The 122,341-nt window shown below is 40.6% G+C and overlaps 1 protein-coding gene across 1 annotated transcript; it reads right to left on the bottom strand.

The window, feature by feature from the left end:
* Positions 1 to 17,046: 17,046 nt before the first annotated feature.
* On the bottom strand, positions 17,047 to 118,577 carry zbtb16b (zinc finger and BTB domain containing 16b). The gene is made up of 7 exons (XM_052107232.1): positions 118,477 to 118,577; positions 112,390 to 113,669; positions 92,036 to 92,133; positions 57,563 to 57,649; positions 31,573 to 31,743; positions 24,485 to 24,652; positions 17,047 to 21,484 (listed from the first exon to the last, which is right to left on the bottom strand). Exons 2-7 carry the CDS (start codon positions 113,622 to 113,624, stop codon positions 21,255 to 21,257), a joined length of 1,989 nt encoding a protein of 662 aa, XP_051963192.1. The 5' UTR covers positions 113,625 to 113,669; positions 118,477 to 118,577; the 3' UTR covers positions 17,047 to 21,254.
* Positions 118,578 to 122,341: the final 3,764 nt, after the last annotated feature.

The raw sequence follows: 122,341 nt of genomic DNA, 5'->3' as shown, positions 1-122,341 counted from the left end.
GGCAACATGCACCACAAGATACATTCTCTTTAGTTTCTTATAGGGGTATGAGAAAGAGTTTCTCACCTAATCTGGCAAATGTTAACCTTGTGGATCTCCAAGGCACACTAGTACAGCGCACTGACTACTATGCTACATAGCCACAAGTTGTAGAGGATCAAAAGACACATACCAAACAAAAGTGTGTCAGCAGGTTTTAAATGAAATAAAAATAAATAATTTTAGAAATTTCCCTCTGCATTTTCAGAAGACTTAATATAAAGAAACAATGATATATCAACATTTTTGTTCACATTGTATAAGCATTTTGAACATTAGGTGGCACTGTCTCCAAACTGCTCAAGTACCCTGGAAGATGTATCCCAATTTTCATTCAAATCCAACAAAGCCTTCAAAAGATACAATGTTATTTTTAAATTTAAAATGGCATAGAGCCGTTATGGCTGATATCAAACACAACTGAAAGAAAGACCAGTAGGATACAATGTTAATTGCACATTATAAACAGTTGTCAAGAGCTGGGCTGGGCTCAAACAGTAGCATTTTGATCTACACGGCTGTTAATGGTTATGGGGCACGGACCTCTACGCTACACAATCAAAAGCTGAACTGGTGCTAAAGAGACATACCAAGCTGTTTTAAATGAATAAATAAATACATTTAGAAATTTCTCTCTGCATTTTCTGAAAACTTAGAATAAGGAAGCAATTATACATCTAAAGTTTTGTTTAAATTGACTAAGCATTTTGACCATTATGTGGCGCTGTCTCCAAATTGCTCAAGGACCCTCAGGACATGATTTCAAAGACACATACAATTTTCATTAAAATTTGACAATGCATTCAAAATGTATTTTGCATTTTAATAAAATTAAATATGGTGGAGAGGCAGTATGGCTGATATGGGGACAATTGGTATAGTTGAAATCCTCATGACCCACACAATCCATAGACACAAAACTCATGATTTTAGGGTTCAAAAGTGATGGACAAAAATATAAATTTTTTACATTTCTTGACCCATAGGTAGCACTGTCTCCAAACTGTGCATGTACCCTCAAAGCATAGTCCTAATGAAGCATACCAAGTTTTTTTTTGATAGGACAAATTGCTGCTGAGATTTAGCCTTAAATCCTATTTCACGTCAACCTTGTTAACGTCACAATGCCGTAACTTTTCAACAATTGCCAAAATCAAAATGAAGTGAAGTCATATCTGTGCGGCTCGGTCTGGTCTTTGAGCCATTGTTTGGGAAAATCAGACCTAGTTTCCACTATAATGGGCAGAGTAAAGGAATCATCAGGAGGAGAGTAATCAGATGCAAAACGTTTGTTTTTAGGACAAACGGTTCAAAAGAAATGCGCAAAAGAATAGTGAATTTTTGAATTGGCTGTAGTGCTATAGAGCTTGGCCTAGAGACCCCAAAATGTGTCTGGTGATCATCGATGCCCACCTCTATCAGAGTGACATTTATCATCCATAGGTCTTATCACCATCCACTTGCATTTTAAGGACCTACTGAGCTGAGATATTTTTATATTTTTCTTCAAATATGTTCTGCTGAACAAAGGAAGTCTTACACATCTGGGATGGCATGAGGGAGAGTAAATGAGAGGATTTTCATTTTTGAGTGAACTATTCCTTTAAAAACAAACCACATCTGAAAGTGTTGATCAGTAATGTACAGTGCATTCAGTAATTCCTTGAAATGTTGCAGCCTTGTGCTAAAATGCTTTAAAAAAACAAAAACAAAATTCACATCAATTTACACTCCATAACCCATAATGACAAAGCAAAAACCAGAGTTTTGATAACTTCACATTGATATAAGTATTCAGACTCTTAACTCAGTACTTAGTTGAAGCACCTTTGGCAGCGATTACAGACTCACGTTTTTTTGGGGTATGATGCGACAAGCTTTGCACCTGGATTTGGGGATTTTCTGCCATTCTTCTCTGCAGATACTCTCAAGCTCTGTCAGGTTGGATGGGGACCGTCAGTGGACTGCCATTTTCAGGATTCTCCAGAGATGTTTGATTAGGTTCAAAACCGGCTCTGGCTGGGTCACTCAAGGACATTCACAGAGTTGTCCTTAAGCCACTCTATTACATTAACAAAAAATTTCAAATTCTTTCAACTTAAGAAGTTTTATCGAGACAACTAAATAATCCATTGACAAAACTGTTTAGTTTTAGTTATCTTGATTAAACAGTACTTGTTCAAATAGCTTTAATATTGTGACACACAAGGCTACACAGGACGCAATGCAGCACATAAAGTTATGATTTTAAGTCCTTATTGAAGAATTTTATGAACACCAGCAAAGGCTGGATATCCAATAGTTTGATCGGGAGTCACAGAGTTTTCAATACAAAGCTCAGTAATGGTGACACTCAACAAACACCATTAAATAAAATGTAAGCTATTAACATCATCACATAACTAAAAGTTATGACAAAAACAACATAAAGTCCACAAATCGCAACAAAAATAAGCCTACGACGCTCATTATTTATTCATGCTGCAATGCGTGCTGTGATCTGGCAAATCTTTGCTTTTTCATCAACTTTGTTAAGTGAGTTGAAATGGCAAATATGATTGTTAATCCAACTTAAGTACAAGTTAATAGAATCAAAAGTTAACAAGTTAAGTTGGCATGAAATTTTAGTTGTGCCAACTCAAAAAAGCTAGTTGATACAACTAAACCTTAAAATCAGTTTTTACAGAGTGTGTTTAGGGCCATTGTCCTGTTGTAAGGTAAACCTTCATCCCATTCTAAGGTCCTGAGCACTCTGGACCACGTTTTCATTAAGGAAATTTAGATGTGTTCAGCTTTCCTTCAACCCTGACCAGTCCACCTTTCCCTGTCGCTGAAAAACACCCCCACAGCATGATACTAGCAGCACCATGCTTCATCATTGTGATGACATTATGCAGGTTATGAGCGGTGCCTGGTTTCTTCCAGACATGATGCTTTGAATTGAGGCCAAACAGTTCAATCTATGTTTGTCAAACCAGAGAATCTTGTTTCTCACAGTCTGAGAGTCCATTAGGTGCTTTTTCATTTGTCTTGCACTGAGGAGAGGCTTCCGTCTGGCCACTCTGCCATAAAGCCCAGGTTGGTGGAGTGCTGCAGTGATGGTTGTCCTTTTGCAAGTTTCTCCCATCTCCACACATGATCTCTGGAGCTCAACCAGAGTGACCATCAGGTTCTTGTTCACCTCTCTTATCAAGGCCTTTCTCCCTCAATTTCTCAGATTGGCCAGGCAGTCAGTTCTAGGAAGAGTCCTGGTTTTTCCAAACTTCTTCCATTTAAGAATAATGGAGGTCACTGTGCTCTTGGGAACCTTCAATGCAGCCACATTTTTTGTAGCCTTCTCCAGATCTGTGCCACAACACAATCCTGTCTCTGAGTTCTGCAGGCAGTTTCTTTGACCAAATGGCTTGTTTTTTTGCTCTGATATGAATTTTCTTATGCGACAGGTGTGTGCAGTTCCAGTTTGTGTCCAATGAATAGAATTTGCCAACGGTGAACTCCAGTCAAATTGTAGAAACATCTCAAAGATGTTCCAGAGAAATGGGATGCACCTGAGCTAAATTTCAAGTGTCATCGCAAAGGGTCTGAATACTTATGTCAATGTGATATTTAAGTTTTTTCTTTTTAATAAATTTGAAAAGTTATCAAAAATCTGGGTTTTGCTTTGTCATTATGGGGTATGGAATGTAGATTGATGTGAATAAAAAAGCATTTTAGCATAAGGCTGCAACATAACAAAATGTGAAGGGGTCTGAATAATTTCTGAATGCACTGTAGTGTGTAAAGACTGTACGCAAAGACTGGACAGTTTTTATTTTGAGGATGCAACGGATTTGATTCCCACATTTTCCCATCCTGTTTCCTGTCTTCACTCTTAGTGATTTGGTCACGGTGTAGGCCAGAGAGTTGAGAGAAAGGTTGGATCTGGGTAAAAATAGTCATCGTTTTACTATAGTAATAATGTAGTAACCATGTTTTTGTCAGAATCCATAGTTTTAATGCAATTAACCATGGTGTTAATTCAGTAATATGGTGTTCATTAAGTAACCATGTTTAATTTTGTGGTTCCTTTGATTTTACTACAAAATAAAATGATGTTACTTTGATTAGTGTAATAATACCATAGTTAATTATTGTAAGGGAAGGTTAGGGTTTGGTTTAGGGGTAGGGGTTGTTGTAAGGTTTCTGTGGGAATCGTAGTAAACGCAATAAACAGTGATGCCACTTTACGTTTTGTCAGTATTTAAAGGGATAGTTCACTCAAAATTTTAATTCTCTCATCATCTACTCACGCTCATACAATCCCAGACCAAGCCGGCTCAAGGCATAAGCAAACTAAGCGGCTGCTCAGTGCCCCCTTGGCCACCAGGGGCCCCCCAAGAGAGCATGTATAATAATTTATGTTGTTAAAATAACATTCAGTTCCATCAACTATGTACTCTTATGAAACTACCCAAATGTACTGTTGAAATATTTTGGAGGTGGGGCACAACCAATGCCACCTGCCCCAAGTGCTAGTGCTACAGCTGATGATGATACAGCAGGTGAGTTTTCAACAATCCCAGATCAATACATTTATATGGATAAACCATGCCTTTTGTGAAATCTATTTTTGTTTTTGACAGACAGTTGCATTACCTTCTAATATGACATTTAACATGGCTAGCTTTTATTATTATTATTATTATTATTATTATTATTATTATTATTATTATTATTATCATCATCATCATCACTTACAAGCATCAGCACCAGCATAGAGATTCATATTTCTAATTATAATTATTAATGTAATACTGTTTATCTTAAGTTATTTGTTGTTAATTGTTCTGCACTTTTGCTTTTTGCTCTTAAGCTTTGAAAACAGTTGCTTGTTTTGATCCTCATTTGATAGTCGCTTTGGATAACTCTAAAAATCCAGTTGGTTTTGGGTGAGAACAGACAAAAACAAAACTCCTTTTTACTCTACATCTCGTCATTGCAGTCTCTATGCACAATCATGATTTCAAGCTTGATTATGCTAGATGGTGCTATAGGAAATGTAAACGAGCTTGAAATCATGATCACTAAAGAGACTGCTGTCAAGATGTACAGTGAATAAGGAGTTATATTTTGGTCTGTTCTCACCCAAAACCAACTGGATTGATTCAGAAGACATTGTCGTATGAATTACTTTTATGCTGACTTTATCGCCTTTTTGGAGCTTAAAATGCTAGATCACCATTCACTTGCATTGTATGGACCTACAGAGCTGAGATACTCTTCTAAAAATCTTTGTTTGTGTTCTGCAGAAGAAAGAAAATCATACACATCTGGGATGACATGAGGGTGAAAAAAGATTATAAGAGAATTATTATTTTTGAGTGCACTAACCCTTTGTTTTTGTGTTTTAGAATATCCCCTCCACAGGGCAAAATAGAGCATGTGAAGGTGCAAATAGGTTATATTCCTTGAAAATGTGCATTTCCAAAGTACCTCTGGCATTTTACAGACTATTCAATGCACAGAGGTGTTATAAGTCTAGATTTATTACACAGGATTCATAATCACTGGAAACACTGAACTATGGTGGTCAAGGGGTGCACAAACAGCACAACAAAGTTAGCAATGCTAATAAAAGCTGAAAACACAATGGTAATAAGCAACAACACAACAAAATGAAACCACAACACAATGGAAAAACCAGAGCACAACAAAATTAAGCTGCAACACAACAAAATGAAACACTGTTAAGTTGTGTGGCAGTCTGATTTAAAGGTGCTGTAAGTGATTTTGTATGGAACGGTATGAAGAAAATTTTATTAATTACATTTACATAGCCCTTTTCTATACACCCAAAGCAGTTTACAAAGTATAGGGGGAACCTCCTCAACCACCACCAGTGTGCTGTATCCACCTGGATGTTGCAACAGCAGCCATAGTGCACCAGAATGCCCACCACACACCAGCTGTTGTTGTAGAGGAGAGTAGAGTGATGTAGGCAATTCATATATTGGGGATTATTAGGAAGCCATGATGGATAGAGGACAGTGGGCAGATTTGGCCAGAATACCAGGGTTTCACCCCTACTGTTTTATGAGAAGTGCCCTATGATTTTTAATGACCACAGAGACTCAGGACCTCGGTTTAACGTCTTATACAAAAGAAGGCGCATTTTTACAGTATTATGTCCCTGTCACAATGCCATTATACTGGGGCATTAGTACCCACACAGACCACAGGGTGAGCACCCCCTTGTCCTCACTAACACCTCTTCAAGCAGCAACCTTAGTTTTCACCAAGAGGTCTACAATCCAAGTACTGACCAGTATAACCCCTGCTCAACTTCAGTTGGTAACCAGGCGAGGGCTGCAGGAAATACTCTCTATTAGATATCACTGGAATAAGATGAGATAACTCACTGGTGTCAGTGAAAGCACTAGACTGTGTAAAAGGCAAACAAAAATGTGTCTGTGGGTCATTGTCACATTATTTGTTCAGCCAATCAGAATACTTTGATTTGCTTTCTGCCTGTCAATCATTTTGTGAATTCTCATGGTTTAGTAGTTGGAGTGGATCATTCAGGTTTGAAGGTGAATTTTGAAATGAATAGTTACTTTGAAACATATGCATAAAATCATGACCACTCACATGAGATGAAGACTTAAGTAAGCTTATAAAAGCCATTAAGCCATTTAAACTTAGAGTACATGGAGAGGGTCCCCTCGTGGGGGCTGCCATGTTGTGATCACATGACCAGCCAAATACAACTTGCTTAATCTCAGTTACTGCCCTGTTATTGGAAACTTCCACTCATGAATTAAATTGAACATGGCTGACTGTGAATTTCTACAATGGCATTGATAACTGAAAACTTGCATTTGAATGATGCTGCATCCACACCTCTAGGTGTAACCAGGGGAGTACGTACTCAGAAATTAAATACTTATAATTTTCAAAGTATTTAGCCAAAAATATACTTGAGTGGAAGTAAAAAAGTATTTACATTAAATTATACTCAAGAATTAAAAAACCTAGCTAGAATGAAACCAAGAGAGGAGATTGTGTGAGAGAATGTTGTTAAATTCAATTGGTTTGAAAGTCACCTTTTTACTGTCTCTGACAACTGTCATATTTCTCCCTCAGTGGCATTTGCAACCTGATCAAAGAATCATGTTACAATAACTACATTTTGTTTATGTGGCCTGATGTACATAACACTGGAATTTCCTGGTGGAATGAACACAAGAGGCACTGAAATAACAATGATTGTATCCCCTTTCACTCAAATCATGAGTGAGCATATTATCAGTTCATAAACAATTAATTTACTCGCTCTGTTCCTCACATAATGCAATCTTATGACATATAAGCACTTTTACTATAGCGCATGATTCAGATTAACATTTGCATGGTTGCTTCTGAAATCGTGTTTTTCATCTCACATTTGCTTTTTCTGACACTATAGGTTGGGTTTAGGTTGAAGGTTTAGGGTGAGGAGGTTCGTTTTGTTGAATTAAATCTTGATAGAACGTTAACCTTAAAAACCTAATCTGATTGCGAGAACATTTCACTCGTTTTAGAGCACATAGTAGACATTCGACTTCGGAAGTGCCCTGAGACGTGCAATAAACCACATCATTTAGTTTGGCAAAAACTTTTTCACAGTCACACAATGTTCGTTGCATGGGAGAAGACCCTCATGAGTTGTGAGGTCAGAGCACCCAGCCCCTTGAGACATAGAGAAAGATAAAAATAAATAAAAAACATCTTTGAAGAAAGTTAGTAATGTTGATAGTTTTGTGAATTGTTTGAGGTTCCTACCAAACCTTGCTGTTGAGCAAATGGATGAATTCAATAAAATTCATAATTAATAATTACTCAAATTCCATTATTTTTATTATCATTTTTTAATATCATTATTATTGATGGTTTTATAGTTATTATTAGGATCAATAGTTGCCTAACAACAATAGCAATAATAATTCAGCAAATAGGGAGTAAAAATTCATAGATATGATTTAAATATGAAGACAATTGTAGAAATAAATAACATGTACACATTTAATTACAAAAGCCTTTTGTTTTTATACATATATTTGCAATGTGAATGATCCTTTTTGACTTCATAACTGTCCAGTCTGTAGAAGTAGCAGGTGTTTAGGACAAAAACCATCAGTGTTTCTTTCTTCGTGCACATAGTTTTGAATGAATACATCACATTCTTCTAGTCGCACAAATATTTCAACATATCCGAATCTCAAATCAGATCCAAAATTCTGGCTCTGCAGATGGTCAGAACTCCACACAGCTGATGTGCAACACTCTACCGTTTGTCAATCTGTCATTTATCGGATGCAGTAAAAGGGTGGCTTCAGTCCAGTAAGATGAAAGAAAATGATCTGCAAAAATTGAGTACTTTCAAGTTTCAATAAAATTGTAAGGAGTAAAGTTTTTTTTTTTTTTGCTTCTAAACTGTAATTAAGTAAAAGTACTAGTATTCCATTTAAATTGCACACAAGTAAAGTACAAATCCCCCAAAATAATACTCAAGTATAATACCTAAGTATTTTTACTCAATTACTTAAGACGACATGCATAAATAATTACTCAGTGCACCTTTAACACAATATTCAGATTGATAAATAGGGTGCTATTTTGCTTCTGTTGTGTTTGACAGCCACAATCTCAATGCTAAAATGGTATTGTTGTAGAGCGAGGATTTGGAAAGAGGGGGCATGTCTAATTCAATGGCTCAGTCTCGTGGAATTTTCAGAACAGCTAAAATCACTTACAGCACCTGTAATGCATGCAAGGTCATTCAAATAAATTTTATTTGATAAGTTTGGAAAAGTTGATAAATTATGGGCAGTAAAAGGTCTGTTAGAATCCCAGGTATGCGAAAAGAGAAAGTGGTGATCTGATACCTTTTCCGTTTATAATAATGTGACAGGGCAGAGGGCGGGGCCGGGTCATGATTGTACACACCCGGTCCCTTATCTGGCTAATTAAGCCTCCGAGAGGGATAAAGGCTGATTGCGGATGGTGGTGCGAGGAGAGAGAGAGATCATTTACAGACATGTCTGTCATGTGTGTGTTTGTCTTCTGTTTAAGTTAATCATTAAAATATTGTTTATATCGCCAGGCCGGTTCTCGCCTCCTCCTTTCCATTGAACAGCTTTACACTGGTGCCGAAATCTGGGAAGGAGGAGGGATACACTGTAGTAGAGTTCTCGCCACTACCATCCACCCCAACAGAGCAGCGGAGGAACGGCTGCCGACCGTGACGGGAGAAGGGGCTCCTAACCGACCGCCTGGAGTGGTCAGGGCCGCTGCCAGGGGCGGAGAAGTCCCCTACCGGCCACTGAAACGCGGCAGGGTCTGGGACCGCCGACCGCGAGCGGGGAGGGGAGAACCGCTGCCAGAGGGGGGGTACTACACTGTTACAGGAAGTACCCCACCCCCCCTATTTTTTATATTTCTGTTTCCCTCCCCTTGTCTCCTCCCTCATCCAGGTAGACGGGGATGACCTGCTGGCAGACGGGGCGAAAGGCACGCCCCTCCCCAGGGTGGGTGTATGTAATGCCGGGGGCTCCCCAGCCTGAGAGAACAAGGGAGGAATATGGCAGGGCGGAGGGCGGGGCCGGGTCGTGATACTACACACCCGGTCCCTTATCAGGCTAATCAATCCTCCGAGAGGGATAAAGGCAGACTGTGGAGGATGGTGCGGGAGAGAGAGATCGTTTACGATCTACACGTCCGTCGTGTGTGTTTGTCTTTTGTTTAAGTTTATCTTTAAAATATGATTTATATTGCCAAGCCGGTTCTCGCCTCCTCCTTTCCATTGAACTGCTTTACAAATAACTAGGCATATTTTTAAATCCAAGGGTCACTTTTTGCTTGTTCTAATAACGCACCATTCTATTCTCTGCAAACCTGCTTAGAAATGATTTTTATTTCTATATGTTTAAAATAAACTTGAAATTAAATAACTATTAGCTATTGTTTTCTGGATACATCTTATTAAAGGCTATTATATATGGGATAGGTTAATTACACAGCATTGAATATTCTGGCAATCATTTATGCATAGGCAATGATCTATAGACAGACCTAAGGCAAATGCTGAATGAACAAATCTGCAGGTAATGTACACAGGAGCATCCCCTGAAATTCAACGTGTTAAAGCTTTTATGGTGAGCAACCGTACGATTTTCACTGTCCCCATCTGGTCATCCCATAAAATAATTCCTGGAGGTGCCACTGTTTGGTGCATTCATCTTGACTTTTGAGTATTAATTGAAATTTCACTAGCCCATCTATTTGATGGCATTACCAGAAAGACCAGTAAGAGAAGTTTTTTAAGCAGATAGGAAGTTTGATTGTCTCCTTTCCTTTCCCATCCCTTAACGGTTTCTGCTCAAATTGTTGTTTTCTGTTACGTTCAGCATGACAGAATGAAACTCTGGAAGGTGTGGTGTGCACTCAACCTCCAAGTTCTCCTCTCATTTTGTGCTGTTTTATAGAGCTTTGGATAGTGTGGTCCTCATTTCCTTTACAGACACTTAGCAAATCATACTGTAAGTACAGATGTTAGTATGAACACAATGATGATTTCATAGTTTTTGATGAATATGACAGCTCTACACAAAAAGATAAGATAGAGCAAAATCATATATATGCATTAAAATGTGTTATATGAATTCACATTTTTATAAGTAATTAATTAATATGTATATCTGTTAGTGTTTCTGTGACAGCTGAAGGGTGTGCAACAATGAATGATCAAATATAGATATTTTGAATTTGAGCATAAAATCAAATACTTTCCTAGGACGGGATTTAGAAAGTAAATTAAAAGTAAAATTATTTTGTAATGTGATTACTTTTTAGATGAAGTAATCAGTAAAGTATCATGATTAAGTACATAGTCATTTGTAGCAGAGTAAATTACATAACACTGATTACAATGGTGTAATTGAAAATATGTGTACAAAAAAATACAATAACAATATACATTGAAACAATGCTCTCATAAATACTGCAAATTAAAAGGCATAGCTGAACCTGACCTGCTGGATGAAATGTTTTTCAAAATGTCAAATGCACTCAAGTCAGCTATAACAAAGGAAAAGGAGATTCAAGTAAAACTCTGTCTTTAGGGACTATTCATCAATGTTGTACGCTGTTGTCATTGTAGACCTCATTAGAGGATGTACAGTCATTTGTTCAGTCTTTCCCCATGTTAACTGCTGACAGTTTGTTAATGCCCCAGTCACACTGATTACCTTGTAAACAATCAAGCTAATTACAAATTAAAAGCTAAATAGAGGGTCTGGTTTAAGAATGAATTGCATTGTTAATTACTTTCTTAAAATGTAAGGAGCCACCAAGGATTTTAAGCCATTCCACAGGTAAATTTCCAAAGAAAATGTTCTCTTTAGAGTAGTTGGTCAGAATAGAATATGTCAGGTTCAATAAAATAACTGTTACAAAGCCATTTTCTATTCATACTCCAACAGCCAATATTGTATTGAAATAAGTTTAGTTTGACTTCTAGTTTGCTTGCAAACATCAGCTGATTCTTGTGGTTTACAGTATGTGCTGACACCATGTGATAATGGATATTGGTCACAATGGAAGCTGTCATTAAAGCCTATTATAGGCTTTTAAGATAAATTTATGCAGGAAAACAATTGTAAAGCCCAAAATTATTCACGAAACAGCTAAATGTAAAATACAATTGTTTTGGTCAACAAATATTGTAATTTAAAAATTGCATAAATGTATAACAATCTGACATGCACGAAAAAATACCCTTGTCCTGAAATCAAAGTTCAGCCTTTCGGTTTACATTTTCCCTAATAGAGTTTAGCCTAGTTTATGCATGCTAGTGTGGTTTTATTGTGTTCACTTGTTTACCTAAATATCATGATTGTTTATGTGATTTAAAAAAAAATTTTAAGGATAGAATTCACACAAATCATCATAATTCAAGAAAGTGCAACGAGGTGGGCAAGGAGGAGGTGGGAACCGGCTAAATAGTCAAAGCAAAGTTTAATGTAAAACTCAACAAACACTGACACACATGCAATGCAGCTGCGTGCATCTTTCTCTCCCGAACAGGTGCCTCTGACTAGTCTTTATCCCCCTCCCAGTCAATTAGCCTGATTCAGTGCTGGCCGTGTGTCCCCATGGCCCGGCCCTGCCCTCATTCTTGTCACACTCCTCTATCACCTGACTCAGGCCAGCATGACGCACTCCCCTCCCCTACCTTACCTTCCTGGAGGTTACCCTTCCGCCCGTGTCTTCCTAATCTTTTGGAGCCCTGGGAGAGACAAGGAGAGAGAAAGGGGAGAGGGAAAGAGCGAGGTGGAGTGAGAGAGAGAGAGAAAGGAGAGAGAGAGAATGCTTGCTCACCGGTCCTCAACTGCTCCTCTGCCATCTGGCGGACGCCAGCTCGCTCTTCCCCTGGTGGACGGCAGCAAGTCTTCCGGCCCCTGGCGGACGAAACCGTTCCTCCCCTTTTTCAGTGGATTCAGTGGTTCCTCCAGCTCTCGGCGGCCAGCAGCAACCCCTCTGTCCCCAGGCAGACAGCTGTGGCTGCTCCTTTGGTGGATGGCAGCGGCGAAGACTCCATAACATCGCATCCCTCCTCCCTCTAGGGTTTCAGCACCAATGTAACAAGGTAGTCTTTGTCCCCATCCTGGCTGATTAGCCCGAATCAGGGCCGGCCGTGAGTCCTCGCGGCTCAGCCCAGCCCTACCCTCCTCCTTGTCACAGACAGTTTTGAACTAGGTGTTTATACCAACATACAAATCAACTGCCAGGTAAAAAACACATTTTGTATTTTCAGTTTTTACACAAAACTTAAAGTGGTTGTAATAATAAAGTCTTAATTAACATTATGGTTATTTAACATATTGAGATATTATTATAAGGTAAATTGTAGCATTTGGTTTCATTATGTTTTGTGATTTCTCATACCTTCTTTATATAACATCCATCCCTTGATCACCTATGGCCTCTAGTGGATGAGGCTTTTCAGACAGCTAAACAGCAGCACAGTGCAGGGAACTACAGTACAGCCATGTCCAAAAGTAATGGCAGTGACATAACTTTTGTGTTTTGCAAAGTTTGCTGCTTCAGTATTTGTAGATTGTTTTTTCGCATGTTTCTATGGTATACTGACACCAGGCCATTGTCCAAAATTCTTCGCCTCAATGTTCGTGCAGATGCAATCACACCAACCTCTGGCCAATATTGAGCAATCTCTGCACTAGTGGTGACACGATTCTATAGCTGACTCCTCAGGAGGAGACAGTCCTGGCGCCTGCTGGACACTCTGGGACATCCTGAAGCCTTCTTCACTGCAGTTGAACCTCTCTCCTTGAAGTTCTTGATGATTCGGTAAATGGTTATTTCAGGTGCAATATTCTTTGCAGCCATTTCCTTGCATGTGAGGCCATTTTGATGCAAAGCGATGATGGCTGGATGTCTTTCTTTAGATGTAAACATTGCTAACAAGAACACAATGATTGGAAGCCTTTCTTCCCTCCTTTTATAATAATCAGTCTGCTCTTATAATTCAATCAGAATGAGTGATTTCACCTAGCACTCGTTCACACTTTCCCAGGTAATGCTGATATTATTAGTGAAATTATGTCAGCTGGTCATTTTGTGCCAGGGCCAAAAAACTGTGAAATTTAGTTTTTTTGATAAAGTTAATTATTTTTGGCCAATGAAGTTTTTTGCAATTATTTAAAATGCATCTGATCACTGCACAATAATCTAGAAACAATGCGAATCAACATCACAACAACGGAAGCAGACAATTTATTTCACTGCCAATACTATTGGCCACGGCTGTACAGCACTGTGAGCGAGAGTATTACGTGCAAGGACAGTTTATTTTGAACAAGAGGGATGAACGGTTACAGAATTTAACACGGGTGTACAATACCGAACTGATTCGGATTGATAGAAGGGAGAGCCCGTCTGTGTGCACTATGATGCGAGAAACCGGACAGCAGGAAAAAAATACTGTTCAGTGAAAAGTCAAAAGAAGATCCAATGTAATTGTAACTGTAAATCAGATATTATTAATAAAACACGGGAACTTGTTGCTTGGGCATTGTTTGCCCCATATTTTGAATTTCTGGGATATTTTTGTAAATTTCATCCCCAATAGTTTCTGACACTATTGGTATTGTATCTTTCTTTCTTATTTCAATTAATATTTTTTTATTGACTCATAAGCATATAACAAAGACAAAACACAACATATATACATTGAGTCAAAATTTAACATTAAACCCCCACTTTTACCTCACCCTGAACCCCAACGAACACCCCTGTGGTCACAAATAGAATATACACACACACACAAAGACAAAGATCCCCCATTTAGCCTTAACAGACTGTAGGGGCAAGTGCTGTTAGTGAGCACCTACACACACACACACACACACACACAATACACACACTCCCCGAGAGTCCCCCAAAAACACCAAATACCTACCCTACATCCATTTATAAACACCCTATCGGCCAGAATACAGAGTCTGGGTCAAAATGTAATATGTGTGCCCAAAACATCACATATGAAACTCTGAACCTTCAACCAAAACTCTTGGATCTTAACACAACCCCAAAAAACATGGGTTGTGTTTCCGTCTTCAGATTGGCATCGACAGCAGGTGGGTGTGTCTTTAAGACCAGACCTATACAATCTAGAGGGGGTCCAATAGAATCTATGTAAAATCTTGAATTGCATAAGGCGAATCCTTGAATCTCTAGATGTACACTTGATGTTTTTTAGAATCCTAGCCCACACTCCCTTTTTTATTATAGACCTACTTGGTAGATTCATTTGTTCGGGAGACATTAATTTCACAAGACAGTCATGTTGCAGTTAAAATTAGGCTTGCTTGAGCATTAAGTGTAATTTCAAGTTCTGGCTTTCGTGCGTTGATGTGTTTTTAAAATGTCAATTGGTATTATTAGTTAGCTGCGACATAATGTATGATGCCCAAAAGCATAGGGTTTCATATTAATTGAAAACTGTTTTCTTAATGGCATGAATCACACTGAAGGCCCAGGCTTTAAATGCACGGCCCGCCACTGCTGTGGATGCACCTGCCAGTGACCCAAGTAAATACCACCCGCCCAATTGCACACTTTTCGGGTTGTCCGTGAGTCCTACCTGCCACAGCGCTCTCAGGACAGCCCTCAAATGTTGCATATGCCACTGAATTAATTACTATAAATGAAAATATCGTCTAGATATGCAGCAGCATATGCCATATGCGGGCTGAGGATCTTGTCCATGAGGCGCTGAAACATGGTCGGGGCTCCGAACAAACCAAATGGAAGCGTCACAAAAAGGTGTAATCTGAACGGTGTCGAAAAAGTATTTTTTTCTCTGGATATTGTAGTTAAAGGAATCTGCCAATAACCCTTTGTTAAGTCCAGTGGCGAGTAAAGTTGAGCCGCGACCCAACCGATCGAGTAAATCGTCAATTCACGGCATTGGATAAGAGTCCAATTTGGACACCGCGTTCACTTTCCGGTAGTCAACACAGAACCGGACCTTGCCATCACTTTTCTGTACCAGTTCTACCGGGCTGGCCATATCGCTGAGCGACTCTTCTATTACGCCCATTTCCAGTATTGCGTCTAATTCTTCCTGAACATTCTTTTTCTTGTGTTCAGGAAGATGATAGGGATAGGGTGAACACCACTCCAGTTGAAAACACATCCATGAATTCCGCTTGCAACTAGGCAATGTCTGTAAGCTGTGACAGGTGGTTTGCACAAGGGACCGAATTAATTGGGTTTGGGAGTCACCTCTGGCCTGAGCTCTGCCCTCTCTGGAACTACCATCGCCAAGGCCCACAGGCACCGCCTCCCTCCATGGTTTGAGGAGGTTGAGGTGCTAGATTTGACGTGCCCCTCCCCATCCATTTGCCTAATCTCATAATCGAAATCTCCAACTCGTCCCAAGACCTCAAAGGGTCCTTGTCACTTGGCAAAACTTTGTAATTTGGAGCTCAAATTGTGCAGCAATACAAGCATTTTATCTCCCTGTGTAAATTCCCGTAGTCGAGTGCTCCTTTCGTACAGTTGGTGTTAACGTTGCCTAGAGCAGATTCTCCTATGTTCCCCAAAGTGTGGAGTCTTTCTCTAAGGTCAAAAACGTATTGAATTTGATGTTTTTCTATACAAAGGTCCTTCCTCCCAAGCGTCCCATATGATGTCAAGCATGCCGCTTGGTTGACGCCCATACAGTAGCTCAAATGGGGAAAACCCTGTGGAGGTTTGCAGGATCTCTCGTACTGCAAACCGCAGGGGTTCGAGCCACTTATCCCAATTTTTAGCATCTTCGTGTATGAACTTATGAATCATGTTTTTTAAGGTCTTATTAAATCATTTTACCAACCCATTGGTTTGCAGGTGATAAACGCAGGATCCTAAAATTATGACATTTATTTTGAGACAAAATACTTATTTGTCATTATCTGTCTTGTTGAAGGTGATAAAATAAAGTTTTTTAATAACTGTTTTTATATAAAAAAAAAAAAGGAATTTCTTGATATATAGATATATATATATATCAGGAAATTCCTCTTCAACTTTAAAAGAACTATCCAGTTGAGGAGGCAGACAAGCGCGTTAATGTTGGTTTCAGTAACATAAGTTGCCACTAGAGGGCCCAGTTACCAACTACATCTAAAGAGGGACTTGCAGACCACTGTCCGGAAATCTTAGCACTTTTATGATAGATTTTGTGAACAAATTTGAGAAAATATGAAATCATCTTTTCAATTATTTTTGAGCAAATCATACATTTACCTAAACCCTCACCTCAACCTTATTTTTCAGTTATTACAAACAATATTATAAAGATAAATAACCTGCTTTGAACTCTATGTATCTTCCTGATTGATAAGCTTTAGAAGTTAATGATGTGTGTTAAGACAGGTACCAATTTTCAAACTGAAAGTGATCAACAGTGAAGACATTTTCCATACAGTTTCATTGAGAAGTTTATTTTAGAACACTGACATATACAGAGATGTGTCTGAACCCACACAGAGAAGGGGAAAGGAATCTACACCTCTAATTGCAGCATCAAAATCACTACACAGTGCTTTAAAACAGCATCTCTATGCTGAAATAATGAAAACGAAAACCCTACAAGGCTATAATACAAAATGTATGCACAAAACAAAGTAACAATAATTGGGCACCTTTTTCAAAATTACACAAAGAACTGGTGCTGAGGTAGACAATACAATAAAGTAAAACACAACAAATGTAAAACCATTTCCACACCATGAACACAGTCTTGTCTCTAGAACAAGGCTAATGGAGCAAAAATGGCCTTTTGGTCCCACGTGGATCCTTAGTCTGAGTAGTAACTTGTTAACAATGGCACAAATATGGGAGCTCTGAGTGACATGGCTACTTCCTGTCTGAAAGCAAAGTTAAACACAGTGATACAGCAGCAGGGATGCCAAGTTTTCAATAACAAGCTAACCTGTAGATTTATTGCTTATGATAACTGAAAAAAAGTTTGCTATTTTCACAATGTTGTTTTCCAATGTATTTAACTTTAAAAAACAAAACAAAGAACAGCATTTTAAATGCAATATTTCCGATCTTCTGTGAGTTAAAAATTAGTTCACCCAAAAATGAAATTTCCCTCATTATTTACTCACCCTCATGCCATCCCAGATGTGTCTGACTTTCTTTCTTCTGCTGAAGACAAATTAAGATTTTTGGAAGAATATCTCTGTTCTGTTGGTCCATACAATGCAAGTTAATGGTGACCAGACCTTTGAAGGTCCAAAAATCACATAAAGGCAGCATAAAATTAATCCATGCAACTTTTAATACAAGGTTAAATAAATGTCTTCTGAAGTGTCACTTTGGGCAAGAAACAGATCAATATTTCAATCATTTTTTGCTATAAATCTCTTTTTTTTTATGTATAAACAAAGGACTTAAAAGTTGATCTGTTTCTCACCCACACCTATCATATCACTTTTGAAAACCTAGATTTAACCACTGGAGGGCTTTTTGGAACTTGAAAGGTCTGGTCACCATTAACTTGCATTGTATGGACCTACAGAAATTAAATATTCTTTCTTATATTATTTGTTTGTTTTCAGCAGAAGAAAGGAAGTCATACACATCTGGGATAGCACAAGGGTGAGCAAGCGATGAGAGAATTTAAATTTTTGGGTGAAATATTCCTTTAAGTGAAGGCATCCCTGATTGCCTATGAGTACAGTTCATATCAAGGTAACTTTGTATAAAGACAAAATACAGAAGAAAAACTGATCTGTGTGTACATGAATTTACATGAGCACCAATCTGTCATGTTTTGAACTGGTGCACATTTTAACACTTAATAATTTTCACACATTGACTCACACTGCAAACACGAGGACCAGTACAGATCTTAAAGGTGACTCTAATCTTACAGTGAGAAGTGAATACAATACAAAGACACCTTTACATCTTTAATTGTGATGTTTTATGGATTTGTTGTGCTCCATAAACTGTGATGGGCCTACAGCTCTTGGCATTAGTTAACTCAGTTATTTTACACTCTGAAAACTTGGAATTATTATCATCACCATCATCATCCTCAATTATGAACTGACACCCAGCAGCAATGACTACGATATGTTTTTACAAACATCTACTACTATATATTTTTAACATTGTAAAATAAGCACAAGAAAACTATTTTACACTCAAATCAAGAACAAGCACAATGCAAAAGTTACCGTAAAAATATTTGCCTCACTCAAATGAACAAAAGAACAGGGGTCACACATTGCCCCGTACAAAAATACAACATATTCCCTTATCAAAGTGCCGCTTTTGGCTCCTGTCAGAGAGATTTATTTTCACAGAAAATCACCTTTTCCTTTTTGTTTCCTTCAAGCTAACGACCCCCACATAACTGCACATGAGTACTGCATTTCAGATGATTCAACGCTTGACTAATTTTCACATAAAAAATCATTTCTATTCTCATTGTTTCAAGTTTATCCCTCAAGTATCTAATAACTAAACATTTTCTCAACACAATCTTAAAATCATTCAGAATGAATGCATCTACCCTTTCAGGCTGTAAAGAACTTATAATCGAAAGGAGTGTAAATATAAAGACAAACAAACCAAGATTTCTGAGAATGGAAAATGAGACAGTGTGTATATGAAAATGCTAGTTACAAGCAAAACAAAAGTGTGCTTTTGCTTTAGTGCAAAACCAAGAGCAGTGTAGAGGTAGCCCTGAAACAGATAGCCAAGAGGCAGAGATGCACAATAGTGCAAGGGTTTCAGACTAGTATGGAGCTTACTGGCAAGATTACACCACTGAAGAATGTGGTATACCGATACTGATTAATTCCGTTCTGTCATAACCAAGAATAATTTCCGCTCTTAAACACAGCTCAGCAGGTAATGAGAGAAAAAGAGATGAGTACAAAACTAAATCTAGCATGTGAGGTAACAAAATTAGGCAATTCAAGTAAAACGTTTTAACACAGAGATTTCAGAACACAAAGATAAACAATAATGCGAGCTAGCTATACAAAGTATCCTCAGCAGAAGACTGCAGAAACATACACTGCATTTAAATGTTTTAATCTAAAAATGTATCTTTTTAATTCATAAATATATTTCGGTGTATGAAAAACTAATGTCACATTAACAGTTCATTAGTTGCAAGATAAGCTAATTATTTGACTAAAAATGCCTGTATCACTGCAATTATATTTCAGTTTGATCCCATATGCACTTAAATGTGAAATTAACTGACAAACTGTATTAGTTGATATAAAACGGACTGAAATCTAAAGCAAAACACATGGACTCACCTCTCTGGCTTCGTCTGAATGCACTAAAACAACAAAAAGGGCCTCCAAAACTCTGAAAGTGCACAGTGTAGTTATTTAAGCTTGAATAAATGACCCTGAACATCCACTACAGATGCTTGGCAGCACAATTTGGATGTACCTCTGAGAAAATCGTGTTTCCTTAAGCACTTTATTCCGCTTCGAAGAAAATGACTAACCTGCGCATTTCGACACATGTTTTTACACAGAAATAATGAAAATGTTTGGACTAAAAAGCCTAATGATGAACTAAAGAGTTTCTACTGGTGTGTTTATCTCATATTTTTCATCACATTTAAGTTTAATTTGAGCTTTGGTCCATGATTTGACTTGGTCCATGAATATCATCCTTTAAAGTAATTTTCTGTGTTCAAATACTAGTTTAGTTCAATCGACAGCATTTGTGGCATAATGTTTATAATTACCAACATTTATTTTGACTTGTCCATCTTTTTCTTTAAAAAAAAGCTAAAATCTGGGTTCCACTGAGGTACATTCAGTGGAAGTCAATGAAGCCAATCTCACTGTTTCAAAAGTAGGATATATAGCCACAAGACATAAACGATATGTGTGTTACATGATTTTAGTGTGATAAAATCCCTTACCAATCTTTTCTGTGTAAATTTATATCCAATTTTATGACTTCATGATGTCACAAAGCTGTAAACCCTGTAATACCGCAAAAAACGATTTAAAACAACTTTACAGTTCAAATAAAACACAAGTTTTAAGAGAAGAATTAATGTAAGTGCTTTTATGAAATTATAAGCTTCACATTTCTGCTTTTCAACATTAGGCCACAAATGCTTTAGATTGAGCTTAATCTGTATTGAACCCTGAATATTCCTTTAAAATCTATGGCCTATAGGTTTTGTTCACTGAACAAAAGTGTGCTATCAAGGGAATCCTTATGGAAATAAAACATTACAATTTTAATAATGCTGTAAATTTCTTAGATAAACAAAGTGGAATGCAAACAAAATAAAAAAATAAAAAAAACAAACGGACAGGGATCCATTTAAGATCACAAATTTGAAGCCGTGGACTGTACTAATACTTTCTGAAATTATCATCCCTTGATCACACCAATAGACATATCACATTTCCATTTCATAAACATGTATGAGTGCAGTTACATCCTAAAAGATGTGCTTAAACAAATGCATGTCAATGCAAACACAAACAAAGCATCAAAAACTCCACATCACAAAATCACTTTGACCATGCCCCCTCACTGTCTTTGGCCTAGCCCAAAAGCAAACCTTCAGGTTTCACCGTGGGCACATCTCCCGGTTCTTTTGTCTGCGTCTGGCACCCCCTGTCTTACACGTAGCAGAGGTACAGGTAGGTCTTCTCTATCCTCCAGTCTGAGGGGACGTCCTCGGGCTTGTGGCCCTTTATGTGCTTCTGCATGGATGAGAGGCTGGGGCAGTACTCCTGGCAGATGGTGCACTGGTAGGGCGAAGCGCCGTTGTGGGTGCGCAGGTGTTTGATCATGGCCGAGTAGTCCCGTGAGCGCTGGTGACACAGCTTGCACTCAAATGGTTTCTCACCTGCGGAAAACAGGTACAAAATGGTTTAAACCACCGATAATTGAAAGAACATGTTGTGTAAAGTAATGTAAATCAGTTAAACACTGCCATGAAATTATTGACGAGCACCGTTTTCATTCCTGCGTTGATGTACTTCCTATTGCCTTAAGTTTACATAACAGCCATAAACATGGCAATGTTTGGAATGGAATACTAGCTTACTTATTAAATACCACACAGTATTTAGTAAACAGCAGTAATTTTTTTTATTTAAATTATTCAAAATAGTATTCTTCATTGTTGTTTTGTGAATCCCTTGCATGTTAGTGGCATCCAGTTATCATCTAGGATTTGTAATGCAATTTTGTGAAAACATTTCTTAACTTTTGGTAGTCAGATCAGATAGAGTACAAACAGAGATCACATCTAATTATTTTCAGTTCTTTTAGGGCCGTTTCTGAGCATACGGGGCCCTAAGCGAAATCCTACTTGGAGGCCCACTCATGAATTGCAGTTGCATTCTCCCTTCCCTCTCAGGCCACAAGGGGGGGACCTATAACTGTCTAATTGAGTACTACTTGCAGCATTTAGTACCCACCTTGCTTTGGGCGGATCCCTGGTGGCTCAGGGGCCCTACGTGGCCGCTTATACAGATTATAGCTAGAAACGGCACTGGGCTCTTTTGTCACATGGAAATGGTAGGTCAAGTTGAGTGCGTTCCATTGTGGGATAGAGTAGGGCTGAATGATTTGGACATTTGCGATTATTAAAAAAAACATGTTTGATTCCTTTTAACCAAAATTAAACCATGTTTTGCCCATGCTTTACCACCAACCAGAAGTACTGTTCCAGAAGGGTTATTCACACTTGAGTCCTGGAGGGGGGCTGATTGTGGAATCACTTATTATTATTTTTTTAAAACCCAGTCAACTTGAATTTAATATTATTGCAATAATAGAATTATAGAAGAATATATATATATTATAGTTATTTATTATTATTATTATATAATAGTAATTTATTTCTTTAATGATTTCTGTCTGTGCAGTAAACCCTCAAACCTTTATTTTGAGGGAAGCTTTTATTTTGAAATCTGAAGGGACGGACATTTCTGTTGGTTGAATTTGAGTTGACAACAGCCTTTTAATGCATTGAAATGCTCTCATCTGCCTTGCTGTCAACATAAGGCTGCTCTCATGGAATTAATTTAAATGTGTATAGTAAATTGTAGCTGCCAAACATAGAGGTATGTGAAATTTCACAAATGTTCAACTAAAGTAAATCTGGGGTGCTTAAGTAAATAATGCGCTCATTGCATGTTAGCACACCTAGCCGAACTCAGCACATCTGTCACTCAGGGCACCAGATTGATAGTTTGTGTATGGAGCACAGAACCACTCTGAAACCACATGTGTAATACAATGATCCCGTTTACATGTATTTAAGAAAGCACTACAAACTATAGACAAAACAGCCATGTACATTGACTATTTATTTAATTAAATCGCAGCCCTTGCAGTTTGAAAATCGCACTGGGCCATATTGTGATTTCTATTTTATTTTGGTTAATCGTTCAGCTCTAGGATACAATACTCTATGCATGCTTTGTTCTGTGTTCTATTTTGGCAAATTAAGACTCATACTGTGCACAGATACATAATGTTTACTACACTTATACAGTAGAAAGAGTAGTATGTTACTTAGTATGCTATTTCGAACATATCCCATGGCTTCTTGCTATAGCTAGTCAGAAGAATGTGGTATTAAGGGCAGGGACATTCAAGACATTAATTTTACAGAGCAAAATGCATTTGTTTTAACAAAATGAGTGCAAGATGAGTCATCAATATTTTTGGTTTGTTTTTCTGGAGGAGAAACCCTGTAAATTCTAAATGTGTATCTGTTAAAAGTAAATTTGTTCCACTTTTAGGGGTATATAGTATACAGATGGCCTCAAAACTAACACACATGGATTAAAAGTCACAAAACTAATTTCACGGGGTCTTTAAAATGTATAACAGCATTGACAAAGAACAACAAAAGCAATATGCTCTATATTTTCAACTTATATTTCCTGTGGCTCTGCCTACTGACTGTGGCTGGTAATATTAAAGGTGGGGTTAAGATGACCTCTGCTGTCCAGGATGGGAACAACAGATGTGTAAAACCATGGGCTTGCTGGCTGCCACTGAACAGAGCAAACTGAGTATTGATCTAGGATTGACAGCAAGTGTAAATGTCAGTGATTCTCTTGCTGGTAGTGTGAAGGAGCATTGGCCTTTCAGCTCCGAGTTTCTGCTCTTGTTATCTTCACCTGCCCAGTGTTGTGGCCGCAGCCCTGATTGACACAAAGACAGCAATTATTTGACAGACCTCTTGATAGGTTTACTTTAACAGCTGCCTTATTGAGGGCTAGAGAGCAACAGCAACTGCCTGAAATTCCAGGTCAGCCGATAGATTTAATATACCACCAAGGCCAGACCTTGACAGAACAAAATAGATACAAGGAATTGAATCTAGTGAGGGCCTGAAAATGTCAATATCTGAATTCCTTAGTGTAAAACTGAGGCATTATTATAACATAAAACAATTCATTTATAATTTTATGAAGCTGTTGTTTTTAGCATCATATTTGTTATGGGTGGCATCAGCTACTTGATTTGTTGAATAGTTCTGCTACTTGACGACATGTTAAGTCTGTGTGGACTACTTCAATTCTTCTGAATCCTGGTGTATTACGTGAAAGTAAAATTAAAGTAAAGCCAGAGCCCTTTGTGTTCACAATGCATTGTATGAGCCACACAGCATGTTCAGACAGGAAAGTGAGGGAATGCGATCAGGACATGTTGTGAGCTGGATTACAACCCTGATCCCTATGAGCCAACAGTCTGTATATATGTCAGGAGTGAGTGTGCTACCTTTATAACACAGTTCTGGAAATCAATGTTGACATGCAGCTCATGAGTTGGTCTGCAGGGCTGAAAAGATCAGGTAAGAACTAAAATGCTGAATGTGGCTGACCTGTGTGGATGCGGTAGTGGGTCTCCAGCTGGTGCTTGAGGCTGAACTTCTTTCCACAGCCATTACATTCATAAGGCTTCTCTCCGGTATGGATGCGCTTGTGTCCCTTCAGTGTGCTCTCATCACGGAAGCAGCTCCCGCAGAACTCACATTCAAACGGATGGTCACCTGTAGGTCAGATTTCATACTTAGAGTATAATGATAATAAATTATGCAAATAGTGGCTGAGACTATTTGCACCCCAAATTTCAGTAAATACTAGAATAGAGTATAGTGGCATCACTGCAGAAATTTTATTGTATTTATTAAGAATCCCACAGACACCCTACACCAACCTCTACACCTAAACCTAGCCCTAACCTTCCCTTATAAAAATTTATCATGGTTTTACTACAGAAACTATAGTATCACAATGGTATTTTGTAGCTAAAGTCATAGTAAATTCAAAATTATGGTTACTATATGAACAGCATATTACTGTAGTAACACCATGGTTAATTGCATTAAAATGATGGTTACTACAGTATTACTATAGTTAAACCTTGGTTAATTTTACTTATGACCTTCACAGTGACCAAATCACTGTGAGGAAATCAACCTTTATATTCATTTTTATTTATTATAATAAGTAGTATTAATTAAGGGTTGAATAAGGAAACAGGATGGGAAAAAGTGGGACAAAAGACCGATTAGAACCCGGGTCATACATACGAAGAGAAACACAACACTTTGTATAATTGTCCCAATTTCTTGATTTTCATCACTTTCATCCGAAACTCTACACACATATTTCTCTGATCCAAGATTCATGCTTTCAAAACAGTTAACAGACAACTAAATTAAAGTCATATTCTCAAATGCACATGTCAGGTTGTCAAATCCCTTTTTATTGATATCTGCTGTGTTAGTAATGCACACAGAGAAGCAAATGCAATTTACTAAATTTTCACACAACTATCATGACTTTGCTATCTATAAAAGGGGAAATGAATGAGTTGAGGACAGACCAAATGGAGATGGTGTAATGATCGTGAGCAGATAGAAAGCAGACAGCAGGGTTGAAAGGAGAGTTAAGAAGGCACAGAAGAGGCTCAAATGATCTGAGTCCCTATAATTGATAATGTTATGAATCACGGTCTCTTTGAGATACACAAAGAATTTGTCCTAATGTGAGCTAACTTCAATATCAACATAAAATTAGAAGAGGGAGGAATGGCATTAGTCTGCATGCCACAATCAATGTCTACAATAATACCACCAGTGCTTTACAGTGATGTCTTAGGTCTATACAATATTTCTTTTTTCTAGTTATATTTTTTTAACAGTAAACTTCCTCACACTTTGTCCAGAGAACGAGCAGGAACACCTAGACATTTTTACATATTTTACAAAAACAAATGGAAAATGTTTTCATTGTGTATTTTTACGATAAATTTGCTATTTAAATAGTAGAGCTGTGCGTTTACAGCTGAAAATGTTATGAATCCAACAGAGAACACATCTATAGTGTCGATGTAAGTATTTAGTTTTAATTTTAGTTTTAATCCATGAATTATCCGAATTTTATTTTGATTTTTTTTGGCATTTAATAGGTTTTCATACTGGGTACGTTTGCTGTGGTACTAATCAGAGCATGATAGTTCACACAGTGTGATCAGCCTGGTAAAAATACAACAAATTATTTCAAAAGTAGTTTTAAACCATGTAGGGAAACGAAAAATACACTCACTGAGCACTTTATTAGGAACACCTGTAAATCTACTTATTCTTGTGATTATCTAATCAGCCAATTGTGTGGCAGCAGTGCAATGCATAAAATCAAGCAGATACATGTCAGGAGCTTAAGTTAATGTTCACATCAACCATCAAAATGGGGAAAAAGATCTGTGATTTCAACCATGACATGATTGTTGGTGCTAGATGGGCTGCTCTCCTGGGATTTACATGCACAACAGTCACTAGAGTTTACTCAGAATGGTGCAAAAAAAAAAACATCCAGTGAGCGTCAGTTCTGAGGATGGAAACGCCTTGTTGATGAGAGAGGTCAACAGAGAATGGGCAGACTGGTTCAAGCTGACAGAAATGCTATGGTTTGGTTAATCAGGTATCCACTCTGTCTAATTGTAGTGAACAGAATAGCATCTCAGAAAGCACAACATGTCGAATCTTGAGGCGAATCTTGATGGGCTGCAACAGCAGAAGACCACATCGGAGACTTTAATAGGACAATAGTGTTCCTAATAAAGTGCTCAGTGTGTGTAGCTTCTAAATATAGCTGTTTTGACCTGGTTTCAAGTTAGTAATTTATGGTAATTAGTTGTTCCAAGATGGTTTAGGGGGTTGATCAGCTGGACTACTAGTTGCTTAGGTCTGGTAGGCCACCTTGGCTAAGTTGGTGGGGACTGTGTTTGAGCTGGTTAACCATGTTCCAAAACACTGCTTGAACTTGTAGATCATCTAGACCACCCTAGGCTGGTATAACTGGATTTTCTAGCAGAGAAGGAAATCCATAGTACAGCTGTCGACAACAAGACTAACATTTCCTTAAGGACTGTTTTTTTCACACATATCGATGTAGCACACAAGAGTTGAGCACGGATTAAAAGATATTAATATTGAGTAAACATCACAATGTGCAGAAAGGAAATTATCCGCAACGTTTCTCTTTATTGGCAAAGTCAATGATCAGTGAGAGTCTGATATGTGGTGATTTCCAACAGCGGTCAGTTGCTAATTGCTTTCTTGCTCAGACTAACAGCCTCTCATATAATTTCCACAGACAGTATAAAGCAAAATATATTTAATGCGTTTCAGCGCGGGCACGCGGCATTAAAATCAACGGTGGTGACCTATGCTCTTCATTATCTCCCTGTCCAAGTGTTAGCCGTGTGCGGGAATAAATTGCATCTCTATTTATGTTCTGTCATGCTCTGACTTAACCCCTCCCCTTAAGAGACAATGCAGAAATTCCCAGAGCACGTTCTCTAAACCAATCGCAGCCCGCCATTCACATTCAAATACACTTCTGGACGAGATGAATGGGTTTCTATCTGGGATGTGAGAAAAAAGTGGGGAGGGGGAGATGAGATCCCAAGTGAGCAGAAATGAGATGATAGATAGAGTGGCAGTCTTTATGCATCTGTATCAACTTATTCGATGCACCTTCAGAAAAGCCATCCAGTCTGTCTCTCATAAAAGTTAATTGCCCAGAGGCGGGGAGCAGGCAGGCCAGACGTGTGACACCACAGGCATGTTAATGCGCTAAAGCCGTCTACTCTGTGCACATTTTTAACACGTCACTCACATCAACTACAATCCGCATACAATGGAAGAAACGTCCACATGTATTCGGTTCCAGTGTAATTGTGAAATACATTTTTTGGTAATGATTTCATCAACATTGCAAAATAATTTTCTTCTCAAGTTGTTTTAAGTATAATTTTAACGCAATTTGAAATGTAATTTAAATATTATTTAATACCACACAAACCACCTTATATCAAAATATTAAGTGAGGTTTATGTTTAAAACCAAAAATGTAACTTAATTCAAGATATATTTTATGAAAACAAGTCTATTTAATTCAATTTAGCTTTTTCTTGTTTAAAGGATGCTTCGAAATATTTCAAAAAGCTTAATAAAAAAATTATAATTCTGCCATAAATCAAGATGGATGCTCACATTAAAGTGCATTTTACTGACTCCAGGCTTTATGTTACATTTATGATAACCCTCCATAATAAATGAAAAGGGTCTAATTTTACATACACATTATTAAATATTAAAATAGCTTCACCCTGCCTGACAAAATAGCTTGCAAGCCAAGGCCAAAGGACCTAACGAGAGCTGTCTGTGTCATAAGAAATGCTCTCTCTGTGCTCTCTGTGTACTATCAAACACAGCTGTGAACATAGACAGCCGCCACTGTCTGCAAATGGCCTGGCAGTGAAATGGAGAGCGAACAGGAATGGCATATTAATGAGAATAGGCAACATGTGCAGAATAAAGAAAGGGGTGACTGGAGACTCATGCAGCCCTTTGTTGGATTTGCTTATCCAATTATAAATACAATGTAGTAAATATAGTGTTAAATACTGTAAATCTATATATTAATCAAAGACGTTAGTCAGGTACCATATCAAGTTGGAGGTTGTTCATGTTGGTGTCTAAGGTTATTTTTTATTTATTATTTATGATTTTATTGTTGCATCCTACCAGTTGCACCAAATGACAAAAGGTGACCACACAAAATACATATCATCTGTTTGAAATGGGTTGGATGTAACCTAGTGGGTAAAAAAGTGGATTCAAGTCACTCCACCAACCCATAAGAGAGAGGGGGGTGTTGTGATTCCGCACACCCAGCCCCTAATCAGGCTAATTAGCCTTCGAGAGGGATAAAGGCCGACCTAAGACACCAGTGTGACAGAGAGAGAGAGATTTACGGACAGCTGTAAGACACCTTTGTGTGTTTGTCTTTTTGTTTAAGTTTCTTATTAAAATATTATTTATATTCTCAAGCTGGTTCTCGCCTCCTCCTTTCCATTAAACCCTTTACAATCTGATAAAAAGCTGATATGATTTTTGCAGGTTGTTCAGTTTACTTAATTAAAATGAACTAAAGCAACTCAATTCTAGAACATCTGGTCACAACTTGATCCAATCCAATTAAATTTGTAAAATGTCTAGGTTACTGTTGTAACCTCCGTTCCCTGATGGAGGGAATGAGACATTGTGTGTGACGTTGAATGAAGCTACACTAGGGGGACTTTCTTGAAAGCCTTGGTTACCTCTGAACTTGAGAAAAGTCCAATGAGAAATTGGCAGCCCCCAAAGCAAGACCTCAGTGCAGTTACTTCTAAAAAGAGAAAACCCTGACGGTTTTGCACCCAGCCTCATGGGGGTAGCCCCCCTCGGGTCGGGGCGCTTGAAGCATTCACCTGTACCTTCCAGATACCCCCACGAAACCTCTCCATTCCCGCTGCCTCTGGTGTTTCGGGAGTTAGAGGTTTCCAGCAAAATGTTGGGTGTTCCATTGCTTCCTGCCTTATCCCAGGACGCAGAATACTCGACATCCCCTCAATAGGAAGTGTCAAAATGTATCCCCATCTCAGAGAACCTGGCAGCATGGAAACTACTGGTGTTTCTATGTGGGTTCTAAAAACAGTAGAAAAAGGCTACAGAATTCAATTCCATCGCCGTCCTCTGCGTTTCAACGGCGTGGTCTCCACTACTGTGAAACCGGAACAAGCATGTCTACTGTGGAAAGAACTGCAAAATCTCTTGGTCAAAGGGGCCATAGAACATGTTCCCCTTCAAGAGAAAGAGTCAGGTTACTACAGCAGATACTTCCTGGTTCCCAAGAAGGGTGGGGGGTTGCATCCGATTTTAGACCTTCGAGGCTTGAATCGCTCAGAGGGCGTTCAAGCTCAAGATGCTAACTGTCAAGACGGTCGTGTCTCAAATCCAACATTACGATTGGTTGGTCACGATCTAGCTCATGGATGCATATTTCCATATAGATATTCTGCCACAACACAGGAAGTTCCTGAGGTTCGCTTTGTATAAAACAAACACAATGCTTTAATTTTATCTGTTTGCTCTGTTTTGTATGATGTAAAAAATAAATAAAAAAATAAAAATTTTCTATGTACTGCAATTCAAGAAAAGAAAAAACTGATTTGGTTTATTGAAATATCTAGTTGACATTTACGCAGACAGTTTTGAACGTCAGAATATGGTTTCAGATGTTGTGTTGGAGCTACTCATGTACCCGGCGGTCTGTGGTGAGATGGAGCGCATACTTAATGCCTTTGCTCTTTAAAAAAAAACAACAACCTTCCTTCATTTCTGGCTCCTCTTATCAAAAGTTGAGTCTAAACTTAAAATGATTCTTTTTGTTTCTGGAATTTCAGGTCAGAGAGAGGGGGGGGAATGGAGAGAATGGAGAACAAATGGTCCATGTGTGCACTCTCTCACTGGTGATTCATTTTTCTCTGATTTTGACTAAGGTACACAGGACAGTACACAGATAACTGTATTAAACTCACAAAGTGTACTGATGTGGCCAGTTCTAACAAGCTCCAATAGCTACATTTTTGTCAAATTTCTGAGAGAATCCAGCCATTGACCTTATCGACCTTGAATAAAATTTGAAAGATTTGGGAGGAGCATGTTTATATAGTTTGACCTGTTCCAGTCATATGGGTAAAAGTAAAGATTATCAAGATTACTCCATTATTTCTTAAAATTCTTCTTTTTTTTTTTTTTACATTTGTTTACACACACCAAAGTTCTCATATTATACCAGTGGAATGGTGAAAAACAAGTGTGTTTCAACCACATATCCAAGACGTTCTTTACAATTAAAGTAGTAAAAAAGATACACTTGCCTGTTTGACAACAGCGTACGGGACAAGATTGCACTGCATTATTTGCGCAAGCTACCACTTTGTTAGGGGCCTATCATTATTGTGGCAGCGTAAATTGCTAATATGCACCAGACTCAAAAGTATTTTTTGCGACAATCATTTATTTAACCTTAAGCAAGTTTACATGAACATTCTTTTCTTGATATTTTGTTCTGAACTTTTTAATATATTTCACTTTTCTGTGTTAAATGAAGGTGTAAATTTGATAATGTGGTTTATATTAGGGCTGGGCATTTCGAGTAATTTTGTAGTCGATTAAACAAGTAATCAGTTATCTGAAATTTAGAATTTAACTTCATCCTTCAACCTTTGAAACTGTTTTAATTAGTATTATGCATAAACAACAACATCTAGATAAAAAACAACAATAACAAACATTTTTTTTGAAAAACTATTGCTTTAATAACGTTGTGCATCCACAGCACTAACCAATGCACTTAGATGTAACAGCAAGTTTTAGGTAAGAGAAGCAGTTTCATTGTTGCCCATGATAGGCAAATGGACAAAGAAAAATCGAATTGCAATATTCGTGTAGTGTTTTTACCAGTCGAATATTTAAAGCTGCACAAGTACTCGATTAATCGATTACTCATGCACATCTCTACTTTAGATTACACAAATATTGAAGGAGAGAACGAGGTTTCAGGTGAAGCTCACCTGTGTGTGAACGGAGATGCCGTTTGAGTGCCGTGTGGCTCGGGAAGGTGCGTTCACACTCGCTGCAGATGTAGCTGCGCATGCCGGCGTGAATCTCCATGTGCTGCTGCAAAGCCTTCTGCGTCTGAAAACGCTTTCCACACAGGAGACAGAAAACGGCCATGTCTGAATCTGACAAAGAGGGAAAAAAGGAGTTTAATTAGTATTTAGAGTGAAGCATGACTTGCATTCATTTAGCAACTAACTACATTGTAGAACAATTAATGAATAAGTCCATAAACTCTCTAATAGATGCGGTAAAATGACATACTGCCTTAGTTTCTCTTTTCTCTACAACAAAAAACAGTGCTTTTCAGTATCTATGGCCAATCAACAATGTATCTTTCAAGAAAGGTGCCTCTAATTTAAAATCTTTGTGAAAGCCTAGTGGTAGGCTCGTGAACAGCGATTGACTTCTCACTCAATCAATCAGCATTTACAACAGTGCTCAGAGAGGAAAAAACATTAGTGCATGAGACACATAAAAATGAAACTCTCGACCTTATCACTGACAGCACGTCTGTAATGAGATTTTTATGTAAATGTACTCAGACAAGTAGCCTGAGCTATTTTTGTTCTATTCTATCCCAGTTTAAGGGCCAACATTGATTGGGGCCCATCATTATGGAGGGCCATTGAGGGCTGAGAGATGCGGTGGAGTCGGTAGAGTCCAAAGATCACATTGAAAATCTGGATTAAATTAAAATAAAGAGAAAGATTTTGATATTCAACATTCTGATTTGTTTCTATTTTAAGGTCAAATGTTAGCAAATGTGTGACACTGACCATGTTACTGTACTGCACAAGGTGAGTGAAGCACGCATGATGCTCTTTGGAACATTTATTGCATTTACATGCACACTGTTACAAACCACCCAGCTCAAGGGGTAGTAACATGAAGGGGAGGCCACACGTGGATACGATTTATACAAAAATATAAATGTTCATTAATCATAAAAAACAAACAAATAACATAATAAATCCAACAAGAACCCAAAAAGCAGATCCAGTTGCTGGTGAGTGGAGGCCAAATCCCTTGGGAAAAGGGTCTTTTTGTAAGCCTCTCAATCCAGGACTCCTCAAGAAACTCATTGCATCTGGTCCAAGACTGGACCTGGAAAAGAGACAATGCCCTCTGGTGGACAAAACAGCACTACCACCCAGGGCCGTAACAACACCAATATGCTAATCTTACCCAAAATATCGGACAATGAAAGAAAACTGCATTTACATGAGACTTGAAATCTTTGGATTATTCTCTGCTTTTGATCCTTAAATGTAAACAGACATGCACACAACACTTGTGCAGATTGGATAAGGTGGTAAGGAAGCTGGTAAAGGTGGATGCATGCACTACAAAATAGGGTAAGGGGCAAAAAATATATGTGTGCCAATCAGTTTATGTTTAAGCTGTTTAAGACCTTACCCCGATAAAGGAAAACCGTTTAAGGCATTTAGGTGACCACACACGTCGTCGACTTCTTAAACATAATCAGTGTAAGATTATGCATGTAAACACGCTTATTGTTAAATCATGCTGGAATAACTTGGATCAATACATTTTGTACAAATATGGCAGCATGAATGTATGCTGTTATTAATGTCCTGAGACCCGAGTGTGACTGCTGTGAGCATTTTCCATTTTCCATTTTTGATTTGTAACTAGTAGCACCTAATAAACATGCAATAAATTCTAGAGCAAATAGTTTTTCTAAAAATGTATGGAAACATATGTGGACAGTGGGAATAAGTTTTGAAATGTAAAATAATACCACGAAATAGAAAGTCCGATTTTTTAAATAAAATTGTATATTATTTTTCCAGGAGTTTTTGAGACATTACAGAGATTACATCAGAAATTAGCATTATTAATTCTGATAAAATTAATAGCCAGCATCATCCAATCACTGCCAACCATGTTAAATTAAATTATACATTATAAATTCTGAATCTATACTGATTAATATTGCCCCCTTGCTCCCTATTTAGTGATTTACTTAACCTCCAGTCTGGTCTCAGAACAATTTGAAATCTTATTTTCATCCTCACTCTATATGTGGTGGTGGTGGCGTAGTGGCTAAAGCCCAGGGCTGTTAATCAGAAGGTCGCTGGTTCGAACCACACGGCCACCACCATTGTGCCCTTGAGCAAAGCACTTAACTCCAGGTTGCTCCGGGGGGATTGTCCCTGTAATAACTGCACTGTAACTCGCTTTGGATAAAAGCGTCTGCCAAATATGAAAATGTAAACCCTTTGAAAGCAGCATTTTTCAGCTTTTGGATGAACCCATTGATTCTCAGTGTGATAATGCACAATAAAAAGTACACATTGGTGTACACTTTATATAGCAGCTTGAAGTTTCGCTCTAAATCACAACATTTTTAAATGGTATATCGCATGAATAAAGGGATTTTTAACTCAAACAGGTTTCAATGTAAAAACGTAATACAATTTTTTACCAGATGTAGTTTTGTTAAAGTTTCTCCCAAAGACAAACTCTGCTATAATCGGCGCCATGTTGTTTTGGTACACATTACTCCATAGGTCGAAGTTTAACCCTTTACTGACAGCCAAGAATCTTCTGAACTGAGACCAGTTGGTTTAAATTAAATTAAATTATGCGTTTTATTTATAGCAAAGCCAAAATACAACATTCACGCATGTGTCCACGGGGTCGCATGAGGTTAAAGCAAAAATGCCAAACACTAAGGTATTTAGTGGATTTAGTAACTAACATGAATTCAGTTCTGAAATACATGTAAACTTTATCACTTCATTTTTTTACTCAAATTGTTATGCTCATAATATAATTTTTAGTTACATTTTTGTATTAACTTGTTTCACTAGAGGTATCAGACTTTTGGTAGCACCAAGAATCACAAAACAGCATCAAAAGTTCAAGGCAAATTTCACTGTAAATGCTACAAAAATATTACCGATGATGACACATTCTCTGAATTCATTATTCAGATGCATAACAGATATTTGTTTTGACTTCTTGTTGAAAAGAAGAAGAAAATAGCACAAGCAAGAAAAGCACAAGAGAAAGAGAAAGCAATGTTATGGAGAACTTAGCTTAACTTCCGATTAATGTCTTTAGGAATAATTTACCTCTACAACTCTAACTATTTATACCATCACTGTGTTCCTCTGAGAGCGGCTCCCCTCTCCCATCCTTTCTCATTCCCTCTTACACTCTGTCTCCCTCGTTCCCTCTGTCTAGCTCCCAGCAGAGCTTTAATGGTTCTGAAGTGGCTGACAGAGTAGCTTAAGCTGGATGAATAGGACTTTTAATGGAGCCGGTTTCTCTCTCAGTGTGCGTGTCAGAGACTCTTTTTAGCAGGTGTAGCAGCTCTATGCTCCGTTTTCTACAGGCTCCATAGCTGCACATTACATACAACACACCTCACCTCCTCAAAGACACAGAACAAAAGAAACAGATATGTCGCCAGCTAATTCTGTACTTTAAAATGAGGAGAACATTTAAAAAAAAAGTCTGCTGTGGCAGGGTGGAGGGTGGGGCCGGGTCGGGATGCTACACACCCGGCCCCTAAACAGGCTAATCAAGCCTCCGAGAGTGATAAGGGCCGACCGGAGACAGCAGCACGACAGAGAGAGAGAGAGAGATTTACGGGTAGCTGCCTGACACCTGTGTGTGTTTGTGTCTTTTTAGCTCAGTTTATTATTAAACCATTATTTATATTGTCAAGCCGGTTCTCGCCTCCTCCTTTCCCATTATTCCCTTTACACTGGTGCCAAAACCCGGGAAGGAGGAGGGATGCGCCATAGTAGAGTCCTCGCCACTACCATCCACCCCAACGGAGCAGCTGCAGCCATCTGCCGGGGGACGGAGGAGCCCGGCCACCTGAGAGTGGATGAACGGCTGCTGGCCGCGAGGGGAGAAGGGGCTCCTAGCCGACCGCCTGGAGTGGGAGAACCGGCAGGGTAGACCACTTCTGTTCCCCGAGAACGTTGCGCGGCGTTCCATCTACCAGGGGTCAGAGGACTGCCTCTGATCCACCTGGGGAGGGGCGGTCTGTGGTCCATTAGAGGGTGGAGGAGTGGCTGAGGAACAAGCTACGCCTTATCGGAGAACCGGTGAGTACGTGTTTTTTTTCTCTCGCCTCTCTCTTTCCCAGTGCCACTCCGCATTGGCCTTTCCCTCTCTTTTAAATAAAACTTCGCTGTTACAGTGAGTTCCCTGTGTTTTTAATTATCCTTGTTGTTTCCCTCCCCCTGTCCCCTCCCAGATTCAGGAAGGCGGGTATGAACTGCAGGCAGACGGGGCCAGAAGGGCAAATGCCACTTGGTTTGTTAATTTCTCATCTATGCAATAAAATGTATACATTCAGAAACACAAGTGTGACTTAAATGTCCAAATATGTTTTGGGGCCACTGTATATCAAAACACAAAGTTCTACATGATATCAAAACATAAAGTACAATATATTGACTGTAAAACATTACTAAAAGAAACGGCTGTTTTTACAGCCTTTGAGAAGTGATGAGAGAATGGGATGGTGGGAAGAGGTTGAATCAGGGTGATTTGGCTCTTTATGTGGTGCGTGTGAGTGGGGTCAGAGGTCATGAGTGCAGGAGGTTGATGTGGGAAATGACCCACCTGTCCCAGAATGCAACGACAAGAGAAAGAAGAAATAAAGGCATCGGTTTAGAAAAATATCACTGAACATTTTAAAATAAAGATTTGCAGAGTGTCTTCCAGCATCTTTATTGCATAGGCATAGATTTAGGTAGTGATAATAGGAACATGTCCCTCTCTATCCACTTTCAGAAAATCGGAAATGTACCAACCAACATTTGTGCAATTTTACCAAGCAGAAATGATTGTCCTGCCTCTTCTGAAGCAGTGCATAAATGGTGTTGTCATGTGGCATCTGTGACTTTTCTCTGCGCTGTTCAGGATGTACCAATCACAGTCATTTGTAAGATTACAAATATTATAATCATTTTTGGAGATTACACAGGCAGATATCCATTGTTACAGTATGTTATGAAATATCCTTGAAATTAATAGATTTAAACAAGCATACTTATCGTATTCAAATGTCCTCATGTCTAGGTCAAAAACATCCTGAGTTTTGTATGCAGCCCGAGGGAGAATTCTGCTTTTCGGACATGTATGCGCCCTCTTGAGGAAGACAAATTTGTACTTTGAACAGTTGTGACTGAGGGGCAGGATTTTAAGATGCCAGTTTAACTCCCAATAAATATTTTTGTGATCAAAAAAGTAATTAGTTGAAAGTCTGAAGCATACTTTGTTAAGGAGGCCAACTTTTTCATATACAAATGCAAGAACATATACAGTAAATCAATATGAGAAAAGATTATGAGGGAGTGTGTTCCCCACTGCAGAAAGTGGGGAACAATATCAATGCTACATTCTCCCCACAATTTGTTTATTTTGAGATGTCATTTTGCCCATGTAAATTGTTAATTTACCCTACCCTTTGTTTAGATTTCCATTTGTTTAATGCTGGATAATACATTTTACAGAATGTCATTTCATGTCTGTTGGATATCATTTTATCGAGGTAAAATTTCTTAAAGATAACATTTGATTTTGACTCATTAATCTTAGGTTTATCACATCGCATATCACTGCCACATTATCCAAGTTTATCGCAAATCACATTTTAAACTCCTAACCGTGAAGCCCAAGTGGTCAGTTCTTAATTTGTACCTTTCTTTAATTTTAACTTTGAATTTCATAATAATACTAATAATACTACTACTACTAATAATAAATAGGCTAATATTTAATATTATGGGGCAAGTTCACTTTGTCAAGTCAAGTCTAAAACTAGACTTGACAAAATTGACATTTTCTTAAGAGGTGATAAAAATAAGACATTTTCAAAAAATCTTCACTAGTATAACCCATATACAAATATGAATAATATTTCAAAACAAAATTGTTTCACTGTGTATTCTTTAATGAAATAATAATAATAAAAGATTATTCCAAACCACTTCTGTTAATATATCTTTTGCAATTTAGAAATTGAATAATTTTATTATTTTTACTGTCTTTGGAAGGTCACACCAATTAGATATTTATAAAAAGCACAAGTGGGCATGGGTGGGTGTGTTATATGTTAATGAAGTGGTGCAAAGCACAATTTGCTCTTTTCCTGAGAAACAGCAGGTGGTAATGAAGTTCATGTCCAAACTGTGAAAATATACTGAAACATCAAATGATGTCCCTGACAGTCACTATTATAGCCAATTTATGGAACAAAAATGTATTAGATTTATTTTAAACTTTCTAGAGGTCATGGTATATTTTTCAATTATTGAGCACCGAATATACCTCTGATCTATGAAAAAAGGCCAATTAGAAGTTGGCAGCCAGTATTTGCATACCCCGCCCCCGGACATACGGGTATAAAGGTGAGGAAATACTAGAGTTTATTCAGAAAATTTCTTCGGAGCGTGAAGACACACCCGTTCCTGTATTCCTCTGATGCTACTGCATGCTGTTGGATTGAGGGCGCATTACAGCGGCGATTTCATTACAGCCGTTGGGTACCCCCCCTCGGACCACCCGTCCCCCGGCACGCTCGTTGACTCCCATCCGTGCTCGAGGCAACAGCGGCTCACCTCACAGCCAGCTCGCCTATCCTCTAGAGCTCGAAGCCGCTGCATTGGAGAGTGCAGCGTCTGACGCCGATGACTCCCTTGGGCTGCCGCCTTCGGGCCAGTACGCCCAAGCTGAGGCTGATGCTCAGATGTCCGGCATGCTTTCCCGGGCCGCCGCTAGCGTGGGCTTGGACTGGAACCCCCCGTCCTCCCCACAGCCATCGCGGTTGGATGACTGGTTTCTGGGGTCCGGGCGCCGCTCACGACCGCTCCCCCCCGCTCCCATTTTTCCCGGAGGTGCATGATGAGCTGACGTCGCTGTGGAGGGCACCGTTCACCACATAACGTCACAAAGCCACACGCTCATCCGCACGGCGGAGCGGCCCACGGGCACACGGCGATTCCCCCAGTGGATAGGGCTGTTGCGCTCCACTTATAACCCGGAAACCCTACCCCCTGGCGGGGTCGCCCTGTACTCCCTTCCAAGGCCTGTAGGACAACAACCTCGCTGACAGCGAAGGCCTACAACGCCGCCGGAAATGCCGCTTCCACCCTGCAAGCCATGGCCCTCCTGCAAGTCCACCAGGCCAAGGTGTTTAAAGAATTGCACGTGGGTAGCCCTGATCCCGACTTGCTGCAGGAACTGTGCTCAGTGACTGACCTCGCCCATAGAGCCACGAAGGTCACGGCGCAGTCACTCGGGCAGGTGATGCCACCCTAGTGGTCCAGGAACGACACCTATGGCTGAACTTGGTCGAGATGCGTGAGACCGACAAGCGAAGAAACAACAAGCTGCTCCACCTCAACCTGGGCCCAGCTCTCAGCCCACGCGTCGAGAGCTCCGCAGGAAGCAGACTCCCCCCGCCTCACGGCTCCTACTCGGACTCCCCCAGTGTGTATTTTCCGTGATACGGTCCTCTTACGAACGGACCTGTGTTTTCCTTGGGTAAGTTTAGGCTGTCCCCCGGTCGCCGTGTTGTAGCAACTCCCCCTTGCTGAGGCTGGATCTACCACCGCGCCACTTCCACGTGTCACCTAAAAACACATGTGATGTATTCGCCACTTTACATCCCAACCGGGTAGGTGTGGTCTCCGCTGGGTCTTTTCCCCCTGAAAGTATGGGAAATTGGGTAAGACCCCCTTCCCTTCCCTTACATTATGCATGTAAGGGCCCGGCTGTCTATTGCTCTATGCAAGAAACATAGAGAGAAAAGAGGTCCGGCCAGTCTTGGCCCGTTCCCAGGTTGGCAAGCGTCGCCTTGTTCCCCTGTCTAGGGTAACCAGAAGGATTCCTACGACTTTTGTCCAACTGATTCTAGTGGCTCGAAGGGAACGTCGAAGAGAGCGTCAGACGGGGAACGTCTAGGTTACGGATGTAACCTCCATTCCCTGATGGAAGGAACGAGACGTTGTGTCTTCCCGGCCACGTCGCTGAGCCGAACCGCTGTAGTGGCCAGAACCATTTCCGGCTCCTCAGAAAAATCCTGAATGAACTCTAGTATTTCCTCGCCTTTATACCCGTATGTCCGGGGGCGGGTATGCAAATACTAGCTGCCAACTTCTCATTGGCCTTTTTTCATAGATCAGAGGTATATTCGGTGCTCAAGAGAGACCCCTAGTGTCGCTTCTCCGACACAACGTCTCGTTCCCTCCATCAGGGAACGGAGGTTACATCCATAACTTAGATGATTTCTATTCTTCTAATTGCACACGGACCATTTACACTACTAAATTTTTATGAATGTGCTGTCTTTGCTTATATCGCTGGTGCTTGAGGTAATAGACTACACAGTATAAGACACATATGAGAAGAACCTCTGAAATAAATAGCACTTGACACAGCCCATTAGCGCTTAGCCAAACCAACTTGCGCCTTGACTTAGCACATGCATGTATGACTTAAATTATAGCGCTGCGTTTAGAGCTAACACTCTAAGAATAGAGCAACTGGACTGCACATAGAGTTCAAAGGCTACTAAGGATTTGAACCCTGTTTTTCGTTCTTTTCGTTTCCTTCTATTTCTTTCAATTGTGTCTAGGAAATTTCTTTAGCCTAGACTACCATGTACAATTAATGAGGATACCCTCTCTTGAAGAATAATGCATTAATCATAAAGTGTGCTTTAAAAATTAATATAAAGTTCCTATTCCACATGCCGTGTCAGACCGATCTTCAAGCAGCGTGCCTGAACTTTAATGTCAAAACTTTGTTTAAACAGATTAAACTGGTTATAAAGTGCAAAACATCTTTGCCTCTTAAACAAAAATACACAAGGAGCTAACATTGACTGTTTCTGGCCCGAGATAATTTACAATGGCAAAAGAGGCTGCATGCATCTCGCCTATTCCTACAAATCCCCTTTAATCAGATATGAGAGGAACAGAGCCGAGGAGCAGCATTAGTAAACACAGAACTGCGCGGTGGCTTCATTGGCATTCAAGTGGGGTTAGAGTGCTGCATTTAAAATGCTGCCTGATGAGGACTACAAAATCAAACCATTTGTTACCACTATTGAGGAGCCTGCAGGCAACAGGCAATTAAATTGGAATTAGTGCAGGGAATCAGATACAGATGATTCACAGAGAGAGAGAGAGGGGGAGCTGTCAAAGCCAGAGTTTCATTTCGTTTGGAGGGACAAATTCTTCAAGAGTAAACACATTTATCCCTCTGGCTTGTAAGCTCGCCAGCATTAGTGCACAATTCTGCCATGATTTCAAACTGGTTACGATTTACTAATGTGGATTGTAAATACAAGAAACAAACATGTTTCCTATTAACAAATTAAATGTATAATAATTTGAATTACTTTTTCTTTTTTTTAAATGAAGGCTGCATAGTTAGGAACCGTTCAGCCCGAATGTGTTCTTCCACCAAAAATGCTAGATGCAGTGCGTCTAATAGAGCAGAATGCAGAAAGGTCTTTTTAAGTTGACACACAGTGATGAAGTGCTACTGCGCGAGATGATGAAAAAAACAGCAAGATGACACAACCCTCAAAGACATCCATCTAGCACATGTTTACATATAAAACCCCCCAGAAAAACAGAGAAGTAGGATGCAAAAACATGTTCGATGAAAATGGTCCCTTACATTTCTGTTGCACTAGCAGCACAATACAGAATTGGAACAACACTGTTTTCAAAGAGGTTTCCCCTAAACTCAGATTATCTGTCATTATTTAGACAAAGAGGTTAAATATAGAGCATTCCCATTCATCTCAATAGCAGTTGCTCGGCTAGCGGCATAGGAGTACGCAAACTGAGCCAATCATCTGAGCCGTAAATGTTATGTGATTGATTCCTCTATATTAGAACTCCTTACAACAGACAAAGAAGAACATGACTTACAGTACTTTCTTCAGTGGAAAATGCATAATATTAGGCTTCAGTCACTAGGGATGCACTGATATTAAATTTGTTTGGCCGATACTGATACCAATTTTATCAAAAAACTTTACCGATATTTTGCTTACTGCAAAATATTGTTTTACTTAGGAATTATACTTTAGAAATGTACAAAGAGGTTCAAAAGCTTTTTACTGTTCTAAAAATAAATAATTTCCAATTTTAAAGAGAGCCACAATAAAAAACGAACAGAAGCTAAAAAGATAAAAAGGTAAAAAAAAAAGAAAAATAAATATGATAACATGATGATTGATATGAAAAAAAAAGTTCTTCTGTAATTCTAAAAAAATTTTGCACTACTGTTTTTACAGTTCAAAATGTAACTGTATACGATAAAACATTACAAATTCATACTATGCATATGTTGGGCAATACCACGGAAATGTCAACCACATCATGGAAAAATAAGAAGTTTTAACCAAAGGAACAAAACCCCCTTTAAATTCTGTATTATGGTAGTTTATTGGACAATGCCGTCCAGACCGCTAGAGGGCGCTGCTTGCTCACACAGCGCTGACTAGAGTGCTGACTTAAACAGACCTGTTCAGTTTACTCCGAGAGGATTATAGTGCTCAACTTAAATCTGAAGAGACAGCATTTCAATTTTTTATGTCATTTTTTTCACTAGTGCAGCATGCTCATCTTCTGTTTGTGAATATAATACAGTTGTAGACACCGGGACAGTTTCATCTCTATGTTTTATTTACATTGCATTCTGTCATGACCCACGAGTGGACGCTTCAATCATCGTACTCAAACCACAAGGAAATAACTCCAGGTTTACAACGATTTAAACAGTTAATTTCTGTAATCGGATTCTTGGATGGAAAAGTTTCTTTATTTGAAAATGTTTAAATGGATCTTACATCATACATCTAGATTAAGTACATGAAAGCAACGGGATCATTATCTTCGCAAATACTCTGTAGACTCTTTATTCGAATATTCGTTGTTTTGTGATTTAAAGTATACCTCTTTCTTGGTCTAATGCTCATTAATATGTAAATGTACTCTTGTTTGTATTATATTCTTGCATTTCATCTAATAAAAAACATACTTATACTCTGTGAAGAGTTCCCTGCTCACATGCATCCATTAAAATAATAAAAACAACATGACATAATTTTTCTATACTTCATTATCCCTGAGTAATGATTGTACGGTGAGGTAGGTCTGCTTAGATTAAGTATTTCAGATGAATTGTACATAAAATAGTCCATAATAATTCCTCGCTGTGGGAACTGCCATTGAAACAGACTGCAGCAGAATTTGTTTAATGCTACTAAACGAAACTTCCGCTCTATGAAAGCGGAAGCGTGATAAAGGCCTATGCAGACTATTGCGCAAGGCCATTTTGCGATTTTAGTCTTAATTCAATAAATCATACAGCATTAATGGATATTCGATTGACGACTTCGATGTCTCAGAAGCCAAGTACACTCTTCAAAATTTCTCCTTTTGAGCTCCACAGAAGAAAGTAATACAGGTTTAGAACAACGTGAAGGTGAGTAAATGATGACATAATTTTTAAAGAATTAAAAAAATACAACAGCTTTAAATTATACAAAAATTGAAAGCAAATATAGTTATGAAGCAAAATACTGGAGTTCTTTGTTGCTATTGCACTTTTGCTGTGTATCAATCATTCACACAACCCTCTCTTTGTCATTATTGCCAGCTTCCCCTCTCACTTTCTCAGGGATTACATTTACAGACCACAAACCACTGACCGCTCGTACTTGTTAATAATCGTTAGGACAGGAAAAAAAGCCCTGTGTGACTCCTCAAACAGTTGTGCCTAAAGCCCCTACACTGGAATGCATTGTACCTATTGGTATAATTTATTCCGCAGGCCATCTGGACAGTGAGGGGACAATCAGGCTTAGAGTATGAATGACCCGCTCTATTGTTTACATGTACACAGGTCCACCTCTTACTCGGCTAATCTGTATGACTCCTCTGGCTTTTAAAGCACACTGCTGCTGAGGTGCCTTTTCCACAACACAAAAGATATTGGCGGTCCCTCATTAAGACGCCACCACAGTACTGTGTCCTGCCTTATTCTGCTGTCTGAGGTGCCTGGTTAATCATTAAAGACTTGGAATCTTAAACAATTACAGGGCAATTAATAAATAGCAGGCGGAAAAAGATCAGAATGAGGGAAATGGAGAGTTTGACCCTATCATCTATTAAACATTTACCAAGGTTTTATGTGTTAGTCATAAGTAAAGCAGGAAGAGAGAGATACTATTATATACAGTGGTACTATCTATTTTATAACAAGGCATTGGTTATTTCTTGATTCTGATTTGCTGACAAATATTCCAAGAGGTTAATTTTCTATAAATGCATGGCTATTGAGTAGTTCCAGGTTTGTTGACCACATTACAGTTCATTTCAGTTGTTGATCGCAATACATTTCAGATGACCGAGTTTACAGAGCTACACAGTCCACCAAAGTAAAATAACAATAAAATTATATTAGTGAAGGAAATTGGATAAAAATGGCAAACGATTTTTATTTATTTTGTATATAGATACAAAATTTTGTCCTATAACTTTTTACAAGTTATCAGATTGTTTTTTGCACAGCAGATGATAAAATATCTGAAAAATTAAATTGACTTACATTGACGAAATGTTTGAATGAGCCAACGGAATGTTTGTGAATTCAAAGTCCAAATGTCAAAAATTCAAAATGAAAACATTTTTAAAAAACCACCCACCCACCGACCGACCCATCCATCCATCCATCCATCCATCGGTTTATCTGACTACCTATGTGACACGCTGCATCCGAATATCCTCACTTCCCTATTATATAGTATGGCAAAAACAGTATGCCAATGGAGTAGTATGTCTAGTAATATGTATAATGAATATTGCTGTATTTCAATGAGAAATACATGGATGGCCTACTATTTCAGGCAAGACTTTGAAGTACAGATCGCCTGGACACTTAACAATCCCCTAATCTCTCGAAAGCTTAGGCGACATCATGTTCAAAACACTGGATCTGAAGGTACGCGATGAATCCTCGTCCCCCGGATGAAGTATGTCCGAAATCTATTAATACTACTCACATGCATACCTAAAAGATCGTACTGTTTACCGCCTGAGAAGTGCGTCCTTCATCAAGTAAAGTACATACTGTGACAGTACGCGTTCTGACGCAGCTACAGTCTAAATACCAATCTATCTAGCTGGCTGTTTGTCTTCCTGTAAGGTCTGTATAACCTACAAACTTTTAAAATGGCTTAAACGTTCAGACAAGGCTTTATCAATCCAACATCTAAGTTTGTCTTGACAAACGTAACCTATCTAGTTTAGTTTAAATTAAATTATTTTATTATGAGAGGAAAAAAAAGTGTGGAGTGACATGAGATACATGACACTAAAACAGTGATGGATTGCTTGCAAGGGACAACGGTGCAATAAACAGTTTAGCGATCACAAATTTATGATCATTCGCTTAGTGACATTTTCCAAGACCATGTCATTCGATTTTTGTCTTGTTTTATAAGTCTATAAAAGGAATCAAATCTACTCAAATACTCTCAAGTGCCCATTCACTCTTGTTTTATATGCTGCTTCACTCATGTGACTTCCACAGTGAAAACCGTTTACACATCTGCCCAAATTAAGATATGCCTCTGTCATCATTCTTTTCTCTTCATTTTGCACATTAACACTTTTTACACTCCTCTTTGCAGTAGTATCAGTACAAAAGCAGAGTTTAATCGCTGCATATTATGGCCACGTATTGCATGCTAGCGCATTAGCGTCATGGATTAATAATGTAAACAAGACAAATTAAACATTTTCTACTGCATAAATATTACTTTAAATCATCATCGATTGGTTTACTTAGTTTACTGACCTCGTTTGAATTTTACTCATAGAATGTGGCATAAAGTCATTGATCACATTTTAATCACAATAGTTTATGTTTTACATGTAGCATCATTCCACAGTAGTGTGGCGGGTGTCTGAATGTTCGGAAACAGTATACTATTGCTCGGCTGTTTAGAACTTCCTTTTGCCCCTGAAAAAAGAATGAATAAGAAATTCTACGGAAGTATATCGGGGCCTTAAGAGAGAGAGAAATGTGTACAGCTCTGCAGGGTGTCAGTATTCATTCAGAACAAGCCTCTCTATTCACAACACTTAATAAGGCCTAGGTCACAGGAAACAGGTGCTGCCAGGATCGTAAACCTCAGAGAAACTTTGTACATTACATTTACACATATTACATGATGTCTGAGCAATGAGTTCTTATGAAATATAAATTTAGGGTAAACATATATGAATCATTTTCTCAGCAAAAGCTTCAACCCTCATGTTCAGCTGTGACTGTCTGCCTAGAGACCTGAATACTATATGTGTAAAATAAAAAGCAGCAATTTTAAAATTAACTTTAATTTACCCCTTTAAATGTGTATGTGACTTGATAAAAACTACAATTTAAATTTTTATTTACATGTTGCGTTCCAGTGACATTGTTCATAAAAGATGAGGAAAAATGCTACATGTGTTTTTTTTTTTTTTTTAGCTATAAATCTCTCTTATTTGTTCTGTTGAGGTCAATAATTAGCGTCTATATTAAAGAAATGTACTGTAGCTCTTTTAGCTCTTCCTGGAGGTGGTATTTGCTACGTGTCATGGGTAAAGCCCAGCAGGGGGCGCACTGTATAACAACAACTCATGATGCAGCCCATCACAGCTCCGTTCACGTTCATAAACCTGTAGCTGTGAGTCAGATCTCTGTTTAAATAATCATAACGAGCAACATTTATATCGAGGATGTTTGATATTAATAACATTTCAGTATGATTCAAATGCAGTCTGCACTATGGGACCTAACTAAAAAAGCACATCAAATATTGGAATGGATAATGCAGGCTATTAAAGTGATAGTCCACAAAAATAAATAAAAAATCATTTTACTCATGTTACCCTAATGTTGTTTAAAACCTGTATTACCTTTTTTTCTTCCATGGATCAGAAATGAGATTTTAGAGGCTACCACCTTAGTCACCCTTCACTTTCATTATGGTTGAAAGATTAAATGAAAATGAATGGTGACTAATGCTAACATATGGGTTTAGAACAATGTGAGGGTAAGTAATGATGACAGCATTTTCATTTCATTTCATTTTCATTCCTTTCAAACAATACGAAGGAACTTACAATAGGCCATATGTATTTGTCTTTAACCAGTCCATAAATCAATACCTCAAAGCCTCTGTATTGACACAGCAGACCCTCACCAGGAGTTTCTCACCCTCAGTTGATCGTCCTGCCAATTAAGCCTTTTTTAAACATTGGCTGAGACATTTCAGAGAGGTAGAAAATGAATTCCTAATTGACATGCTGCCTCCCCCATTTTTCCCCCAGGAAGAGGAGGGACAGCAGCTGAAGGGAAACTCTACTAAGGCCCCTCACTGTACAATAGTGAGTGGATTTGCCTTTCACACTGGTCAGTTGACCCCTTAACACCCGATAACTACAAAGATCTGAATTAAAATAAATGCCAAAGACTTAAACCAATTCCCACAGTGCTTGTACGCAGAGTGCGAGAACATCAAACTTTTCTGGGAATCAGAAGCAGGTTTGTGTAACATTCTAGAAAGAGGACGGAATTTAAAACAGTGTTATCGACACAATTCAGACTCCACCTTACAAGTCTGAGAGAAGCAACAAATTCTTTAAAACATTTCTTGAACATTACACAGTAACAAGACAATAACAAATGGGTGAATCTCACCAAACATTTCAAAACATTCCCGGGTCATATTTCACCTCAAAATCCAAGAAAATATTTAAGTAATTTAAGTAACATTAAACATTTCCCAACCTGGGAGTTTGACTAATTAAAAGAACTTGTCTCCCCATAGGTTGCATATTCATTTCAATGGCCATTAAATCTCTTAAACTCACATCCTCCACAATATTAATCTGCCAGTAGACTGTGGCTATCCGCCAGCGGCGCTTTGAACTCCACATGAAGAGCACCTGCAAACAAAAGTGTCTCGTTCTGCGTTTTCCAGATAGTTTAGAATTTACATGCTTCTATGGTAAATAAAATACTTGATTTCTATCACAAGTACCATCTGGTCTTGTTTTGTACATCAAATAGCATTGTGCTGTTGTGTGTGTGTGTGTGTGTGTGTGTGTGTATGTGTGTGTGTGTATGTGTGTGTGTTTGTGTGTGCAGAGATTATTTTATTTACTGAGATCCGTGGCTCTATCAAAGGAAAGGAGAGCGTAACAGCCACGTTATCCTATTTTATGCTAAGCTTGTAGACACACCTTGGTATAAGGGCTCTGGTGTGTTTGAGTGTTTGTGTCAGTGTAATGACTCCTGGTGGACAAATTACAAAGTTTCTGCCCTGCCCAACATGTGTTTATATCATGTGTTTATGTCAAAAAACACCAAAGGTAATTCCAGAATTGAATCGTCCAGAATTTAAAATTATGTGAATGGGCCTAAAAATCGGCTTACTATTCTTTATGCAAAAAAACTAACCAAAAAAACTTGTTTTTGGGGAGAATGTGACCTGGACATTTTCTTGACAGGTTTCGTAGGAAATGCTCCTTCTGTGGATCAGTTAATTGAGTTAAATAAAAAGTGTAATTACAAATGCTTAAAATCATATGCAGAAAATTGTATGTGATGCATATATAAAGCATATATATATGATGCAACCATTTATTTGGCTAGTTAGACCAGTCAATAGAACACATCTTCTCAGCAATGTTTGTTAAAAAAGCCCACTGTCAGGGGATATAAACATGATAGCTATGCAAACAGGCTCAACAAATAATTATAATCTCTTTATCTCTGGACAAACTGGGTAGATTCACTTGTTGTGGGCTAATTCGTTGAAGAGGAAGGTCTTTCTGATAAGGATAGAGAATGCAAGTCCACACAGAGACATATTGTGAAACTCTATTCCTTTTATTGTAGCCATCGGGAAGAAATCTGGCTGGTTTTGTGAGCAGGACTGATAAGCAAGATAATAACTACGTGAATCACACATCTCAGGTTTCTTCATCAAGAACAAGATGGATCAGTGACAAATATTCATTTGAATATTTCCTGAACATGCCACCTAGTCTGAACAGGATTTACTTTGCCCAAAATCAAGCAACCAGAAAAGAATACGCTTTTCAGTTTGAAGCTGTTTCAGATAATCCAAGCATTCACAAACCAGTCACTTCTTTTTGAGACTATCAAACTATTCCCACACTTGAATCAGACTTATTTACATTGTAAATTACACAAAAAGACTGCAATTTATTTAATACTTCTTAAAGGTATCCACAAACATATCCAGAATCTAATTACATACTAACTACAGCCTCTTTTGAGTACAAAAACGAACAATATAGAAGTCCTGCTGTTCAGCCCATGAAAGCTCAGAGACACAGGAATCACAGCCTGAGGAGATGCACATGAAAACGTTCTTTTCAAAACAAATGACCCGCTTAGCAAAAAACTGTGGACACCCTGTGATGCCTGTTGCATCTCATGGTGCCTCCTAACAGGCCAAAGGACTGCATTGAAGTTATAGTACAATAAGAATTAGTCACTATGTGATGAAGAGACATGCTGGGAAATCTGCCGCACCACTGAGACAATCACTCTTAGCAGAACCGGTGGGGGGTCCATACTTACTGAGCCCTGGACCTTTAAAATCTAAATAGATTCAGTTGGGTCATGACAGAACAGAAGATAACCATTTCTCAGAGGATGTAAACATCAATATTGGCACAATATCAGCTAATCAAAAGGGTTTGTTATACCAAGGGGCCATTCACACAGAACACGCCCATGCGCTAAAAAATCTAGATACAGAGCCACAAATCAAGTAAAATGCAGAAACCCATTTAACCATTTATGTTCTTTTCAACTTGACACTGTGTCTAAAAAATGTCCATATAGTGCATATTTTCATAGGAAAACAATTGAAAAAGGCACAAACAGATGCAAAAACACATTTGGTGAGAGTGGTTCCAAAGGCTTCATTCACACTGCAAAGTTTTGGGGGTGATGATGACATTTAAAGGTGCACAGTAATGTTTTGCTAATTGCTTAACTTTTTGTAATAGTAGAATAGGTTTTATGAAAAAAGTATGTACATTCAACATGCAATGAGGATTCAGATCAGTCTTAGAGAAAGTTGCTTTATGGTTCTGGGTGTACATTCATGATTGCAGCCATGTTGAGATCATATGACCAGCTGAATATTAATTGCTTGATCTCAATAAACACTTGTAATTTGGCTGACTGTGAATAGCACATTTTTACAATGACATCGGTAACTTTAAACTTCATAATCTGTGTGCTGCATCTACGTCGCAATATAAACACAAATATTACTGAGAGCATCATTAAATGCATGAATAAATCCCCTACATTTTTGCCATTGCGTGGGCCATTTTCATCAAATATGAGCATAGTGAATTTCTTTATAATTCATTAATAAATAAATTCTTGCGTAAACCTTACATCTTGAATTAAATGCACATAACAATTTATTCACAAAATATACACAGAAATTCACTCTGCTTGTGTTTCATGAATGAGGCCCACAGAATGATAATTTACGGAATAATTTAGTTTGTGTACGCAAAAAAAGAAGAGTCACTTCCAAACTTGTGATGGTTGATGGTAACAATAGCATTGTTTTGTTTTTTTGACCAAAAAATGAGTGAGCAAATATGTATCATCGTCAGCAATTTTTACCTAACCTCTGTTGGCAGGCATATAATTGACATATTGTGCACTGTATAATTGCACTGCATTAACAAATAGTTGTTCAGTTTGGTTCCGTAAACACTATGTATATTTAATGAAAATTCCGTTGTACCTGATTCACAAGAAACTCTGGGAGTAAAGTGGCAGTTATTTGCACGTGATGTCTGCTGGTTTAACGGCCATAGGAATTGACCCTTCACTAAGCTCCACCCCCCCTGATTACAGTCGCTCGCTCTGACAAGCTCTGCAGAACTTCTCATAGGAATGAATGAGAGATTGCCTTCAACGCCGTGGATTTTGGTGAAATATTCTCATAAAGGGAATTAATAATATTCTCAAGTTGGTTGGAATGAAGAGTGAAATTGTAAGGCCTATTTATCTGACATTTTTTGTAAAAGAAATTGTTTAATTAAACAGCAAATTGATTGAAAACTGTGAATCAGAATTGAAGCAAATGATTATCACAGTCACTTGAAAAGAGAAAAGTGTCATTTGATAGCGATTTCACACCTGATAACATTAATGTAAGTAAACAGAACTGCTTATCACACTCATTTTGATGCTGTGAACTGTTTATTTACTATAGCTTTTAATATAACATGAATCAATACATAAATGAATTAACTTTCAGTTATTGGCTTTAATTTACCTAAGAGGAAATGTAGATGTCCTCACTGATGTTACTTATGCTCATTTGTGAATGAGGATTGACACAGTTTAATCCATAATATGCTCTTCTTCACATTTATTGAATTTTAAAAAAATAAGAAATAACACTGTGTATCCTCTCTCGGTACCTTGTGTCACTATTACAAGTAACCCGGCAACAAAGTGTTCTAAATTTTTTTTGATAATTTTTGATAAAAATGCTCAAATACACATCACTCCCATAGACTCTCACTGAAAAATAGCAAATGCTTGTCAGAATAATGGCGGCCCGGCAACAGCTTCTAAGACAGGATTGGTCAGAAACACTTTTAAGGTGGGGCTTATTGATGGGTCAGTTAAGCAGATCAGGCATCGGCACAAACACATCCGCATTTGATCCTTATTGGATGAATTCCTACAGCCATAGTTCATAGAAAATGTATTCTAAAAATTCTTTTAAATGAAATTAAGTTTACTACCTGCTTTCCATGGCCGGTAAGAGCACGCTCAAATTCCACGTGCAAACGTAGCGCAACTGTTCAGTGAATTCGCCCCTACTGTATGTATTATCATACGGAGCTTCTCAAATGTGCAAGTGGAGGTTAAAGTTACTGTACCTGTAACCTCTCAAGAGTATACAATATCAACAAAGCATATCAGAGAAACATGAACTCGTATCAACCTATTAAGCTACTAAATATGACCCCTTCTTTGAAGGCAGATTAATGTGTGGTTATGAATCTTACACATTAGCTATACCTCAGATGACCCTGCTGTGATTCAATTGGCAGCAAAGTGAGAGGCAGACAGACCAATCTACCAAAGTAAGGAACAGTCTACTTAATAATTAACGCAAAAACAGATACATTGCTCTTGTTTAACTGCTGTTTATTCTGTGGGGCAGATTGGTAAAGTCACAATGTGTTCCCGGTGAGTAATTCACCTGTGCCATCAGCCCCACTGTAAATGGAAAACACTTCCTGTGCATTTGCCTTAAATGACCAGGGGCAGCGAGACGCGTGATGAAGAGTTTTAGGAAATGTGACGTCATCAGCACACAAGACAGATGGACGAGTGCTTGCCCCTTAGGCCAAAATCATTTAAAGGCAAATCGCTTCTATTCCAGTCCCAAATAAAACCCTTTTAATAAAATGTTATTTCTGCTCTGTGAAGGATGCGATAAAGCAGTTCTCTGTTGGGAGGGGGGATAAAGAAACCGCTGTAATGTACTGGCCTGCTTTCTAGTCTGCCTGCCAGTGCATGGGTCCTGAGACACTTGTGAGGTTTTATTTTGGGATGCTTTTAAGTAGGTCAGCTCTCTAGTAGGTCTTGTCTATGACAGCAGAGCAGCTAAGTGTAAACAACAGCACATGATGTTGTTTGTCTCTAGCTCCGTCCTGGCACCAAATGCCACCAGCTCATAGTTCTTTGTTAGAATGCTGTGTGGACATCATTTGACTTAATTGTGGCTTCTATGTCTTTTATTGCATATATATCTTTCATTCTATCAAGACTTTGACCACGTTTGCATGCACTTAAGAAACTGCTTATTCCAAGGTTTGGCAGAAAGGGACATTCTGAAAAGACACGCAGACACGAATGCAGCCATTTAAGGGATCAAAGGCTGTTTAGAGAAATCACTTTAACACACATGGTTTCTGCCAAAGAACACGGCTTTTGTGTCCATGTTAACGCGTAAGTGTAGTTCTTATGTTTTTGAAGAGTGCATTACAGGATGTGCTCAAATGCGTCGGGGGAACCCCAAAGTCTGATGTAAAGGGATACCCCACTATTGCAATGCACCAATTGCATTACATAGTGCACACCACTTTCGTGTCTTCAGCAGCTTTCGCACATTATACAGCTTTGTGAAGAACGTTTAAATGAGTTATTACAATTTGATATCCTCAGAAGTTTTTTCTCCACTGCCTGCATAACGTCAGAAATGACAGCTCTTTATTGTTGAACGATGGATGTGCTACTGTTACTATTGTTTCGGGAAACAGTCATCACTAGCTAGTTTTCTTCAATGATGCATCGTACTATGGTGGTTAAGCAGAGAGTTACGTAACTGTAAGGGAAACGCATCCCTGATCGGAACAGAAATGACCAGAACCTTTGCAAGGATATCGCTTCAGGTGAACAAGTTCAATTCTTGTACGAGAAAGTCATTTTAATGGAAAATGTATTTATAAATGAAATACATATCAGACACTTTGTATTGCTGAATATAATTCTCATCAAACCTCAACATGCATGAAATCTAATATAATCAAATAAATAAATCAGAAGTAACCTGTAACTGTAGTTATCAGCGTATTGATGTGCATGTTAACATGCTCATTTTCAATATGTTGATTTTGTATGTTTCATTGTCTATCCAGATGTACAAACATGTGTGATAGAGACTACGTTGACTGCAGAGATTAGTGGTAACTCTGCCAAGACTATTTTCCTCCACCGTTTCAGTCCTCATAGAGGAATGCTGTCTTGGCTCTGCAATGAAATCCACAGAAATATGGAATTCATGCCTGATTAAGTCCAGAACATGTATGAAAGTGTTGACAGCATTGCTCACTTTACTCTAAGTGATGGCTGAAGTCCAGTGCTAGAGAGGTTTCTGAAAATGGGTGAGCTATGTCCTCCAATCCTCTCCCCTAAATGTGCTGCCAAACTGAAATGGAGAGCACGATGTTTACAAGTTTAGGAGAGAAGGTATAAAATTCTGGGCATCATTAACACCAGCCCTATGTCGACATGCATTAAGTATTTATACAGTGTGTGCCACAGTGAGTTACAGTTACATGCCAACGTTTTAGAGAGGGTTATCGTCTTTCTCCTTTTGGAACACAGGCGACAGATATTGCACCCTCATTGTGCTAATATTGTATATTACTACAAAAATAATAAAACAATTTTGAGAGAATCCTGATTCTGATCCAATAGCTTGTAAGTTAGCTGTCATGGAAACGTTTAGCATCTCAAATCTTTACAGATAACAAAAGTATGGCACCTTGTTTTAATTAGGACTCAACCTTTATATAGATTCAACATGTGGATCATTAGCCCCATGAAACGCTTTTATACCCAGAGAGCAAATTAATTAGTGCATTCTGGAAAACCAGTGTCAGACTGTATCCTCTGACGGCAGTCTCTATAGAAAGAATGAAAAGCCAATATAACAGAAGTACAGATGGTAATGATGGTTAAATAGGATGCAGTATAATGATTACAGAGTTCTTGGCTAAAGCGGCCTTAAAGAATTTGGACATTTAAGTTACACTTACAAATGTATGAATTTCATTGCATTAGATTACAAAACAAAACCTAAAACAAGTGGCATCTGAAAACAAATTATGCAGATTATCAGAAATACTTTTCTGAGCATTTATACAATGACCATTAACTAACTGATCATTTTTAGCGCCTGTGTCCTTCCAAAGTAACCACAGGTATACTTCATCACATTATCTATAGACATGTTTCAGTAAGTTTGACAACAAGGAAGTTTCATTATATCTCTTGTATTTCATTCAAACTTCTTTGTGTAAAATATTTTTCTTGTAAAGTGTGATTGTGCTGTCTTGCTTTAAAAAAATACCACTAGTTTAATATCTTCTTGTCTAATGCAACAACATTCCTACATTTTTAAGTGTGGCTTATGAGTCCAAATATGTTTTGGAGTCTCTGTATACAGATCTAGGGGCATTTATTATTATTTAAAGGGGCATTCAGTAGTTCTCTAGCTAGCGTTAGCATTGCACTTCTTTGTGTACTTTAAGTACTGATATGACAGTGGTGTTAGACGCTGTACTGCCATCTAATGACGTGGATAAGCCTGAACTTCTCTGCTGTCCTCACCAGCTTTTGAATATCATTTACATTTGGAAAATTTTGGAGTTTAAGGTAATTTTTAAAGTTATTTATTACTACTATAATATAAATGATTTTCTTTAAAACAAACATCAGAATTCAAGCAAACAGACTTCTACAGTAAAAGACAAATTATTATTGTCCCTCATATCAATAATGTTTGGAGACTATCTACGTTTCACATTATTTATAAAGACAGATTTTACCTTTATATGTTTTTTTCTCCCAGTTTGGAATGCCCACTTCCAACTACTTAGTAGTTCCTCGTGGTAGCTTAACAAGTGAGACAGTCAACCCACACATCTTATCACATGGCTCGACAAGCATGACACTGCAGAAACTCCGCACGTGGAGGATCATGTTAATCTCTGCGATCCACGCACAACTTTCCACATGCCCCATTGAGAGCAAAAACCACTAATCATGACCACAAGGAGGTTATCCCATGTGACCCTCCCTAGCAACTGGGCCAATTTAGTTGCTTAGGAGACCTGGCTGGAGTCACTCAGCACACCCTGGATTTGAACTCATGACTCCAGGGGTGATTGTCAGCGTCAATACTCGTGAACTACCCAGGCCCCTGATATTACCTTTATTAGAGAACTGCTTAGCGTAAAATAAACCTCAATTATCTGGTGATACAGAATGTCATGGTAAAGGAAAGAATTGTTGGAGAATTTTTTTTCTTTGTTTCCAAGCAAAATCATGGTTTACACAAAATCCAAAACAATCACTGTGCCAAGATACTTTGCTCTAAATGAATGAAGACATATGCCATTTCATAGAGGTGGAGGTAGATTGGCCCCCCTTTCTATAACTGTGATAACAAATAAAATAAAATTGCATAATGCTTTCCGGTTGCGTTTGTAAACACTGCTGAAAATTGTGCATTAGGTGTCTAAGGTGTCCATGCATCTTTAAGCTTTAAACTTTTTAAGTGTTAAAATAATTTCTTCTATCCAATTTTAATATGCAGTGACAACTATTAGTCAGCCATTTTTTCAAAAATTTTAAAATATCTCAATGGCACTATAAAACTGTGTTTGTTTTCAGCGACCTTCTTAGACCCACCCCAACAACGTTACCCAACCAATGGCATTAGTTGGGGGGGGGTGGGCACTATCTGACTGTTTGAACAACTGTGGGCATTGGGCATATTAAGGGATTATTTATTTATTTATAAAAGAGTATTACTTATTTATGTTTATTTTTTTTTTGCCATTATTAAATAATGATCAAATGAAAATAACTGGCATCTGATTTCTGAAAGTTCCAGTACCCTAGTATCTGCCACATTATTTTAACTCACTGACAAGTGCCATCTTCTATCAGATATTTTTGCATCGACTAAAATGTGTTTACCTTCCCCTGTGGTGCGACTGAAAGTGCGTTGCATCAGCAAACTTTGTTATAACCAGGAAGTAATCATGTTTGTATAATCAGTGACGAGTGTGATTCAGAGGTTGCATTTTTCCCACTAATAACACATTTTGATGATGGTTAGGTTTAGGTTTGGGTTGGGGAGTACAGTTTAAAAAATATGTATTCCTCTTTAATGTATTATATCCTGTACAGCTGAAAACAACTCACTTTACAACTTGCTTTTGGCGCCCCTCTGAGAACATTTCACCTGGAAAATGGAGCTCACATGTGCCAATGAGCCCAACAAAATGTAACGCTTTGGCCACTGGGGGCAGTGTTTCGAATTTCAGTAAGCACAGACAGATTCTAGCTAAAAAAAAGTCAACCTAGTGGTTTCACTGTTAGATCAGTCTGACTGTTATTGCTGTGGATAATGGAAAGAGGAAAGGAAATAAAGAAGGAACAATTGGAAAATGTCACAAGCCAGACTTGAACTGATGTCTTCCACATGAACACCATGGCTCAATATGGCTGAACATGTGTGCAAACTGCTAGGTCACAGCTCCAACCTTCAGAGGGATGTTTACTTGCACTAAAAAATTTTAACCGAAAAATGTGCTTGATGTAGTAACATCTAAATTAACTGGTTTGATTCAATTCAAAAATATTATTTAACGTCACTGAAACAACCTGAATACATTAGGCACAAACAAAACACATTTTTAGGGTTAGATCAGGTAGAAACAGCTAAATAAGGTAACAATGGCAGGTTACCTAACCCTGTGGATAATTACAGAGTAATCAGTAATTAAGTTAACAGACAATAGCTGTAACAGGTCAGAGCACATTTCTTACCTAACCAACTATATGATTATTAAAAAGCACCACTGAAACCAAAGCTTCAAGTTATCAGATGTCAGTAAAAATGAATATTTGACAGGAGGGTGGCAGATGAGCGCTGTTGGCGTGTTAATGAGCGTGCCAGAGCGCTGATGACTCACAGGTCCGGGTAACTCTGTACAGTGCGCTCTAATAAATGTAGCACAATGCCATGCCATGTTTAGACAAAGTGATGGTGATTGTTGAAACATAGCACTGCTGCTGTGCCACACCGGTGTGCTGCCCTGCCCTGTGACCGCACATATTACTGGCTGAAATTTTAGAGGGCACAGAATCTTTCCTTCTAAATTATAGAAGACCATCAGATTGGGGTTTTGATAGGGTCATAAACACAACTACTACACTACTCCATTGTGGTTAACTTAGGTTAGATGAGGTCAGAGAGAAGGCTCCTCCTACCTGTGTGTGTTTGCCGATGGGCCTCCAGTGCATCCTCCTTGGAGAACTGAGCGCCACACTGATCACATACTAGTGCTTTTGGTCCAGCTGGTAATGAAGGAAAGCATATATTGTTAAGATTTTGATAGACATTGAAATGTTCAACAGACAATTTTTAAAAAGTAATGTACAACCACAGGAAACCAAGTTTAGTTTTCAGGCACAGTCTCAAAGCGGTACTCTCATTTATCATTAAATGATGGATAAACTTTGTCTAAGATTTTAATGGCAAATTTATTTATAAATGAAATCAAGACTATTAAAAGCAAAAATTCACTTTTTGAATGACTGAATAGAATTATCATAAAAAAATAAGAATGAAATATAGTAAGTCAAATATAATTTGATTACCTAAAATTACTAATGGGATCCCTTTTCAAATGCGGTATGCAGGTTCCAATTAGGACCAAAAAGGATTTAATAGTCTGATGCCATATAAGGACGGAGCCCCTTAGAGGACAGGGCAAGATTTTTTTTTTTCTGAATCTGTTTTGCGTGACCTTGCAGTAAGTTTTGCATTCCGTCGCAATAGTTTGCATTCCACTGCAATAAGTTTTGCATTCCCTTGCAGTAGTTTGCGTTCCCTAGCAATACATTTTGCATGCCCTCACAATAGTTTGTGTTCCTTTGCAATAAGTTTTGCATTCCCTCACAATAGTTTGCGTTCCCTGGCAATAAGTTTTGCATGCCCTCGCAATAGTTTGCATGCCCTCACAATAGGTTTCGTGAGCCATCCCATTTTTTGTGTTGCCTCTCAATAAGTTTTGCATTCCCTTGCAATAAATGTTGTGTTCCGTCGCAATAAGTTTTGCATTCCTCGCAAAAAGTTTTGCATTCCCTCACAAAAGTTTGCATTCCGTAGCAATAAGTTTTGCATGCCCTCGCAATAGTTTGCGTTCCTTTGCTAAATTTTTGCATTCCCTCACAAAAGTTTGCATTCCGTAGCAATACGTTTTGCATGCCCTCGCAATAGTTTGTGTTCCTCTGCAAAAAATTTTGCATTCCCTCGCAATACATTTTGCATTCCCTCGCAATAGGTTGGGTTCCTTCACAATAAGTTTTGCATGCCCTCGCAATAGTTTGCGTTCCTTTGCAAAAAGTTTTGCATTCCCTCACAAAAGTTTGCATTCCGTAGCAATACGTTTTGCATGCCCTCGCAATAGTTTGCGTTCCTTTGCAAAAACTTTTGCATTCCCTCACAATAGTTTGCATTCCGTAGTAATAAGTTTTGTGTTCCGTCGCAATAAGTTTTGCATTCCTTGCAAAAAGTTTTGCATTCCCTCACAAGAGTTTGCATTCCGTAGCAATAAGTTTTGCTTTCCCTTGCAATAAATGTTGTGTTCCGTCGCAATACGTTTTGCATTCCTCGCAAAAAGTTTTGCATTCCCTCACAAAAGTTTGCATTCCGTAGCAATAAGTTTTGCATTCCCTCGCAGTAGTATGTGTTCCCTAGCAATACGTTTTGCATTCCCTCACAATAGTTTGTGTTCCCTGGCAATACGTTTTGCATTCCCTCGCAATAGTTTGCGCTCCATAGCAATACGTTTTGCATGCCCTCGCAATAGTTTGCATGCCTCACAATAGGTTTCGTGAGCCATCCCATTTTTTGTGCTGCCTCTCAATAAGTTCCCTCTCGAGAGGTCTCTCCTATTGCGTAAGTAGCTTACGCTATGGGAAAACTCAGTTTCTCGAGAAATATTGAAGTCTTCATGTAAAACGCATTGCAGCTGCACAGCAGACAGCAATGAGCGAGGCAGCTCAGTCATTGGCTGTGCTGCGGCAACTTGCTCGAACCAATGGCGGGGCGACTCTGAACGCGTGACCAATGGGCGCGCGCTTCGCGCTCGTGCACTCAGAGCCCGCCAAGATGGGCGTGGCTAGGGCTATATATTATGCGCCCCGTCATGAGAGTTCTTTAGATTTAATCTCCTTCAGCAAAGACCTTCTCTTCGCTGGATCCTCCGGATTATTGGAGTCTGTTACGCCCGCCGTCGACAAGCCTACAGCAGGACTGCTCACGAGGACGCCGGGCCTTCAGCCACATTCAAAGCCTTCTGCTACGCCATCCGGCGCGCATCACCCTGATATCCTTTTGCTAAGCTACTTTGCAAGTGTTCAGCCTCTGCGACGCTTTTTGTATTTTAGTAAAAGAGCATTTTAGGCGTTGTTCCAAATGCCTTCCACCTGCGCCTCGTGCAGAGGCCTTCTTCCTGACAGGGACCGTCACATTATCTGCACTCGCTGCCTGGGACCCGACCACGCAGAAGCTGCTCTCACTCGAGGCGGATGCCCCGAATGTGACTCCCTGGGCCTCACCGAGCTGCGCGCTCGCTTCGCCGCCTTCGCCGCGAATGAGCCTGCTACCACCGTGCTGCCGTCCCCTCTGTTCGAGCCACGCAAGAAAAAGCGCCGCTCACAGAGGCCACCAGTAGTGCGCCAGAAGTGCTTCACCACTACAGGAGAACTCCCCGCCGCCAGTCCATTTCACGCAGGCGGACCAGCACCCCTTCAACAGAGCGGTGGGTCTCGTCTCGTTCGGCGTGTCAGGGGACGACGGTGAAAAGGATGACAGCCTTTCCATTGACGCTGCATCCGACGACTGGCCGGGCTCGGCCTGAGACAGCGGGGAATGCGAATACTGAATTACCTCGACGATTGGCTAATCATAGCACAGTCAGAGAGTCAGTTAACAACGCACAGATCTTGGATTATCAGCCATCTAGAATGCCTGGGTCTGAGAATCAATTTTGCAAAGAGCGTGCTATCCCCCAGCCAAAATATCTCTTTTCTGGGAATAGTGCTAGAGTCAGTGCAGATGACGGCGCGCCTCTCATCAGAGCGCGCGCTCGCTATTCGGCACCTTGCAACATCATTCAGAGCGGGCGCGCACGCCCCCGTCAAACAATTTCAAAGGATGCTCGGTCTCATGGCCTCGGCATCAGCTGTACTCCAGCTAGGATTGTTGCACATGTGTCCTCTCCAACGCTGGCTCAAGAGCCGTGTCCCCACTCACGCGTGGCGCTCGGTCCACTTTTTAATCAGAGCGAATCACGGCTGTATAAAAGCCCTGACGCCCTGGAAAGCCGTCGACTGGTATCAAACCGGCGTGAGTCTGGGCGTGAACACACGGAGAAAAATGATCACGACAGATGCCTCCAAAATAGGATGGGGGGCCCTTTACGAGGGCAGGCCTGTCTCCGGCTTTTGGTCAAACCCGGAAAAGTGCCTACATATAAACTGTCTGGAAATGAAAGCGGTCGCCTTGGCTCTCAGAGCCCTGCTTCCGTACCTGAAAAACGAACACGTCCTGGTCCGAACAGACAACATGACGGTAGTATCGTATATAAATCGCCAGGGTGGACTCAGGTCCAGCTCCCTGCACTCTATGGCCAGGGAGCTCATCTTATGGTCACAGCACAACCTGCGCTCGCTGAGAGCAGCGCATGTGCCAGGCGTCCTGAACCAGGGAGCGGACATGCTGTCCAGAGACAAAGTTCTCCCAGGGGAATGGTCTCTCCACCCCCTGACGGCTCAGTGGTTATGGCAAACCTTTGGCGAGGCAGAGGTCGACCTCTTCGCCTCCAGGGAAAATGCGCACTGCCCTCTTTTCTTCTCAAAAAGCACGGACGCGCTCGCCCAAGTCTGGCCGAACCACCCCTTGTATGCTTTTCCCCCGATCGCGATGCTACCTCAGGTCATCAGTCGGATCAGGGAAGTGAAATGTGCAGTGCTCCTGGTAGCCCCACTCTGGAAGAACCAGACGTGGTTTCCAGAACTGATGCAGATGATGCAATCTGCCCCATGGCCGATTCCGTTGAGGCTGGACCTCCTCAGGCAGGCCAACGGGATGATTCTTCATCCCCACCCCGATCTGTGGGCCCTTCATGCATGGCCCCTCAACGGGTTCCCGAGAACCTCCCCAGCGGAGTGTTGAGAACCATCACTGAGGCGCGAGCACCCTCTACGAGGCTTATATGCCCAAAAGTGGAAAGTGTTCAGTGACTGGTGTGATACCAAGAGCTTGAACCCCAAATTGTCGCGAGATACCAAGTGTACTCGCCTTCTTGCAAGAGCTGCTGGAGGCGGGCGCACACCCTCCACGCTCAAAGTCTATGTGGCTACCATAGCGGCGTCACACAATCCTGACAAGGGACGCTCATTAGGGAAAAACGACCTAATCATTCGTTTCCTAAGAGGCTAGGAGGATGAACCCTCCTCGCCCCCTCGGTGCCGATCTGGGACCTGGTCACGGTCCTGGCGCACTCAAGAGTGCCCCGTTCAAACCTCTCCGAACCATGCACCTTAAACAGCTCTCGCTCAAAACTGCGCTCTTGCTGGCGTCGCCTCAGTCAAGAGAGTGGGCGACCTGCACGCGCTGTCATCAAGCTGCTTGCCTGGAATTTGGACCTAACGACTGCAGAGTTGTCCTTAGGCCAAAGCACGGGTATATTCCTAAAGTGCTCTCCACACCCTTCAGAGTACAGGTTATATCTCTGGCAGCGCTATCGTCTCCAGCAGATGAAAGCGACGCTAATTTACTCTGCCCGGTCAGGGCGCTCAGAGTATATTTGGAACGTTTTGCCCCGTTCAGACAGACGGAACAATTATTCGTATGCTTTGGCGGCCGCACTAAAGGTCTCGCAGTTTCAAAGCAAAGAATATCGCGCTGGATAGTGGATGCTATAGCGCTGGCTTATGAAGCCAAGGGCCTTCAATGCACCTTAGGCGTCAGAGCTCACGCTACGAGGAGCATGGCCTCCTGGTGGGCGTGGTCGAGTGGGATACCCATTGAAGATATTTGTGCGGTGGCAGGCTGGGCCTCGCCTTCGACATTTATCAGGTTTTATAACCTACAGGTCCCCTCATGGCATTCCAACATTCTATCAGCCTGACTGTAGTATGAACTGGAGTATGTATTTGCTGAGCATTATCTCCTCCCTTATAAGGTCCGTCTCTGACTGACTTAGAGGGTTTTTTATGCATATCAGTAAGTAGAAAAAATCAGTACATAAGATATGTGCTTGTGTTTTTACAATGAGCGCCCCACCATGGGCCACCTTGGGGCAAAGGCGCTCTGTATTATCCCATTATATAGCTCGCCGTTGGCCGGCTCGTTGAATAATCAATTTGCTTTAAGGCTCAGGCATCTGCCTCTGGCTTTATAGAGCAAAGTCAGCACGCACGGCATTTTGCATGGTGTTCCCATAGCGTAAGCTACTTACGCAATAGGAGAGACCTCTCGAGAGGGAACGACTCGGTTACTAACGTAACCTCGGTTCCCTGAGAGGAGAAAACGAGTATTGCGTAAGCTGCCGTGCTTGTGCTTGGTCAGTTCGCTTCAGCCGATTGAACCTAAAGAACTCTCATGACGGGGTGCCTAATATATAGCCCTAGCCACGGCCATCTTGGCGGGCTCTGAGCGCGTGAGCGCGAAGCGCGCGCCATTGGTCGCGTGTTCAGAGTCGCCCCGCCATTGGTTCGAGCAAGTTGCCGCAGCACAGCCAATGACCGAGCTGCCTCGCTCTGTCTGCTGTGCAGCTGCAATGCGTTTTACATAAAGACTTCAATATTTCTCGAGAAACTGAGTTTTCCCATAGCGTAAGCTACTTACGCAATACTCGTTCCCTCCTCTCAGGGAACCGAGGTTACGTTAGTAACCGAGTCGTTTTGCATTCCCTTGCAATAAATGTTGTGTTCCGTCGCAATAAGTTTTGCATTCCTCGCAAAAAGTTTTGCATTCCCTCACAAAAGTTTGCATTCCGTAGCAATAAGTTTTGCATGCCCTTGCAATAGTTTGCGTTCCTTTGCTAAATTTTTGCATTCCCTCACAAAAGTTTGCATTCCGTAGCAATAAGTTTTGCATGCCCTCGCAATAGTTTGTGTTCCTTTGCAAAAATTTTTGCATTCCCTCGCAATAGTTTGCGTTCCCTCTCAATACATTTTGCATTCCCTCGCAATAGGTTGGGTTCCTTCACAACAAGTTTTGCATGTACTTGCAATAGTTTGCGTCCCTTTGCAAAAAGTTTTGCATTCCCTCACAATAGTTTGCATTCCGCAGCAATAAGTTTTTCATGCCCTTGCAATAGTTTGCGTTCCTTTGCAAAAAGCATGGCAGTCCCTCACAAAAGTTTGCATTCCCTCGCAATAGTTTGCGTTCCCTCTCAATACATTTTGCATTCCCTCGCAATAGGTTGGGTTCCTTCACAATAAGTTTTGCATGCCCTCGCAATAGTTTGCGTTCCTTTGCAAAAACTTTTGCATTCCCTCACAAAAGTTTGCATTCCGTAGCAATAAGTTTTGTGCTCCATCGCAATAAGTTTTGCATTCCTCGCAGTAGTTTGTGTTCCCTAGCAATATGTTTTGCATTCCCTCACAATAGTTTGCGTTCCCTGGCAATACGTTTTGCATTCCCTCGCAATAGTTTGCGTTCCATAGCAATACGTTTTGCATGCCCTCGCAATAGTTTGCGTTCCATAGCAATACGTTTTGCATGCCCTCGCAATAGTTTGCATGCCCTCACAATAGGTTTCGTGAGCCATCCCATTTTTTGTGCTGCCTCTCAATAAGTTTTCATTCCCTTGCAATAAATGTTGTGTTCCGTCGCAATAAGTTTTGCATTCCCTCACAAAATTTGCATTCCGTAGCAATAAGTTTTGCATGCCCTTGCAATAGTTTGCGTTCCTTTGCTACATTTTTGCATTCCCTCACAAAAGTTTGCATTCCGTAGCAATACGTTTTGCATGCCCTCGCAATAGTTTGTGATCCTTTGCAAAAAAATTTGCATTACCTCGCAATAGTTTGCGTTCCCTCTCAAACATTTTGCATTCCCTCGCAATAGGTTGGGTTCCTTCACAATAAGTTTTGCATGCCCTCGCAATAGTTTGCGTTCCTTTGCAAAAACTTTTGCATTCCCTCACAAAAGTTTGCATTCCGTAGCAATAAGTTTTGCATGCCCTTGCAATAGTTTGCGTCCCTTTGCAAAAAGTTTTGCATTCCCTCATAATAGTTTGCATTCCGCAGCAATAAGTTTTGCATGCCCTCGCAATAATTTGTGTTCCTTTGCAAAATGTTTTGCATGCCCTCGCAATAATTTGTGTTCCTTTGCAAAATGTTTTGCATTCCCTCACAAAAGTTTGCATTCCGTAGCAATAAGTTTTGTATGCCCTCGCAATAGTTTGTGTTCCTTTGCAAAAAGTTTTGCATTCCCTCACAATAGTTTGCGTTTCGTAGCAATAATTTTTGCATGCCCTTGCAATAGTTTTCTTTCAGTAGCAATACGTTTTCCATGCCCTTGCAATAGTTTTCTTTCCGTAGCAATACGTTCCCTTCCGAGGGAACTCGCACTGCGTCGTTGAAAACGACTCTTTGGGGAACACTCCTTAGCGTGCGCCTCTGAATTATGAATGAAACTATTCCAATCTTGATTGGTGTTGCGTCATGGCGTAACATGTGACGGCATAACCGGATGCATAAAAGTGGCGCCGGTACACATACACATTAGCTTTCAGCTCTTCAGCAAAGCTCTATGTTGAAATTGTTTGTCTTATTTGGTGTTGTTTGTCTGATTTAAAAATATTATGGCCACCGAACAGTTCAAGAAGTGCGTGCACCCCTGCCCTCGTTTCATTACGGGTAGGGACACGCACGCTTTATGTGTGAACTGTTTGGGAGCACAGCACGCACAGGCAGCTCTCGAGGGATCTGCCTGTGAAAGTTGTGAAGCACTACCCATGAGAGTGCTGCGCTCCGGTTGGCGTGCTTCGATGAGCACGGTCAGGCTCGCGTTCCCCACGGTTTTGGTCCAGCGTCTGTTGAGGCAGCGGCGATTGAAATCGCGGGGTTAGCGGCGGATTTTGCAGATGAGAATGAGACTGCTGCGGCACGTTCTCATTCTTCGTTTGAGGATCCGAGCCTACTGTGAGTGGTGCAGAAGCCCGCGTCGCGGCTTCTTCTGCCCATGATCAGGTCCCCTTGCTTGAGCTCACTGCTTCGAGGAAGTGGATATGCTCAGCATCGATCGCGGGCGACCGTGAGCCAAGCACGCCAGTTTTTGGCCAAGCTTATGAGGAGCTGATTGAGGTTGTGGCGTGCGTGGCCAGACTGAATATCAGCTGGCCACAAAATGAGCAGAGAGCGCAAGTTGAAAGCAATTAGGCGTGCGTTTCCTGCGGCACAGAATCACAAACTCAGCGCCCGGGGTTTGCCGTTTTTCCCGATCTCCACAAAGATATCTAAAAGCGAGATCGTGGGGTAAACCGCATTCGTCCGTATCTCCAGCCCCAGTGTTTGATTACAGACGATGTTTTGGGGGCGCGGTATATGGGCTAAAACCCGGCTGCCTAGTAAGCCCTGCAGAGATACATCTGCTTTAATAAGTAGGGCTTACATGGCCGCACCTGTCGGTGTTGGTTTCCGCCGTCTCTGGCGCTTGGGCCACATCAATTTCCAGCGAGCGCTGGTCAAAGACGTTATGTGTATAAATATATATATATATATATAAATATATATATATATAAAAAAAAATAAAAACAACAAGCATCAATTGTGGTCACAAGAACCGTATCGACTAAATCCTGCGGTTTCCGCTTCAGGAAGTCGGGAACAGTGCTCGAAAAACACCGAGACCAGCCTCGAGAGGCTGGTTCCCTTAGTTGAAGCTTCAGGAAAGAGGTCCTACCGAGGTGGTAGAACCTCGGAGGGCTGTCCCCAGCTGCAGAGCAACCGAGGTTGCTCTGCAGCGGAGTCCTCAGGAAATCGGTGTCGGTTCCGCCCGTCTCTGGCGCTTGGGCCACATCAATTTCCAGCGACGCACACCGTGCCGTTACGTGTCAAAAAATAAAAAACAAGCATCAATGGTGGTCACAGAAACCGTATCGACTAAATCCTGCGGTCTTTCGCTTCAGGAAGTCCAGAACAGTGCTTGAAAAACACCGAGACCAGCCTCGAGAGGCTGGTTCCCTTAGTGGAAGCTTGGGAAGAGGTCCTACCGAGGTGGTAGAACCTCGGAGGGCTGTCCCCTCCCCGCTGCAGAGCAGCCGAGGTTGCTCTCGCAGCGAGTCCTCAGGAAATCGGTGTCGGTTCCGCCGTCTCTGGCAGCCGGGCCACATCAATTTCCAGCGAGCGCACACCGTGCCGTTCACGTCAAAAAATTAAAAACACACATCAATTGTGGTCACAAGGACTGTATCGACTAAATCCTGCCGGTATCTCGCTTCAGGAAGTCGAGAACAGTGCTCGAAAAACACCGAGACCAGCCTCGAGAGGCTGGTTCCGTAGTAGATTTTGTAGAGGCATGGAATCATCTTCCCAACATATCTGCATGGGTCCTGCATATAATAAAATCAGGGTACAAACTGCAGTTCAGGGCACCGCCCCCTCAAATTCTCTGGGGTGGTGCAGACTACAGTGGTTCGGAGCAGGCTCAGGTGATGGAACAAGAAGTGCAATCTCTGCTGCTGAAGGAGGCCATAGAATGTGTTCCTCATTCAGACAGGGAGTCCGGTCTTTACAGCCGGTACTTTATAGTTCCAAAAAAAAAAAAAAAAAAAAGGATGGGGGGTTGAGGCCGATTTTAGATCTCAGAGTTTTGAACCGGCCTTTGAGGAGGTTCAGGTTCAAAATGCTTACCATTCCTGTCATCGTGAGTCAGATCAGATCCGAGGACTGGTTTGTCACGATAGATCTAAAAGACGCCTATTTTCATGTACCCATCCTTCCATGTCACAGGAGGTTCCTGAGGTTAGCTTTCGGGTGAAGCTTACCAATATCGGGTTCTTCCGTTCGGCCTAGCACTCTCCCGCACATTCACCAAATGTATGGATGCAGCTCCTGCTCCTCTGAGACTTCAGGGCATCCGCATACTGAATTTTATCGATGACTGGCTCATTCTGGCCCAGTCTCGAGAAATGGCGATTCGACATCGAGATGTAGATCCTTGGCCATATTCGAAGTTTGGGGTTGAGACTCAACACAAAAGAGTGTGTTACAACCATCCCAGTGCACAGCGTTTCTGGGTGTTGTGTGGGACTCTGTTACGATGCAGGCACGCATGTCTCCTGCGCGTGTCGAGTCCGTTCTGGCGATGGTGTCCGGGTTAAAACTAGGCCAGGCCATCACTGTAAAGCAGTTTCAAAGACTGCTGGGCCTCATGGCAGCGGCATCCAACTTGATACCTTTGGGCCTTCTACACATGAGGCCCCTCCAGTGGTGGCTGAAAGCCAAGGTGTTTTCCCCAAGGGGAATCCATTTCAGTATAATCAGAGTAGCGCGCAGATGCCTTCGTTCTCTGCTAATATGGAAGAAACCTTGGTTCCTGTCCCTAGGGCCAGTGTTGGGGCGTCATGTCGCTGGAAAACCGTTTCGACAGACGCCTCCCTCACTGGCTGGAGCGCTGGTCATGGACGGTCAGCTTTGCCAGGGGTCTGTGGCAGGACCATCATCATTCTTGGCACATAAACTGTCTAGAGATGTTGGCTGTGTTCAGGGCTCTGAGGAGCTTCCTTCCAGACATCAAAGGTTACCATGTCCTAATGCGTTCGGACAATACATCAGTGGTAGCTTATCTGAACCGACAAGGAGGACTCAGATCAGCCCTCTGTGCAAACTGGAGCATCAGATAATTCTTTGGTCCCAAGGGAAAATACTGTCTATCAGAGCATGTATATTCGGGGGTTCAGAATCAGGGAGCAGACATCCTGTCGAGGCAGGGGCTGAGGCCGGGGAATGGAGACTTCATCCAGAGGTGGTGAAGTTGATATGGGACAAATTGGACCATCAGAAGTGGATCTATTCGGCGTCTCGAGGCGTCCACTGTCACTTTGGTTCTCCTCTCACATCCAGCCCACTGGGGTTGGGCCATAGTACAGGCTTGGCGAGGCTTGCCTGTGCGCATTTCCCCGATCGCTCTGCTCCGGGAGTCCTGGAAAGGGTCCGCCAAGAGGGCATCAGTCTACTTCTGGTTGCCCCCATGTGGCCGGCCAGTATGGTTCTCAGACATAATTTCACTCCTGATAGCTCCGCCATGGCAGATTCCTCTGAGGAGGGATCTGTTGTCTCAGGCGGGGGCACAGTCTTCCACCCTCGTCCAGAGCTGTGGAAACTGTGGGTCTGGCCCCTGAGGGGGTTCAGTACCTAAATGCTGGTCTATCAGCGGGGGTGGTTGAAACCATACTTAGCTCTAGGGCTCCGTCTACTAGGAGATTATATGGCCTCAAGTGGAATGTGTTCTCCACTTGGTGTAGAGAACATGAATTAGATCCAGTTAACTGCCCGGTGGCTTCAGTTCTGGAGTTTCTTCAAGATCGTTTCTCTGCTGGTCTCTCCCTTCCACACTTAAGGTGTGCGTGGCTGCCATTTCGAGTTCCATGCACCACTGAGTGATGGGCCTCTGGGGAGGCACCAGCTGGTCATTCGTTTTCTCCGTGGTACATGGAGGATGAGACCGACAACCAGGTCCAGGGTTCCTGCCTGGGACCTGGCGGTGGTTCTCGAAGGGTTATCCCTGGCCCCCTTGAACCCCTTCAGTCGGCTTCGCCCAAGGACCTGGCGTTCAAGATGGCTTTTCTCTTAGCTATTACCTCTCTAAAGAGGGTGGGTGATCTTCAAGCCCTGGCAGTGGCGCCAGCTTGCTTGGAGTTTGCCCCTGGCGGAGTTAAAGCCATTTTACACCGAGACCTGGCTATGTGCCTAAGGTGCCGTCTAACACGGCACGGTCTACTGATCCTGCAGGCTTTTATCCTCCACCTCATGTGTCGGCAGAAGAAGAGGCTCCATTTGCTCTGCCCTGTCAGATCTTTGAGTGTTTACCTCGAGAGGTCCTCTTCTTGGAGGAGGTCGGACCAACTGTTAGTGTGTTTTTGGGTCACCTAAGAAGGGGCTCCCTGCCTCGAAACAAACCATTAGTAATTGGATTGTTCAGGCTATTATCTCGGCCTACAAGGTGCACAATTTGCCTTCACCTTTGGCCGTGAGGGCTCATTCAACTAGAGGCATGGCATCCTCTAGGGCTCTCTTATCGGGAGTACCCCTCCAGGAGATCTGTGAGGCAGCTGGTTGGGCTACCCCGCACACTTTCATCAGGTTTTACAGTCTGCACCTCCCTAGTACGCCTGGCGCACGTGTGCTCTCGTCCTAGCTGAGTGCCTGAGTTCAGTTTCACCCTAGGGCAGGCCTTTTTTCGGTGCGTGGCCTAGTGGGCATTCGTTCCCCAAAGAGTGGTTTTCAGCGGCGCAGTCGCGAGTTCCCTCGGAAGGAGCGTCTCGGGTTATGACTATAACCCTTGTTCCCTGAAGGGAGCGAGACACTGCGTCGTCCTGCCATGCCCCTCAAGGCCTGAGAGCGGCTTGCTTCATCGCTAGGCTAATGTGTATGTGTACCGGCGTCACTTTTATGCATCGGTTATGCCGTCACATGTTACGTCATGGCGCAACACCAATCAAGATTGGAATAGTTTCATTCATAATTCAGAGGCGCACGCTAAGGAGCGTTCCCCAAAGAGTCGTTTTCAACGACGCAGTGTCTCGTTCCCTTCTCAGGGAACAAGGGTTATAGTCATAACCCGAGACGTTTTCCATGCCATTGCAATAGTTTGCGTTCCGTAGCAATACGTTTTCCATGCCCTTGCAATAGTTTGCGTTCCGTAACAATAAGTATTGCATGCCCTTGCAATAGTTTGCGTTCCGTAACAATAAGTTTTGCATGCCCTTGCAATAGTTTGCGTTCCGTAGCAATAAGTTTTGCATGCCCTTGCAATATTTGCGTTACCTCGCAATAAGTTTAGCATGCCTTCCCAATTGTTTGCGCTGCCTCTCAATAAATTTTGCATTCTGTCACAATAGGTTTTGTATTACCTCATAATACTTTGCATTCCCTCGCAATAAGTTATGCATGCCCTCATAATAGTTTGCGTTCCCTTGAAGTATATTTTGCCCACCCTTACAATATTTTGCGTTTCTTTGCCAAAAAATCTGCATTCCGTCGCAAAACATTGATTAAATAATAAAATAAATACAGTGAAAAATTGGTTCTTGAAAAAAAGGGGTTTCTTTGCAGAGCAGAAGGTGCTAAAAAACATTGCAGAACCTTTATTTTTTTTTTACAAATTTACAAGGTAAAAGTGTTGATCAGTCAAAGTAGGAGAAGCTCATGTTTGAAAAACTCAAATTAACTGGAAATAAAACTACAACAACGCCCAAGAAAGAAAATGGGTTATTTCAAAGTGTGAATTGTTTATGACATTAAACATCATCCATTTTTCCCCACACACATCAACATACAGTCCCTTACCAGATTCAAAGAGCTGTTCTTATCTACATGAGCTGCCAGCTTTCTTTTGTCTTGTCTTGATAAAAGAGTGTAAAGAATAAACTGAGGCAGAACAGACAGCAACATTTCCTGAAGGATATTAAAGCTCTTTGTATCTCCAGACTGATATATGCCACATTCTATGCAGAGTTTCTTCTGACAAACAAAACACTAGACCCACTTATTATGTGTTCATATACATAATAAATAATAATTATATATCAGTCAAGTAATAATAAGTGTCACTGACACATCAGGTTGAAGTAGCCTCAGGGAAGAGCTTGTGTTGCATGTTCCCCTGCATGTTTTTCATCAACCATTATTCATTTATTAACACTGAGGCTGGCTTGTTCGAGTGAATCTCATGAAGCCTGCTTGTGTCCATTTCTGATACATGTCATGTCATATAGTATTTCAACCTAAAATCCAAAGAAAATAAGAAGAAATTATATTTAGCATTAAGAAAATGAAGCCATTTTTTGGACCATTAAGATTTGAATTGTGGCATTATTGTGACAATTAATTATGTCCCAACCCCCCACTATGATCATTGCCATAATCTGTCTTGATCTTGAGTCTGTTTGAAACTCTCATTATTTCCAGTATAATCTCATTTAAAAATTAAATCAGCATTTCTTGAAAGCAGTACATTATTAATAAAAAATGTAATTATTAAATTAGTATTTAAATTAAGGGGGTTGGTGTCATTAAAGTTATCATTAAAATTTTGAATCAATGCAGATCTGTTGTGGTCACAACAATAGTGAATTTTCTTTATGGCAAAAATATATTATAATCATCAAACTCGATGATTAGGCCGAAATGGGAGATGGGGGCATTGAGGAAGCGTGCCTTATCCACGTCCCGCATCTTGACCAGGTTCAGCCACAGGTGTCGTTCCTGAACCACGAGGGTGGCCATCGCCTGACCGAGTGTCCGCGCTGTGCAAGCTGCACATAAACTGTATACATTGAAAGCAGTACATGAAAGTACAACTATGATGCATATATCAATTTAAATAATATATCATTTTGCATAATGGTAAAAATAAAAACAAAATGTCATTACGGTAAAAATATATTATTTTATAAAATTTGTATGAATAAATATGTATTATTTTGCATTATGGTAATGATAATAACACTTCTTTGCATTATTATTATTATTATTTGTTATTTTTTTGTGATAAAATTTGACTTGGTAATGTTCCTACAAGATTCATCCCTTAATGACATTGTTAAACTTATTAATGCACCTAAACAGATGATAATAAGTACAAGGTATAGCATCCACGAGCTAATGAGAACACACATACACACAAAGAAAAGAAACAGTGGATTTCATTTAACCCAGTTGCAACCACCGATCCTTAATAACTGGACTAAATAAGTGTTCTGATGGCCATCAATTGCAAAAAAAAAAAAAAAAAAAACCCGGAGGGAATCTGTCTATTAATAGTACTAGAACCACCTGTAGAGCTGCTGGCCCATTATGAAGTAGGCCAGAATGTTTCCATCATTTTAGAAACCATTCTCAAAAAACAACACACACTGAACAGGAAAGAGAAATGGTTGTCTGATTTTTTTCTGTAACACAAGGGCCAAGAGCTCGAAGAGGACTCAACAATGTCCTTAGTTCACAACTATGGGTTCTGCTAAAGCAGGTTTTTCTCATTTTCTGCACACTCCTAAATTTAGACATTTAAAATGAATCAATAAAATCTAAATCTATAATGACCCTCAGCTTGTTAAGTATCTATTTTCACTCAGTTGGCCCTAAATGGCTTTATTATGACTCATTAAAGCACCCACAAGTTTCGTGAAGTCAGCCAACTCGCACCTAAAATTAGCCTCTTTCCCACTTACACTTTCATTCTGGTCCTTCTGGAGCCCTTAAAAGTTAAAAAATGCACTCATTTTCAGAATCATTACAAACCACACTCCAAAATATTTTTGATGGTGTGATTCATCAACACAAGCGTAAACTATGACCGTGGGAACATTTCTGATGTGCATGAATGAAAACGTTCCGTGTTGTTGGGTTACTCAATACAGTATGATTATGGTGATAAAACACAGAAATAGCATTTCACTCTACTGTCTGTGATCAAAACTGACCTGCAACCCATATTTAGGTCATGACCCACCAGTTGAGAACCATTGTATACCACTGTGTGCATTGTAGTTGTGTTGTCTAAGGAAGGCTATGTCTTAAAATCTAGTCAGCTGCTTACCTAGACAGCATTTTTGGGCATGATAGACATATACAAACGCCTAAGTGTCATTTCACCATGCATGATTTGTCTTGTTTTGATACAGCTATGTTTGATGAGGCAGGGTTATCTCATCTGTCTTCTCTCAATGTTTCCTCTCTCTTCCAGAGGCTTACCACACATTTAGAAAGCAGATCCCAGATTCAATAGGCTTGTGTTCGGTTTCAGAAAGCACATTGTGTACTGTACAGCCTGTGAAAAACAGCTCAAGCGGCCTCCAGACTGGGCTGCAATCACCCTCCATCAAAACACTTTGTCTGGCATACAAAAATAAGATCCAATCTCGTGCTGAATACCAAATTAGACCATTAGAAAACAAGGGCTTCTGCTACTTGGCAACCGCAGGGATTTAAAGCTGCAATATCCAAAAACGGGCCAGAAGACTTAGAGCTTTTATGCGCTATAAAGACTAAATTAGATTTATTTTACCATTTCACTGGCTCTCAAATTAAAGACTTAATTGAACAATCATACATTTTTTGTGTTTGGATTTTCAAATGGAAATAGCATTGTTTTCATGTAATCAGCATGAGCAAGTCTAATAATAAGTCACAACAGAAAACAGTTATTTATTAATGGAGGCACAAAGGTAATATCACCAGCACTATGTATAAAGCCAGCAGGGTGGTAAAATGGCAATTAAAAATAGTCTTCTGTCAAACTCTGTGATAAAGTACAAAGAAAGTTAATTCCCAGTCTGTCGCTCACAACGTCGAAGAAGCAACACTAGGTGTCTCTCTTGAGAGCCTCGCTCATCTCTGAACTTGAGAAAAGGCCAATGAGAAATTGGCAGACAGAATTTTAAACTTTTATTGCCCGCAACCGACCTCGTCGCTCATCAGCTCTCACTACCCTCGACGGCGGAGCGGCCCATGGGTACACGGCGGTCCAACAGATGGATAGGGCGGTAGCGATCCACCTGTGTCCCAAGAACGCCACCACCTGGTGGGAACGCCTGGTGCTCCCATCCAAGGCCTGTAGGATGATGTCGTCACTGACCTCCAAACCCTACAGTGCCGCTTGACAGGCCGCTTCCGCCTTGCATGCCATGGCCCTCCTGTAAGTTCACCAGGCCAAGGCACTCAAAGATTTGCACTTGGGTAGTCCTGACCCTGACGTGTTGCAGAAACTGAGGTCAGCGACCAACCTCGCCCTCAGGGCCACGAAGATCACAGCACGGACACTCGGGCAGGCGATGGCCACCCTCGTGGTTCAGGAACGACACCTGTGGCTGAACCTGGTCGAGATGCGGAACATGCATAAGGCACGCTTCCTCAAAGCCCCCGTCTCCCAGTTCTGCCTCTTCAGCGACACCGTAAAGGACTTCACCCAGCAGTTCTCAGCGGTGAAGAAACAGACGGAGGCCATTTCTCACATCGTGCCTCGCTGCGCCACTAGCACAGGCCGTGCTCCATCTGCTCGCTGTGGGAGTCCTCCTTCGGCTTCCAGAACACACGCAGCTCTGCCTCAACCTGGGCCCGGCTCTCAGCACCAGCATTGAGCACCCCGCAGGAAGCGCACGGCCCTTGTCTCTTGAACATCCTCCAGGACCCAGACGGCTCCCAAACGTTGGAGATGGATGACCCAGAGATCGAGATGTTTGCTCTGGAGCTCGTAAGCAGACCACTCCGTCCCCCGGTGGATGGCCGGACGAGTTTTCTTTGCCGCAATGCCTGCTCCGCTCCGCCCCGCTGCGAAGTCCCGCCAGGAACATAAAAAATTATCGTTCCCTTAGTGCTCCTCACACGGAGATTGGATGCTTGGCTTTCACTTCCCAACCCGTCGTGCTGGTTGGCCAGGACCATCTGACTTGGCTATGCGATCCAGATCACCAGGCCCCCGCCCCCGCCCCCTTTCGGTGGCATCCGCTTTACCTTGGTGTACAGCGAAGATGCCAACACCCTGCGTGCGGAGATCCTTCTACTCAAAGACGCGGTAGAGCCTGTCCCTCCAGCCAAGATGAAGAAGGGTTACTACAGCCCTTCATCGTACCCAAGAAAGGCGGCGGCTTACGACCGATCTTGGACTTGCGAGTTTTCAACCGGGCTCTGCACAAACTCCCGTTCAAAATGCACACGCAAAGACACATCTTAACTTGCATCCGGCATCAAGATTGGTTCGCAGCGGTAGACCTGAAGGACGCGTACTTCCACGTCTCCATCTTGCCTCGACACCGTCATCTTCTTACGGGTCGCGTTCGACGGCCAGCCATATCAGTACAAGGTCCTCCCCTTCGGCATGTCCCTGTCCCCTCGTGTCTTCACGAAGGTCGCAGAGGCAGCCGTTGCCCCGCTAAGGGAAGTGGGCATCTGCATACTCAACTACCTCGATGACCGGCTCATCCTGGCCCACTCCCGAGAGTTACTATGCACCAACAGTGATCAGGTGCTCAGGCACCTCAGCTGCCTAGGGCTTCAGGTCAACTGTGAAAAGAGTAAGCTCACCACGGTTCAGAGCATCTCTTTTCTCGGCAGGGAGTTAGACTCAGTATCAATGATTATTCAAGCCAGGCATGGTGGTTCCTCTAAAACATTTCCAGATGCTCCTGGGGCATATGGCATCGTCTTCAGCAGTCGTGCCACAGGGGTTGATGCATATGAGACCACTTCAGCACTGGCTCCAGATGCGAGTACTGAGATGGGCATGGTGCAGCAGCACACCCCGTGTGTTTATCTCCCCCACCTGCCACAAGAATTTCAAAACATTGACACCTCTGTTTTCTACGGACAGGAGTCCTCTTACACCAGGTGTCCCGACATGTTCTGATCACCACATATGCCTCCAAACAGGGTTGAGGTTCTGTGTGCAATGGGCACGCAGCCGCTGGCTCCTGGAAAGGGCCCACGCTGCGTTGGCACATCAACTGCCTAGAGTTGCTGGCTGTATTTCTTGCCCTACGGAGGTTCCTCCCACTAATTCGGGGCAAGCACATCCTGATCCGTTCAGACAGCACCGTAACGGTAGTGTACATAAATCGCCAAGGCACCGTGCGCTCCTGTCACATGTCACAACTCACCCGCCATTTCCTCCTTTGGAGACAGCAGCGACTCAGATCGCTGCGTGTCACTCACATCCCGGGTAACCTCAATACGGCAGTGAATGCGCTGTCACGACAAGATACGCTCAGCAGAGAGTGGAAGCTTCACCCCCAAATGGTCCAGCAGTGGACGGCAAGTCCTTCGGTAAGCACGACTTGATTATCAGGTTACTTAGAAGCGCCCGGATGTTCAACCCTCCCCGACCACGCCTGTTCCCCTCCTGGGATCTCTCAGTGGTCCTCTTGGGCCTCCAGAAACCCCCTTCGATCCTCTAGAATCAGTCAAGCTCAAAGCCCTCTTCCTGAAGACGGCCCTCCTGATTGCGCTCGCTTCCATCAAGAGGGTTGGGGACCTGCAAGCGTTCTCTGTCAGCGACACCTGCCTGGAGTTCGGTCCGGCAGACACTCATGTCTCATGTCCTAAGACCGTGACCGGACTACGTGCCCAAGGTTCCTATGAATCCCTTCAGAGACCAGGTAGTGAACCTGCAAGCACTGCCACAGGAGGAGGCAGACCCAGCCCTTTCATTGCTGTGTCCAGTACGTGCCCTGCGTACTTATGTAGACCGCACGCAGAGCTTTAGACATTCTGAGCAGCTCTTGGTCTGCATTGGTGGACAGCAGAAAGGGAACGCAGTCTCAAAACAGAGGCTTTCCCACTGGGTTGTTGAAGCCATAGCATTGGCCTATCACACCCAGGCCATGCCCGCCCCCTTGCAGGTTCGAGCACACTCGACAAGAAATGTGGCATCCTCGTGGGCACTGGCCAATGGCACCACCCTAGCAGACATATGCAGAGCAGTGGGTTGGGAAACACCCAATACCGTTACGAGATTTTACAATCTCAGGTCCGAGCCAGTTGATCTCGGTAATACGGAAACAACTGGCCGGGTGTATTGCTTGCATCTAGTGTCTTTCCCCTCCACTGAGGCAATCACATGTGCTCTTATCCCAGGTGACCCCACTAACTCGGCTCGCTGGATGACTCCTCCCTAGCCCTCTGGTCCATGAATTCAGCTGAGGATTGCCCCGACCAGACCCACTTTGAGTACTGAAACTACTCTGAACTGGAATAGGTGCTCCACAGGACGGGCCCCTGTGTGGATTAATCCCCCTGTGTGTATTTTCTGCGGTACGGTCCCCTTGCGAGCGGACCCGCGTCTCCCTTGGGCAGTCCCTGCTGCCCCTCGGTCGCTGTGTTGTAGCAACTCCTCCCACTCAGCAGGTAGGATCTACCACCGCACCATGTGATGTATTTCGCCACACTTTACCTCCCCTAGCCTGGGCAGGTGTGGTCTCTGTGGGGTCTTTTCCCCCTGAAAGAATAGAAGTTGGAAAAGAACGCCTTCCCCGATGCCTGTGATAGCGTTAAGATGGCCCCAGCAGCTTTAACTCTATGCGAGAAACATAGAGAGAGAATGTTTTTATGGGGCGTTGGGGAAGGGTACGTGCAGTCTGATGCAGCCTGTCACTTTGGCAAGAAACTGCCAGCCCGCATCTGCGTCAGCAGCTCACATACATGGTTCAAATATGGACCCCTAGTGTCGCTTCTTCGACACAATGTCGAAGTGAGTGACAGACGGGGAACGTCTAGGTTAATATTGTAACCTCCGTTCCCTGATGGAGGGAACGAGACGTTGTGTCCTCCCGGCCACACCGCTGAACTGAGCCATTGTTATGGCCGAACCTCATTCTCAGCTCCTCAGGGCAAAAACCTGAATGGACAGACTAATTACCCTCCCTTAATACCCGTATGTCCGGGGGCAGGACATGCAAATTCTGTCTGCCAATTTCTCATTGGCCTTTTCTCAAGTTCAGAGATGCACGAGGCTCTCAAGAGAGACCCCTAGTGTCGATTCTTCGACACAACGTCTTGTTCCCTCCATAAGGGAACAGAGGTTACAATAGTACAATAGACGTTTATTAGCATGCTGACATCCATAGGCATGTGAGGAATGTGTGGTTTAATCCACCTGAAAGAGGTTGAGGGGTGAGGGAAACAGGCTGGTGTGGTGGCACACATAGCCATGCTCTCAGACAGCACATCTTAACACTAAGGTAAATTCACACAACAATTGCGCCATTTTAGCATCTTACTGACTAACCACCAGCAATCTATTTCAGTGCATTTAAACACTAAATGCACTGAAATAGTGCTGCGCTTCCAGTACTTAACCTTCCTGTTACGTACAGGTCATTTTTGACCCGTTTAAGAGTTAAAAACGTATCGGTTACCTAACGTAACCTCGTTTCTCTCTAGATGAGGAAACGAGTATTGCGTAAGCTAGCTTACGCTACGGGAAAGATTCATCTTTTCTGAGATATTGAAGCCAAAAAATTATCCTTAATTTTGTATCCATTGTCAACGCAGTGCGGCAGCTGCAGACCTTGAGCGGGCTAGCTAGCGAGCTCATTGGTTGCTCTGCGGCAACTGCTGCAACCTATAGACGAGCTTGGGCGAACTCGCATCCAATGAGAGGCGTCCGGCGCTCACTGCATCAAAGCCCGCCAAAAGGGCGTGACTAGAGTGCATATAAGCGTAGTTCGAAGGCTGGAACCCTGGTTTTCATTGACTGAAGCGAAAAGTCGCTGCGTGGCGCGAGCACGGCCGGCTACGCAATACTCGTTCCCTCATCTAGAGAGAACCGAGGTTACGTTAGGTAACCGATACGTTCTCTTCACGAGAGGTTCTCTCGTATTGCGTAAGCTAGCTTACGCTACGGGAACCCATTGTCAACGCCGTGCGTGCCAAGCATCCACTGTATGAGCCCCAGAGAATTAAGGGGAACCCGGGAGCCCTTATGAGTGGGGAAATAAGATTTGGCCGGCAAGAATGCGGGTCAGTGTTTGTGTAATATATAAGCACATAGTGGGAAGGGAGCGACAGAGCGGCGGTGCCGGTCTGTGTGGAATGTGTCCCATCAGTGCAGCTCACCAGGGGAGCTGTAGCGTATTAAACCGCTAGTAGTTTTGCCTGCAGAGCGGGCACTTCCATATTGTAAAATCTGACAAATGTGGAGGGAAGTCCATCCTGCTGCCACACATATGTACATGAATGGGAATCCCGCTGGACCATGCCCACGAGGATGCCATGCCTCTAGTGGAGTGAGCCCTAATGCCCAACGGGCATGGCAGGCCTTTTGACGCGTATGCAGCAGCAATAGTGTCCACTATCCATCTAGATAGTGTCTGTTTCGGTGGCGAGACCTTTGGTGCGCCCTCAAACGAAGCGAAAAGCTGCTCAGAGCGTCTGAAAGCGGCGAGCGCCGTGTATACAATCTCAGTGCTCTGACTGGGCAAAGGAGATTGCCGTCGCGTTCGCTATCGGATGCTGGTAGCACCGATAGGGAAATGACCTGTGCTCTGAAAGGAGTACCGATCACCTTGGTAACATAGCCGTGTCTAGGTTTTAAAATGACCTTGGAGTCACTTGGTCCAAACTCAAGACACGCAGCACTGACAGACAGCGCGTGAAGGTCTCCCACACGTTTGACTGATGACAGGGCAGTCAGAAAACGGTTTTGAGTGAAAGGTATTTCAAATCCACGGATTGAAGTGGTTTGAAAGGGGGGCTTTCATAGTTTCGAGAACTATAGAAAGATCCCAGATAGGAACCGATGGGAGCGCGGGGGTTCATCCTTCTAGCTTCCCTAAGGAAGCGGATGACCAGCTCGTTTTTCCCCATGACTGGCCGTGCAGGGGTTCAGCGAGCGCCGCAGCGGCTGCCACATACACTTTGAGCGTGGATGGGGATCTGCCCTTATCCATCAGCTCTTGTAGAAATTCGAGCAGCGATGACACCCCACATGTCCGCGGGTCCAGGTCTCTGTCGGTGCACCATTTTGAGAACACAGACCATTTTGACGCATAGAGTCTTCTTGTGGAAGGGGCTCTAGTGTGTATAATGGTATTTATTACTCCTTCTGGCAGAGCGACGGGTAGTCGTTGATCACCCATGCATGCAGCGTCCAGCGCTCTGGGTGGGGATGCCAGATTGTGCCGTGAGCTTGAGAGATGAGATCTGCTCTCACTGGGATGGGCCACGGCGCTGTCAGTGACAGCTGCGTAAGCTCCGGGAACCATGTCTGATTCTCCCAACGCGGGGCTATGAGGAGCACAGAGTGACGCGTTTCCCTGATCCTCTGCATTACCTGTGGCAATAGCGAGACGGGGGGAAGGCGTAAAGCGGGCGCCTGGGCCAGTCCTGGGCCAGCGGCGTCCTCGCTTCGAGAAAAATATCGGGCAGTGAGAGTTCTCTTCTGACGCAAAGAGGTCTATCTCTGCTCTGCCGAATAGGTGCCATAACGTCTGGACTGTTTGAGCGTGCAGGGACCATTCCCTTGGGGAATATTGTCTCTGGACAGTCTGTCCGGGCCGTCGTTCAGGTGGCCTGGCACGTCGCGTCGCCCTCAGCGGCGCAGGTGGCACTGGGACCAACTCAGTATGCGTTCCGTCAGATGGAAAAGGTTCCTGGATCTGACACTGCCCTGGCGGTTTAGGTAGGATACCACAGATCTGTTGTCCGAGCGGACCAGGGCGTGGTGACCCTGAATGACCGGGAGAAAGCGCCGGCGGCGTACTCGACCGCTATCATTTCCAGACAATTTATGTGAAGGAGCTTTTCCTGAACTGACCATAGGCCAAAAACCGGAGAGCCCTCGCAGACCGCGCCCCACCCGTGTTGGACGCATCTGTCGAGATGACTTTTCGGCGAGATACAGCTCCCATTGTCACTCCTCGCTGATACCACTCGGCCACTGTCCAAGGCTGCAGAGCTGAAATACAGGTCTGAGTCATCTTGATGGGCTGGCGGCCTGTGGCCCAAGCCCGGCGAGACGCGGGTGCTTAGCCAATGCTGAAGCGAGCGATGTGCAGTAAACCCAGCTGAAGTACTGCTGCGGCTGAGGCCATGTAACCTAGCACTCTCTGGAATTTCTTCAGAGGCGTGAGGCTGTTCATCTGAAAAGATGCGGCTAGTCAGCTGAACACGGCGCGGCGCTGTGTAGATAAGCGAGCCGTCATTGCCACGGAGTCTAGTTCTATCCCAAGGAAGGAAATTGTCTGACTGGGCTGTAGTGAGCTCTTAGTCCAATTGACTGCAAGACCCAAACTGTTCAGATGGCTGAGGAGAACTGCTCTGTGAGACAGAAGCTCCATATGTGACTGAGCCATAATCAGCCAGTCGTCCAAATAGTTCAGAATTCGCAAACCCTGACTCCGCAGGGAGTGCGGCGCCGCATCCATGCGCTTCGTGAAAGTACAGGGTGCTAAGGACAGGCGAGCGGAAGGACGGTGTATTGATAAACCTGGCCGTCGGCGAATCTCAAGCATGGCCTGTGGCGGGGATTTATCTGAATCTGAAAGTATGCATCTTTCAGATCGAGAGAAATAAACCAGTCCACCTGGCGCACATGCGTGAGGAGTTTCCTGATTGTAAGCATTTTGAGCGGTCTTTTTGCAAGCACCTTGTTCAAAACCCTGAGATCTAATATGGGTCTGAGGCCGCCGTCTTTCTTGGGAACAAGAAAATAGCGGCTGTAAAGCCCGACTTCGCTCAGAGAGGGTGGCACTTTCTCTATGGCCCTTTTGCACAGAAGGCTTGCTATTTCTGAACGAAGCATGCACGCTGCTTCCGTGTTCACAGTGGTTTCGAGCGGCTCTGAAGCGAGGAGGGCGGCGATCGAACTGTAGCAAATAGCCCTGTTGTATTGTGCTTAACACCCACTTGGATATCCCTGGAATAGCTTCTAAGCGTAGCAGCTAGAGGGTGAATGGCCAATTCGCTCTGATTGCCGCACACAGAGCACTGAACAAAATGTGTGGCGTGTTTAGTGTGTTTATGCATGATTGCTCGCGAGACAGCATGAACAGGCTGTTTTGTGAGTGAATTCCGATTGGAATGAATGGGGAAAGAGTCACATCTGTTACGTGATCGCTAAGCATAGTCATGGGCACGGGACTTACACACAGAGGAATGTTTGCTGGCCGTGTAACAGAGCGGGCAGAGAATGGGCAGCGCCGCGTATTAGGTGAGCGCATTTATTGACTACTAGCGCTCGAGCGGTTCAGTAACCGCTTTATGTGGCGTGCTCTGGTGGGGACACGAGACATGCAGTGCTTGTGTGCAGAAGTGAACACTGGATTGTGGGCACGTTTTCTACACATAGGGCTGGTCGGTGTGACAGAGCGGCCAGAGAATGGAGCACGTGCGCGCATTTGTACGCCTTCATTGACTCTGGCGCTTCGGCGGTTCAGTAACCGCTTTATGAGAGCGATGCTCTGATAGGGAGCGCGGGATGTGTTATGCTTGTGGGTAGGGGCGAACACAGGTTTGTGGGCACATTTTCTACACATAAGACATGTTTGCTCTTTACAAGATTTATTTGGATTAGCCGTGAAACGGCGTTTGAGTCTGAGCAAGCGGGCAGTGTCACCGGCTTGTTGGCTGCTAAATTCACCACTGCAGTAGCCTGAGAGAAGGGGACTGACAGGGGCGAAGCTTTGGCGGTGGTCCGGCGCGGCGGGACTGAGCCGTCGTTTGTTCAACAAAGCTAGGAGGACTTCGGTTGTTCAGGTTTCAAGCGCAATCTTAGGCCGAGGCCAGCGGAGGCGGTGGTCTCGGCGGCTGTCTGAGCGTGATCTGGGGCGGCCGCCCTGTCGGCGCTGGGAAGTCTGGCTTTGTTGAGCTGGGCGCTATGAAGATGCTCGTGCAGGAGGCTGGTTATGTGGGCGGCCTGCAGAGGAGCTAGCCGGCGAGGCAGGAAGAGATTCATGGCTTGGGTGGCTTTCTGGACTTCGAAAAACGGTCAACAATGCCACTTACCGTGGAACTGAAGAGACCGGACGGAGAGAGCGGCGTTGAGGAACGTGGAGCGCTCAGTTTCTCCCATGTCGGCTAGCGTTAGCCACAGGTGTCTCTCGGTTACAGTCAGCGAGGCCATGCACTTCCCTATAGCTTGGGCTGCAGCTTTGGTGGCCTGAAGGGCGAGGTCCGTCGGCTCCTTAGATCTGTAACAGCCTCTGGGTGCCTGCCTCTCTCATCCCACTCCCGAAGAAGGTCCGCTTGGAGGATCTGCAAGGCGGCCATGGAATGCAGAGCAGATGCGGCTTGGCGGCGGCGCAATAGGCGCGGCCAACACAGGCGGAAGTAGTTCTGCAGGCCTTAGGCGGGAGCACTGGTTTAGACCGCCATCTCGCGAGGGCGGGCAAAGGTGTGCTGCTACCGAATCCTCGACCGGGGGATGGAAGAGTAGCCCTTCTCGCGGCGCCGTCCACTGAAGCGAGGCGGTGGAGGCGTGGGATCGAGTCCTGGCCGAGAGAGGCGTTCCACGATTTAGAGAGCTTCGGCGTGGAGTTCCGGCAGGAAGGGGCGGCCGGACGCGGCGCCGGTGGCGGCTTTGAAGAAAACAGCCGTCGAGTCTGTTGGGAGCCTGCTCAGGGGCGGTGACCACTCGAGCCGAGGCGGTCGGCGGCCTGTGTGAGGAGGCGTATCAGTTCCCCTTCGACTCGGCGCGGGTCCTGCTGGATTCCTGGGCGTTGAGGAGGCTTGTGACCACTCCTCGCTGTCCGAAGCCATGATGGAACAGCAGCCTTTGTCCTCCGCCTCGCTCTCGAGGTGGCAGCAGTCGCGACGCTCGGCGGCAACTGTGCGTCCGAGGGCGGGGAGGGTGAACGCGATGCTCGAGGGAGGGGCTCGGCGAGACAGTCAGCTTCTAAAACTGGTTCCGGCAGCCTTTGGGGCGGCGCTTCTTCCAGCGGCGAAACAGAAGGCGGCGGCAGCTCGGTTTTGCATGCTCGAGTCGAGCCCGCAGGGTCGACGCCGAAGCTCCTCGCAGAGGTCGCATCCGCCGTCAGCGAGGCGAGCTCTGCATGCCCCAGTCCCAGGCAGAGGCGCCAGATGATGTGTCGGTCTCCGGCTGAGAGGAGCGGCATGAGCCGCAGGAAGTCGCGAGGCATCTTTATAAAGGCGCTCGATACTCTTTTGTGAAGTTCAGCTGAGGAACTTAGCTTGCTCTAAAAAGGATACGTCGCCGGATGGCGTAGCTTCGCAGGATGGCTGAAGGTGGCGAAGACGGCCGGCTTCTTCGGCGCTGTCCACGCTTGCTAGATGCCCCTCGAATGGCGACGCGGCTTCCATTTCAGAGATGCGAAGAGCTCGCTGAAGAGATGAAAATCAGGGTTCCAGCCTCACGAACTACACTTATATGCACTCTAGTCACGCCCTTTTGGTGGGCTTTGATGCAGTGAGCGCGGACGCCTCTCATTGGATCGCGAGTTCAGCCCAAGCTCGTCTATAGGCTGCAGCAGTTGCCGCAGAGCAACCAATGAGCTCGCTAGCTAGCCCGCTCAAGGTCTGCAGCTGCCGCACTGCGTTGACAATGGATACAAAATTAAGGATAATTTTTTGGCTTCAATATCTCAGAAAAGATGAATCTTTCCCGTAGCGTAAGCTAGCTTACGCAATACGAGAGAACCTCTCGTAAGAGAACTCCTAAACAGAATCTTAGTCTTGTATTTGGCCAATGAATAAGCTAAAAAATACATTTATTGATACTTGTTAATCGTGATGCAGTGTGAGGGTATTTTTGGTGGACTGGCTAGGGTATTGCTAGCTGGTTGCTTGGCCATTACTCAATGGTTGCAAGATGGTTACTTACTGGCCAAAGTCAAAAGAAACCATTCCCAAGTGTCTATGTTATCCTGATCTATAGATACGTTTGGGGAACTTTCATTGGAAATCTATGGGATTTTTTTTGGGCTCATTTTTCATTTGCGGGGCAACTAAATATTCTGTAATAAAAACTTTTTTAGAATATACCGTAAACCTTGACTCTGTATTTGTTTCAAACAGATAAAATGTGTATTTCGATAATCAGCTTTTTTCACTCAAAACAAAGGGTTTATAGCACCACCACATACTGTAGGTGGTGCTATAAAGGTTGTGCTCAGTTTGAAAAACAAGTCTATGTCAGTGTTCATGTTAATTATCAAAAGGGCTGTATACAGGGCTTGATATTATCTTTTTGGCCACTGTGGCTAGTGGTATTCCAAACTCACAAAATTTTTGCTAGGAAAAATCCCCTGCCCCACAAAAATAAACTAAACTAATTGGAGACTGTAACCGCTTGCATAAGCCAATATAGAACAGGTCAGACCATGGATGGCTCCACACTACTTTGGTTAGGCTAATGTAGGTAAAAAATAAACTGTATTTTTAATGAAAAACTAATAGCCTAAACACATTTAGAGACCTTTAACTACAACTTTCACAGTTAATAATTCCATGGAGTACAAAAGGAGATATTAGGTAGATTAAACTCAGTCACCATTCACTTTCATTGCAACTTTTTACATAAACAGAATCATTCATTAATCTATTTTCAATCATGGAAGAAAGTAAGCCGTATGGGTTTGGATCAAGATAAAGGAGAGTGAATGATGACAAAATTATTATTAATGATAAAAATGAAGTCTTATAGATTCGCCCTAATCCATTTACTTTATCTCTATACCAGTTACCAAATAGTGTTAATTCAGTAAAACATTTTTGTTTGGATGATGAGGCATATTTTAAATACCTTGTAATCAATATTGATGCATGGCACTCTGTTGTCTCTATACCTTGTCAGTTTGAGACTTCTTCAATATACCGGTAGTGTGTTAAAGTAGAAGATTCTCAAAATAATTCAAATGTTTCACATCCGTTTTGTGGTCTCTGCAGGCCCCGATAATGAATAAAGCCCAACAAAATCATACAAGTTTCACTCTGCACAGTCCCAGAGATCTGGCTCTATCTCTGGAGCACGCTGGCATACACTGCGGCAGCTCGTGCAAAATCACACTTAATTCGCACCACACAGATGCACGTGTAAGTTATGAGAGTCGTATTTTTTGCTTATAAGGCACTGAACGTGTGATGAATACAATTAAATTTGATTTGGCTGCGGCCACCAGCCAAAGTGGCAAGTAAGGGTGATGGAGATCCCTGCCACTGCTGATTTCTACCCACATTTGGTGCCATGTATAAGCCATGTATACACTTACACTCACCGAGCACTTTCTTAAGAACACCTGTAGACCTAATTATTTATGCGATTATCTAATCAGCCAATCATGTGCCAGTTGAACAATACATAAAATCATGCAGATACTGGTCAGGAGCTTCAGTTAATGTTCACATCAACCATTAGAACGGGGAAACATTTTTTGGCATGGCATGATTGTTGGTGCCAGACAGGCTGGTTTGAGTATTTCTGTAACTGCTGATCTCCTGGTATTTTCATGCAAAACAGTCTCTAGAGTTTACTCAGAATGGTGCCAAAAACAAATAACATCCAGTGAGCGGCAGTTCTGAGGACAAAAACACCTTTTTGATGATAAAAGATGATAAGAAAGGCTACGGTAACTCAGAAAACCACTCTTATAAAAAACACAATTATAGTGAGCAGAATAGCTTCTCAGAATGCACAACACGTCGAACCTTGAGGTGTATGGGCTACAACAGCAGAAGACTGCATCGGGTACTTTATTAGGACCATAGTGTTCCTAATAAAGTGATATGTGAGTGTATACCGGGTCTTTTTGACCCATACCGAACAGTTGTTATTAATTAAGTCACTGACTTTCTTTTCAGTATAAACAAATCGCCTTTCTAAGCAAATTATGCTTATATAGATTATAATATAATTAACGTTGCCCCATACCACCCATGGAAAGCATGTCGTAAATGGCAATTTATTAAAAAAAGCAGACACATTTATAAAAAAGATAGTACACGCTAGTGTACTTCATCCTTGTACATGCTAGTGTACTTCATCCTTCATCCTTCATCCTTCATCCTAGTACACGTTAGTGTACTTCATCCTTCACAACTCAGCACAATAGAGTAACTATGAAAGACCATTTGCATTCAGCACAATAATTATGGTCGTGTTTGCACCATTATATATGTAACTGCTTTTGTTAATCAGATGCAACAACAATGCAGACAAATGCAATGTGCAAATAAATAATGCTATTAGCGGACACAATTCTTTCTTAGTGAATTCCTCCATCAGGCCACAACACTGGTCATGTGTCTGCTCCATCCACTCTAGCCAGTCTCAAAGGACCTGCAGTCTGCATCTCTGTTTTCTTTTCAGCATTTTTGTTTTATTTAGAACTCCACCAGCACGCTCCTCCCTTCACCCCGCTGCACACGCTATTTTGGAGAGCAGTGGCTTGGAGAGCAGTCAAGTTTGATTAATTTTGGGATTTGGGTACAGTATGTTCCTGGACACACATCTGCGAGCGATCATAAATGCTCCAGAATGCTGGCAGAACATCCAGACCTGCCGGCAGCTGATGATGTCATCAGCGCAAGGGAAGAGCTGGCATGACGCCAAGCTCCAAGAGCAGGGTTTCTCTCAGACACCAAGACAGAGAGAAACAGACAGAAAAATGGGATGGAGAAAGAGGAAGAGTGAAAGAGAGACAAACAGAGCGAGATATTAAGAGAAAACGTTTTGACAGGGTTTTTCAGCCTCAAAGTTGCAGATGAAAAAGAATCCTTTTCTTTAATGCTGTCATGTCGAACAGGAACAGGTGCAACAGGGGATTACGAGCAGATTAAACATGGGAGTAACTGAATATTGTTGCACGTCTTCATGATATTGCTTTATGACAGATTAGGAGGGTTGGATTTTGAGAAAATATCATAATACATCTCTTTCACTGGCTTTCATAAACTCATAAGCATAGTTGACACACAATGTGCATATGGACTTTTATTTCATCAACAATAAGATTGTTTTTATAAGATCAATAAGATCACTTTTATTGTGATTTTTTTTTGTAGGATTTTTAAATATCTTTTTGCCCTCATTTGTTAATTTTAAAAGCTCCTGCTGGAAGACAAATAATTTTTATAAAAGCATAAATATTTCCTGTAGTCTTTCAGTTAAAATGAGACCACAATATTATGCTTTGTATGCATTATCTTATAAAAGCATCAGCAAGATATTATTTAAAATAATGTACCGTGTCTCAGAACATCCCCAAAGTATTTTATGTCAAAAACCCATGGACTGCCCATAGTAAAAAAGAGAAGCAGAGACAGAGACGGACAGAGAATGGGACAAAAGGAGAGGGACATTTTCTGTTTAATGGAAGAAGAGTGCTGTCAGAACCTTGAGCAAAACCTGAGCTGATAAAGGCAAGTGAGGTGTGCTTCACATACCCTCTAGAGAGACGACTAGAGACTTAATCAGACAGATGGACACACACACCCTGCTGCCAGTTTGAGTGTATTTCCCCTCCACTTGAAACCGGACATTCCTCTCTAAAGCACGATTTACTCAGGGCAACTACTGAATTCAGTAAGCATCAATCACATGCTTAGCTTCCTGAGAGTGATGTCGGAGCCATGGACTGAATCTGACTGGAGACTGGCTTTTCCCATTTTTCATCTCCTGAGAGACGTGTCCACATATGTGGACATTACGTTTTGGCTTTGCTTTAAGCTATGCATGATTTCAACCAAATGATCTCGGTTCAGAAGACTCTAGGCTGTCATTAAATGGTTAAACATTAGACGCACCGAGTCATGTGACAAAACAAAATGGTGCTGATCTCAGCTGAGTTTGTCTTTGGGAAAAATAGAAACAAAACTACATCTAATAAGAAACCTGTTTGAGTCAACAGTTTCATCCGATATGCCATTTAAAAGATTTAATTGATTTATCGCGAAACGGCATGCTGCTAGACATAATGACCATGTATGTGGATTATATGCAATATTTTTCATAAAATATCCTATATTCACTGTACATTATTACATTGAGAATCAATGGATGCATCCAAAAGCAGGACATTTTTCCTTTCACAGACTGTACACAGAGTTATGATGAACATAAGGTGCATTTCAAACTGTTCTGAGATCAGTGCAGACAGACAGCTCACTGGAGGTTAAGTCATTCCCTAATTACTGAGCAAGGGAGCATCCTACAGCTTTCCAATGCAGCCACTCCTAACATTTGGTCAATAGTTCAGTTTCAGGCTGCAGATGATGTTTGGACCACTCAACATGTTTGCAAACATTGGGCTATGGTAATCATTACACAGATTCAGAATTTATAATTAAATAAATTAAATGTATAATTATACATTTTAATTTTATTTTAACATGATTGGCAAGAATTATATGATACTGGCCATTACTTTGAATCAGAATTAATTATGGTAATTTCTGATGTAATGTCAGTAACATCTGAAAAACATGAATAACCAACATTCCTTGAAACAAAATAAACAATTTGATAAAAAAAAAAACTGAAATAAAATTTCACTTCTAAGTCCTATTATCCACATATGTGGACATACATTTTTAAGAAAACTATTTGGTCTAAAAAATTATTTATATAATATATATATATATGTAATTTTTATAGACCAAATTGTTTTTTATCTTAAAAATTAAGAATACTAGTAGCATGTTTCTTAGAAGCTACTAATTACAAATCAAAAAGGGGAATGGAAAATGCACACAGCAGTCGTGCTCAAATCTACAGCCTGATATCATGAAAATGACGTGACTGTAATGGCCTTTTTGCAAAATTAATGTTGATAACATGTGTCGTGGCAGTTCTGACGTGAAAAGTCCATTGATGCTAAAAGCGAGTTAAATCGTCACCCAAACAGACGAGGTTATGAAGGTTAGTGCTATGTCAAGTTTTAAATCAACAAAAGCTACCTTCCTACCCTGAACCTAAACCTAACCGATAGTGTCATAAAAAGCAAATGTGATATTTTACATCATTTTGTGGTGCTTCTATGACACTTTGTGCTCCATGTCGCCTTGCGGGCTCTTCAGGACTCAGATCCCGGTCCTTTGCATTACAAGTGCAATGCTCCATCAGTTGTGGTACCACACAATTTGATCATGCTCGAACAAGCTAGCAAATGTAGTTGTTTATGTAATGCAAATGTTATAATGTATGGCCTTACAATTCATACACTATAATAAAAGTGTTGAATGTCATAAGATAGCGTTGTGTGAGGAACAGGGGAAAAGTTTGTGTGAAAGAGAATAAACGCCATTACGTTTAGTTTTCATTTCACCAGGAAACTTTTACAATACGTACAATTAGCCACGTAAAAATCAATTTGCAAAAATGTAGGTATAGTAATGTGATTCTGTGAGACCAGGTTGGAAGTCCCATTTCTGATGGCACTGTCAATAAAAATGTGGCAAAAAAGCTTGAAGATTTCCATGATCTTTTAAGTGTAATAATTAGGGCAGTCAAACAATTTAAATATATAATCATGATTAATCGCATAATTTTTGTAGTTAATCATGATTAATCTCAATATCTTTATAAACATGAGTGGACAATATGTATTTTTCAGTCATCCACACAAAACCTACCACACCAACAGAGTTGAACAACAGAAAATGAACACTCATGCAAAAATGTCCTCACTGTCATTTACAATTGACAACTCTGTACAATTTTCTTTTTAGACCCTGGTCACAATTGTAAACGATGGGATTAACAGTGCAGATTACCTACAGGGTTCCAGCAATGTCTCCAACTTCTGCATTGGCTAGTGCACTATCAAACAGGGGCACTGACACATTAGTGGCATTTGCGCGAATTGACTCGCTTCTCGTGAACTACGGTTTATTCAAAGGGTCATATTATGTCCATCCATCCATCCATCGTCAACCGCTTATCCTGTGTACAGGGTCGTGGGGGGCTGGAGCCTATCCCAGCTAACATTGGGCGAAAGGCGGGGGACACCCTGGACAGGTCGCCAGTCCATCACAGGGGTCATATTATGTGTTAAATAAAAAAATATTGTGGCGATAAACTAATTTTGTTATGTGTTAACTTCAACAACACTAATTATAATGTGTTCTACATGGATAAATATGGGAAAAAGACGAAAGTGAATGTTTGACGCTAACATTCTGCTTAACATCTCCATTTGTGTTCCAGAAGAAAGTCATACAGGTTTGAAACAACATGAGGGTGAATAAATTATTACAAAATGTATGTTTTTGGGTGTGCTATCCCTTTAAGATCCGTCAGGAAGCAAAGACTGGAAAAAGGGTGAAGAAAGAGTTAAAAAACGAGCTAGCATGAAAAACAAAAGCTGATAGTTAGACAACATAAAACGAAAATACAGAATCTCATTGCTAATCTTCCTTTTGTAGTCTGTGTCTGCTTAATGTCTAAGGTTTAGTAACTAACCTTTTCGTTATCCAAAATCTGAAGGGAAAAGCTTGAGGTTGTTTTAATAGAGCAATACTAAACACTTACGTAAGATGTAACGCCAAACATTTCACCATTTAATTGTGGGTCTGGATGTGTATAAACAACTTGAGTTGTCCCCTCCCTTGAGCAGCTTTCTGTCCTACACCTCCTCATTACAATGTAAAAAAATGAGCTGGCAAAGATTCACTGTACATACTGTACTAATAACATGGCAAACTGCCCAGACTGGATCTCAGCCAGGTCTAAAATACAACCGTTGAGATGCAGTTAGGAAGTAGGAGGACGGGGATAACCAAACACTGCGTCATTAATACATAGATGGACCTCCAACTGAAGTGCAATGCAATCTGCTACAGCAGGTTAAACAGGCTTTACTTTGTAGACAAACACATGACAACAGGGGGCTAACATTTTGCTTTGACTTTCTAGCCAATTTTATATTTCTATTATATTATATAAAATTATATACAAATGCCTGATATTTACAGATTTTCAATGACCAAGGGAACCCTGGTTTATATTATGACTTTTACTCTGTGTGATTCCAGTGTATGAGTATGATTTACCTGAATGAGACAGCATGTGCATCCTTAGCCGTAAACTGTCCAGGAACTGCTTTCCGCAGAACTCGCAGCCAAAGGTCTTCACTCCACCATGCAACTTCCTGTGGATACAAAGCATTGTAAGATTAAGTCTGTGTTTGATATACAGGGCTGGACCGGTAATCTGGCATACCGGGTATTTTCCCGGTGGGCTGACGAACTTTTGGGCCGATCAGGGGTGGACTAGCCTTCGGGAGAACCGAGCGGGCCGGCGGGTCGGCCACGAAATGGGCCGAATGGGCCGTGATAAGCTCAAATGAGCCGGCGTGTTATGCAGAATGGACCACAAAACAATGCCACGATATGCAGAAAAGGACAGCGAAAGGCCAGTTGCTATGTAAAATCCCAGGCTGATTTCTCTTCCCAGTCCAGCCCTGTTGATACATCACCGCTATCAAGGTATAAAAGTCTCTATGTTGCCATCATTATATGAAAAAAAAACACTCTGACCAAGAGAGCTACAGACCTGAACATATTCTTGAGGCCAAAATGACCTTAATGTAAAATTTGACAGGTAGCGTGTGACTTTCAGTGAAAAAAAGGCATTAAGGTAATTGAGTTCACCAAATGAGTATATCAGGTTTAGATGGGATTTTCGATCATATATGCTTATATTAGTGTGTTTTTCAAAAATGACACAAATCTCCTGTGATGCATGTACATATATTGCTGGATATTATTAGTATGAAAAAACAGAGTGTGGGAAAAAGAAAATGTATTTAAAGGCATAGTTCACCCAAAAATTATCCCATAATTTACTTAATTTCATGCCATCCCAGATGTGTCTTTCTTTCTTCTGCGGAACACAAAGAACGATTTTTAGAAGAATATCTCACCTCTGTAGGCCATTTCAATGCAAGTGAATGGTGGCCAGAACTATGAAGTTCCAAAAATCACATAAATGCAACATAAAAGTAATCCATATGACTCCAGTGGTTTAATACATGTCTTCTGAAGTGATGCAATCATTTTGGGTGAGAAACAGATCAATATTTCAACAATAAATCTCCTCTTTTACTTTCACATTCTTAAGGTGAAAGTGGAGATTTATAGTAAAAAAAGACTAAAATACTGATCTGTTTCTCACCCACACCTATCATATCGCTTTTGAAGACACAGATTTAACCACTGGAGTAATACAGATTACTGTTATGTGTCCTTAATGTGATTTTTGGAGCTTGAAAGGTCTGGTCACCATTCACTGTCATTGTACAGACCTACAGAAATGAAAAATACTTATATCTTAATTTGTGTTCAGCAGAAGAAAGAAAGTCATACACATCTGGGATGGCATGAGGGTGAGTAAATGATGACAGAATTTTCATTTTTGGATGAACTATCCCTTTAACAAAACTTTAATTTGTTATTTATTTAAGTCCATAGCGATAAAAGTGCATGAAGTTGAAGAAACACACATTAATTTATGGACTTTTCAGATCTTTAAATGTTATAAAAACAACATCAAGCTAATAGAAATATAAAAATAATATATATAATCTATAATCTCTATCTATCTATCTATCTATCTATCTATCTATCTATCTATCTATCTATCTATCTATCTATCTATCTATCTATCTATCTATCTATCTATCTATCTATCTATCTATCTATCTATCCTGTGTGTATATATATATATATATATATATATATATATATATATATATATGAATGCGTTTTAATGAACCACTTGTGATATTCTAAACCTGACTGCGCCTCTGGCTCAAAGTTTATTTTAATGGAAGGATGCTTTTCACTCTGCTGTCAAAGGATTTTAACAAACATTTGAAAGACTTCAAGCACTCAAAATTTTCCTCAAGTAGGTCTGAATCAATTAGGCCCAGTACAGAGAAAAATATGTTAATGATCTGAAAAGCGTACGTCATTATCTGATGCCAAAAATAATCTCTTAACTGAACACAAGACCTGAATTCAAGAATTGTATAAGCAGACAAATAATTGTCTACACAGTGCCCATAGCAGAACAAATTTCAGCACAATGAAATATTTACCGTCCAGACACAATGACCCCGTGGCTTCAGAGAAAACATTTATGCCTTAGTTTGATAAAAAATTAAACAAGCACGCCAGAGAGAGTGTACATAAAGAGCTTGGACAAATATATACCCTCCATTTCAATGAAGTAGCTACAGCAAGTGTGACCCAGAATGTAGAAAACCACGTATCAAAGTCAAACTTGCCAATTGTCCTTTGTCCTTTTAATCTATCCTCTTGCTCTAAATATTTGGTTTAATTAAAACGTATTAAATGCTCCTGAAATACCCAGGCAGTTCGGTATGTTTAACTGAGTCACGCTGTACATATCAACGACTCATCCCCCGCCCACACCCGCTCCCTTCCCTAGCTTGAGTCCTTTCATGTGAATTCCAGGCACACACACAGACACACAGCCAGCGCGTGCACTGCATCAACGAGCAGCCGACCAAGCCCAGCGCAGACGTAACCTTTATTCATGCTACAGAGCCCTTAATTATCACTGCTCCGCAACCAGACATACACAGGCTCATTATAAACAGGGGCATATTATTTCACCTTGAGAAAACTACAAACATTCAAACATGTTATTTTTACAAAAAAAATAACATTCACCTGTTTAATTTTCTTTCTGCCGTGGAACCAAAATCAGATGTTAGGCAGAATGATAGCAACATTGGCTCAACAAATAGCATAAGTTTGGAGCAGAACTATCTCTGTGCCTGACCAATGGCAGATGGGAGGTGTTCGGAAAACCTGTTTGAAAACAGCCATCATTTTTGTAATTCCATTTGGCACTACTAGTGGTGCAGAAATTACACACTTCACATTTAAATTAACATTACAGACTGAGTCAACACCCTTAAGAATGGACTTGTTAGTTTACTGTGAATATTTACTCGGGGTCATGTGCCCTTTGCGTTGAGGGTGCAGACATGGAATGTGTGTACTGCGTGCGTGTAGCTGCATTTCACAATCTGAAGTATCTGTTGTGTCGTCCCCCTTCGCAGCCACAACACCGGGTCTGAAATAGAGCGCCTGACAGTGCCTAGCCTCCCATAAACAATATCCACTTAACTGCAGTGGGCATGCTGAGCAGAGCTGTTGGCAGTGCAGAGACATTATCTACAGATACATGTGTTTGTTTGGAAGAACACTGGTATTATCCTTACTGTATACTGCCTTTGGGGTTGAAAATGACACATTACAGTGTAGATAGATAAGCTTTGAAAACACCACAATAAAACACTCTACAACATGGCAGAGCACATCAACTAAGCTTTTTTTTTTTTTAACACTCCTGCATACATGTAGACCTACGAATATATGTGGAAACTTCCATGTCATGCCTTTAATTATGTTAAATACACAATTTGACATTTAAAGGAATATTCCGTGTCCAATACAACTTAAGCTCAATTGACAGCGTTTTTGGCATAATGTTGATTACAACTGACTCGTCCCTCCTTTTCTTAAAAAAGAAAAAATCAAGGTTACAGTGAGGCACTTACAATGGAAGAGAATGGGGCCATACTAATTATTCTGTTAAAACTTAATATTTGAGCTATAAAAAATTTTAAATTGTAATTTTTACAGTCATTTTAGGGTTTGTTGGCATTACATCGCCATGGCAACAAAGTTGTAAAATTGGCCAAATCTTTACACAGAAAAGGTAAGTAAGTGTTTTTATCACACTAAAATCATGTTAACATACATATTGTTTACGTCTTGTGGCTATAATTAAGAAACAGTGAGTATTTTAATGTTTCCGGATTGGCCCCCATTCACTTCCATTGTAAGTGCCTGATTGGAACCCAAGATTTGTAAAGGTATGGAGCAGCAAGACAAAATACATTTTTGTGGTAATCAATATTATGCCACAAATGCTGTCAATTGAGCTTAACTTGTATTGAAACCGGAATATTCCTTTAAAGTGCTAGTTCACACAAAATACAAATTCAGTAATCATTTACTCATGTTGTTCCAAACCCATATGACTTTCCTTCATCTGTGGAACACAAAAGAAACACTTTTGAAAAATGTTCATGCTTCTTTTTCCATACAATGAAAGTGAATGGTAACTTAGGCTGTCAGTCACTAAAACTTTGTCTAAGACACGATTTCCACCTGGTATTAAGATGCGTTTCGGTTTATCCAATCACATGCGTCATCAGTCCTAAATATTGGTCTAAAACGTTTTGTGATCGGATCACAAAATCCAAATACGAATGTGGTTAAAAACGCACGTGTCCACATCACATTTGAGTAACATTGTAAACGCTAATTCATCCTGCATGTGTCCCGGCAGCAGTATAGCACCACCCCTTACCTGTCAATCAACTGCTGTGATTAAACAAGAGTTTAAACTTTGCCGTTTATGAGTGGATTTAAAAGGAAATATCCTTCCGAACGGAAACATTTTAATAAGTGGAAACATACACAAACATGAGAGCTTCCTGGATCTTATATAGTATGTCTGATATCAACACAGATGAGATGCATGAACACCTGAAGCTCCTTTAATACAGGTAATCCTAAAATAATGGATCCTTCTGCTTGACATGTTGCGTTTGTGCTTTAGATTAAATTTCAACCACATCTTCGAGAAACAGAGTGTTGCTTTTTTCCCGCTTTTTTTGTCTTTTCTGACTTTTGCTGTCCTTTATTATCATGCAGTAACACACTGACATAGTGATTGATGTATGTCATCATGAAACAGAGACCCTCCCCTCCAAATCTGATCACAAGTGGTCACAGGAGATGCATTTAAGTGACCAGGTGTAAACAGAGATGTGTCTCACCTGACTATATGTGATCGGATCACCTGAGACCCATTGTAATAGTGGAAATGGGGTCTAACATCATCTGTTATGTTTCTCAGAAGAAACAAAAGTCATACTGGTTTGGAACAAAATGAGGGTGAATAAATCATTTCAGCATTTTAATTCATAGTCCAACTTTTCAAATAAAATTAGAGCAAATAATCTGTATGTTTCATTAAGTAAAGTTAAATGACATGACTTCAAATAACAATCAATGTATCATTAAACCCTGTCCAACAATGTGACTCCTCAATAACACAGTTCTTTTCAGAAATGCCTGCTTGTTAATCCTACTCTTTCTGTCCATTTGATAGACACAAAAGATTGAACAACACTGATCTGAAATGCAGAAAAATACCTGGTAAATGGAACAATGAGTTTAAAATCAATACTACTCATCTCTATCCCAGTCAAAACAAACTGTCATTGTCAAAGGAAATCCAAATGGCCTCAGACATAGAACATAATTACATCTCGCTGCATTATTTAAAAGAAGCTACTTTGTGCATCAATATCTGAAATTGATATGCGTAGGACAATAACGAAATAATATTATATCACTCTGAAGTTAGATAAATAAATCGTGAACCTCTGAAAGAACAAATTGGTTGATTTAAAGGGATCGGTCACCAAAACAAAATAAAAAATAAACAAATAAAAATGCACTCACCTTCATGTTGGTCCAAAAACATGACTTTCATTTTTTCATGACACACAAAAGGAGATGTTAAGCAGAATGTTAGGGACAGACAACCTTAGTCACTGTTTACTTTCTCTGCATCATTATGGAAGTGAATGGTGACTGAGACTGTCATTGTACCAAACATCTCTTCTTGTGTTTTACAGAAATGAAACTCATACAATGAGGTTTGGAACAACATGACGGTGAGTAAATGTTGATAGAATTTAAAATTTTGTGTTAACTAGCCTTTAAAACTCAATCTTCTGCTTGATTTAAGTACACCTGCACTGCACAATACATTTCAGATGAGGTTAAAGGAGAAAGATCTGTAAAGACAATGGCCCATTTGTCTCAACTGGCTGGTGTTATACATTCTTATTAAAATGAAGGCATTCAAATGCTGACTTTTCCTAAGGAGACAAATTGTTGAGCTGTCTGTTAGAGACAGGGCAAGCGCCTGTGTTTCTGGAGTGGGTCACTGGAAGTGGCTTTGATTAATGGCAGGCCAGAGCTGAACTGCTCAAGTACCTTTCCCACTGAGAGAGCAATTCAGGGGCTGATGTGTGCTATCAGATACTAGAACACTGCCAAATTACCAGTGAGGCTGCTGTAAAGGAAGTCTTCCCCAAATCAGTGTGAGAAAAAGGTATTAGCAATTAATGAGAAAACAGAAATACCTCTTACAATCCTACAAACAAATTTCCATTTCAGACAATACCCATACAGAAATGAATGTGGTGTAACATGGTTCTGTGGTGGTATCAGATTTTCTTTTAGGAAATTGACATGTTGCTTCCAAAAGTTCATAAACCAATATGCTTGTGCGACCCCACATCCACATGCGTGGACATTGAACGTTGGCTTTGCTTTACGCAACACATTTTGTTTCATTTAAACTGACTGATCTTGGCGCAGATCGCAGAGAATTTTGTCTTTTGGACAAATTAAGTTTTTACATTGAAACCTGTTCAAAGGTTTGAGTTTCTAATTTCATTTGATTTGACATTTTTTTAATTTGAGCGATTTTTCGTGAAACGCACGCTGCTTAACACAATGTATACGAATATGTACATCAGCAGGTTTTCATTTGAAATACTATATTTACTGTGCATTTCCATATATTTCAGAGGCTTTATATGGAGTTATAAGGTGCATTTCAAACTGTTTTGAGACCAGTGCAGACAGTGAAGCAGGGCTGGACTGGTAATCTGGCATACCAGGAATTTTCCCAGAGGGCCGATGCACTTGAGGCTGATCAGGGGCAGTGTGGCCATCGGGAGAACCGATTGGGCCGGTGGGTCAGCCGCGAAATGAGCCGAATTGGCCGATAAGCCAAAATGAGCCACCGCGTAATGCAGAATGGACCACAAAACGGCGCAGCGATAGTACAATCCTGGGCCGATATCTCTCTCCAGTCCAGCCCTACATCCAGGAGTTCGGTTTCAGGCTGCAGATGATGTTCGCACCACTCAAAATGGTTGGCAGACATGGGACAATGATAATCAGTACATATATTCAGAATTTATTCATTTTATTTTCATATGATTGGCAGTGATTACTTTTTTCTCATTAATTATGCTAATTTCTGATTGGTAAAATGCTTCACACTGACTATCACTTTTTTTTTTTTTTTTTTTGACAGTGCATAGAGAGAACTTTGAGATTTTGTTGCCAAAATAGAAAAAATATATTGTAACATAAAAGTCAAATCAAGTCAAAAATGTATTATTTATGTAGTTTTTTATTTGTTCATTTCCCGATACAAATAGTTTTAAAGCAGCTTTACAGAGAATCAGCTGTGATGTCTAATGTCCCAAAAACATTCCTGTAAAAATAATAATCAATATATTAAAAAAAAAAGTAAGACAACTTAGTCCCACTGTCCCACATATGTGGACATACATTTTTAGGAAAACAATTTGCTCTAGAAATATTTTTTTTGCATGCATATTAGGTGCATCTAGTTACAAATAAAAATGGGAAATGGAAAATGCACACAGCAATCATGCTCAGGTCTCTGGAGGATATACTCAAATACTAATAAGTCTAGATGTAAAATGATGAGCATGATTCAGAGGTTTCATTTTTTGCTCTAAAATAAAAATTTACTCCACTGATGGTTAGGCTTAGGGTTGACGATAGGGTTATGGGCTAGAGTCAATAAAATATTCATTCCTGCTGACTCTATCATTTCATTTATAACAAAAAACACAACTGGCCACCACTATGGAAACATGTCATTCGGAAACTGAAACACACACGAGCCAATACATTCAAAAACACTTCCAGCTAGGGTCACTTGGGGGCAGTGACATGATTCTCGACAAGCACAGAGCGATATCAGCAGCAAAACAGGAGGCCGAGTTACACACCTAAATGGAACACCTAGGGTCTGTTATTTGTTAAAATCCCTAACACTAAGTTCAGGAATAGTGTTGTTTGCTTGGACATAATGTGGCACTGGCTGAATGTAGAGCATAAAATCCTTGCCTTGAATACCTGGAAGCTAGTTAAAAGCAATACTAATGGCAGAGGCAAAAGGTTCTGTGACATTCTAGAAAGGGAAACAGAAAAGACTCCCTGCAAATGTATCTGTGCAGTGGTTGCTCATTGATCTGATGGCATTGTACCAGTGAGACCAGTGTTATTATGACACCGTGTTCATCTTCACAGCTGACTGGCTTCCCTCAGTGTCTACTGAAAGACCTCCACTGGTAATTTCAAAGAGTTTCTCTAGAAAGCTTCAAACACTATGCTGTGCAGGTTGGAAAAGCTGCCAAATGTTGACCCAGAACAGTGTGTAACAACATTGAGATCGATCCAGTGGATGATTTACAATAATTTTGGATAGTACACACTGTCCTAACAATGTAAAGCTGAAGTGTGTAATTTCTGTGATACTAGTGTCACAAGATGAAGAAATAGCAAAAATAATGATTGCTTTAAAGTTTCCCGAACACTCTCCTTGGTCTTCCATTGGTTAAACAAATAGATAGTTCCACCCCAAACTCATGGCCAATGGTTAAGTCAATGTTTATGTGTCGGTCTGGTCAAGATGTTCAAACAAATAGTGCAATGTATTGATTGCACACTTCAGCTTTAAATATTTAGTAGGCACTCTTAATCATACCTTCTGAGTTACAACATGTTTTATAATTCTGTTAAAAACTCTGTTTTCAGGTTAAGATCATGTGTTTTACGAAAGGTCGAAATGACTTCACTGTACAAACAAGGATCATGCCAGCCATCAGCAACCATTTCGGAGGGTTTTACGCAATGTGAGTCTCAGATTTGACTCAGTGGTCTGATAGTAAACTGAATTCTTGACCTTTAAGCCTTTTTGAGTACTTTTCTAAATACTAAACATCAAACATTTCATTTTAGGGTTCATTCAGAGTATACTGGAGAATCTGCTATGTGGTATTGATTAAAATGAGGAATGAATCTACAAATTGTAGACTGGTCACCTAGCAATTGCACAACAATATCCTACAAAATACTCAATAACTGTAAGAACAATAAGCATCTTTAACTGTAGTGAAACTAAATGTCCATGCTTTTGTAAGAACATCACTGATTCAAAGCCACACTTTAGTACAAATACTTTGAGTGTTATCTTCTATACTGGGGGCTCTCATCTGGTTTTTCTTCCTAACCCATATTTTACATTGGACTCCAAGTGACCTAACACAGTACTAAATACCATAGAGTTTAATTGGATGCACAGCATTTTACATCAACAACAAAAGGTATGAAAAGTGTTTTCTCCTCCCTTTTAGAAGCCAAAAAGCCTATTTAATTAGCTATCCTATCTATGCACTATTTCATGGTATATAATACCCCATATTTGTGTTGCAACTCATTGTTTTATACTATTCAGCCCCTCAAGGATGTTGCAATCTTGCATTTGCAAGAATTAATGCAAATTCAACCACTATTTGCATTATTTGCAGTAGTTTGAAATTATGTATAATTTCTGTAAATTTCCACATAAACCGAGAATCTGAGGTAATCCTATCACTTTTCTCCATGCTTCACAATAGCAAAACAAATGCTTGAAAAGCTTGACAGAGTTGAGACATGAGACATCTTCAACTGCACAGCCGGCATTCTATTATCTCCACATTGGGTTGCCAACTGTCCCATATAAGCCTGTACGTCCCAAATTTGAAACAACGATGTGCATGAAATGATGTGAAAAATGGATGAAAAAGTGTCAAACTGTAACAGAACAAACTTTAATTAAATATTCAAACATTAAGGGAAAAATTGTATAAACATTTTCTAATTTAAACATGTATTAAATATATAATATACATACCTTGTCCTTGATTTATTATTGAAGTAGTAGCTACTTTTTAGAAGTCTACTGTATTCTGAATTCTTCATGCTTTAGAGACATTTTTCGTGAAAGGATATTACATTGCATGCAGCGTGTTTCTTATGGAAACAGCGTATTCACAACGCAAGTAACGCAATGCATATTACGCATGTTCTGACTAGCGCATCATTTAGTTCAAATTCACCTGTTCATTCACTTCACTGTGCAGGTGTAAGTTGTTATATTCCATATACTGTATGTTGTGGATCTAGTGATTAAACTCATGTATACATAAGAAGCGTTTGAATGAAGTATTTACCCTTGTTTAAAGCGGCTAATTTTGCAGGTGTTCAGTGTTTTCAACTCAAGCTCAAGCGGAGAAATCTCTAACATACTGGATTAATGGATTAGATGAATCCATATCTAATATCTACTATATATAGATTCTCTAGATGTTTCTTCTTCAGTTTATATCTTGCAATGTTAAGGTCTTCCAGTATCATTTTTATTTCATCCTATTTTCTTCAACATTATGATGTGCATTTTTCATCTCATTTTTGTTATCGTTGACGAAATAAAAAAAAAAACTTTCCGTCAGTTATTTAGTTGATGAGATTAACACTGTACTTGACCCAACCCATTAGCGCTTTCCGGGCTGAGTTTCACCAAACCACTTGCGTCTACATTTGCTTGAAATTTTAAAACTTCATGGCCAGGCCCACTGACTTTTCACGTATGACATATCACATAGCATAGCACTGTGCTTAAGGCATAGTGCTGTTAATATAGGGCCCATTGACACAAATTAAACAGGTATACTTGAAAAATGTCACAAATGGCATTACAATTTTTGAGCAGCAGCAAATTCAGTCATTTTGGGCCACAATAATCAAGAAAAAGTACAGCGAAATCCTGGTCAGAATATCTTTAACTCCACAAGGTCATTTTCAACATAATGAGCATGTACCAATCCCTATGTAAGTAACTTCATTATGTGCAGTATGTGCGCTATAAACACTTTCTAGGGTAAAGGGCTGGAATGCACCTCACAGACTTTGCCTCAATCCCTCAGGGACCCAGGAGCCAGTGAGAGCCCTGGCTAACTAGGGCCACATTACTCATATAACTATGTGGAATTAGTGTGGAAAGCAGGCTACTGGCCATCATGCAAAGATTACACCAACTTTTTACTTTGATCAGGACCTTGTGTTACAAACACACAGACAGCAAAACATGTGACAGAGCCAATGAGATCAAAGGTTTTGTCAGGTATTTTCACATATTACGCTGGAGTTTAGGAACTGTGCCTAAAGTCACCATTTTCAGCTGAATCTCCACATCACCGATCAATAAGTCACCCAACCCCCAAGGCTATGAGCAGTACTATGAAAACAGTCGCCACATACACTCAAGCACACACAAAGGAGGGTTTGAACAGAAGAACAATGTGAGAAAGAGAAGAAAAAACACCCTCAGGGCACCAAAGGTCGAAAGTTTGACCCGACCCTAAAGAGTTGACCTGTATAGCCGCGATAAGGGCTGAAAGAGTCCTGTCTTTGCCTGATAGCAGGCTTTGGGGTGAAAAGTACTTGAGGGCTTAAAGTCTTGAACAACTGGATTCCAGAGGTCCGTTGAAATGACAGAGGTTTAAAGATCACTGGGTGGCCATAGTCTTGAGGGACAGGAAGGGCTTGAAGCACAAATGAAGCTTGACCAGGGCAACACTCTCTGAAAACATACCTTCACCGGAGGCTGGGTTATCCATTAATGGGTTGAATGTGTTTTCTTTGGCCCTTTCTATACTGTGTATCCTCATCAATGTCATGTTAATCTTTCAGTAGATTCATGATCTATCACTATAACTATTCTTACAAAACCATTACAAAAACTATTTCATTTTATTTCACGTCTTTTTATAAGCATTGGTAACACTATACAATACGTTTCTTTTCATTAACAGTAGTAAATGCATTAGGTGTCATGAACTAAAAAATATCAATAGTTATAACAGTATTTCTTAATCTTGGTTAATGTTAATTTATTAAAAACACAATTGTTCTTTGTTAGTTCATCATGCATTACCTAATGTTACATTTGTCTTTGTAACAATGAACTTATTAGGTAAAAACAAAAGATGCCATTAGCTAGTAAGGTGTAAAATACATTATTTTTAGGTTCTTATTACACTGTGTGAATGTGCAGCTTATAAGTATAAAATAAATATAGAAGGCAGAGACTTTTGTTGTTAAGTTTAAATAGCCATGAAAAGCATATTCTTTGCACTAAGTGCAACTAGTGTTAAATGCTATTTGCACCCTTTAATTAAATACTACAATAAAGTATAGGGCCATTGCTGTGGTGTGTTTATTGTGTTTATTTAGAGTCCCACAGACACCCTACACCAACCCCTTCTTCAGAACCAAACACTAACCTTCCCTGCTTTGTTGAAAAACTGCATTCTACATGTGTTTTATACTTATAAGCCACTCATTCACACAGAGTACTGAGAACCTATAAAGGTCATCATACTAGCTATGGATATGTTTTGTTTTTAGCTTTAATTTGATAGGACACTTCTGACAATGCTCAGAATTCCATTTCAACTACCCACTTTAATATGCATAAAATGTATTTAGAGCAACAAAATCAATGAAAACAAAAAGTTGGCCAGAATGTGTGCAAAATACAGTAACATTTCAAACAACAGGGAAAATAAGGTACAGTAATGGGGGTGGTGAGTTAATTATGTATAAATAAAATAATTGTTTATAGGGCCTATAAACACAACACCTCGAAATATATATTTGTAAACAAATGTAAAGATTAAACACATACTGTCCCTCTTAGAGCAGAGATCTTTGCAGATAGGATGGTTTGGCTATTTTCCAGAATAATTGCTCTGTATATCTCAGATATTTTGCATCTGTATATCGACAGTGTCTGAATTCCTTCCCCAGCGGATTATTCTTTAGAAAACAAGAAAAGCCCTAATGATTTGACAAGTGCTGTTTCTGCTATCATTTACACTAAATAAGCCTCAAAGACTCAAACAGCCACAAAGCAATATTTTTCATAACTTATTTCCTGCATTTCTGTCAGACTTCCGCATTATTCAGCAAGATGTGTGATCTGTGTATAATAATACTGCTATAAGAAGCCATTCTCCAGTTCCCAGCAATGCTTTGCTTTATGAATAAATTATGCAGATTAGTGTATACTGCTTAACTGTACTTCTTGACAATTTTAGATATACTACTGTTATTTTATTTGTTGTAACTTTCAGATATTTGTCTTTTTGTGATTATTCAGAGCTCATTTTATACTTAATATGTTGTTTTTAGTTTTAACCGTCATTGTGATTTGTAAATAAATAAATTTTATATGTATATATATATATATGTGTGTGTGTGTGTATAAATATATGTATATATATGTATAAGAAGACTGCTAAGAATTAAGTAAAGTTTTCTTATATATACATACATATTCCATATGTCAGTATTCTGAATGGGATATCTGGCCCTATAACTCCAGTGCAAGTAATTCAAAAATCTACTGTAAGGACAGGTAGAAACAGCTCTTTAAAATAAGAAATGTTCGGTTTTTACTGTGCATTTGTCTTTTTGTTTGTTTATACAGTATCTTGTTTTTATAGAGAATGCATCTGTAGGCACTGATCCCAACATAGATTACACAAATTGCACCATACGTTTACCTGCAATTATCTTTAACTTTCTGTTAAAAAGGGCATCTATGGTGTCCTCTCTGGAGACTAGTAGTATGTATTTAGGGCTGCTTGTGGTTAAGCAGAGGATAGAGGGAGAGGCTGAGTAAACAAAAGATCTCTTGAAGCAACAGTTGAGAAGACAATAGATGAGCTGTGAACCCCGGGGTTGCAAGAAAAGCGGTTCTTTACTATTGAACCGCTTTAAACCAATGTCTTTTTGGATTCAAGTTTGGTTATTCAAAGCAAAATCTTCAGATGTAAGTTTTTTTTTAAAAAAGGTAGCAAATATTGACCTCTCATGCATCTTATAAAGAGTATGACTTTCTTTCTTCCATGCAGCACAAAAGGAAATGTTAAGCAGAATAACTGCCTCAGTCACCATTCACTTTCATTGCATCTTTTTTACAATGAAAGTGAGCAGTGACTGAGAGGCTGTCATTTTGCCAAACATCTCTTTCTGAGTTCCACAGAGGAAAGAAAGTCAGGAACAACATAAGTGTAAATAAATAATTACAGAATTTAAATTTTTGTGGAAATTATCCATTTAAAGTTAGGGGTTGGTTTGAATCCCAAGAGCAACATCATATCTCACTATGTTCTAATTAGAGCCTGTGTGTGTGCCAGGGCTAGTGTGAGCGCTCTAGGATCTCCCACTTCCAGGGATTCCTAAGCTGATCTGTGTCCCCAGAGCCCCTGCACACATCACTCGCCTCTCCACCGCCCGCGGTGGATTGTGAGTACACATCAGCGGCAGATTAAATCCACTCAGTTGAAAGCAGCCCATTCTTTGGCTTGTCCACGAAGCAGAAATGACATGCATGACAGGACTGAGACCAAGAATAGAGACCAACAGAGGTCTTAATTCAGAGGAGATTGTGTTGGTTTTCGATGTCCACTGCTATTATATTTATTTTAAATGGCTGGCTATAAGGGATGCCAAAACAAAATATTTTCAAAATTGACTTGTCTTTGGGTTGGCAGAATGATTAGTCTACTAATTGGTATTAAAGGGAAAGATCACACCAAAAGGAAAATTCTGGCAGAATGTCAGAGACTGACAGTCCACAAAGATGCACTAAAAGTAAATGGTGACTGAGGCTAATATTCTGCCTAACGTCTATTTTTGTGTTCCACAGATGAAAGAAAGTCATATAGTGTAGGTTTGGAACAACATGAGTGTGAATAAACAGTAAACATAATTTTCATTTTTGGGTAAACTATCCATTTAAGGATAATTAGGAATATTTTTTTTTAAACGGAATTGTTTTTAACGCGACAAGCCATCATAAAAACACAATGCTCATGGTGCAAGGTGCACAAAATATTGCGTGAGTACCGTAGTATGACATAACGGCCATTAAGCACATAAAACATTAGTCTGCATGTGCTTTAAATGGGAGGAATTGACCCTTTGCTAAGCTCCTCCCCCGTTGGTTACTGGTGCTCCCTCAGAAGGTATTTGTTTTTTTGTAAGTTTTGCAAAATGTCCCATAGGAATGAATGGGGGATGTCAGTAGATGTCTTGATTTATGGCAAAATATGCTCATATACTGAATAAATATTTTTCTCATGTAGGCTAGAATAAAGTATGTAGCGTATCTAACGTAGTAAACATTGCCAAGCTGTGATTGGTCAATCAACATTTTGGGGGGTAGTTTCGTGAAAACTCAATCTAACCCTAGAACGCATGTGGGCGAAAAACCACCCAGCCGTCTAATTGTTTACTATATTTTTTTACTAGGGCTGTGAATCTATAAACATTTTTTAGATAAGCATTTCACCTGGGTATTTTCTGACCCACAAATGCATTTATGAGACGCACCTTCTCCGAGAGGTTTTTCCCATGAAAATTTTTTGACATCTAACGCACAGCATGCTAATCAGAGCACCACCTATAACATATATCAAAAGAATATATATTAAAAAAAAATTATATATATATACGCCTCCTGCGCGTGGGGAAAAAGTTTAACTGTTATTGGTATTGGATCTCCTGACCCTGACCACAATGACCCCGTGGGGCCCCTGGGCTTACAGAACGTCTTGTGTGTAAGTCAGATGTCGACTAATCTTAACATCTGTCACTGTTCACAAACCAGAAAAAGGCAAGTTGAGTTTATGTATGAACAAGTATTCATGACTGACTAACCTGGTGACCTACTGTATTCGTTAACTTTAATGGATGTGATTATTGTATTGTCATCCCTATTTAAGTTAAAGAAAATTAATGAGTGTTTGAAGCAACATGTCTACTGACTTATAAAAAAAAATCAACATCAAGATTTTAGTTTAAAATGTATATGAATTTATAAGGGAAAGTTTTAGCTGCTAAGACATTTAAGAAATTTTGCCTTAAATCACTAATTTTAAATGGTTCGAAAATAATATGATTTTTTTAAATTCTCAAGAAAGTTCTCACATCATTTACTCACCCTCATGCCATCCCAGATGTGTATGACTTTCTCTCTTCCTCTGAACACAAACAAAGATTTTTAGAAGAATATATCAAGTCTGTAGGTCCATAAAATGCAAGTGAATGGTGGCCAGAACTTTGAAGGTCCAAAAAGCATTTAAAGGCTGTTTTTAAAAGTAATCCACATAACTCCAGTGGTTAAATCTATGTCTTCTGAAGCAATATGATAGGTTAAGGTGAGAAAAAGATAAATATTTACAGTAAGTCCTTTTTCAGTATAAATCTCTACATTCACTTTCACATTCTTCTATTTTTGTTTTTGTTGATTAGCTTTCTTTGCGCATTTCACCACCTACTGGACAGGGAGGATAATTTATAGTAAAAAAGGACTTAAATATTGATCTGTTTCTCACCCACACCTATAATATCACTTCTGAAGATATGCATTTAACCACTGGAGTCTTATGGCTTATTTTATGCTGCCTTTATGTGCTTTTGACCTTCAAAGTTCTGGCCACCGTTACCTTGTACTGTATGGACCTACAGAGCTGAAATGTTCTTCTAAAAATCATAATTTGTGTTCAGCAGAAGAAAGAAAGTCATACACATCTGGGATGACATGAGGATGAGTAAATACTGAGAGACTTTTAATTTTTGGGTGAACTATCCCTTAAAGTACAATGTAGTTTCATTTCTTTTGAGGTAATAAGAGCTGCATGCATAATGATTACAAAAGCCAATTCTTTTTAAAGTGCTGTTTAAAATACTTTTTGATGTAGTATAACATATCACAGCACAAGACATTTCAGCATCCCCATAGTATTTAATGTCAACGGCTCACATGCCACTTACAGCTTCAACAAGATCTGAAAGCTCAGAAAATCACATTTTATCTAGATATACTACAAAACTTCCTTAGATGAGTGTCATATGTCACGATAACAAAGTCAAAGGCAAATACCACCATTTAAGTAATAATTACAATTATTATATTTATTAGCAGAATCAAACAATCAGTTATTATTTGAGCACAGATAAAACACTGTGTTAAGGAGGACCACTGTTGTATTATAGCACCACACTGTAAAGGAGAAAATCTGATATGATGTGTTGTGGACCTCAGATAGGAAACAACAGGCTGGTGTCACTGGGTTCAGCATTTGTGGGAATTAATGGAAGAGTATCAGGTGCACCGCAATACACAAAACGTGTGGCCACTTTATCTATGTCTGACAGAAGGTTAAAGTCACTATCAGACCATCTTCACCACAGAGACTAAGGAGAGCGGTGCAGGGTTATCTTCCTCTCTGATAAATCAAGACAAAAGAACTACTGTTTGAGAGTCCAAGTTTAACATGCATGGCCATCACTCTAGTCTAAACCTAAATCGCCAAAATAGCAGAATTTAAGGATTTCCTGACCCTGACCACAATGAACCGTTGTTTTTTTCACCCAAAACAAGAAAAATAAGTAATTATTTTCCCTTCCAAGCCCATAGTCTGCTTTTTATCCATGGAACAAACAATTGTACAAATCATTGTTCCACAGACAAAATAACAGCACAGGGGTTTGGAATCAATCAATCAATCAGTTTATTATTTATAGAGCACTATTAAAAACAACTACCATTGACCAATGTGCTGTACAATAAAACATAAATTATCATCAGATACAATCAGCACAAAGTCACACATAATACCAAAACAGAGCAAATACAGTAAAGCATCAATGTTTTTAGCTTAGATTTATTAATATTTAGTGTGGGGGCAGTTCTAATTTGACTTGGTAGGCTGTTCCAAAGTTTTGGAGCTGCTACAGCAAATGCCCGATGGCCCTAGACTATAACTTTGATTTTGGAACCACTAAAAGGCTTTGATCAGCAGACATGAGAGCTCTCACTGGGTGGTGACAGGTCAGAAAGATATGATGGTGTTAAATCGTTTCTAGACTAAAAAACCAATATGAGCACATTAAAATCAATTCTATAGAGAACAGGTAACCAATGCAAAGACTGTAAAATAGGGGTAATATGTTCCCGCTTTCGAGCCCCTGTTTAAACTCTAGCAGCTGCATTTTTAACCATCTGAAGGTGACCTAAAGATGAATGGCTAATTCCCAAGTATAGCGAGTTGCATAATCAAGCCTAGTGGAAATGAAAGCATGAATCGCCCTTTCAAAGTTCTCAAAAGAGAGAGACTTCATTTTGGCCAAGGCTTGCAATTGATAAATACTAGCTTTTACAACCTGGTTAACTTGTCTATCAAGTTTTATTGCACTGTCCAAAAGGACTCCCACATTTTTTACGTAGGGCTTAACAAAAGCATCTAAATTTAAATTGGCATTACTCTTGGTGTTAGAAGAAGTATTTACCACAATCTCTGTTTTAGACTTAAAAAATATAAAGACATCCATGCTTTAACATACAAAAGGCAAGCTACCAAGGGGTCTAAACTGCTCTTTTGAGTCAGTGAAAGATACATTTGTGTATTGTCTGCATAAAAGTGGTAAGATATGCCATGTTTATTAAAGATAGAACCAAGTGGTAATATATAGAGTGAGAATAGTATGGGAGCTAGAGTAGAACCTTGGGGGACACCGGAAGTCAAAGGAACAGACTCAGAGTTGAGTTGGCCTATATTGATTAAAAAACTCCTGTTTTTTAAGGTAAGATTGAAACCAACTTAAGGCTGAACCATTTATGCCCACAACCTATTCTAGGCAAGACAAAAGAACATTATGATCCACAGTGTCAAAAGCAGCACTAAGATCTAACAGTACTAGCGCTACAGGATCTCCACATTCGGTGGCTAATAAAACATAATTTTAAACTTTTAAGAGAGCTGTCTCAGTAGAATTAGATTTCTTTAATCCTGATTGAAACATATCAAAGATCTTGTTTTCAACCAAGAAACTCTGAAGTTGATGGAGAACTACTTTCTCCAGTATTTTAGATAAAATAGAGAGGTTAGAATTGGGTCTAAAATTTGATAGAACTGTGGAATCAAGATTAGGCCTTTTAAGTCTGGGCTGTACCAAGGCACGCTTCAAGTAGTCAGGGACAACTCTGATTTAAGTCACTTATTAATAAAATGTAGAAGAGTAGGTCCAACTACATCAAGCACTTGTTTAAGTAGCCATGGTGGAATCACATCTAAGGAAGAGCCAGTGGGCTTTAGTTGGTTTACAACATCATGCAAGTGAGTAAGAGAAATAGTTGTAAACTGGCTAAAAACATCAGTGTAATTTGAGAGGACAGTAGGGTCATGAACAACAGGGTCAATGTTCTCCCTTACCTTATTAATAAAGGACTAGCAGAAACATTCACATATAGCTATCGACTCTGTAGGATAAATACAAACAGCCGGGTTTAACACAGCATTACCTGTATTAAAAAGTGTTCTAGGGTTGTGGTGATTCTAGTCTATAAAAGCAGATAAATACACAGACTTGGCTGATCTCAAAGCCTTCTGATATTTATAAAGAGAATCCTGAATGACATGAGGGTGAGTAAATAATGACAGAATTTGAGTAAATTATTGCTTTAACCATGTGCTTTCAATTTTTGGTTAATCGGTTAGGGGTGGATCATCAATTTTAGATGTAAACTACATCAAATTACAACATGATGACTTTCTGTGCCAAAAAATGAACAATCATGAGTTTGTACTATAGGACTTCTAACCCATCTGTCTATCTGAGAAAAGCTCTTCCTGGCCGATCATTTTGACAGATTTGAGCCAGAGGTTATGGACGGAAGGTCAGGGTCAAACTGCACTAAGCACCCCTAATTTTCTACACAGGAAGACCTCCTTCTTTCCAAAATCAAATAAAAGCTTGGTGTGTAGAGCTGGCAGTCGTTTCTAACCTGCTCGGCACCTCTCTGATCAAGCCTTGAGGATGTGAATGCTTTCATTCTCCTAAAAGGGATATTTTAAATGTCAGAAATGTAAAATAAAAAGAATATTCTGTCATCATTTACTCACCCTCATGTTGTTCCAAACCCATATGTCTTTCATTTTTCCATGGAACACAAAAGGTTAGCCTCAGTCACCATTCACTTTCATTGTATGGAAAAGAAAAACGAAACATAATGAAAATGAAACTCCTTTTGTGTTCCACCGAATAAAGAAATTCAGATGGGTTTGGAAAGTAAATGATGACAGAATTTTCATTTTTGGGTGAACTATTCCTTTAAGACTATTCCTGTGCTTAACATATTCTTAGAGAAAAATACTAGGGATTAAATCAGCAGAGGTTAGTTTTAATAATCATCTCCTATAGATTAATGAAGTGTCCGTTCTTTTAATTGTATAGAGTAAATGACATTAACAGGAATGCTTCAAAAAACTTTTACTCACTTGTGTTGTTCAGCAGCTTCATTATCAGGCATCTCCATATCGCACACCTCGCATCGTTCTTTCTGGGTTTGGGCCTCGTGCTTCACATTTGCCCCAAGCTTGCTCAAGAACTCCCTCTGAATCAAGCTCTGATGGAAGAGCCCCCCATAGGCACTGAAATCCATGGACATGGCCAGGGAGGATGGCACATGTAACGACGAAGCCATGGACACAGGCAAGGGCAGCATGTCCTCGCTGTTATAGTTGGAAGGTATTGAGCACAGCGATGCGAAATGTCTTTCAGCCAGACTGGCCATGTTCACAAGGCCTGCTTGGTTGCCATCTCCCTGGGAATCAGCAGAACTATCGGCAGAGTGGAGCTCACGAGCGCTGGTGATGACGCTGCTTCTGGTAGGGGTTCCGGGAGTGTCCCGATGCTGCCTCGAGTCACTGCCACCCTCCCCGTTCCTGGAGAAGACGCCTTCATGTTGGTACTCTTCATCTACCTGCATCATCTCAGTTTTAATCCTATCAAGCAATGGAGATGCGCTACCATGATTATGTGTAAAACCTTGGGTCATGTTTCCTTGAAAGGCGGATTGACCCATGCTCATCAGGCCCTCTATGGCAGACTTTGTTGGGCTGATGGATGGCAGACCCAGTTGGGCTGAATCTGAGGATCGCTTGTCAACCATGCTAACCAGGGCCAAGCGATGGCGGGTGGCATTACCATAGCCGCACTCCTGTTCGGACTGCTTTTTCGTGATAAATGTGCTCTTAAGGTACTTGATCCTGCGGTCATCGACATCATCAGCTCCATTCTCATTCATATTCACGTCGGTGTCATTCTCTTCAGATGCTTGGATAGTCTCCAAAATCTTCAGACATTGCTCCTCCAAGTATTCTATCTCTAAGATTTCTGCTGCATACAGCAGATCGTCTAGGTCCTCCAGCTTGGCTTGAAGTGTGGCAGTATAGGAATACTCGAGAATCTGCTGAAAGGTCTTTGGTGAGAGGAAGTCCAGAGTGTAATGTTGGCTGTTGCGGTGGAACAGTATCTCAAACATCTTGCTAGCACATGCAAGCACGGTTCTGTGGGCATGGAACTCCTGGCTGTCGACCATGATGACCACATCACACAATGTCCCGGAGAGGCGCATCTGGTTGGCCTTCTGCAGGAGCGATGTGGGGTGGCCAGGGTTTTGGAGGTGGATCACACCCATTTTAGTTAAATCCATTACATCAACATTTACCATACCATCTCAAGGTTTTGCTTAGCTCCTCTCGCTCCTTGAGTGCTTCTGCAAATGTAATTTGGTCATATAAAAAGAGAATGAGCACAAATACACGATGTCACCTGTTGCAATCATTTGCAATGCACAGATCAGTTAATTTATCTTAATTACACTAAACAGGCCATGTTAATCATCACTCAAACAGGTTAACTCAATGTTTTGGAAAATAAATAGGCAAAGGGTCATTGTTGTTGTTGTTGTTGTTGAACCTTAATACGAGGCCCTATCACAACATGTTCTTAATGTTATGCAATCGCAATGATAGTAGTGGAAAGCTGCCAAGCAGGGCCGGCCTGTAGGTTTGTGAGGCCCTAGGCAAAATCATGAAAATTGGCCCCACCAGTACAAATACTGTCATAACTTTAAAACAGTCATAGAACCACTTCAAACATGAAGAGTGTATTTATTTATTTTTTAAGAGAAAGCACAAAAAAACAAGCACTTAAAAAGTATAATCCAGTTGATAACATATAACATGTATAAGAACTTCTTTACCCAACATGAATATGTACATGAATGTATAAGAGAAAGTGTGTTTTTTAGGTGTGGTGGCAAGTCAGAATTTCTTCACCACTTTTTTATGATTCAAAAGTTTTTCACCATTTGAATCATCTTTCAACTTTTTTCTAGATGTACAAATAAACTAATGTCTTAATTAATGTGAGGTCATGGAAACTAGTATAATAATAGTATATAATAGAAAAAGTATAATAATTACAGGGCAACACCAAAATAAGGTTCTATTTTATAAAAGCACTTCGACATTAATTCGTCTGTTAAACTTGTGTATTATTTTAGCTGTAAAGTTGTTTAAATCATCATATTTACAGTAATTTTAGGGTTTGTTAACATAACGTCATGGCAACGAAGTTGTAAAATTGGCTATAACTTTACATAGAAAAGGTTAGTAAGCGATTTTATCACACTAAAATCATGTTTACAGACAAATTGTCTTGTGGCTTTAAATTTGAAACAGTTTTCAAAAACATTATTTTAACATTTACAGATTGGCCCCTTTTATTTCCATTGTAAGTGCCTCACTGTAACCTAGATTTTTGCTTTTTTTTTTTTAAAAATGTGTTATTATAATCAACATTATGCCACAAATGCTGTCGATTGAGCTGGACACCGCTGCCAATGCTTGAAATTTCATTTTTAACTACACACATAACTATGTATAAATGTTTATTTAGTGCAACAAAATCAATGAAAACAAAAAGTTGGTCAGAATCAGTGACAATCATACTTTGATTTCAGATAATTTTGGGGAAAAAAATCATAAGTAAAACTACATATTTTCAATAGGGCCTACAAACACAACCACGTAAACAAAAGTGTTGTAACATTTAGTTATTTGTTGTTTGGTGATTATTCAGAGCTCATCTTATTCTTAATACTATATGTTGTTTTTGTTAATCACTGTCACTGTGATTTGTATGTTAAATGATGATGTCTACTCGTGGAGGTTGCATGGATTAAATTTTTATTAAAGAAACTCCTTAATATTTCATGAATCATTCATGAACTATGCACTTATTCGCATGGCACCCCAGGCCAACGGGGCCTTAGGCGGCCACATATTGCCTATAGGATGGGCAGGTGAAACTGAACCAACGGCATTCAAGACATGCCTGTGAGGAAATTACATATCTGATACTATTCTCCAGGTTATAATGGGTCATGTCATGGATTTTTTTTTTTTTTACTTTATAATTTTCCTTGAGGTTAACTTAAAATTTGGTACAAAAAACAGTTATAATATAGTATTAAATGAACTTTTTCCACCCTGGCTCTGGCCCTCTGTCTGAAACACTTGGTTTTCTGTGCTTTAAGACTTCATATACAGTACATGTGTTCACTGTGTTCTGATTGGCTAACAGCTTTCAAGCGCAAACAGCCCCTGCCAACACTCGTAGAACAGGTTTTTCCAAAAATAAAGAAATTCAAACATGCAAGAGATTTACAAAATCACCTGAAAACACTCAGTCTAGGCAATCATTTTAGCTATATTATGTCCCATGTCCCAAGTCCCATGATTATGTGAAAAAACTACTACAGTTGTCCCGGATGAAATAACAATAGAAAACTGAACAAAGTCGGCATACTGTCAATCCTGAATAATTAATAGGCAAACAATATATGGTGATACAATACCACTAAAGCTAAGAACAGTGAAAATACTCCAGAATAACACAAGCTAAGAATGTGAAGGGTTAATAAATCTGTATCGAATTGTAATGGACAGTCGACCTAGGTGTTCACCTCTGTAGTGTGGCTGCTTCAATACACATCCCATGTAATGGGTTTACCGGTGAACCGGGGGAGGCGATTGCCCTTGACTGTTTCGCTGCTTAAACAGGATAAAGGGCGCCATGATACGTTCATTTCAGCCAAAATACAGGATGTCCTGGCTAATACAAGACAGATAAGATGGCAGCAACTAGCCTTTACTACACTATTTTTTTTCTCGTTGCAATCCATGCTACACATTCTTCCTAAATAATAAATCAATTAATCTCACTTAATAAAAGTTCTCAAAAGTATCCTTAGAGAAATGTGCCAAACAAAACATTCCCCAATGCAAAAACATTCCCCAATAGGTCTGCAACTAATTATTATTTTGATAATCAACTAATCTAATGATTATTAGAGCGATTATTTGAATATTTAGCAATTACTGCAACAATTAATCATTAGCCCTTAACCGATTATTCAGCTTGTGCCCTGACTTAAAAGGTTGTATTTAACATGCTTACTAACAATAAGTTATTACAAAATACAATATTTTGTTGCAGTGTATAATGGGGTGAAGACTTCCTCTCTCACCTTTCTGTTCACTTCAATCCATCTTTAACTCACAAAAAAACAAACTCTCTCTTATTAATAAAGCTGCGTATTGCCAATTTTCTTCACGATAATAAATGCACAGTGACATATATTATGATTCAATAAATCATGAGCCATCACGTTATAATCTAGCTGTGCATGCTAAAGAGATGAGCATCCCCATGTCCCCGAGTTTATAGTTATTTACATGACCTACTTCCTTATTATTTTAACTTTAATAAAACTATAATGCATTAAATATAACTGCATTAAAGATGTGACACCGGGTTGTTTCCTTTAAAAACACTCAACAAGCAAGTGTTGCTTCAGCGGAGCAGCAGCTCGAGCTCCACTTATTCCACAATGAGAGTGCTTCTGTATTTACTTATTTTGTATTATTTAATCTATTTGGAAAGTTTAGAGTGCATCTGGACTGTGAGCTGTTTTCTTCCTCTCCTCAGTCAGGCGTGAACTGCAGTGGTGCTATCGCACGTCATCATTAGAATTTAATATTTCAAGCTATGTTAAATGAGATCAAATGACTGTTTGACCACAAAACATTTTTAAGACAATTTTTTATTGTCGATGTTATTGATACCGTCGACTAATCATTTCAGCCCTATGTAGCAATTCAGTTTTTCCACAACCAGGAACACAATAACATCTGTGGACCTTCCTAGACATCTTAATCTTTTAGTTGGTTAAAAGCTAACTATAGTAACAATAGTACAACCTTCAGAGTTAAAGTACCTCAGATCTATCAGTTCACAGCGACGATTACGTATGTTGTGGAGGCAGGGATATTCAAATGACACTGCACAATGATGTCACAATGTAGCTAATATTACAACGAGTCGTTTTTGCAGAGTAGAAACAATAAATGATCTTTTCGGACAGGAGAGGAAGTTTTGAGTTCTGAAACTTACAGTTTTTAAAGCAGGCCTACAGTGACCTCTTAAAAGTCAAAATATCAAAGAAAATTGTATTCCTCATGACATGACCCCATTTTACCTATATTTTCTGGTAACACACAGAAATGAATGTGACAGTCCAATAATAGAATAAAAACTTCCTAAATTTTCCTCATAAAGTGATCCCGAGTGACGTTTCAGTAAGCAATACAATCTCAGCATAATGTGTCACAATCACACAACAGATAAACAGTGAACTTTAAAAAATAAATAAATAAAAAAGCTTGTTTATTATTATTATTTTAATCAATTATTTTAAAGAAATATAAAGAATATATATTTTTTATAATAATTAAAAATGAATTTGTAATTAATTCAATTTGTAAATTATTATTTTTAATTTAAATAGCGAAATATTACAGCTTTTTAAAGTATCTCAGTCAAATCTCAGTTTTAAATGTTTTTTTTTTTTTTTTTTTTTTTGCTTTAGGATAAACGTGCAATCAAGATTATAAATTCAACTCGTGTTATCTTAAATGCTGCGGTTGCCACTAGATGCATTTAATAACAATGATATATGAGGGGGAAAAGGGTACGGATACACACTCATAACCAAATATACCGGCACTGTGAATTACAGTTTATAGGAGCCACATATCACAACGACTAGGCTATATTAAGCGTGCAGAATATCACAGTAAAAGCTTAAGATCTGAGACAGCGGAGACAACACAGTCATCTGATGATTCCTCCGTGCAACAGTCTGTACGAAGAAGCTGTCTTTACTGCACAAGCAATTGCGATATATATTGCACCTGATTGACATGTCGCTTTAAGGGTCATTCGCTGTAGTTTTTATATTTGATCATTTGATAACACTTACAAGTACGTGTCCTGAAGGCACAATCACGCTGACTGACATAAACACGCGCGTGATGTATCTAAAAAGACAAACAAGTTGCATCCCATACTCAGAAATAACTTATTCTTGCAGCAACTAATAAACATTTACATTGTCGGTCACAGCAACTTGAATAAAAAATTAAGGTTCAGCCGGCAAAGTTGTTTTCGCTTACCTGGAACTGGCGCGTGAATTGAACACTTGTCATTAAGGCACCAACCTACTGATGATCACAGAAGCCGCTTCACGCGCACTACACTCGCCTTTCAGATTCCGATCATCATCATCATTGTGACGTCAAAGCAATGGCTCGCTGTTTTCTCTGAGACGCGAATAGGAGAGGCTGTAATTATTAGAGAGGGTTTAGGATGCTATTTTAAAAATAGGAAAACTGTATGCCGGTTGTTCATTACTACTAGCTCCTCGAATAATTACTAAACTGTTAATAAAGGTTTAAACATGCACATAACACCATTTAAATATGACTGTAAAGGAAACTATGAAGACCAACTTTAAAATATGCAGCCCGGCATGCTGTCTACACACAATTTCCTCGGAGGATTTTAACTTTAAAGAGCATGACTGCTTAGCATGTCCATGAATGCAGGGTAGAGGGAATGAATGAGAATAACACCGCGCGCTCAAAAGCACCCTTCCACTGAATAAATGGTCAGTCTTCTTATCTGAAGACATGCAGCTCAGATAAAAAGCTGTTCATCCCCTAAACGTGGAATTACAGAACGGGCTGATCTCTGATATCTTATTTGGGAGAGCCATTTTCTTGAAGACACTCGATCATGCTGCTAATTGTCACCTTAGTTAACAGAGTGTAGCCTAGCATACTCTAGTCAAACACTGACGAGCATTACGCTTTACTAATGATTAGGTGTGCTTGCTTTAGCTACCCTCATAATTAGAGTATGGTCTATTTGGGTGTTGCAAAAAAAAAAAAAAAAAGAAGAAGAAGAAGAAACATGTTGAATTGTTTGATTGGAAGTCAGTTTCCTTGCGCTAATTTTTAATACATTGCCTACAGTACTTCACACTAAGTAGCCTATGTTTATGACAGCACGTGCAGTCACTTAAACAACCGCCTCTATTGATAGGTCTAATGCTTATATTGTGAAATAGTGCCACCTGCTGGTCGCAGCACAATAATTGTTCGGAAGTTTGAGGGAATTTAAACAGTGATCTTTTCGAATGGAACCCCATCAGAAAGTTTCCCTCCTTTACGAATTTTCCTTTAATGATAACAATATCTCCTGCCAAAATACCATAGAACTAATACAGTTGTGTTTTTCTCAAATCTATATGAACAGTTCTCCTACAAACAGTGTTTCAGAGCTTTCAGAATAATTTGGTAATTTGGGATTATATTTATTGACAGTAGTGGCCCTCTATGGTGGCCCAGATGTGAACAACATAACGATAATTGCAAAGCAAAGAAAAGTTTACAACACACACACACACACACACACACACACACACACACACACACACACACACACACACACACACACACACACACACACACACACACACACACACACACAAAGAAATCAAGCTGCAACACAAATAAAGTAAGCCATTTCACAGTTAAATTAATGTTTGTGTTGTGGATGATTTTCTTTGTGTTGTGGATACATTTATTTGTGTTGTGGCTTAATTTATTTGTGTTGTGGATGAATTAATTTGTATTGTGGATTAATTAATTTTTTTTGTGGCTTAATTTCTTTCTGATGTTGCTTAATTTATTTGTGTTGTGGCTTTATTCTTTGTGCTGTGGATGAATTTATTTGTGCTGTGGATGAATTTATTTGTGTTGTGGCTTAATTTATTTGTGTTGTGGATGAATTAATTTGTATTGTGGATGAATTTATTTGTGCTGTGGATGAATTTATTTGTGTTGTGGATGAATTTATTTGTGCTGTGGATGAATTTATTTGTGTTGTGGATGAATTCATTTGTGCTGTGGATGAATTTATTTGTGCTGTGGATGAATTTATTTGTGCTGTGGATGAATTCATTTGTGCTGTGGATGAATTCATTTGTGCTGTGGATGAATTTATTTGTGCTGTGGATGAATTCATTTGTGCTGTGGATGAATTTATTTGTGCTGTGGATGAATTTATTTGTGTTGTGGATGAATTTATTTGTGCTGTGGATGAATTCATTTGTGCTGTGGATGAATTCATTTGTGCTGTGGATGAATTTCTTTGTGCTGTGGATGAATTTATTTGTGTTGTGGATTAATTTATTTGTGTTGTGGATGAATTCATTTGTGCTGTGGATGAATTTCTTTGTGCTGTGGATGAATTTATTTGTGTTGTGGATGAATTCATTTGTGCTGTGGATGAATTCATTTGTGCTGTGGATGAATTCATTTGTGCTGTGGATGAATTTATTTGTGCTGTGGATGAATTTATTTGTGTTGTGGATGAATTCATTTGTGCTGTGGATGAATTCATTTGTGCTGTGGATGAATTCATTTGTGCTGTGGATGAATTTCTTTGTGCTGTGGATGAATTCATTTGTGCTGTGGATGAATTTCTTTGTGTTGTGGATGAATTTCTTTGTGTTGTGGATGAATTTCTTTGTGCTGTGGATGAATTTATTTGTGTTGTGGATGAATTTCTTTGTGTTGTGGATGAATTTCTTTGTGCTGTGGATGAATTTATTTGTGCTGTGGATGAATTTATTTGTGCTGTGGATGAATTTATTTGTGTTGAGCAGGTGGCGCAGCTGTAAATACCTAAAGAACTGAGATCTGGGAATCCCAAAATGTTGAACCAAATTTTCAAACGATCTCAAAAATCCACTCTCATACAAGTCACAGAGCGTATTAACCTCCCTCACAATCCACTCTGTCCAGCAGATAGGGGACTAATTAATACATAATTTTGGGTTCAGCCACATGCTCGAGGCAACATTTAAATAAATGTCTGAATTAAACACTCTGGATGCTTTTGTCCATACCGAGTGCAAATGCGAGATAACGGGGTGTAACTTAACTTCTCAGGTTAGTTAAATAAAAAGGCTTTGCAATGGCGAAATAGGAGCAAGAACAATGTCTCATTCCCTCTATCAGGGAACGGAGGTTACAACAGTAACCTAGACGTTCCCCGTCTGTCGCTCACTTCAACGTTGTGTCAAGTGAAGCGACACTAGGGGTACCTATTCAATCACTGTGGTGACCAGAATGTGTCGGGACACCTGCTGTAGGGGGACTGCTGTCCGCAGAAAACAGAGGTCTGTCCAGGGGTTGAAAGTCTGGCGGCAGGCAGGGGTGATGAACAAACCGTATGTGCCGTGGCACCATGCCCATCTCGGGACTTGAGTCTGAAGCCAGTACTGAAGCGGTCTCATATGCATCAACCCCAGTGGCGCGACCGCCGCGGAGGATGCCATATGCCCCATAACTGCTGTGCCTTGCTTGAATAAGGTGAGGCAGTTCAGCACCGACTGCGCATGCTCATTGGTGAGGCGCGCTGTCATTGAGACTGAGTCTAACTCCATGCCGAGAAAAGAGATGCTCTGAACCGGGGCGAGCTTGCTCTTTTCCCAGTTGACCTGAAGCCTTAGACGGCTGAGGTGCCTGAGAACCTGGTCCCTGTGGGCGCACAGTGACTCTCGAGAGTGGGCTAGGATGAAAAAGTCGTCGAGGTAATTGAGTATGCAGATTTAGCGGGGCAAGGGCTGCCTCTGCGACCTTCGTGAAGACACAAGGGGACCAGGACATGCCGAAGGAGAGGACCTTGTACTCATACGCCTGGCCTTCGAACGTGAACCATTAGAGACATGGAGGTATGCGTCCTTCAAGGCTACCTCTGTGAACCAATCTTAATGCCGGACGCAAGTTAGAATGTGTCCTTGCGTGAGCATTTTGAACAGGAGTTTGTGCAAGGCCCAGTTGAAAACTTGCATGTCCAGGATCGGTCATAAGCCTCCACCTTTCTTGGGTATGATGAAGTAAGGGCTGTAGAAACCCTGAGGGAAAGGCTCTATCGCGTCTTAGAGTAAAAGATTTGCAATCTCCGCAT

The sequence above is a fragment of the Xyrauchen texanus genome, chromosome 36, assembly GCF_025860055.1.
Source record: "Xyrauchen texanus isolate HMW12.3.18 chromosome 36, RBS_HiC_50CHRs, whole genome shotgun sequence".
NCBI classification, from domain to species: Eukaryota; Metazoa; Chordata; class Actinopteri; order Cypriniformes; family Catostomidae; genus Xyrauchen; species Xyrauchen texanus.
This window is presented reverse-complemented; position numbering and strand designations above follow the sequence as displayed.

Coding starts and splice junctions, on each gene's coding strand:
- zbtb16b (XM_052107232.1), bottom strand. CDS start 113,624: ATGGTAAATGTTGATGTAATGGATTTAACTAAAATGGGTGTGATCCAC. Junction 92,134..112,389: donor GAAGCTGCTGAACAACACAA/GTGAGTAAAAGT, acceptor TTGTATCCACAG/GAAGTTGCATGGTGGAGTGA. Junction 31,744..57,562: donor CCATCGGCAAACACACACAG/GTAGGAGGAGCC, acceptor CCTCTTTGTCAG/ATTCAGACATGGCCGTTTTC.